Consider the following 135,322-nt stretch of genomic DNA (forward strand, 5'->3'; position numbering starts at 1 on the left):
TATTGCATCAACACAAGTATTGCCCACACTTTCCAGTACAATTTCCTGTCAAGTTCCTTATCGCGAACAATTTGATCTTTGTAGGGAACAGGTTTGTTGTGCAAGGCTTTCTCACTGTACAACCTGAATTCCCTGGTATGTGATTTAATCCAGGCTTCCTCAACCTCGGCCCTCCAGCTGTTTTAGGACTACAGTTCCCATCATCCATGACCACTGGTCCTGCTAGCTAGGGATCATGGGAGTTGTAGGCAAAAAACATCTGGAGGGCCAAGGTTGAGGAAGCCTGATTTAATCCCACTTGAAAATAGGGATAATCCAGAAGCGCCTTTTGACTTTCTCTTGGCCTGGTGGAAGATGACCTGCCTCAGGATGAGAATCAGATGCCTGAGTGTTCTCTTGAGAATTGGTGTCCTTCCTTGTCAGTTTTAAAAGTAGTAAACATCAGGTAGGGTTGGTTTAAATCAAACAGCTGTTGCCAGAACATTCATAAACTTCAGAAGCCTCCTTTTCATTTCTACTCTCACTAGTGGTCAGTTTTGAGATGGATTATCCTGCTGTCTCCCTTAAGAATCCATGGTAGCAGAGAAAGCAGTAATTGCAACACTGTACCAAATTTGCCAATCAGAAGGTCGGCGGTTCAAATCCCCGCGACGGGGTGAACTCCCGTTGCTCGGTCCCTGCTCCTGCCAACCTAGCAGTTCAAAAGCTCATCAAAGTACAAGTAGATAAATAGGTACTGCTCCAGCGGGAAGGTAAATGGCGTTTCCATGCGCTGCTCTGGTTCGCCAGAAGCGGCTTAGTCATGCTAGCCACATGACCCGGAAGCTGTACGCCGACTCCCTCAGCCAATAAAGCGAGATGAGCGCCGCAACCCCAGAGTCGGTCACGACTGGACCTAATGGTCAGGGGTCCCTTTACCTTTTTTACCAAAGCCATTTTACTACAAAAGCCATACAGCGGTACCTCGGGTTAAATACTTAATTTGTTCTGGATGTCTGTTCTTAACCTGAAGCTGTTCTTAACCTGAAGCACCACTTTAGCTAATGGGGCCTCCTGCTGCCGCTGGGCCGCCGGAGCACAATTTCTGTTCTCATCCTGAAGCAAAGTTCTTAACCTGAGGTAATATTTCTGGTAATATTTCTGTTCTCATCCTGAAGCAAAGTTCTTAACCCGAGGTAATATTTCTGGGTCAGCGGAATCTGTAACCTGAAGTGTATGTAACCTGAAGCGTATGTAACCCGAGGTACCAGTGTATGTAGCCTATGTCCTTGCACAACCCGGAATATGCTTCCCATGTGGGTTAAGTGTATTTACAGACTGCAACTCTTTCAAACTCCCCAGTTTCCTTCACACACCTGTCTTCCAACCTGAAACTCCCTCAGCAGTTTCTTTTGCTTTTTTTATCCTGCCTGTTTTTCCATTGCAACCCTTTCTTTGTTACTTGGTCCCTTGGGATAGCATGGCTGCTGGTGAAGGAACCAACTAGAGATGTGAAACATTGAGGGCAGCTGCAGCAAAACAGGCCACATTTCTTTCCTGCAGAAACCTGCTGCAGATGATTATAAAGTGAGAGCTGGCACAGGCACACACGCACTTATATTCAATAGGGATGAGCTAACCTCCCAGGAGAGTGACTAGGAGATAAACCAGGAGATAAACATTTATTAGAGGAAGTTCAACACTAATTCATCCTCTTTCTGTGCCAGCAAGAGGCGCCATGTCAAGGATTCAAAAGCCAAAAAGAGGTCATCAAACTACTCAATGAATTCTAAGGCTTCCTGCTTGACTGCCAGTCCTGGAACTAAAGACTTGCACAGCATCTTTGCAAAGCTTCCAATATGTAGAAGCTAAGGTTTTGCAATGTTTTCCTAGCACAGAAATAAGCCAAGCTGTCTTGCAACATCTGCTTACAAAAATCTTTGTCCAGTACCTGAGGTGTAACTTATGCACTGGTAATGGCATGTTCAAAAGATCAGACACAAAGCTGACAAATGTTTAAAGGCACCTGTTGCAGAATGCTGAAATGTTGGAAGATTTGAGATAGTCAAGAGAAAATTCTCACACAGTACATTGTTAAACTGTATGGACTTTTGCCCCTATAGGAGGCAGTGATCGCCACCAGTTTGGATGGCTTTAAAAGAGAAGTTGACAAAGTTGAGGATAAGGCTCTCAAGGCTACTACTGCCTAGGATGGCTATGTTCTACCTCCACTGTCAGAGGCAGTATGCCTCTGAATACCATTCGCTAGAGATCACAAGCAAAGGAGAGTGCTGTTGTGTTCAGGTCCTGTTTGTGTGATTCCTAAGCACATCTGGGTTAGAACAGTTAGAACAGAATGCTGAACTAGATGGGCCATTGGCCTGATCCAGCAGGCTCTTAATGTTCACTTGCAATGGCACAGAAAGATAATCCAATTTCATAGAGTGGAGACAGATTGCCAATTCCTGCCCACCCCCACCAATAATTGAATTGAGAGAGGGACCCTAGCTTACCCATTCACCACTTGAGATTATGGGAGACAAGTGCTAGGAAGAGACCACCACCTGGAGGACAAGTGGGGTTCCCTAAGGGCAGAAGAAAGAAGGAACTGGTGGAAGGAAGAAACAGTGATGGTCACTGATGGAGGAACAACTGCTGGGGTGGGAGGAAGAAGAAACTCCTCTGGTACTGGAGGGTATGTCTTTTGGCTTTCCAAAATTTAAAGCTTGTGATACTGTGTTTCTTAGACTTAGCAATATTGGTGTGTACCGAGCCTGGGTAGTGAGGAAGAGAGAAAAGATCTGGCAACTGGGAGGGAAAAAATGGTCGTGTGCATCCACCCCCTGACTATTAAACAGAAGAGTGTGTCTTTGGGGCGGGGTGAATGCTAGGACTAGATAGAGAAAATAGGTGAATAGGCTGCATAGGTAGTCTGGAGCGGCGGCCGCAGCAACAGCAGCAGGTAGATCTCGATAGGATCTGGGTGCGCGGGGTGGGGGTGTGGCTGGCTGGCTGGCAGCCAGTGCCAAGCCGAGTCTCCATCTTCGCTCTCCCTCCCTCCCCGCCATCTGCTCGGCCGCACTTTGGCTCAGACCACACCCACCCGCTCCTTTCTTCCCCCGGGGGAGCGGGAGGCAGCAGCCAGCCAGCCAGCCAGCCAGCCCTCGCCAGTTGCCAGGAAGCCGTCCGTCGGCGATGCCCTCTGATTGGAACGCTGCGCTCATCCATCAGGGCGGCCGGCGGAGGGTGCCTGCTCGCTCCTCGCCGCGTCTCGGACCAGGAGGGGCCATGCCGAGGCTACGGGCTTAGCGGGTGGGGGTGGGTGGCGGCAGGAGGAGGAGGAGGAAGACGCTGGCTTTCTTGGGAGGCGAAAGGCGCGCCCAGGCACCTCCGGCTTCCACCATGAGTCCGGCGTGAGCGCAGCCGAGGGCGCACGGACATCTCCATGGTGCAGGACGGCGGCATGTCACGCACACCTTACAGCTCCAGCCAAGACATCCAGATGGAGGTCTTGGACAACCCTGGCCTCCAGGTGAGTAGCGGCGCAGCCCGATCCGTTGCCTTCTCCTTCCAGCCCTCTGGGCGGACGACTCCTGGCGTTAGGGCGGGGGGAACTTTGGACGGGTGGAGATCTTTGCGCGGGGAGGAAATCGGAAGGAGGAGAGGGAAGGAGACCAAATAGAGAACGTGAGACACCTTTAATCGCAAGCGACAGCCAGGCATCCTTCCCAGACATGGGCTGATCCACCCTCGGTCCTGCCTTTCACCCGTTTCTCACCACCACCGCCCCGCGTGTTATTGAGGGGGATGGCGTCGTCGAGGCAGGGAGAGGGTAGCTTTTATGTTTTCCTAGATTCTGATTTTGATCCTGGACACACAGGCACCTGGGGGGGGGGGCGTTGAGCCAAAGGGAGAGAGATGTGAGTCATGGAGTTGGAGGGAGAGAATGGCATATTTGAGGGTGGCGATGGTTTTTTAGAAGCTTGCCTAGCTACATAGAGGCGCACCAGGAATGTACCTTGCACAGCCCTTCTCCTCCCGCTTGGGATCAGTTATAGCCGCTCCCTTGCCTCTTCCATTACGGGATCGGCTCCCAGACGCCAAGGGCACCCACTTGGTGGAAAAAAATGCATTGCTTTTCATGCTGTCCCTGCCGTGCCTTTCCATGCAAGCAGATGAGATTAAACCAATGCACGTCCATCCATCCAAACACGCAAACATTTTGCAGAAAGCCAGACCAAAGGATCTTCTGGCTGTGGCCTGTGCGGGGTCTAGAAGGGGCTGCATCAAATGAAGAAAGGGATTGCACCAGATATGTTAAGCACCATGGCCCTTGAGATCTGTTCCTGTTTCAGATGAGGGACTAGTGGCTAAAGCAGCCTTCTGGTACTCTCCAGATGTTTTGGACTACAACTTGGATGTAGTCCAAAATGTCTGAAGAACACCAGCTTAGCAAAGGCTGGGTTAAAACATTGGGAGATGAAGACCACTTGTTCCTGCTCTCTGCCACTGACTTCCAGCCTCATCTCCCATGACTCAGATTCCTCTCATCTGGAAAAAGAGGAGTAATGGTTTGAGGTATTTGGGTGGCACACGCAGCTGCACATGGAGAAGGTGCTCATGGAATCTCCATGGGTTGGTTTGGGAGTATACCAATCTCTTGAGGAAACTTGGCACTAAACACACAAGACCACCCAGGGCTTCTCCCCCACCTCTGTATCTCCCAGCAGCTTCTACAGCCAATAGGACACTGGTGGATCTATCAACAAGTTTCAGAAGGGACTGCGGAGGTGGTATCAGTCTTCTCTATGGGGTAGGAAAATTCTAGGGTGAAGATAAGCCAACATCAATCTTGTATGGTCTAGCTATTTCTGTTTTATCTTGAATTCCTGTCGTCTGCTGCTGTGTGCTCAAATGTACATAGCAAAAATGCATACTCAGCCCTTTTTAACAGTTCAGGCATAGCAACACTGCACTAAGCGCTCTGGGTAGTGTGTCCTTGTTTATTTACTGTATTTTATTATAACGGCCTCCTAGGTGTGTTTGCAACATAAACTCACACAGAATAAGGGCTTGTTTTTACACTGCTGGCTTGATTGTAACCTCTGACTCAAACGTCCCTGTTCCATTATCTCAAAGTGCAAGATGGCTGTCTCGCTGCTTCTCTTGTTCAACATAGTTGTCATCTTTTGTACGCACTCTTCCTGAAGCACATAAGAAGCACCTCAATGGCTGAGGCTGAGGTTTGCTCAGTTCATCATTCTCTCCAAGAATCCCAGCAAGCAGTAAGGAACCTGTAGCCCACCAGATGTTGTTGGACTCCCATCAGCCCAAGCTAACCTGGTCTGTAGTCAGGGGTGATGGTTGCAGTCCAGCAATATCTGAAAGGCCATAGATTCCCCACTCCTGCTGCAAGTGTTCCACTGAAAACTGGCAGTGCTCCCCTAGCAAGTCCACCATTACCTGCTGCCCCACTCTTGTCCTAGGGGTAGAGGATTGGCCCAGGGAGACAAGGGTTAGTGTGAACCTGTGGTTCTGGTGGAGCATGTAAGGAGGTTGCCAAGACCTTGTTTGATTCATTTTAGGGAAGGGGTACTAATGTATTTGACTCTAGTGAGCAAATGTAGGTACTGGGAGACAACAACTCAGATTGGACAACGGGTCAGTTTTAGATAATATGAGAGGCCAAAATGTCCAGCCTCCCTCTCTCTTTGCAGGTTGGGTGGATGATAACAGAATAAGTGGATCTCAGTGGCAGAATGTACTAAGCAAATGTACCTACCTGGTGCTGTTTGTGAGATCTAAGAAATGGGAGATTCTGGATTCTTTTTCTTTCATTTTATATTTTTCCTAATTTTATTCAAGTATGCTTGCAAAAGAAAAAGAACAAAACATAGCTATCAAGTAAGCCACTGGTACATGTAGGGAGGTTGGAATATAAAACAGGTACAGGTACAACCAAGTACAGAAAAAGACAGCAGGATCCAGTGGTGGTGTTTTAAAGATTCCAGGTTCTAATGACTATTTATGTGCTTCAAGGGAGTGTGAGAAATACCAGCTTGAAAGAAGACCTCAGAGGAGATATACCCCAAGCTGAATGATGGATAAGAGAGTAGTAGCTCGATACCTTTGCCCTGTTTTGATGGGAGTATCAAGCAAAGGCTTCTGGTGACAGAACCCACTATAAGGCCACCTTAGCCAAAATTGTGCCCTCTAGATGCTGTTGAACGACAGCTCCTATCATCCCTGACCATGGGCCACGTTGGCTGGGGCTGATGGCAGCTGTGCTCCAAACAACACCTGACGTTGGCCACCTCTACATTAGAGTACATGTTTGCTCCTATTGATGTGATGGTGAACTATGTGGTCCTTAAGTAGTTCGGTCTAGCTCAGTGCAGCAGCAATACCACCCCCACCACCTGAACCTTAAACATAGCCTCCCAGCACCAGCAATTCCCCCATTTCATCTAAAACTCGCAGAGAGTAGTGCTCCACCCACTCTCTTGGTGTGTGGAATGTCATGAGTGAGTCTACCCCTTTTCCTCCTTTTGTCCCTCTCTTTGGTCCCACCCCCCCCCCAGGTGGTGGATCCCGACTGCTCTCTGCAGCTATGAATGACGCACGTGCCTTAATTAGAACAAGCGGGGAGGAAAGGCCTAAAAATACCCAGCCCTCCAGTCTCTGCCTCCTTGCCTTGCCCTGCCTGGCCTTAGAACTACGAGAACCATGTCTGTGGGGGCCTGGTAACAACTGCCTTCTCCTCTGCCAGCTGTCCCTCTCCCTCTCCCTGAGACATACTTGGGAAGTGTCTGGTTCATTCTAGCCCGCCCCCCCCCTCCACGCTCCCTCTCTCAACACACCCTAGAGAGAAGGGTCTGGATTTTTCTGGGGACTGTCCCTCTGCAAAAAAAAAAAAAAAAAAAAGGCATGGGGCGGAGCTGTGATTCTTAGAAGCAGGTGGAAGCATGAAGCCAGTACATTTATTTCCCCCCTCTCCAAAAAAGGAACCTAGTGATGCTTGTTTTCTATATAAAGAGAGAGAGGGAAATGCTGCCGTGACCAGCAGAGGGTGATGAACTGGGCAGGGAAGGAAACAGGACTGTGGGGAATATGGCAAGAGGCTGCCTGATACTTACACACCTGAGGATGCAGGAGAGAGATTCCCCCTCTCTTTCTGCTTTGAGTCCTACACTTACCGCCCTGCTCCTGTTCTTTTGCTGGCCTTCCCAAGTTATCTTCCTGCTCTCTCCCACTGAAAACTGCGCTTAGTTCTCTCCATCCTTTCCGGCCTCATGTGGGGGAAATGTCCCACGGCCTGCAATGTTATAGCAACATTTGCAACTGATCAGGGGCTTTCTCTAAATTCTCCAAGAATGTCTCATAATCATCTTGGCAGTTCATACAACTGGGTAGGGAAGGCTGTGATCTCCTGGTGTTCCTTGGCTGGAGCTCCCATCATCCCTAACCATTGACCATGCTAACTGGGGCTGTTGGGCGATGGAGGCCACTACACTTGGAGGGCCCCAGGTTCCACAGCACTACAACAATCCTTGTATGGTCCCTAACAGGCTTCCTCAAACTCGGCCCTCCAGATGTTTTGAGACTACAGTTCCCATAATCCCTGACCACTGGTCCTGCTAGCTAGGGATCATGGGAGTTGTAGGCCAAAAACATCTGAAGGGCCGAGGTTGAGGAAGCCTGGTCCAAAACAAAAAACAATTTAAAACATCTAAAACCATGTAAAATAGCCCCCCCCCCCAGCTAATAATGTTAAGGTTGCCAGGGGCAGTGTCTTTAAGCCATAAAGTCCCTGCATTATGTTTCAGCCATCAATATTTTTGAGTTCTTGCTGAAAATTAAGCAGCTGCACCTCACCAGAGAGGGCATTCCACGAATGGGGAGCTGCCACCAAGAATGTTATGGGTCAGTGCCAACTGGGCAGCATCAACAGGCCCTCACCTGCCTATCTGATCTATAGAGCACTGATCTATTGCTTTCAACAGCCTCCACCAACCTGGTACCATCCAGATGTTTTCGACTACAACTCCCATTACCCCCAGCCAACATGGCCATTCTTAGGCCAACTTCTGGCATCCTTAGCATTGGATCCGAGTTGCAGAGTCCTTGCGTCTGACGTGACCCATACACAGCTCATGAATTTGGCAGTGCTGTACTCAGTTGCCCCTCCCATTAAGTGGAAATGAATATTCTGACATTCCTTTTTAACCCTTCTGTGCCTTTAGCAGGTTTGAGCACAAAACATATCCCAGCTGAGCTACTTCTTAGCAATGAATCAGTTGCATATATAACTCTGGGCACGTTTGTGTGGAGTTATGGAGTGGCGATTCTAATCTGCGTTAGTGAAATGCAAGTACAGAATCAGCGTCTCCTAAGTTACCGCAGACTAAAAGGAAGGTCATCTTTTGCATGTACCCTTGCGTGCAGAGTTCCTTTCCTTTTGCAGCAGTTTTTGATTGTTTTGATCCAGGGCCTTGTGTGAGGTGTGGCTTCCCGTTATGCTAGCTAATATGCTTTGCAAGGTAATTAGTGTTTGGATAACCTTCCACTACCATCTCCCTGTGCTCTGATAATTGGTGTCTGGCCTATGATGCTGTGGGTGGGTGGCAAGACCATCCAGGACTCTGAAGAGCAGATGGATGTGTCAGATGGTTTTATGGCCGTGCCATGCAGGGTTGAGTGGTGTGTGTGCATGTGTGTGTGTGTGTGAGAGAGAGAGAGAGAGAGAGAGAGAGAGAGAGAGGCCCTGTTTTTTCCATCTCCTCACAGGCACCCACACTCTGATTAGGTTTAGGCACAAGGATATATGAGAGAAAATGAGTATGTGTGGGAGAGAAGTAGCAAATAAAAACATAATGATATACATAAATGGACCAGAGTCTGAAAACCCTACTCAGTCTTGTTTTGACAACTGCCAAGGCCTGGTACTCAGGTAAATGTAATTGCCTCCTTATGCATATTGGAGAAGATCCTCTCTGATTACTGTGGCTGATGACCAGCTGCCCCTGTGTGAGGGTGGAGAGGATTCTGATTTCAGTATCAAAACAATTACAGCTCATCATGATTTAAAATCATTTTGGTCCATGCTGGGACAGTCCTGTGATGTGTGGATTTATTGGCTAACCCCATCCACCCGCACTCTCCCTTTACCTTCGTCAGACACTATTCTCTATATGCTCACCTTACATAGATATAAACTCTCCAAGCAGGAAGCTGTGCCTGTTGCTTTCAGCACGTAGCAGACTTCTGGTGCTGAATGTATTTTACCTATTTGTTGTCCAGTGTTTTTGCCTTCCTTGAGAAGATGAAGATACTGTTTTGCTCAGGTCTGGTAAACCTCTGGCCCTCCAGATGGTGTTGTGCTACGGCACCCATCATCCCTGTTCATTGACCATGCTAGTTGGGGCCAGTGGGAGTTGGGGTCCAACAATATGGTACTGGGGGAGCAAGCCAAGGAGAACAATGCAAAACTAGGGTTTTGTTTTTGTTTTGTTTTGTAGCTTTGGTTTAGCAGTGAGTTGCATACACGTACCTAGGTCTGCGCTTGCATTTATTCCTTTGCACACTCTCTGACCTTTGCATCCTCTTTAACCTCCTAGGGGAAATATAGCAAAAGGAAGAATCGCTTCAAACGCTCCGACGGCAGCACCTCATCTGACACAACTTCAAACAGTTTCGTCAGGCAGGTAAGCTCAAGCAGAGGGAGGGGGTGGGAAGCGAAGGGTTGCAGGGGCGAAACGCGAAGTTTATAACTGAGGGAATTCACATCTCTCACGTGCTGTTTGCTGCTTATTAGTACATAGCATTTGAAAGAACAGCACACATTAATTTCAATGTGCCCTGCTGTGATTTCTCTGACTTTGAGAATCTCCCTCCAGTGGGCAGCGTTTTCATTGCAAGTTTGCTATTTCTCCCACCTGCTGCAAAGGCGTAGCTCAAGGATGAGAAACTGAATGGGGAGTTTGGAGAGAGCTTTCAGGATTATGGGGATGGGAGTCAGGGGTGAAGAGATTCCTTCCCAAGCACATGCCTAGTCACTTTCCACGGCCCACAGGCTCTTTCTCTCTTTTCCCTTGCTACACCTCTCTGTTTCCCTTTCCTTCCTGTTTCTCGTCCATTGCCAAAAGAAATGCTAATACGGCCAGTGGATTGGCACAAGACTTCATGCAATTATGAAAAAGCCAGATAACATAATTTGACAACGTTTATTCTGAACACTTACTTTTAAATGTCATTGATGCAGAATTAGGAATTCTCTCGAACTCTCTGGGCACCTTCCTCCTCTCAAAATATTTTGCTCTGGGCAATGAGGAATGTATTTCCATTTGTGGGTGGCAGCAAATCCACATATTTCCCCATGTACAATAACCAGTTAAATAGGAAGAAGCAGTGCTATTTTTCAGGGGATACTCAAGTGTATGCAGTACTGGCACCTCTTCTGTTGTTGTTAAAAAGTGTGGCACTTATTGTAACAACTTCATGGTGAGTACTGGCACCTATTTTTCTAGAAAAAAAGGCGCTGGGAAGAACTATGCCTAAGAATAAAATTGTGCTCTCTAACATAGATGCCATAGATCCACTTGGTCCCTCCCCCCCCCCCCCCGCAAAGGGCTCTGTGAACAAGGCAGCATTCGGCTACTCAGGCGAACTACAATCCTACACCCACTTACATGGGAGTAACTCCCACTGAACTCAGTGGGTCCAACTTCTGAGTAAACTGCTTTGTTTAAAAGCTGCAGCTGCAGCGTATGGAGGATCTAAATGCTTACAAAAGCCAAGGCAGCAAAGAGAGCAGTCTGCGTAGAGGTGATGAGAAAGAAATGACTAGAGGCTAAGATTCTGGAAATCAGTCCGTGCCTGTTATACAGTAAACCAGGGGTCAGCAACCTTTTTCAGCAGGGGCCAGTCCACCATCCCTCAGACCATGTGGTGGGCCAGACTATATTTTGGGGGCGGGGGGGGGGAATGAACGAATTTCTATGCCCCACAAATAACCCAGGGATGCATTTTAAATAAAAGGACACATTCTTTTTTTCCTTTTTAATTTTTTTTTTAATTCAAAGTTATAACAAAACATATTTTCCAAAAACATATCCTTATTCCCCCCATTTTTCCTCCCCCACCCCCCACAAAACCCACCCACCCCACCCCACCCCCCGACTTCCCTCAGTTCCAGTCTTTGGTTTCTCCAATAATGCTATTTAATGCATGTTACAGAGTTGTATAGATCCTCCAACTGTTTAGCTAATTATTGTCAGTAAAAAATTGTGGATGTTTATTCAAAACCTGCCAAGGACAAGGAGTTCAGTTCACTTTGTTGCGTCTTCAAATACTTTGTGAAAGGTTCCCAGTCATCCTTAAAGTCACAGTTATCCTTGTCCTGTAGCTTATGTGTCAATTTTGCCAGTTCTGCATAATCCATCAATTTTTCTTGCCATGATTCTTTAGTTGGGATTTCTTCAGTCTTCCATCCTTGTGCTACCAGAACTCTTGTGGCCGTTGTCGCATACATGAAGATGTTTTTCAACTTTTTTGGCAGGTCTTTCCCTACAATCCCCAACAAAAATGCCTCTGGTTTTTTAACAAATGTTAAATGGAACATTTTCTTCAGTTCATTGTATATCATTTCCCAAATTTTTTTAATTACTTTACAATCCCACCACATATGATAAAATGTTCCCTCCTTTTCCTTACACTTCCAACATATGTTTGAGCTAGTTTTCTACATTTTCCCTAGCTGCACTGATCTGTAAATTTTAAGTCAGTTTTCCATAATTTAACCCAATCCTCCATCATAACTGATTTTACCTCTTCATCTTTCTACTCATGTAAAAACATCTACTCATGTAAAAACATCAAGCAGGCCCCACAAATAACCCAGAGATGCATTTTAAATAAAAGCACACATTCTACACATGTAAAAACACCGGGAAGGTCCCACAAATAACCCAGAGATGCATTTTAAATAAAAGGACACATTCTACTCATGTAAAAACACACTGATTCCCGGACCGTCCGCAGACTGGATTGAGAAGGCGATTGGGCCGCATCTGGCCCCCGCAAACCGGATTGAGAAGGCGATTGGGCCGCATCCGGCCCCCGGGCCTTAGGTTGCCTACCCCTGCAACTAACAAAGGGGATGGCACTGATATCTGATGGTTCCTTGTGCCTTTTTACCCCACATAGGAAAGTTTTCAGAAGGGCAGTCTGAGATCAAAGACAGGCCATTTCCTTTCATCCTTCAGCTTGGCTGCTAACTTGGCTGTTGAGGCTTTAATTCAGGGGTGGGGAACCTCGGACCCAAAGGCCCCATCTCTGTCTGGCCCTTGGGACCACACCTCCTCTCCCTAGGCCACACCACTCACCAGCTCTGGTGGATGGAGGAGACAGAGAAGTGTCTGAATGTGTGTAGAAACCAGCCTGCTGTACAAAGGTAAATTTTGCACCTGTTGCTCTGCCCACCTTTGGCTGTGCACCCCCAACTGGCATGTGGCTCCCAGAAGGTTATGCAGCCCTCAGGCTGAAAGAGATTCTCCACCCCTGCTGCAGCTCATTACTGTTGAGCAGTGTTTTGTTTCATTGCTATTTATGTTTACGAAAGGGATTATTAGTAAGGTATAAGCCCATTTGCGAGAGTCTAAGGTTCTGTTCCCTTCCAACTATTACTTGCTGGATGTGCAGCGTTTTCATAGTTGGCTTCCTGGCCCCCAAATTTGACACCTGGGTGGAATGTGCCCAGAACTGCACCTCTCCAACCCACCCAATGTGTTGGTTTTCATTTCGACGACTCTTGCAGTTTCTTGCCTCTGCAAATTGAGGACAAACAGAAACCTCTTTGTCCCTCACGTAGGGAAGCAGTGAGGTTGCCATAGCAATCCCCCATCTGGTTGAGTGTCTGGAACTGAGTGAGGAAGAAACTGAGTCCTTGTGTAGTAGATTTGTAAGAAAGAGGGTACAAAGTAAGTGCGAGAAACCTTCTTTCCTCTGATGGGGACCCTGTGGTTCAAACACTGCATCAGATCTGAATCCATGGTCTTCTGCTTAAAAGGCAACGGGTATCTGAGGTGAGATATGTACATTTCCATCCCCTTGCCAGGTGGAATCACTACTCTGTGCTCTCTGTCTATGCTAGAAAGAGACAGTCTTTGTCTCAATCTTTTCTATGGTTGCTGTCTGATAACTTTATCTGTACCAGGGTTGTAGTGCGCCGTTGTCCCATGAGTTCATACTTAAGTTCTTCAATTGCATTTTAAAGTTGCTACACTCCTTTTGCTTTTCAGGATTGGCTATGAACTTTAGCCAAGGCTACAGCTGTTTGTCCTCAACATCACATGGTCACACAAATTTCAAATTCTGTACAAATTCTAGTATTTTAAAAAGTATTCTAATTAAGCAAACCTGCATGTTTTGTATTGCATGACTTATTCTGCCTTGAAGATCCAAGTTGTTGTTTTTTTATGCATCTTTTTGGATGAGCAGTGGCAGAATGGAAGGAGGGAACAGAGTTTGGTGACAGAAGGACTTCAGGGGCAGGAACTAGTGGGGGCAGTAGCTACATTCCATTCGTAGCGCCCCCCCCCATCCTAAAGTCTTTGGCCAGGTTCAGGTTAACATCAGAAAACATTTCTAAATCTTGAAAACAACACTTCCATCGCTCTAGTTCTGGCCACAAAATGTGACCTAATTCCTATTGTGTCAGGAAACAACTCAGGCTCAAGTTTTGGTGAGTCTCCGTGATTCTCCCCTCTGGCTTTGCAGATGTCACCATGCCCTGCCCATTTATTTATTTTTTCCTTTTCATATTTTGACAACAGTTACAAGGACTGGAAATCTTCTTTAAAAAGATTTCCACAATAGGTTGTTGCTGATGAAAGCTCATTCTGCAGCTCAGAAGTAAATCCTATTGAATTCATTGGGCCTTGGCAAGTGAAGTTCTGATTGCAACCAAAGTCTCACTGGTGCCTCTAGAAACTAAGTTAAAAGCATTATTTCGTTGAAATTGGAGTGTTAATACGATAATATGGATGCATGGTTAAATTTGCCTATTGCATATTACTTAGGTTCTGCTTAAATAGAAAAATTAAAGACTAAAAAAGCAAAAAAACAACAACCCCAAAACAATCTATGAAGGCCCTGTTGCTTCAGCATCATCATGACCAAGTTGTGTGGACCAATAGTCTGCCCCCTTTATAACACATCCTTCTCTGTCCTAGGCCCTGTGGTTCCCTCACCCACACCCATTTTCTAATGTGTGAACAGAAAGAATCGGGGAATCGAAGGAGAGCTGCTGGGAGGGAGGGATGGGGAATCTGTGACCTGAACTTGTGTTGCCATAGTGATGACGTAGGAGGCCGTTGCTATGGTGGAGATTCCTTGAGCAGGCCTCCGGCACAGCACCAGAGCACTTTTTTAAAAGCGCTTGCATGCTGAGCGTTCCCTCCATCCACAGTCGAGGCCCTTTTGTGGTTCTCAATGCTGCTGCAGGGTCTGAAGAGGGAAGGAGGAACAAATCACAGCTAAAGGTTTATTTCTGAGACTCTGTAAGGACGCCGTCTGAGAGGAAAATTGGGACAAGGGGAAAGGCAGGGGCTCCTGCTGGTTGGGAGGGGAATTAAAAACACCAGGCTCCAAACAACAGCAAAAAATAACAACACTCCAAATGTCCGTTATCTCCTCATGCCCTTCCTCTTCTGCCTTCTGGAGATGAGTTTCCCACCTTTGCCCAGAAGAGGGCAGTGTATGACTTCTGATGCCCATAGCCAAGAAGACAAATTGACAAGCCACATCCCAAATTATGAAGGCGAGGGGCTGCCCCCCTCTCTCTTCTCCTTTTTCTCCTGATATCTTGTTACTCTGAGACTGAGTAAAAGATGGCTAGGAGAATGAGGTGTAGAAACAGCGGCTGTGTGCACACTATAAAATACTTCTGGTGCACATTCAAAGCCTTTCCCTGCCAAGAATTCTGGGCACTGCAGTTTACCCCTCACAGAGTTACAATTCCCAGGAACACTTAGGAAATTATGGTGCCCATAATTCTTTGCAAGGAAAGAATGTGCTCTAAATATATACAGCGGTACCTCTAGTTAAGTTTTTAATTTATTCCAGAGGTCCGTTCTTAACCTGAAACGGTTCTTAACCTGAGGTACCACTTTAGCTAATGGGGCCTCCCGCTGCTGCCGCCGCGCAATTTCAGTTCTCATCCTGAGGTAAAGTTCTTAACCTGAGGTACTATTTCTGGGTAAGCAGAGTCTGTAACATGAAGCGTCTGTAACCCGAGGTACCACTGTAGTGTGTACACAGCCAGTGTTATGATCTTGAAGCAAGAGAGTTGATATGATTACCTAACACTAAGGATTGTTGGTTTTACATAGAATCATGGAATCATAGAGCTGGAAGGGACCATGAGGATCATCTAGTCCAAACCCCTGCAATGCAGGAATCTTTCGCCCAGCTTGGGGCTTGAACCCAGGACACTGAGATTAAGAGTCTCATGTGCTACCAACTGTAGGGAACTTAAGTTAAAACCCCACCCCACTCCATGAATGTGGCTTTGGGCAAGTCTTATCTCTCAGTCTTATGTTCTTACTTAGTTTTTCATTTTAATGTTTTTTATTAATATATTTATATTTAGTATTCTTTTGGGTGACTTATAGGCCACTTGGTGCATTGGCATGCGGTGAGGGCTCTGCTGAGGCTAGCTGCTCTGAGCTCTGAGATCTGAATGCAAGCATTATGTGTACATTTGAAAGTGATAAAATAAATCCTTACGCAACCATTTCCCAGGAAGGGCAAGGAATTGGAGCTTTTAAGTATGCTAGATGTTGGAAGAATCTTTATGACAGGGGGGAAAGAGATGCAGAAGATGCAGCTAGGAAAGCCTTGTTCATTCTTTAGTATTCAAGTGAAGCCCCAGCAGGGTTATTGAATCAAGGTGGAAAATTAAGGCTGCCACAGAAAGAATTGACCTTGAATCGGGGAGAAACAAACAAGTGCTTCTCCATGGCAGATGAAAGCAGTTACATGCACTGTTTATTTTTGTGTCTGTAGAATTCTAAAATCTACGGTAAATTGATTTTAGAATTCTCTAAAATCAAACTTCTGTCAGAATTCTAGAAGCCTACTTATCTTGGGTTTCAAACAAGTTTCTGGCCCTCATGGTGGCAGAAGTGTGCTTGAAACCCTGTAGGTAGTGGCCACCATCAAGAGTACCACAAAAGCAACAGGAGAACTTGCATCCAAGAAGAAAAACCTAGCTGGGGTTAGGCTGACGAATGGGGACCCCATTTGGGCTATGCATGATAAATAGGATTTCTGCTACCCCTCTCCCCACCCCTTACATACACAGCCTGCATCCTCCATCAACACGATATTTTCCACCCCCAGTAAAACAGATCAGACTGTTTGTGAAGACTGTATTTGTTAGATCATGAAACGTTTATGGCTATAATGTTTAGATAGATTTGCTGTGTGTTACAGAGCTGCTCAGGAATGGCCCAACTATGGAGACAAACTAGGCAACTGCCTGATTGCCAAAGTTCTAGGTACATCAGCCTTGGTTACATTCAAATATCACAGTAAACGATGGCTTACCACATTGGGAACAAGCTTGAGCGTCCTGTGCTCCATGTTCTCTTCTCTCAGGAGAGGAAACACTCAAGAGCTTTCACTTCAGTTTGTGGCTAACCACAGTTTAGTGTTACATCCAAACCCTTTAGTGTAGCTAATCTTAACTATAGTTAGTTGCAACATGTAAGCTTCATAATTAGCAGTTTGAAGCAAACCAATGTCTTGGGTTTAGATAAAACATCAAGCCGCAGTTAATTGTTAAAAATGGAGATATGAAAGCCTCTAAACTCCTCCTTATTGCTGTGTAAGAGCTGAAGGCTCACCTAGGCTTGTTCCAATCAGGAACAATCTTGTTTTATCAGAAGGATGGGGGATCTGTGGCTCTCCAAGATGTTGTCGGACTCCAGCTTCTATCAGCCCCAGCAAGCATGGCCAATAGTCTGGAACTGTGGCAGTTGTAGTCCAACAGCATTTGTAGGATCATAGGTTCACCATCCCTGGTTTACTGTGACATCCAAACCCATCCTGTGTCTTCAAAAGGTGTCTTCTGCCTGTATATTTGTACGAGCTGTACAGACACAGCTTTTTAGCTCATAAGCTTGATGCATTCCAGGTGACACAATCAAAAGCTTTCTGCTCTGAGTCAGCCACCCAGGACACAAATGCAGTTGTGAAGGGGAGAAAATAAGGAGTGGCAGGCATTATGAATGAAAATAATATCCCAGTCATCTCTTTTTATATGCTATGCTGTGCTATCATTTAATGTGCTATTTGTGGCTGCTTAGCATACATGTAATCCTAAAGCGTCAAGGGCAAAATCTGAATTCTCCTATGGCAGTAGTTTTCAACCCGTGTGCTGTGGCACCCTGGGGTGCCTTGAATGATAGTCAGGGGTGCCATGGGCACTGGCCTCTGTCCCTCTTTCCTTCCCTCCCTCCTCCGATGCCCTCTCACATCTCTGCCTCCCAAAGGCTTGCACGGCCTGTTTGTTGCAGCAGCCCTGGCTACAAGCTCCCCAGGCAAATGGCGCCTCTGGGGCTGGCCAGGGGGTGCTTCCCAGGCCCCTGTGAGTCACCTCTCTTTGAGGCAGGGGGGCAGCTCAGAGACCAGGGGCAGCAGCTGCAGTTGCCCAGAGGGCTCCGAAGGAGAGGAGAGGAGGCTTAGGGAACACTCCACAAGGCAGGGTGTTCGAAAAAGGGTGAGAGGCTGCCAGCTCTGCAGGCAAGGGGTGACATAGCTGGGCTCCTGAGCCCCACAGGGTGCTGCAGGAAGAATGGAGTTGGTCAAGAGAGCATTGGACTCAAAAAGGTTGAAAACCTTTGTCCTAGGGCATCAAAAACCTTTGGGCCAGTCCTGGAACTAAACTTCTATCCTGCACACCTCCCACCCACACTGCCTTGTCAGTAAGTACCAATTGCCTGGTATTTACGCAGTAGCCTACTAAGCACACCATTTGTTACATACCCGCTTTGTACCCCTCCTCCCTAACACGGACTTCAGAAGAAAGCATGCAAGCTAAATGGCTTCATTCAAAATAAGAATAATCGGCATGCACTTCATTGACTTGCACAATTAGATTTGTGCAGAATCTAAAGCATCCTTGGCGTTACTTGGAAAGCAGTGTCCCCATATGAACCTGAGCTTAGCAGATAAGCTCTTGATGTGCACCTACACAGCGAGTTACTAACCACAGAGGTTGTGGTGGTGGGAATCTGGAGCCTCCTGATAAAATTGAAACTGATACTTTTAAAATGAGTTGGGTCCCCTCTTCCCCGCCGTCAAGTCAGGTCTGTTGGGAAAGCTGGGTTTACAAAGCAGAACAAGCTGCATGATAGGGTCTTTTCCATTCTAACCTCTAATATTCCATATTGCAGAGGCTTCCCTTAAAATGCCTGGCTCTTCTCAAGGTGTTGCTTTTTCTTACTTTCTAACATCCCCACCCCACCCCCTCGCCAACTCATAGAATTGGCTCCAATACAGGAGTCAACCAGAATGACTCCTGGCATAGCCTTGTGCCCCCACCCCCACTGCTGGGATGTTCAGTCCCTGGGCTAAATATACCCCAGCAGTTTGCAAATGTTGCAGTATGTTTGTAACCCGAGCCCCCAGCCATCAGGCAGAGCCACCTCTGTCCACATAATACCAGGCCCAGGCAGCATGGAGACGCCCGGCGACAAGGACCCCAGGCCCGTTCTGGTGAGCACTTGCACCCCCTCACCCTCACAGGCCTAGGCAGGGAGACCCCTTTTCTGTGCCTTGCCATCCATCATCCACTCTGCCATTAGCTTGGCCCCCACTCCGCCTTCGGGCTCTGAGCTCAAAATAGACCACACTGCTACCCTCATGGGGTCTTCCATCCCACTGTGCTAGAAAACCTGTTAATCTGGCACTTCTTCCCCTACTCATTGCACCCTCCCCCAATTCTCTGTACTCCATTCCCTAGTACGTAAGCCCATCTTCTGCCCACTCCATTGCCCAGGAAACCCACCTCCTGCCCCAGTCCCCTGCAAGGATATTAAAGCCCTTCTGCAAATCTCCCCTTACAGCTCTAACATCTCGTCATTGTTGGTACAGTGGATCTTTTTATTGTGATGTGGATTAGCTGCCGGTCTGTCTCAAATGTATTTTTAATGTTCATATTTCTTCCAACTGCACTTATTTGATTGGCAGGCTGTTACCAACCCCTGCTTAGATTTAAGAACTTTGGGATCTCTCCTGAAACGTTTCAGCCCTGAAAGTGGTACTGTTTGAGAGCTGGAAGATGTGTATGAAATCACCTTTCTTGTATGTGTAGTTTAGCAGGGCAAAATGGGCTGGGCGGAGAGGAAATCTGCCCTGTTATTTGAATGCACTTTTATTATATCTGTTGTGGTGACAAAGAATCCATGTCAGCAGCTGTGAGTAGAGCAACAGGGAATTGTGGCAATTTTGGATTTATTGATCCCTGGAACAAAATGTTATAGACTCTTTGTTTCCCCTTCCCAGCGATATACCTATCACAGTTCCTTTTCCTAGTCCATTCATTACCTGGTGGTTTTGACCACACAGAGGGACATTATTCATTAATTCTGACATGTGCTCTGGAAGAGAGTAAGAATGGTTGTATTGTCCCTAGCGCTCAAACTCCAGTATATCTGGCAACCCACAGCCAGAGCTCTTTGTAATTCACAGAAAAGCCTATCCAGACCTAGATGCTCCCCTTTTTGCTAAAGAGGATGCCTGGTGCTTGGGGAGGCAGGGGTGGTGGTGCTTAAGCAGACCCTCCAACAATTCTCCAATGAAAATAGGGACATCCCATTCCATAAGGATAATTTTCCTATTTATACCCCACACATCTTAGTGGGCTGCCCCAGCACTCTGAGCAGCTTCCAACATATATAAAAACATAATAAAACATTAAATATTTTTTAAAAACTTCCCTATACAGGATTGCTTTCAGACGGCTCAGGGGTCGGATAACTCCATACCCTCCAACATTTATCCAATGAAAATAGGGACATCCTAAGGAGAAGCGGGAGATTCAGGGATCAAATCAGAAACCGGGACACCTTCTCTAAATCAGGGACGTCCCTGGAAAATAGGGACACTTGGAGGGTCTGGCTTAAGTGATAGGGGCTTATCCTTTCTCCTATTCCAAGAAGATTTAGGATCAACGTGTTTCAATTGGCATGTGAAGTGGAGGGGGAGAAGGCTGTGAGTGTAGGCAGGCAGGATGTAATTCTTGCATGCTGTGCAACAATATGGTGTGTGTTGCAGAAAAGATGTATAATTTGTACTGAGAGGGGGGCATAGACCTCATTGGCAGAGCACATGCTTTGCAAGCAAAGGGTCCCAGGTTCAATCCCCAGCATCTCCAGGTAGGGTTGGGGAAGACTGAAACGCCGGAGAGACACTGCTATTCATTACAAGGTAATATAGAACTCAATAGCCCATGGTGTGACTGAATATAAAATGCCTCCCCGTGTTTATTAGTGCTCACTCACCCTCATCTCTTCTGAGCTGCTGAATAGTCAATGTTCACTTTGAGAAGTTTTTGCATGTGAGGCTCATGGCACCATCCTGGACATATCTACTCAGAAATATGCCTTGTTGAGTTTGGTGTGGCTTATGCCCATAGAAGGGGGCATAGGATTGCAGCTTTAAATCTGCTTCCAATTAAGTATATTTATAACAGACAAAATGTCACTGGTGACAATGTGTATTCTTCCCCCCCCTCCCCCACGTTCTGCCCTGTTTTAACAGCAGGCCCATATGACACAGACAGCTGAAAGCCAGTTTAGTATCTTGCGTGAAATAGATATAAGATGTTCAGGGTGTTCTTTTTAAAAAACAAACCCAAGACAGAAACTCTGTTCCTGGAATGGGTTATGCAAATGTTGCAAACTCCGTTTGGTTTTAAGATGTTTGTGTTCTTTTATTTAATTGCATAATATTGGAAGTAAAAAATGCCAGGAGTTGGAGTAGTAGCGTGAATGTGGAAAGGATGGGCTTTTTGATTAGAACATTTGATGCGGGGATTGGTCTGGGCAATGGGGCTTTGGAGGCCAAGAGAATCCACCGGGGCAGTTAGCGTTCAGAGTCTTTGGAAGCAGGAGGTCCAAGTTCAAATTCCTGTTCCAGCTTTGAGACTTGCAAGCTGGTTTCTGGGAAGTCATGCACTGTAAGGGATTGTTCTGAGGATAAAATAAAGTTGGGTGTATAATGTAACCTGCCTTGAGATAGAATGGAAAAGAGATCTGAAATACTTAAGTGAAGGTGCATGGCATGGATGTTTTGGAAAAGGTAACTTTTGGTTATAAAGTAACTACTTTAACACCCCAAAATCCACATTAGGGCAACACTTTGATTAGGCAAACCAAAATATCACAAAATGGGCTGGCCTAATAAAGATATTGCATTTTCTTCTGGGTCAGCACAGCAACTTTTCCATTTTGACATTAGATTGAAAGTGAGATGCATTGGTACACGGTTTGGGGAACTAGGATTGTGAGACTGCACAGGAAGAACTCCTTGATATTTGGCCACGAAATCCTTGTACCAGTCTTACTCCGGTACACTGTTCACAAACCAATTTGGTTGGAGTGCAGTGTCATATCTGAATGCTGAGTGCTCAGCTCCTGCAAACATGGGTGAAGATCATTTAGATCAGACACATCTTGCTTCCTGGCCAGTTAAGTCCCCAGAGGTCATTTAGTGCCATTTAGGTCCCCTGAGGTCTCAGGCTTCTTTGAACTCTACCTTCACGTTTTTACTTATTTGAAAGTCTGAGATCTAGGTTGCGTGCACACCCTGTTACCTTTAAAACACATTCAAAGCAAAAACATTCTTTCCTTCAAAGAATTCTGGGCACTGCAGTTGGTTAAAGTTTGCTGGGAATTGTAACGCTCCGAAGGGTAAGCTAGAATTCTTTGGAGGGAAAATGTGCTTCTGATGTGCTTTAAAGGTAAGGGGTGTACATGGCTGTAGAACCTTGTTCTTTCAGAAAGACCCAGTGCTTGTGATCCAGAAAACCACAAGCATGCAAGGCTGCTTTTTAATTTGGCAAGACAGAGACTGGAGTTATTAACGTGAAACAATGGTTTGTGTAAACAGACCTGTTTCTCATTGAAACAACCCAAGTTCCAATGTGCTCTAAAACATTTCCACCACAGGACCCACTCTGAAAATTTCTAAGTTCTTAAAGAGTGAGACCAGGCATGCACGCACGCGCACACACACACACAGCCCTGGCCACACACCAGCTTTGCTAATAAATGACACATAAATGAGTAAGCCAATTGCATCTCAGAGGCACGTCACCAGTTCTTGGCTCTTTCCATCTCCTGCCTGTAGCACAGGAGGCTAAGCTACCAAACCAGCAAGCCTCTCAACCAGGTTTTCCTTTCTTCTCTCTCTCTCTTTCCAAAAGTGTGGCAGGAAGGGTGGTGGGGGTGGACATAGGCAGCCAACTCTTCATCTGGATTTAACATCCTTGGCTCTTAGGCGCCTTCAGCCTCTGTGTTCCTGGAAGTGTCGAGCTTCCCCATCCTCCGACCTCCTCTTTGCCCAATTGGGGAGGTGCTCCTGGTGTCCCTCACCTTATTAGGGCCGCCACCTGGCAGGATGTCCTTGTACGAGCTGGATGATGATTCAGAAGCGGTGAGTAATGCACCCTGGCTGATTTGGGTCCTTCCCCGCACTATCCATGTCTGCCTGTTGCTAGCTCATCTCAGGGGGGGGGGGGGAGTCTCCTCTCATCAGCACCATGGTTTTCTCATTCTTTTATGTTCACCTTCCACTCTGAATCCCATTTGCTCTCTGAATCTCAACTCTTCCTTTCCACCCTTCTCTCTTTTCAAAGAACGTTCTCCTCCCCTAGATAAATCGAAAGGTCCTAAAAAGAGGATAATGTGACATCCTGGTCCCAAATCTCTTCTCTGGGGATTAACTGGAAGCCCTGACCAAAACCGTATAACGTGTGTGTGGGGGGGGGGTGGATTGGCAATCCTTGACTGCCACTCTGGCAGGTCTCTTCATTTGTACTGTGGGGATGTTCTTGGCTCCATCTTTTCCCAAATATTGGTTTTGTCAGGAAAAGTTTTGTAGCATTCTTCACATCTTCGTGCGGCGTGTGTCTGTGTTTTGTTACTAGGGATGTTTCCAGGTTTCTGTCTAGGCACGATCACTACAGAAGATTATGTAGATTCCTAAAACACTATCATTTATGTAAAGAATAGTCAGGGTTTTATTGTAGGGGGAAGGAGTTTGGGTAAATCTATTGCAACCCCACCTCCTCCTTAATTCCAGATGTTGGTGAACATCAGGCTGAGGTTGCTACACTTGAAGTGCGATCTGGGATCTTGTGCGTTCTGTGTGTGCAGACTCCCCCTCCCCCTCCCTCTTTAAGTATCCTCATCCTGTCAAGCTCAGAGAAGCTGCCACTACATGGGTTTCCCAATTTTGGAGTGGAACTGGAGGGCAAAAAGTTAAGTTGTGGGCATTTAGGAGACCAGAGTGAGAGTGTGTTCAGGTTAGAAGCTTGCAGCTATGTTTTGCTCAGGACCACCCATGGCCTTTTGGGTTAGGAGGTACTCTCTGGAGCTTCAGCCGTCTCTACCCAAAGCTGTTGTCGCTCTTTGCTAGCAAGTGCCATCTTTGCAGGCTGCTATGATTCCTCTCCTCGCAATTTGTAGTGATGCCCATTCTCTGGGCTCACTTGCATTCTGGGAAACTGCCATGGAAAGACTTTCCTTATTTGTAAATCTGCTCCACCTTCTCAACAGCATAGTTTCGCTTTTTGGTTTGGGGGGGAGCGCTGTGACGTGCATTTGGGTTGTGCCTCTTATTCTGTCGTGACTGCATTTGGTGAGGACCTGTTTTGTGTTTGCATCTTTCGCAGCAGGGAGGTACAGGGAAGGAGATCAATTGCAGATAATTAAATAGATTGTATCCCCCTGGAGTTCAACACATATTTAAAAAAGCAATCCACTTCTATTGGAGAGACGCCAGTAGATTTGGCTTTTGTTCTCAAGAAGTTCTCTGCATAGAATGGGGTGGAAGTGAGCCCCCTCCATCCTTTCCTTCCACATTGATTGACAGCTGCCTGTGGAGTTCTGGCCCCCTTAAGAGTCCAGCTTAGTCCTTGCAGTGAGCCTACTTTCCCTCTCCTAGCCTCATAGGGGGGCTTGCTAATTAACAGTGACATTTCAGCCCCTCACTCTCACTCCAGTCAAGCTACCTCTCTTCAGAAAAAGGGTAAGAAGGCCCGTCTCATTTTGAGCCTTAATGAGCCATTCACAGGAAGAAAATGTCTCTTTCAAAAGAAAATAATCAAAAGCGATGGCAGGTCACAGATGAACAGAAAAATCCCACAACAATTCAGTTTAGGCCTTTTTTTATTGGTTTGTTAAGAAGGCAGAGGGTAACTTTGTGAAGGAACAACCAAAATTTGGTTACAGCTATATATGAGGGGACTATGTGTGGTGTCCTCACTTGGGAAAGGGTATGCCAGGATTAAGTAACTGTCAAGAATATCACCTGTTTAATTAATAAAGTTTAAGTTTTGTGTGTTCTTACTTGGAAATAAGGCCCAGTAAACCCTGTGGGATTAACCTCTAGGTAAGCATGTGAAGGACCAGGCTGGAAAGAGAAGCAAGAATCCTATCAAATACTTTTATGATAAGATAGCATTATAGTATTTTTTATTTTATTTGCCAATGTAAGTACACACACACACACACACACACACACACACACTCACACTCACACTCACACACACACTTTCTTAGGCAACGTGGTACCATTTGTCATCCTCCAACCTGTGGCTTTTTGTGATTTTGTTCAAGTTTGATTTAAATTGCTTTTAAAAACTACTTTGGAGTCTATGCAGTTCCCTATACTGCCATTCCAGCATTATTAGAAGCCTGGCTGACTGGTTTAAATCAGGCAGATTCACCAACACACACACACACACACACACACACTGAACTCTCAGAAACATTAACTTCTCAATTACATCGTGGTGTGGGTTATGTTCTAGTTTGTGTTTATAGATTTTAAATGTTCATGTATACCACCCACAAATTTATTTTTGGGTGAAGGTGTGGCTTATTTAAAATATATTTAAAAATCTGCCTTCTTACAGAAAAATATATATTCCATGAGACAGAAACCTCCTGTGCCAAGAGACCATATAAAATAGGCAAATGCCTAAGAACATCCAAGAATTATCCTTAGTCTGCTTTTATTCAGTTATGTGCTTTTATGCTTTAATTTATTAATTTAGGTTTCGCATAATTTTATTCAGATTGGCACGAATACATTTATTTTGTTTTAATATTTGTTAAAGAAGGACCGTTTTCCCCTTCAGCTGGTCCTGTTGTGATCTGCCAAGGAAATCCCATCATTTTAAGCTGGTCTGTGTTGTAGTTCTATTTGGGTGCGAGGTAAAATCTCCTGTGTTAGTTATTTCCATACTGTTCAATTTTTATTTTGTGACGGATAAAAATAAATATAACTGAAATCTCTCTGAATCGCTCCTAGTTTTGCAGAGCTGACTCAGTACAGTATTCTCTTTCCATGTTTTATACCATAAGTTAAAAGAAATGAATAGAAAGTTATTGTGTTGCCTGAAACAGAGGAACGAATGTTGGCAACCCCTTTTCAACCAAGCTTCATTGTGCCCAAGGCCAGTTATTTTGGCACCTGAGGAAGAAAACCCCACGAGCAATTAGTTAATTGTTAGGTAACTAACAATTTGCTGCCTTTCTGTGAGACCAGTGTATAGGACTTGCCCTAAGGCTAGACCCTGTGTGTTGTTAGCGATGGTACCCATCCTTCTGTTTTCCATCTGGATGTAGACTTCATCCCTAGCTGTCCCTTGTTGATGTCGCATCTGGTCAGCAACTTCCTGCGCCCTTTGTCCAGCGCAGAAGAAGAATGTTAGAAACACTGTAGTCAGCATGACTAAATTCACGAGTGCTGTCCAATGTTCTGGGTGTAGACTAAGCTCAGATTCCAAAGGCAAACAACCTCGCCAGCCTTATGGCTCGACAGCAGTAGGTACTCTCTAGTTTGAAGGCAGCAGATGGGATTCATTCCCCTACGAACGGTGTCTCTGGCTGGGCTGCTTATGCTGCCCAGGAATGACAGGATGCAGTGCCAGGATGCAGCGGAATGCTTTCCAGAGGCCTAACCAGCAGGCAGATGAGGTTGCTGGCTCAGGTGTGAGACAAGAGATGGGGAGGAAGCACAGGCTGCCAGCATCTGCTTATACCTGCTTGGTTAACAAAGGCCTTGCCTTAAGGTCACATGAGGACCCGGGAGGCAGAGTCCTTGCTGATTTCCAGCGGCGGAGCATCTGCTTTGCATGTAGAAGGTTCAACCCACAGCATCTTTGGGTAGGACTAGGACAGACACCTGCTTTTGAAACCCTGGAGAGCCACTGCCAGTCAGAGTGGACTGCACTAGATGGACCGATGGTTTGACTTGGTATAAGGCAGCTTCCTGTCTCCTAGCCTAACCTACCCCATCACCACCCTTCTTTTCTCCTCCTCCCTTTAGGGTTCTGCTGAGTCCTACACCAGTCGGCCCTCTGATTCCGATGTGTCGTTGGAGGAAGATCGTGAGGCCCTGCGCAAGGAGGCAGAACGCCAAGCCCTAGCACAGCTGGAGAAGGCAAAGGTAAAGTAATTTCAAGCATCCTAGAGAAATTGCAGGGTAGGGTGGGGGAGATGGTTTTCGTAATGCAGCCTGCTGGGGAAAGCTATCTGGCATCAAGATCTGATTCAAGAGCAGAGTCCCATTGAGATCCATGTGAGAGTCTGTGGAGAGCAGCTTATCCCGATGGCCTATCCTCCAGCACATGAGAGAGGAATGTAGGGGGTGTGTTTTGTCCCTACTAAGGAAACAACCCATCACAGCCTGCACCTGCTAGGGGGGAATGCCATGGATGCGACCCTGCCTGACTCAGCAGTGGGTGGTCTTGCTGCCTCTGTGGACTTCAGGTCTTCCATCCTTCCACTCTGCCACCCTCCCTCATTTTAATTTTTGCTTTGTTTCTGTGGGTTGTTTCTTCCTGTAGCTTCCTGCCACGCCTACAGCATAGTTGGCCTCCTTTACCGGTGTTCTCCAGGGACATGTCCCTTCCACGGGTGGTCACAGCTGGTGTACGATTTGTTAAGGCTAGTTTCGTAATGCTGACTCTTGCCCACACTGCTTTACGTTAATTAAACAAGCTGGCTGTTACCAATCATTGCAATTTAAGGGAGGGAAATATTAACCACAACGATGCCCAGCCGGCTTATGGAAGCCTCAGTGGGATCAGTTAACTGACTTTTGGGCTAAGTGTTCCTGCACACACAAACCAGGGCTACAAATTGATTTCAGTTGCTCCATATTTTGCTTCGACTAGTTGGCTGTCTGCCTCTGTGCTTTTGAACTCGGTAGGCCTCTACCTCTGAGCCCCTGGCAGCAAAATATCCCTGCAGGAGAGCTTCCATCAAAATGCTAAAGGGATTATTGAGCTAAGGATTCTGGATACGGATTCTGTATTCTGGATGCAATGCCAGCAGTGGGAGGAGCTGGAGCCAGCAGTGAGTAGGGCCAGAGCCAAAAACCTAAAGTGGACAGAGCCTCTCCTTTTCTGCCCCCTCTTCCTCCCCCATCCACCAAGTTGCAAGGAGAAGGACAGATAATTCTTTTTTCCAGAGGTCTACATGAATTCTTACAGAAGTTTCTCTTTTGTCCTTCCATTGCTGCATCTATTTCAGCTTTCTTTCATCATCTGCAGCTCCCGCCTTCCTTCTATTCCTTAGGCTCCTACTACCTGCATGAAATTAGGCCAAGGGCCACCTTGGGCCACAGGCTCCCCAACCTCATTCTAAAAGCTTCAGATCACACTATCCATTTGAATGGTGCACAGGAACAAACTGGCAGCTAGTGCTGCTCTTTCACAGTGGTGTGATAGGCTCTAGACTCAGTGAATGGCCTTGGTTATTCTATTATCAGTTAAAATTTCCAAATCCTCTCCATAGTCAAGCCCATGCAGTGTGCATTATAGTGGTCCAGCTTGGATGCTGTTAGAACATGGATTACTGCAGCCAGATGCAATCTCTCTCTCTCTCTCGGGTGGCAGCTGGATCACCAGCCAGAGCTGGCGAATGAAGCTGTGTGTTATGGATGCCACTTGGACACCAAACAGCAGAACTGGATTGAAAATGATTTTGAAGTTATGCACATGCTCTTTAAGTGGGTCATGTGAGCAAGGGGGGGAGCCATACATAAAGGCACCCCTTGCCCCCTCCTTCGAGAGACTCTGGGTCCCGCTCTCCACTCGTGCAGAAGAGCAGATGGGTCAGTGCCAGGAGTGAAAAATGGATGCCAGGTAATGGAGATCATGAAGTAGAGCGTGTTGATATTATGACACAATAGCCGGCGTGCGTTAAAATGGGCAATCCAAGTTGCACAAAATCACTTTGGTCAAATGAAGCATTCAAATGGCTAAAATATGCTTAGTCTAGCAATCAGAGACGTCAGTCTCTGTTGTGTATCTTGCATGTGACAGGACCAAGCAAGGCATGCAACGTGGGATTCTGCTGGGACCTGCTACTTCCCCCCTCTGTTTATTTGTTCGTCATTCTCTTGCCCATTCCAGCTTTCTGTTTCTGCAGAAACTCCAGTGCGTCACATGGGTGGCACCTTTTTCCATAGGTACAACTGAGAACAGAGCATTCCAGGCAAACGTCAGCTTGTTTTGATGAATGGCATTCTGATGGTCCCAAGGAGACTTCTGTTTTTAAATTTTGTTTTACTGTGTTCAATATCCCATCTTCTCTCCAAGGAGCTCAGGGCAGTGTTTGTGGTTCTTCCCCTCTTATCCTACACTAAATGTGGGAAGGGCTGTGACTCAGTGGGTCAAGTGGGAATCATAGAGTTGGAAGGGATCCCGAGGGACATCTGGTCTATGGCTGGCATGCAGAAACTCCTAGATTCAGTTCTAGGTATCTGCAGGCAGGGCTGAGAAGGACTTATGCCTGAAACCTGGAGGGTCACTGGTGAGCAATACTGAACTTGGGGAACCAATGGGCTAACTTTGTAAATGGTATCTTCCTCTGTTTTTCCTGTCAACAAGCTTGTGGTGTCAAGAGATGGTGACTGGCCCATTGAACATCATGGCTGAGTGAAGATTTGAACCCATGTGTTTTTGGCACTAGGCTACAACTCCAACCACCATACTATTCTGGCTTTCAGACTGCCACATAGCTACTTTCTCACCATGTTCTTCACAACTGGCTCAAGCCCATCGATGCCCATAAATCGCAGGCTGGCCAGGCACCCGCAAATTCATTTGGCTAATGGGCATGGTAACGTTTTATCACTCCAGGAGGCAGAAGAGGGAAGAGGAAGCTTGAGTTGTGCTCTCGATGGAAGCGAACTGGCCTCAGGAAGCAATGCCACAAAAGCCAGGGGGCTCCGCTGCGGGTTGGCAGGCCCCCAGTCCTCCTTTCAGCACACTCTGTTATGTACCCTACAGGTGTCTTGTTCTGGTTTGCCATGTTTCTGCAGCAGGTGCCACAACCGCAGAATATTACTCAGAGGCAGCTCAAGAAAATCCATTTATCCATCAAGTCTTCACTTAAAACACGGACTGGAAGCCAAGATGTGGGGCCTTAATCTTTGGATCTGGGAGAGATATGTGGATGGGTGATTGAAGAATGGGAAGCAAGAGGGAGTTTGCAAATCAAAGGAATTGTTATAAGTGCCTCCCCACAAACACATATACCCCAAGCCAAGCATCCACTGCAGCCTATTCTATGCTTCTTTCAGGCCTCATTTCAGGAGGGAGGAGGGAGGAGGGAGGCCCTTTGGATGCCAACAAATACCTCTACAGGTGCCACGTTGGTGACCTCTGCCTAGTTAAAACAGAGGGCACATAGCACATTTTGGGCTGTTACTACATCTTTAAGAAAGGACCAGGATTTATCGATTGAAATCCAAATAGAGTATGAGAGCAGAGACTCTCAGGTTTGTCCCCTGGTTGTGGGAGGGGGATTGCTGGGATCTGGTTATTTAAAGTGTCATAGGGAAGGACGCGGGTGGTGCTGTGGGTTAAACCACAGAGCCTAGGACTTGCCGATCAGAAGGTTGGCAGTTCAAATCCCCGTGACGGGGTGAGCTCCCGTTGCTCGGTCCCTGCTCCTGCCCACCTAGCAGTTCGAAAGCATGAAGTGCAAGTAGATAAATAGGTACTGCTCTGGCGGGAAGGTAAACGGTGTTTCCGTGCGCTGCTCTAGTTCTCCAGAAGCGGCTTAGTCATGTTGGCCACATGACCTGGAAGCTGTACACCAGCTCCCTCGGCCAGTAAAGTGAGATGAGCGCCGAAACCCCAGAGTCGGCCACGACTGGACCTAATGGTCAGGGGTCCTTTACCTTTACCTTTAGGGAAGGAAGGCAGAATCCCAAAGTGGGGTGGGTGAGTGGCCAGTGTAAGGGGGCCATCCCCTGTGCAGTATTTCAACCTTGTGGGGATTCACAGCTGGTCTTTCCAGCATTTCCCACTTGCCTGGGCCAGCAGGGAAAGTGGTGGTGGGGAGGTCCTGCCATTTCTGCCCTAATCACACAAGCCATCCTTCCCTTCCCTGGAGCAGCAATTCCCGCTTTCACGGCAGCCCTGGGACCTTGACGGATGCAATTAGCTAATTAAGCCTCCCAATTCTCCCCCCCCCTTTCTTTACTGGCTCTTGGCGCAGCCTGTTGCCGCAGCAGCCCTCACAATTAGGATGCCTGAGGTGTTTTGACCGCTGGGATCTGGTCCAAACTCCTTGCTGCCAGGATGATCTGGGAGGGAGTGGCTGGCACCCAGAACATCCCCAGCTCTCTGACTCTGGGCTTTCAGCCAGCAAGTCTCATCCTTTGCCTTCATCAGCAGGTCTCATAGCTATCTGTTGACTAGGCTCGGGTTAACTGTGGGGCCTGGGGTTGGGGGGAGGGCAACTCTGCCTTGCTGCTTAGGGTGGAATTCATGCCAGGAGTGGCTGCTTGCTTTCCCACCTCCTTCTCCTTGGCAGTGAGATAAGCAGAGCATAAAATTCCAGGGAAAAAAGGCCCCTGGCCTACCTTGGACATTGGTGTGACTTTTCCTCTTTGTTTTGCATCATTAGGGACGTAGGAAGCTGCCTTATACTGAGTCAGACCAATGGTCCATTTTGCTCTGTGATGCTGACACAGGCTGGCAGCGACTCTCCAGGCCTGCTTGGAAGTGCTGGGGGTTGAACCTGGGGCTGCATTGCAGGGGGTTGGACTAGATGACCCTTGGGATCCCTTCCAACTCGACAATTCTATGATTCTATGACCTTCTGAATGCAAAGCAGAAGCTGCCCCACTGAGCTTTATACGTTGCTATTTTGAATCATGGCTGGTGCTTCTGCTTGCCATTAGGAAGGACGAGGTGCTATTCTGTGCATTGGAGCCCCAGTTTCGAACTTCTGGCGATTTCATTCAGTCACTTTTCTGGGTACAGATGCGTCAATATTGGCCCATTGACTTGAAAGCGTTTCTTCATAGCCAGAAGGGTTAAGAAGAATACATTGATTGATGCCTCCCTCCCCTTGCTTAGATAAAGAAGGGTGTTTTTCCCTTTACTGATCCGTTAAAAAGGCAGAAAAGTGCATGGGGGGGGGTTGTACCTGGAAATAAATTAAGCAAGTCACTTAATTTAATTTAATTTAATTTAATTTAATTTAATTTAACCAACTGAGCCTGGATAGCTCAGTTGGTTAGACCATGGTGCTGATAACACCAAGGTTGCAGGTTCGATCCCTGTATGGACCAGCTGCCTATTCCTGCATTGCCGGGGGTTGGACTAGATGGTCCTCAGGGTCCCTTCCAGCTCTACAGTTCTATGATTCTGTGACCTTCTATGATTCTATGACTTTTTCTTTGTTGGAAAAAGGCTTTTGATGGGGCACAATTCACCAGTTTCCCCCCTGCTTTGCTAAAATGCTTCTGTATTTTCGTTTTGCAGACCAAACCAGTGGCATTTGCTGTGAGAACGAACGTGGGCTACAATCCATCTCCCAATGACGATGTGCCGGTCCAAGGCCTGTCTATTTCCTTTGAACCCAAAGACTTCCTTCATATCAAAGAGGTACAATGTGTCACACAGGACCCTGGTCTCCTGTCTGTCCCCCACCCCATTACTCTTTAACTTGTGCAGCAGCTGGGCAAGAAAGGGGCTGCGAGAGGCTCTCGTGAGCATCTCCCTTCTCTGCATGGGGTCCAAATGTGCAAGCGACAGTGAGGGGTGATCTGTTGGGGCAAGCTGGCGGTCCACCCACTCACACATGCACACCCACAAGCTACAGCCTCATCTCTCCATGCCCGGGTGTCTTCGGGTGTCTCACGCTTTGGATGTTTTGCCCCCTGCACTCCAGAAATACAACAATGACTGGTGGATCGGACGCCTGGTCAAAGAAGGCTGCGAGGTTGGCTTCATCCCCAGCCCCGTCAAGCTGGAGAACATGCGGATGCTACAGGAGCAAAAGATGAGGCAGCATCGACTCAGCTCCAGGTGGGTTGGGATGAAGTGGGATGCAGGAGGAGGAGGCTGCTGAGCCACCCAGAATCCTCTGCATAGAAGGTCCCACATTCAGCCCCTGCCATCTTCGGGGAAAGGCTGTCTTGTAGCAGGGCTGAAAAACCCTCTTCCTAAAAAGCTCCTTGGCTTCTACCAGGCATGCTTGGCAATACCTGCCACGATGGACTTTAGGCCACATTCACACCATACATTTACAGCACTGGGAAACCACTTTAAACAGTCATGGATTCCCCCCCCCCCAATTATTCTGGGAGCCGTGGTTTGTGAAGGGTGCTGAGAGTTGGAAGGCCCCTTTATTCCACTTCCAGAGCTACAGTTTGCACAGATTTATTAATCAGTTCCTCTTCTCAGGGAGCTCTGGGAACTGTAGATCTGGGAGAGGAAATGGAGGCCTCCTAACAACTCTCAGCACCCTTAACAAACTGCAGTTCCCAGGTACCATCCTTGCATAGCCAACCTTCCTCCACAATCAAGAGAGCTAGCAACTTGCTTTCATCAAAACAAAAGAATTCCGAGGACTTTATCTACATTGACCTTAAGAGGTTTTGTGTTAGAGTGAATAGATGTCTGCCAATTCCAGACCATCTTTCCTCCGGAGGCCCGTGGCTATTTTCTGAAAGGTGCTCTCCAGAGTAAAACTAAAATGAAACGGACATGCATCCCACTAGTCTAACATACCCTGACCCTGACTGCAAAATGTGGATCTTGAAATCCATGTGGAAGTCTCTCTAAGTGGATGCCTGATCCTTGACCTAGCTTTGTCTGTCCATTGAAGACAAATGGGAGGCCAACTCTGCCTTAGCCTCCATGCAATTTACACCAGTTCAAGCCTATTTCATTCTTGTAGTCCCCATGGCTAATGCCAATTCATTCTGTGTAGTGTCTAAGGGATGGGACACTTGACAGTTGAGCTAATCTGAAACTGGAGCGTAGATCTGTAGTGCAAGCCCATTGTGTTAACGGGGCAGAATGCCATGGTGATGGATGTACATCCAAGGACTATGAAGCCTTACTGGGATACAGAAGTTTACTTTTTTTGCAAGTGAAAAGGTACTGAGCTTGGACTCAGGGGCTCTTCCCCCTTGCCACAGCTCTTCCCCACCCCAAAACCTCTTCCTGTTTCCCTGCCTCACTTTAATGGCTCTTCTGTCTTGCAGTAAATCAGGAGACAACTCCACCTCCAGCCTGGGAGATGTGGTGACTGGCCCCCGGAGACCCACCCCGCCTGCCACTGGTAAGGCTAATCACGCCCAACAGAGAACGGCATAACTGCCACCACCATCCCAGATGGATACTTTTGCATCTTTCTGTGGGACGAGGAGTGTTTGAAGCATCTGAAGGGCATTGCTCACCTGCACCTGCAACAGAAAGAGGTGGTCGTGTCAGACTCTTCCAGTTCATCCTGTAGGTGTGGATGTCCTATTTAAATCCTCTCCCACTTTTTTTTTTTAATCTCCTTGCTAATCAAAAACTAATGCAGCGGGAAAGAGGAGCTAGTTCCTCCCCACCCCCCACCCGCCCACTGTTGCAAGGAAACATTTTTTAACTTGGGAGGATTTTCAAAAACAAAACACAGGATCCCCACATCTACAGTCTGAAGCGGTACAATCCACACCATCAGTTCAGGGCTCTACCACTTTAATCTGTGTACAGACAAGGCCTAACTTCTGTCCTAACAGGCTTCTCATTGCCCAATTGCTGCCTCCTTCTCACCCGTATGCTCATATACTGTGGAAATTTGGAGTTTTCCATTCCATTCCATTTATTTATTTATGTTCCTCTTCTGGATACACGAATCAGTTTATTTCTTTTGTTTCTGGTTGTTCCTCCTCATTTGTTTTTCTCGTCTTATTCCATTAGTGCTTTTCATTCTTTGGTTGTTGTTGTTGTTGCATTTTTCCCCTGGTTTCCCCCCCCCCTTTCCTCCCCTACCTTTTATCTCCTTCCTCCCTCACCCTCCATCCTCCTCCCAGGTACCTTGGACATGACTAACTTAGCTTATGACCCAGACGCCCTTGACTTAGAGGAGGAGGAGGAGGCCACCGAGGAGAACCAACGAACCCCCAAGACTAGTGTTAGCAGCGTCACCACGCCCCCCTCCACCACCAAGCGCCGCCCCTTCTTTAAGAAGGTAATGGTGCCCCCTCTTGCCTTGCACCTGCTTGCTGTGCCATCCTAAGTATGCCTGCCTGTGTGTGTAGGCTTGTTTCTGCCCAGAGATCGAGCGCTTTCGTGCAAATGATGGGGGTGATAGGAGTGGCATGTTCTGGAAGTGGGTTTGTGGTCCTGATCTCCCATTGGCAGAGAGCATAAGCTGGGGGGATGCACATTCCGAGGCGATTTGCTGCATATTACAAGGAAAAGACCAACATGTACTACGGTTATAAAGTGTATACGCGATTGTGTTTGTCACCTGCCTGAGCATACAAAAGGCGTGTTTCAGAAGGGTATGTTCCAGTGATCACACATTCTCCATCCTTGTATGAGTTAAAAGATGCATTGGCAACCAACTCATACCCTCACTTGGGCTTTGGTGGAAGATGTGTCCAATATAATGTGCTTCCTTTTCCCTCTCCCCCTGGCCTTATGCATCCTGAGAAATCTAGTAATTGAACAGTGATCCCTCCGTCCCCTGGGAAGGATAATAATGTAATGCTCTAGTAATCCTCTTCATCCAGGAATGACTGTGGGCAGGATTCATGCATTGCATTGGGTTGGACCTTCCAACTCTACAATTCTATGATTCTCCCATTTCTTTTCCCCAGTGTAAACCCTTGAAAGTCACAGGTCCCAATCCCCCCCATGGGAAACATGCAAGTGGTATGTTCCATGTGTCCCTCCCATATGTGGATACTAGGAATGCTCCACTTCTATAATTCATTCCCCTCACCTGTGGGAATTATAGCAATGGAACGTTCCAGCATGGGAGCGAAGTGAGTGAAATAGTCAAGCCATTTCCCTTCGCTTGGACGTTGGACTGCAGCTCCCCATAAGAAAGCATGAATATGGGATGTTCCAGTGGCTTTCACATAAGAGGGGCATTCCTACTGGTGACCCACCCTTCTCCTGTAAATTCCATCCCGGTATGGCATTTGCCTCCACAGGCCCTTCTTTTCCTCCTTGAGGATCAAATAGTGGGAGGAAGTTGTCCGGAGGAAGGCTGGTTGCTAAGCAACCTCAGGGTTCAAGATGGAAATCCCCAGAGGGCCGATCTGTATTTTACACTAGGAGCCCAAGGGTGCTTTGCAGCAGAGGAGTGCTTTCCCTGCCAGCCACCTTACGCCTGAAACTTTCCTCCGCAGAGCTGCAAGGATCTGAAATACAGGTGGATGGGAAGAAGTTTGTCTGGGTGGAGGGGAGCTTTGAGTGTAGAGTGGCTGGCTGCAAAAGTACTAGGGCCTCTCTCCAGCACACTTCTTCCCTGAAAAGTGCCTCCTTCCTGGCGGCTCCCTGCGATGGCAAAAGGAGCCACCAGGCCAGTCATGTTGCCCGCGGTGGCTCTGGCCAATGTGTCATTTGGGAGGTTCATGGGCATGCCACCATGAGCCACGTCTGTCCACCAGGGTGGGCCAGGACAGCATGGAGGAAAAGGACGCAATTCTAAATCAAGGCAAGGTTGTCCCCTGCCCAAACTCTGAAAAGCCGCCACCTTTCTGCTTTTCTCAGCACTAGTTTTCTCTCTCTCTTGTGCCTTGCCTGTGCTTCCGCTGGAGTGAGCTGTCAGTAACACGCATGCCTTGTTTGTTTTCTCTTGCCTGTCTCTCCTTTCCCCTCCCCTGTATCCCCACCCCGCCCATTAATGGCGATCACTGGACATAGCCAAGCAGAAGCAGAAATCGGTAAGTAAGCTTACGAAATAATCAGACGAGATGACAGCGGTGGCGGCTCCCTGTGGGCCCTGCCTAATCCCAGCGGGCTTTTCCCCAGCGAAGTTGGCAACTGTGAGGAAACTGACCATGAAACCCCAAAGTCTCTGTGTGAGATTTGCTCCCCCCCCCCCCGCCAGATACAGGCCCCTTTTTCTTTAAGGTAAGCTCAAAAGCAAACCTTGGTTGCAGCTGCATGAAGATCTTCTTCTGTTAGGTCCATCTTGAATGTCCAGGCTAGTGTTGGTTTCGGATCTGGAAGGCTGAGATCCCTCAGCAACCCTTCTTCCTGCCACCCACAACTCAGCTTTCCTCCCCCATGCCCACAAAATGAAGGTGCTGTCCCCCCTTTAGAAGAATCGCTGAAATTGCTAGGCTTCCAAAAAACAGTGGTGCCTGCAGCGCTGATGTAGCCTGGATCTGGAGCAAGTCTAATGTCTTTTCTCTCTCATTTCTTCCCAGGCGGAGCATGTGCCACCGTATGACGTGGTTCCTTCCATGCGGCCCATCATTCTTGTAGGCCCATCCTTGAAAGGGTATGAGGTGAGGCATTTAGAGAGTTCATGGGGAGAGAGTTAGGGCATGCATAGAAAGTAGGGCTGAGGGGCCATGTTGCTTTCCAAGAGACTTGGGCAAGGGGAGCCCGGAGGGCTGCCATAGATTGGCATGTGTACTCATCTCCCTGTCCATCATTCAAGCCCTGTCTAGGATATCTGCCTGGCAACAGGACTGACATGTCCTGAGTTGCTGTGGCTCCTCCCAATTCTGTTCCTTTGAGCTTACCTCCTACAGGTCATCCCTCCTATCTCGGCCACCAGTGCCCTCTCATTGATTGGCTCCACACTCTGTTCTTAGTAATCCTCTGGATCTCTCTGCCAATGGGTGGGCATCCAGCTGTGACTTTAGCACCTACGAGTCTGAAGTGGTGGAAATAGGTAGGGAAGCTTGGGGATGGGTCTCCATTTTGATGAGCCTTTACCAAGAACTAGCACAAGCAAGATGCACCCTGATTTCTTCCCCACCCACGTTTATGCATATGACTCTTTCGCTTTCTGACTTTTCTTCTTCTCCTCCTCTTCTCTGTCTTTCTGCCCAATCCCAACCCCCTTTACCTTCCCAGGTGACGGACATGATGCAGAAAGCTTTGTTTGATTTCCTGAAACGCCGATTCGATGGCAGGTGTGAGCAGAAGCCTTGGGGACGGGTGGGGATCTGATGTCTTCCATTTGTTCTGTGATCCTTGTATCAAGATCCTGGTGCTGGAGTTAGCATAGGAGGAACCTGAATGAAGACCACAGGAAATGGAAGGGAGGGCAGATTTTCTGCCTCTCACAATAAGTTTTATGCCATCCCCATTACCATTGGTCCATTTCCAAATGCTTCTTCCCTACTTCCTGGACACGAAGACCAGAAACTTTTGCTAAGGTGCTCCAGTTTTTGTGAATACACAGCTAGATCCAATTGCCTTAAAAACAAAAACAAAAAAGCTGTTTTCCTAGTTCATGAAGTTGTAGGGCACTTCCAGACTGTTGCTATTTTCAGGTGGGATTCAGTCACACACCCTCAAATTCAGGCTGAGCAATTATAGTTGTTTGGGAGGTCTTGTGCCACAACCCCACCTTCCCAAAATATCAGATATGCTGTGATAAGGAAAGTGAGGGGGGAATGCACTGCACACTGCACAGTGTGGGGTGACACTTGCTTTGATGCAGTGTCATCTAACCTACCCACAAGCAAATTGGAATAATTGCTTGATAGAGAGGAAGCACCCTTAAAAACCTGAGGTTTTCGGGGTTTGTTAAGTGGACACTAAAAGGACTAAGCTTTCACTAGTACTGTAGGTAGTTAGGACTCCCTGTGTTGTAGCACAGCGACAAGGATCAAACAGTTCTGGTAATCAGGGATGCCTGCAGGGAATGATCTTTGCCCCCCTGAGCCTCTACTCCTGTCTTTCACAGAATATCTATCACACGTGTGACAGCTGATATCTCCTTGGCCAAGCGTTCGGTCCTCAACAACCCCAGCAAACACACCATCATCGAACGGTCCAGCACCCGCTCTAGCCTGGGTAAGGCTGCGCTGAGACCTTGGGAGAAAAGCTTGGCTCTTTGCCATCTCTTCACATTTTCTCCCAAGGCCTTTCCCGCGTGGGAAGAGGGAGGCAAAAAGGGTGACTTTGCCTTTGTGATTGCATGGCACCTAACACCTTGCACGGCACCCGTTTTCAAAAGCTTTTCTTAACCTGCCTTTCCTCTGATCTGTATCAGCCAGGAGCAGCTTTTCCTGGATGCCTCTGGGTTTCCCATAATGCTTTGCGGCAATGCCCCTTCTCACCCTGTCCCCTTACCCGATCATGAACTTATTTATATATGTACGTATTTGTAAGCCACGCTGTGTTATAAAATACCACAAGGAGGTGTACGCAGCGCTGTGCACGTCAACCACATCAGTAAGAGATGGTTGGCAGGGAACGTCAGGTTTGAAATGCCCGTCTGAATAACACTGTTTTTAGAAGACACTGCTCCCGCCAAACCTCTATTGGCAAGGCGTTCCACAGGGAGCACCTGTCATACTTAAATACTTGCCTCTTGGTAAAGACCAGCCAGCAGTGGTAAAGACCAGCCAGCCGCCCACCGAGGAGGACGGAAGAGGAAGGTGGGGAAGCACTGCTGGAGACTCCCTTGGTTAGACACTGGCCAGAGAAGGGACTGACAGCTTCCCAGTCCACCAGGGCGGCCCAACACTTGCCTCACCCTGGGTGCCGGCAACCCATGCTATGCCCCTGACAGCCAGATCTCAGGGGCAGGTGGGACCAACAAAACTGCCCCATTAGAAGAAAGACCTCCGCGATCTTGTTGAGCTGGGCACCAGGGCTGTTTCCGTATCATGAAATATCTGTATCCTAAGTTGGAGAGGGACACACTTGGGTGTGCTTGTGAGAGTCTCTCCCCCCACCCCACCCCCGCATCATAATGCATAGTGTGGAAATTGTTCCCAAAAGTCCAGGTTCCGGTGTCAGAAGTGTTGTCCGCGTTCGAGTTCATCGTGGGATATGTTGCCATCTTGTCTAAACCTACCTCCGTGCATGGGGCAAGGATGAGGGGGAACGGGATGCTCCTTAATTAATACCTTAGCCGCCTTCTCTGTTTTCAGTCCCCCCTGCTATGGCATCAGACTTTGGGGGTTCTTTTTTCTTTTTTACTGCTCCCCAACAAATCCAACTCACTCTTCTCTTTTTTTTTTCCCCCGCTTCCCACAATTTTCTTTCCCCTGTGTCTGTGCCTCCTCTTCCTTTCTCTGCTCCTGATACAGATGTCTTGGGTACGTAACCTTTAGCCCCTGCAAGCCCTCGGTTGCCCCCCCCAGTGCAAATTTAACTTGCTTTAACTTCCCCCTCCACAGAATGGGAAAGATGTTGAAATGGAAAAAAAGATCGAAAACAGCTTTTCCTTCTGGGAGAGGAGGGGGAATGGGGAATTTCAAAAACACAGAACAAAAGCACACCTACGCTTTGGCTTCGCCCAAAAGCGATAAGGTTTTTTTTGTTCGTTTTGAAATTCGCCCTCGTGTTTGGGAAGTGAAAAAATGGTGAGTCACCACCGTCTTAGTGTTCTCACTATCTTTTCAATTGCTAGACTCTTTACCAGAGTACTGTATTTTTTTTAACCTGAACTTAAAATGTGGAGTTGCTGTTGGGGGTGGGGGCTGGGGGGGTGAACCAGAATATTAGAAATGAAAATAAGTAAATAACGTTTCTTGCTGGGGGAAATTGCTCAGGGACTGAAAAAGGAGAGGGGACTATTTTTTGTTCCGGTACAGCCTAGTTAAGAAATTTAGCTAAGCAATCTCAGAGCCCATTGATGTTAACGAGAAGAGAACTACAGGGCCGTCCTATACATCTCTACTTGAAAGGCAAGACCTATTGAGTTCAGTGGGACTTACTCCCAGGTATGCAAGTATAGGATGGCAGCCTAAATCACATATCGGCTCCTCATTGGAACCTATGAGATATTCAAAATTCTGGGCTTTGACTGGATCATGCCCCACTTTTAACGTGAAGGTAACTAAACTTTGCAATTTATTGCATGGTTTCTTACTGAAGAAAAAGTGAGGGGCACTCAGCACAGTCCATTGAAAGGAACTTATTGTTTATCTTTCCTCAAGGTGGTGCACGTAGTTCTCTCCCTTTTGATCCTCACAACTGTCCTGTGAGGTAGGCAAGACTGAAAGTGAAAGGGACTGGCCCAAGGGATTTGAATCCGGGTCTCTCCAGTCTGACCACTAACGCCACAATGGATCTCATGCTGGGACCTGCAGGGCCACATCCCCAAGAACACAAGATGCTCCTGGGCAGCCATAAGAATCCCATATCCGGCGTCCCACATGCAGAGCAGCTAGTGGACAGCCCAAAGTAGCACCCAAAGTACCTGCAGGCAATCTTTTTTTGGGGGGGGGGCAGAGCAAGGAGATTTTTGTGTGCCAACAAGCCACTTTACACATGCCTGAAGTAGAAAATCAAAATGGCATCTGCACAACACACACACACACATACTTTCACTAAGGAACAACCCATGGGGATGTTTTCCTACGCAATCCCCCTTGAAACGAATGGGTGCTTCGCAGTTCCTGTTCATTTCATTGGCTCTTGCACAGGGGAACGGAATGCATTCTCCAGGCCCGGAAATTTGCCTCCCTTTTAACCATGCCCCAAATCTTGCGACTACCACCTCCCCTTGCTTTGCCATAGTACTGCCACGAATCAAACACAGATCTGTGGACGGGGCTGACTGTTGACTATTCAGGAGCCCAAGGAATGGTTTTCTGTCCTCGGGGACAGAAGAGTTGACCTGCATATTTTTTGTTACAAGTGCAACATTTTGCATACATGCTACAACCTGTAGGGTCTTAACCTGCAAGTGAGAATAATGAATTATGGCGAAATCTGCGCAGGCTGCAGAAGTAGAGCCTTTAATGCTAAACAGGATCTGGAATAGCAAAAGGGAGGTATGAATGGTGCTGCAGTTTCTTTGCATAGCGATGTTGACCATGTCTTCCTTTCCCTGCCGCTTGCCCTCTGCCTCAATAGCTGAAGTGCAGAGTGAGATCGAGCGCATCTTTGAGCTGGCCCGCACCCTGCAGCTGGTAGCCCTGGATGCAGACACCATCAACCACCCAGCTCAACTGTCCAAGACCTCATTAGCGCCAATTATCGTCTATATCAAGATATCCTCCCCCAAGGTGAGCAGCCTTTCTCTTTTCTTCCTCCCGATCACACTAACGGCGCTGGGATTGGGGAAGAGGTTGGCAGAGGATCTTAGACTGTTTTGGTGTCAGATATAATTCAGAACTCAATACGAGTGAAGGTAAGAACAGCAGATTAGAATGTACCATGTCCGAAGGCAGGGCCAGCTCAAGGTGTTTTGCTGCCTGAGGCGAAGGGCAAGATGGCACCTCCCCCAAGGCATGCACAGAAGCCAATTGGACTGACAGTTTTATCTTACTCCAATACTGGTAAAAGTATACTTCCTCAGCACTTGAGGGCAGCAGGATAATGTAGGGGGCATAAGGCAGATCACATGGCACTCATAGCTCTGGCCACACACCCCTCCTCAGCAAATGCTGCCTGAGACTGCTGCTTCACTCTGCCTCCTTGTAGGGCCGACCCTGTCCGAAGGCTTGTATGTGTAGCTACAGGAATGCCAAGCTAAACAGATCCATTGCTCATTTCCCTTGTGGGCTAAAAATGTGAGTTTGCACTGAGCAGACATACATTTATGAGTGCAAAATCCATAGTTTGGGAAGGGGCTCCCTGCCACACTTCAGATGTGCTTCAAATGCATATTTGAGTGTGTGGTAGAAAATACCAGACTCTGGGGTTTAGGGGTGGGGTGGGGCTCTTTTTATTTTTAAGAAAAAGGCAGCCACTGCTGAAAGGCAGACAAGTGCCAAACATACATGAATATCGTGTATTAGGTAAAGGGACCCCCTGACCATTAGGTCCAGTCACAAACAACTCTGGGGTTGCAGCTCTCATCTCGCTTTACTAGCCAAGGGAGCCGGTGTACAGCTTCCGGGTCATGTGGCCAGCATGACTAAGCCGCTTCTGGTGAACCAGAGCAGCGCACGGAAATGCCGTTTACCTTTCTGCTGGAGCGGAATTTATCTACTTGCACTGCATGCTTTCGAACTGCTAGGTTGGCAGGAGCAGGGACTGAGAAACGGGAGCTCACCCCATCACGGGGATTCGAACCGCCAACCTTCTGATCGGCAAGCCCTAGGCTCAGTGGTTTAGAACACAGCGCCACCCGCGTCCCAGATCATGTCTTAATGTAATGTAATCAACATCACTTGCAAGTTACTTCTTACAAAACCTGGCAAGTGTCAAATGACCACCATAGGTTTCTCAGGAATCTGCCTTATACCAGTGATCAGCCCTTTGGTTAATCTAGTTCAGGGTTGTCTGCAATAACTGGGAGCAGCTTTCCAGGGTTTCAGACAGGCTCCTGTCCCCCCTTCTACCTGATGCCAGGGACCTTTGCATGCAAACTGTGTGCTCAGACACTGAGCTGTGGCCCTTCCCCTCTGCAAAAATCTGGAATTGTTAATTGCTGTATGAGGAAAAATATGTAAATCAACCATCAAAAGATCCAGATTTCATAAGAGTTGAAGAACAGCCAGCATTTGTATGCTTCCTTCCTGCCTGTCATTTAGTTACCTATGTCCTGTTCTTGCAATCGCATTTTCAAAGTTATTTTTGCTGCTATGAGAGATAGAACTTTTAAGGCTGCGTGAGTTACCCACCTTGGACTCCTTCCTTCCAGCCTGATTATTAGGCAGAGTGAGGCAGCTGCCTCAGGCTGCTAAGTGTCATGAAACGGTAATGAATTGTCATTCATCGTTGTTGTGTTTTTTACTGCCAGGGGAGGGGGTGGTTCTGTTTCAGGTGCCAAGCAACTTGGCTAACATTGAGGCGCGATGCATTTGGATTTGGATTTGGGGGTGGGAGGAAGGGAGGGTTTTGCCTACTTCTTGGGTTGATTTGATCCTGTGAGTGACAAGTCTCACTGTGTTCACGAAGGCTTCCTCCCCGGTAAGGATCACACACCCTAAAACGTTTCCTGAGGCTAAGTCCTTGTTAGGCTAGCTGCAGTGGTGTGGCAGACTAGGAACAGGAGCACCCTTTGGGCAGGCCCTCCTCTTTTCCAGTCCTGTTCCCAGCCCCCTTGGGCACCCTAACATTTCTTCTCTCCCTCTCCCCCAATGTCCTTACCTAACAGGTGCTGCAGAGACTGGTGAAATCGAGAGGCAAATCCCAAGCCAAGCACCTGAATGTGCAGATGGTGGCATCGGACAAATTGGCGCAGTGCCCCCCTGTGAGTCCTGTGGTACATCTCCCTCATGCTCTTTTCCAGCCCATTTCAACCTGGTGTCCTCCTGACTACACCTCCCATCAAGCCCCTGCTGGTGCAAACCCCTGCTCATTGGATACACACACACACACCAATACAAGCACTTGCGCTGCCTTCCGAAAGCCGGGTAAAGGAGGTGCTGAGCTTTGGGGAGAAGGCATGAGGGCTCTGGCTGGGTCTTAGAGTCCTCCCTCCTCCTTCCCAAAGCCTAGTACTTTCCTGGCTTGGGGAAGGGGGGTGGGAGGGCTCTAGGACCCTGCCCATAGCCTTGCACCTCCTTCCCTAAGCCTGGTGCCTCTCTCAGCTAAATTTGGGAAGGCAGTGCAAGGGCTGGGTGCGTGTGTGTGTCAAATTTTGGCCTTGTTCCCCTCTCCCACACAACAAGGCAGTGTGCGGCCTGCAGGTTCCTTGTGAAAGTACTCTTGCGGCCCACTTGGTATGAAAAGTTGGCCTGCCCTGATCTAGCTCCATATTGCCTGCCCTACACTGATGGCCGTGGCTGTCCAGGGTTTCAGACAGGGAGTCCTATCTGGAGATGCCGGGAATTGAACCTGGGGTCTTCTGCATGAAAGGCAGGTGCTCTACCAATAACCCTTGGCCCTTTCCCAAAATTGTGGTCCAGCAACATCTGGAGGGCCACAGGTTCCCCACCCCTGATTTAAGCAGATGCTACACAATCATTATGCCAGCCCACTAGCGACTACCACTGCAACCCTATCCAACCCATGCCTCCACTCCTGGTCCCCTGCACCTATCATTCTACACTCGCTCACAGGGCTAATTCCTTCCCATTCCCCGTCCTGTCTGTCTCTGCAGGAGATGTTTGACATTATCTTGGATGAGAACCAGTTGGAAGATGCCTGCGAACACCTGTCCGAGTACCTCGAAGCCTATTGGAAGGCCACGCACCCTCCCAGCAGCAACCCGCCCAATCCGCTGCTGACCCGCACCATGGCGACGGCTGCCTTGGCTGCCAGCCCCGCCCCGGTCTCCAACCTCCAGGTACAAGTGCTGACCTCGCTCAAGCGCAACCTGGGGTTCTGGGGAGCAAGGGGCAGCCTGGACCAGGGGCTGAGTGGAGCTGTCCGGGTGGAGGAGCACGAGCTGTAGCTTTCGGGGAAACCCGAGATAGTTGTTCGGAAATGAAGAAACGAGCACAGGGAAGCCTTGCTAATGAGGGCTCCCCTTACCTACAAAGGACTTGTCAGTGCTGCTGTTCAGTCAAGGTGATCTCTCTCTTTCGCCTCCCTGCCCCTTCTCCGAAGCTGTCCTGCTAAAGTACACACACAAACACCCCTTTCCCTCGCAATCTGACTTTGATTAAAGGATGACCTCGGCGAGTCACCAGCACATCTCTCCCGCCCTACACCCCGCCGTCTCTTATCAATGCTTCCTCAGAGAAGCGTCTCAGCTAGGAAAAGTGGGTTTGTCGTTTAGGGCAGGTTCTGTGGGCTGCTCTGAACCAGATCTAAAATGGCATCACAAAGGAAGGATTTTCCTCCACCTGCTCATGGGAAAGAAGTCAGTTGGCTTTCCAGTGTGCTGTGTGAATGCAGAGCCTGGTTTTCAGCAGGGGCAGGTCCATTATGCTGCCGAGTTGCCTCAAAGACCCGTTTTGGCCCTGCAGGTAGTGCCTTCCCCCCTCTCCCATTTGCCACACATTCTTTGTTCCGTTCTCTTAACACACAGGGTGAATTTGGGCAACTGCTTCACAACCCACTTTTCTAACAAGCAGTGATTTCCAGTCACCAAGTGGCCAGAACCCACTGGACTAAAGGGGTCTGTAAGGTCACAGGGTTTGTACAGGGCTCCACTTTGGATAATCAGCAACATCTGGCAGGAGCATCAAGTCTATGACCTTATGGATCCCTTCACAATAACCATGGTCTTCTGAGTTTCTGCCACCTAGTGACAGGAAGTCATGTTTCTTGGGAGGCTGGGGAGCAGTTGTGGCTGCAGTAGATCGCATTGGTGGTTATACCTCATCAGGATAACCTTGTCCACTTGATTCCCATGACCTCAGTGCAAAGCATTTACTGGCAGGCAAAACCATATTGTCAGAATCTCACCGCCAGAGGTGGGTGACTTTTTACATTGACAGTGCCCCGCATCGCTGCCTAAACCTTGGCCAAGCCAAGGACCGATTGCCAAGCATAGCAAGCTGAACAGAGCTCCATCAAACTCATCTCTCTTGTGAGCTAAAAAGAAGAAGAAGTTTGCATTGAGCAGAAATAGATTTATTACTGCAGAATCCACTTTTTTGCTTGGGTGGCGTGATGCCTGCCCATTGTTCAAATGTGAATTTGGACATGCTTCATATGCATGTTTGGGTGTATGATGGGAAACCCCATGCTGTTTCTGTTGTGTCACCTTTTTAAAAAGAAAAGGGCAAACTCTGAAGTGGTTAAACAGAATTGACCACCATTCCCCCAAAGGTGTTTAGCTGTCAATAAGTTTACCACCTTCACATCTGGCTCCCAGTGCTGTTTTATTGCATGGCATGGTAAGTGACTGCTGTTGCTGCTGCTGCTTTTACATATAAATAACAGCAGGTGGTCCAGCTGATCAGCACAGGTGGTTCTGTATGTGTTCTGTGTGATGCTAACTCTCTATCTTCTTATGTCTTAACTAACTGATGAGTTCTCAAACAGGGTGATGATGAGCCTCTCTCTAACATGGTGCAAAGCAGTTAACCACGGGAAGCCCCAATTTCTCTATAACCTTGGAGGAGGCGAAGGGGTAGCTTGACCACCTCTTGAAACCGTATTTTGCTGCAGGGATGGGGAACCTGATGTTGTTGGACTCCAAATCCCATCAGCCCCAGCCAACACAGCCAGTGGCCAGAGAGAGCCCCAGGCTCCCCATCCCTGCTCTATTCTATACACTGTGCTCTGCACCACGCATAGAGCAATTTCAGACAAATGTGACAGATCACCATTCTGAGGATCTCTGCCTGGAACTGTCCCAAACTCCCTGTCCCCCCCCCCCCATCTCCCTCTTTTGCAAGTGTTTTTTGGCTTCTGCTAGTAGGGATGGGGAAGACATTCAGTTCAATTCGCATTTGAAGCCAAAACCTTAAGAAATTTGCACTTTCCGAAACAATTCAAGAACCGAAACGCAGCCAGCCTTCAAGATTCACACTTGCACAAATTTGGCAATGCAGTCCTGCACTTGAACAAAGATTGCAAATATGTGTGCATTAGGGGGACACGTGCACAATATATTAATGAAAATAACACAGTAAAATGCATTCTGTTAGGAGAAATTGCTTACAACGATGTGTCCATTAATCTAAACTCAGTACAAAAAAAGGTTTATTAGGAGAAATTTGCACCAACCTGTTGGAGACGTTTTATGAGGATTTAAAAAAACAACAACCTTCAAATGGCTATAGAAATGTAGAGATCTGAATTTGAGATGGGGGAAAGTGAGGAGCCGAAACCAATGGATCTTTCCATCCCCATTTGCGAGGGGGGGGGTCTAAAATCCATGCTTTTTTTGTTCTTGTTTTTGACTTGCTTAACTCCCAGGGCCAGAGAAATTGTCTGTCTTTGCAGGGGAAACTTTCCCTTAGATTTCATGAGGTTTGCCAGGCCGGAGTTTGAGAGCCCCTTGTGCTAACCTGTTTTGGGGTGCTGCAGCTGCTGCTGCTGTGTCGTGGCCGCACTAACTCTTGTCTCCTTTCTCCGTTTCTCATGCATGGTGTGTGGTGAATGCCTCTTTCCACCAGGGACCCTACTTAGTGCATGGGGAGGAGCCGCTCGACCCAGAGCACACCAGCCTGCACGACTATGCGGGGCAGCTGGCTGGGCATGGCCAGATCCGTGCCGCGCCGCCTCCCACCCACTTTGCCGCCCGGGGCCTTTCCCGCCAGGACACCTTTGATTCGGAGACGCAGGGCAGCCGCGACTCTGCGTACACTGACCCAGCAGATTCCTGCATGGACATCGAGACCGACCCCTACGAGGAGCCGGAGCCTCGACGCGCCCACTGCCTGGGCCACCGCCGCCTCCAGGGGTCCTGGGAACCCGAGGAGCCAGAGCAGCAGCGGGGCCACCTCCGGGGGCACCGCCACCCCCAGCGCCAGGGCTCCTGGGAGGCTGAGGAGCCCGACCGGCAAAACCACAACCGGTCTCTCCGTGGGCACGGCAAGGGGCGGGAGCGCTATTGCCAAAGCGAGGAGGAGGAGGGTTTGCGCCGCAACCACAACGACGTAGAGGACTGGGCGCGAGACGCCTATATCCGCTAAGGCCCTGAGGGGCAGGGCTTTTATTCGCTGAGGGAGAGGCCTCTTCCCACGCAGAGCCTTGGGGACAGGAGCTGTCTTCAGTTGCCTGGCAGCCTCTCAGGAGGATTGTCCTTCACCCACCAAGCGGTTTGTGGGCAGGCATATAGCGTTTGCGCCTCAGAAGCAGCGCCATCGCTGGCCGGGTCTGTGCGTGAACTCCCTTTCCTCGCCACCCTTCTCTGGGGACACCCTCCACCCGCCCCTCTGCCTTGCCATTTGTGCCACCAACCTCTTGGACCACCCTCGTCCTGCCAGCCAGCCAGCCAGCCAGCACTGCCTGGCCTTTTCCCTCAAGGTCACAAATAATCACATATACCTTAAATAACGAAAGCTCCCCTCTCTCCTCAGAGGCCCCCTCATGGACCTGGAGAGGGAGAGGGCCAGTCTCCACTGGTGCCTGGAATCACCCCAACACTTGGGTGGCAGCTGAGGTAGACCAGCTGACCGTGTGCTTGCTGGCTGCCCCTCCTGAGATCCTGCGTGCCTCGCCCCATGCAAGGCCAAACTGCTCCCAAATGAAGAATCCGGCCCTCTCCCCTCTATAGGTTTACACCATCGTAGATCTCTTTCTTTGCCTGTCTCGTGGTGCTTTCCTGGCCCAACCGCTGGGGTGCGGGTGGGTGGGATGGAGGAGAGGCAAGGGGAAGAGTAAAAACCATCTTCTAGTTTTCTGTCATAGGATCAGCTTCCCTGCCAGATCCTCTCCAGTGCCTACGAAAGAGAAATCCAACCCCGGCCACCTCAAACTCTCCGGTCCAACCCATCCTCCAGTGCCTCAGCTCACGACCCTCTTGGATGTATGTTACCTGCTGGGCAGATCCTGGGCATGCAGGGTGTGTGCATGTGTGTGTGTTGTTGTGTGCCGCGCTTGGCAGGGAGAAAGGCTCCGGACTGTCCGTGTTCATAACCAGCTGTGGTTTTGCTCTTAACGCTGAGTTTGGAGACCTCTTTCCAGCACGTGTGATAGTTTGGCCTGGGGTGTTTCGCAGGTGAAAAGTAGAAAGGTATTGCCACCATTCTGAAACCAGAGAGGTGAAGTGATCCTTCCTGACTAAAAATGGCCGCCTGCTTACATTTGCTGAAGGTGTGCTGCCTTCTCTCACAGCAGAAAACTGAATCCATCCCACTGTTGCCTCTTCCTTTCGGAGGGTTGTCGTTGGGTTAGAATTTCCCTTTCCATCAAGACTCGGGGAAACCAGCCTGTCTCTGTCTTGCAGAATCAGACTCCTCAGGAGTTTTGCCAGTGTGTGTTGAGGGGAGCCAGTAGCAATTGCTGCTGTGCGTGGTTCTTGTATATCTCCAGTTCAAGCACATGGCTCCCACTGGAAAGAAATGAACAGTGGGATGGATGGAGTGGGCTGCACAGCCATTAAGTGCAGTCCTTTACCTGCCACCACTGACCCCTCCTGTGCCTGCTTTGGAGCTCGGGACCAAGTGGATCTGCGGAGGCTGTGGGTGGCCTTCAGCCTAGAGATTTTGTCCCTCCCTCTATAAACCCCAGAGGGAAAATAATAGCTGTGGCTGCTTCTCCAAATGTCAGCAGTACCCAGTAGGTTCCAGCTTACCCAGACTCAGCTTTTGGGCCCTGCTCTTGTGCCAAAATCTGCCCTTAGGTGCAAAGACCACACTTTTGAAGGCTGACCCTTCACCCTTGCTCAGAATGTAACTGACGCCCTTGACATCTGAATGCAACACACTTCTGGAGTTTGCCTTTTTTCCAGACATCTGACAACTACGTTCCACCTTCTCTTGAGGCTGCTAAGATAGGGTTTCGGGTAACTGGGGTGCTTTTTGTTTTTGTTTGTTTAGCGATGTACGTTTTATTCGTGGCATCATTCCCACAAGGCTCCCTGACCCAACTGAAGCCCATCCTCTGTTTCCATCATTCCCTTCTTCCCCTGTGTGGTTTGTAGCTGACACACTGGGTGCCCCAGTCTCCATTAAAACAGCACTGCTGACTTTAGCATGAATGTAAAATTCTTTGAGGTGAAGAAACTGGAAACTTGATTGTCAGGCAGAAAATAGCATGTGAAACATGGCCTTAGATCAGCCCTTCAGGCCTTACCTGGGCTAAAGCTCTAGAGAGCTTGGCATATTCAGCTAAGCGGGAGAAAAAGACCTTTAATGTGGCCTATGACCTAAACCTATTGGGACGCAGGTGGCGCTGTGGGTTAAAGCCTCAGCACCTAGGGCTTGCCGATCGAAAGGTCGGCGGTTCGAATCCCTGCGGCGGGGTGCGCTCCCGCTGCTCGGTCCCAGCGCCTGCCAACCTAGCAGTTCGAAAGCACCTCCGGGTGCAAGTAGATAAATAGGGACCGCTTACCAGCGGGAAGGTAAATGGCGTTTCCGTGTGCGGCTCTGGCTTGCCAGAGCAGCGATGTCACGCTGGCCACGTGACCCGGAAGTGTCTCCGGACAGCGCTGGCCCCTGGCCTCTTAAGTGAGATGGGCGCACAACCCCAGAGTCTGTCAAGACTGGCCCGTACGGGCAGGGGTACATTTACCTTTTTACCTTTTTATGACCTAATCTACAAGTACACCTGACAGGAACATATGAGCGATGTAAAATTAAAGAAGGCAAGGTACAAGACTAATTGCTAATGAGAAATGCAGGTTGGAAATTGGAAACCTTGCTGGCGTGGGGTGGAGCCTGCCCTTGTTGCCAGGAGGACAGTGGACTTGATATCTTCCTGTTCTTTTTCAGCTACAGTGAATCCATCCTCTTCCCCAAAAAACCAATTTGTAATTCCCACAGACATTGCCAGATACTGTTGGTTCTACTGTTGGGGGTGGGGGCGATATTCTGTTAGGGTTGCTGGTGTTGTTCCCATATTTTAAGCTGCTGTCCCTTATCCCAGAGCCTTGTACATCCACCGCACTTTAATGGACATCCTTTATATCAAACGCCGCAGTTCAAAGCGTTGCTTGTTTTCGAAATATTGACCTGGGAGCCTTGGAAGTCCTTTGCGTGTTGAGACATAAAAGACCTTGGAGACAGGAATAGAACACCTGAGTTCCTTAGGTCCAACTTAGCTTTAGGTTGTTTCGTTTTGTGCCACGACCAGGGGATTTAAAATACAAAAGGACAAAAGTGGACCTGGTACACCTTCAAGTTTGCTTCTACAGTGGATTTCACATGTCTGTCTCTCTCCCCTACTGTTTTTAAGAGATACAAATTCACAAGGTCAAGTGCTCTCTACACAACGTTCTCCCCCCCCCCCCCGAAACTCAGCCTTTCTTGTTAGGCGAGAGTTGTAAAAGACCAGCAAAAAAAAAATATGGCAAAGAGGATTTGAACAATGAGAAAAGTGAATTTGTTGCTTAACAAGTTAATTTAAGAGAGTTTATTTTATATTATTTATTCTTAGCATTGTTCCGTGGGGTAGGGATTCCTTGGCCAAACTTGAATTCTTTGTAGTAAATAGCTTCACCAGAAACCCTTATAACTGGAGGTACTGCATAAAGTGGGGAGGCATTTTCAAGAATGTGCTACTGAGTTTTCAGATAATGAAGCATGACCAGTCCCATCCCCTGGCTTATATTTGCATCCCTCTGATTTATTCTCCACTTTGGGTTGTTTTGTTGTTTAATTTGGGGGGTTGGGGGCGGGTAGAGAAGGCTATTGGATATAGAGAATAAATTCTGCCATGTCTCTGCCTCGCCATTATTACAATTGATTTTTCAGTGCTCCAATGACCCAGCCCCATTACCATGGGAATAAAAGTATTTTATAAAATGCACTTTGACATTTTTATTGAGATGTGGAAGAACAAAAAAATGCACGCACACAAACACAGCCCCCAAAGGAGGGAGTGCTGGGGTGTTGTTTCAAATATCCAGACCTTTCCCTGTCTGAAAAAAATACCTCACACAGAAAAGCAACCTGTAGATCGGTAAACATGTGGAACCAGCAACGTGAGTATTTTAAGGGTACTGATGTGTCAAGAAATCCAAGCTGCTACACAGCAATCCCCCGGAAGGGTGGCTGTTGTAGGGGGTGGCTGTCAGAAAAGCAATGTGAGACTACCTTTAATGACAAGTGCTATTGCAATGTATGACCTTGTGAACATGACCTTGCCTCTGATTCTTATCTAGCTGAAATGCCATTCACATTCAGGCTTAGCAAAACTGCAAGGCTTGTGGAAGTGTAAAAAAAGAGAGAGATGTTTTACAGAGAACCCTAAGAGAGTCAAAATGCACAATGATGCCTGAGTAGGCATGCAAAGTACAGTGGTACCTCGGGTTAAGTACTTAATTCGTTCTGGAGGTCCGTTCTTAACCTGAAACTGTTCTTAACCTGAAGCACCACTTTAGCTAATGGGGCCTCCTGCTGCTGCCATGCCGCTGGAGCATGATTTCTGTTCTCATCCTGAAGCAAAGTTCTTAACCCATGGTACTATTTCTGGGTTAGCAGAGTCTGTAACCTGAAGCGTATGTAACCCAAGGTACCACTGTAGATTGATGTGGAGGGGGCACAAGAAGGGAGGGAAAATGGAACACAATATCCCCAAAGAGGTAATTGTTGGCTGCTACCCTAAACAGGATTACTCCATACAGCAACGTTTTACTTACATACGTGTGTACACCACCAGAGCGTTCCAAATTTTTCATGTCGGTGAAACTCTTTTTAGACATGCATCATTTCGCTGCAAGGTAATTCCGTTTTACTAGCAAACCGGAGGTTAAACTAAACCCTTTCGAGCCCCAGGAGGAGCGTGACGCATTTACACACTGCAGCTGACACACTAATGTGTTTGGAAAGCTCTGGTGTAACCCTACTCTGTGCACAGGATTGTTTTGGGCATGGAAGCGAATGTACATAGTTCACAGGTGGAGACACTGCCTTTGTGATGCTTCCACCACAACACCCCTTTCAAACTCAAGCACAGGGCAGAGTGTCTGCGGAGGAAGAAGGGAAGCCCTGCAGCTCAGGGGTGGGGCATCTGCCTGGCCTGTCGAAGGTCCCATGTTCAATCCAGGTAGGGCATCTCCATTTTGTCTGCACCCAAGCAGCTCTGGCGTACAGGCTCTCAGTCTGTATACACGCTATATACATCTGAAGCACATTCTTTTCCTCAAAGAATTCTGGTCACTGTAGTTTGATAACGGTTGCTGGGAGCTGTAGCCAAGTGAGGGGTAAACTACAGTGCCCAGAATTCTTTGAGGGAAAGAATGTGGTTTGAAGGCATAGTGTGTAGTACACAGCCTAGTTTCCTCTAGGCCTAGTGTTTCAGTTTTTCCTCACATGTGACATCACATTTCTCCTTCAGCTTTCCTTCCTCCAAAGCTGTACTGTCTGGCTACCTGCCCCTGCTCCAGCAAGGCCTCTGGTCTCTCCAGTGAGCACAACCTTTGGCCACCACCCATTTTACTCCTTTCCTTCAGCTACCCCAACCTCCTTGGTGCCTGCCTTCCACTCTCAGCTGCCCAGGCCGCAGCCTTCCTACCCAGCACACTTGCCTGGTATCCATATTTCCCCTTGCAGAGCTACAATTTCCAGAGCAGTTTAACAAGTAATCCCTTTCCGTACAGGACTCTTGAGAATTGTAGCTCTGTAAGGGGAATAGGGGTCTTCTAACAATTCTCATTGCCTTTCACAAACTACAGTTCTCAAAATTCTTGGGGGGGGGGGTGTGTATGTGTCATGAAGTGGTATCATAGTGCTTTAAATGTCATGTGGCCTTGATGGCAGTATGTCTCAGAATACCGTCTGCTGGGGTGCGTGGCCAAACTACATTGCCATCGCTATTGGTTGGTTAGGATGTTGAGCCCAAACCCAGCCCCCACAACACACCCGATTACAGCAAAGGTGGCGCTGGTTAAATCAGACCCCCCTCCCCTAAGCCACATTGGATTTAATGAAAACAGCAAGAATGCCTGAACCTCTGTGCTCGGGACTTCAACTTCCCCTGGTGTTTTCTGGTAAGTACTGCTGCTAAACTATTTTTTGTTTTCACTAGAAGATTTTTCTTGGGTAACAAAAGTACATACAGCATCTCTGTTGTCAATTCATAGTATCAGCTACAATTAAGTGTGAGACCTTATTGTGCGTCAGGCTCTGAGGCGTGGGGATCAGCGGGAGGGGCCAGGTGGGGCTCGCTAGCTCTGGAGGAGGGGTGTGATTCCCCAGCTGGAGCAGGCTTAGAACAGGTGAGGGTCACCTGCCTCGTCAAGCCCAGGTGCTGCAATCAGCATGCAAAAGGGAAGCAGAGCTGAGGGGCCGGGTCTGATCAGCCGCCCATGTTGATGGGCAGATTGGATGCTCTAGGGTCTGTGGGACTGTGCTTTAGTTTGGACTTTGGACATGTGGATTGATTCTGGACTGGAGACTTGACAAACTGACTCGCTGCCCAGTAGGCCAGGGCTTCAGAGCTGGGTGTAGCTGGGACTGGGGCACACCAAGCGAAGCAGGGGATCAGGAAGGAAGTTCTCACAAGGTGATGGAGGATGGTGAGGGGAAGGAGATCAATGCACCGGAACCAGAACAGCAAGACCCATCACCAGAACCAGAGGGGGCCCTGTCCCCATGAACATGCGCTGTGAGGTGTAGGAGCTGCAGGAGTGGCCTTCTAGAAGGCTGGGGCAAACAAAGGGCCACAGCCCAGCTCCCTAGCTGGCCACCTGGGGCTTGCTAGCTCTGGGAGGAGAGGTGTGACTCCTCAGCTGAAGTAGGCTTGGAGCAGGTGAGGGTCACCTGCTTCTTCAAGCCCAGATGCTGCAATCAGCATGCAAAGTACAAAAGGGAAGCAGGGCTGAGGGGCTGTGGCTGCTCAGCTGCCCATGTTGAGGGACCTTCTATGGGCTTCTATGGGACTGTGCTTTGGGTTTGATTATGGACTGTATCTTGACTGCTGGACTTCAGACTTGGCTACTTGGATTGACCTTGGACTGTGTTTCCTGACCTCTGGGCTTTGCTTGTGTGAATTGACCTCTGGACTTGGCATACTGACTTGCTGCCAGGTAGGCCAGGGGTTGAGGACATGTTTCTTTCAACAGCATGAATGACACGCGGGGTGGCGGGGCGGAGGGGGGCAACAGTCCCTAGATGGTAACACAAAGAAGCAGGAAAGTTTCCTCCCAGTGGCGGAGGAAGGGGAGTGCAGATGGTGTCATCACTGAGGGGAGGGTGACAAAATGACAAAAACGTGAGTTTTAAAAAATAAAAATTGGGCTCACAAAACCTTTTAGTTCTGTCAACAAACGTAGCTAATCACGACTGGCATTGGGCGCCACATCACGGGGGCCGGCAATTACCGCCGGGCCTGCAGCGTGCCCAAGCCACATGTGTCTCCTGGGAGTGACGTGGTGGCTTGGGCGCCTGCAGGCTGTGCTCTGCCTGAAACTGGATTAGGCTGCCACAACTGCTGTTTGCTATAGAAAAGCCATTCACACAATTCCTGTATGAGTGTTGTCTCTAGCTCAGACCCCCGAAAGACATACCCTCCCACATTTCTTTGATGAAAATAGAGATGTCCTATTCCATAATAATAAAATTTTTATTCCTTATACCCTGCCCATCTGACTGGGATGCACCAGCCACTCTGGGCAGCTTCCAACATATACTATGTATATACATAATAAAACATTAAACATTTTAAAAAAAATACTTCCCAACACAGGGTTGCCTTCCAATGTCTTCTAATCTCCTTGGTGCGGGAGTCACATAACTCTGTACCCTCCAACATTTATCTGATGAAAATAGGGACGTTATTGGGAACAGTGGGACATTCTGGAACCAAACCAGAAGCCAGGATGGCTTCTGTAAATCAGGACTGTGCCTGGAAAATAGGGACACTTGGAGAGTCTGTCAGAAGAGAAGCTCTCATAAATGCCCCACTCTAGCTATGCCCTGGGGACTCTTCCCCCCTGTGCTGTCCCCAAGAATTGTTGTAACTGCTAAGGCACAAGATCGAACGACGTTATAAAAACATTCATGTACTGATTCAGCTCTGTGGTTTTTTAAAAAAAAAAAATTGGCAAGGTGTACCTTGCCTCCACAATTGTCCTTGTATTAGCTCTCCTTTCAGCTGCCTTATTAACAAGCTACGTTTGTCCTGCATATCCTGAAGTGGAAAGAGTCTAGCATCAGTCCAAGAGGTATTTCTGACTCTGGCACCTCTCAAGAGAATCGTCAAGTTTCTCAAGCAGTTGCTGAGCTGAACTGCCCAAGCACAGGCTTCAAAACAGAAGCAGATACTGACAGTTGGAACTGCTGGGTCCATGCAAATTCTCAAAGCCTCCTCTGTGGCTTCACTGCTTTCCTTTGCACTGGGAATGGGGGGGGGGGGATATTTGGTCCTGTTTGTATTTACAGCTGAATTGATCAAATCCACACTTTACAACACAACATGGCAACAGAAACACGGGCAGTCCTCCAAATTCACACTCTTAGTCTTGCGATGCACTTTCCCAACCATTGTTTACAAAAATGCATGTATTAGGGGGTGAAGGAAAACATTTGGAGGGGAAAAGAACATACAAAATTGAATTGTATTGGGAAACACTGTTGGGGGGGGGAGTGTGCATTGGTCAGAGCTACAAAGGTATATTTATAAGGAGAAATTTGAGCTGAAATACTGAATAATTCTCATGAGGATTTTAAAAAATAAATAGCAAATTGCTGCAGGAACATGGAGAACTGAATTTAAGATGGGAAAAATGAGAGCTCAGGAGAACCAGAACAGACAGGTCTTTCCATCCTTGCCCCACGGTCACCTCTGTTGATCCAAGTACTGTATTTGGATGTGGGCAAGGGTGGAATCGCATTTAATGCCTGCAAACTAAGGATTAGCAGTCTGTGGCCCTCCAGTTATTGCTGGTGTCCAGCACCCATCAGCCGCAGCCGTCATGGTCAATGGGCATGTAACCCAACAAAATCTGGAGGGCTGCAGGTTCCTCCTCACTTCTGCAAATGTCACTCATCTCTCTGGTTAGGTACAATTGTGACTTCATGCTAATCACACATACAAAGAGGGAGGACCAAGAGGTTTGGTAAAGCATTGGGCACTCCCTGCGTCCAGTGTCGTACGTATTGCCCCCAACAGCACCTGGGCCCATGGAGGTGCATGCCATTTCTAGTAAACCCCATTCGCTTCGCAGAGCTACAATTCCCAGAGTTCACCTGGGAAGAGGTATGGATTGTTCAACCACTCTGAGGACAGTAGCTTTGTGAGGGGGATAGGGGACTCCTAACAACTCCTAGCACCCTTCACAAACTACAGCTCCTAGAATTATTTGAGGGGGAAGCCATGAAGTGGCATCACAGCGCTTTAAACATATGGTGTGAATGTGTCCTTAATTACACACACACACACACACACACTGCTTTTTTCTAAAAAGAATGTTGAGGTACTCTCATTTTGACTCAAGAAAATCACCATTTATAGTTCAAATTGGGGGAAATAAATACAGCAAATGGTCAAAAATACAAAGATTCACAAAATGTTTAGGAGTATGTGTACCCCTGCGTCCCCCCAGAAAAAGAACTCTGTTTGTGTATACACACACACTGCTTTTTCCCCTATAAAAATAAGTGCTGGTACTCACCATGAAGTTGTTACATTAAGTGCCACACTTTTTAACAACAAAAAGAGGTACCAGTACTGCATATCCTTGAGTACCCCCTTTAAGAAAGCACTTTTAAGTTATCGGTGGCACTTTCTTCTTTACCTAATAGTTAATATGTCCCTTCTGGGAAAGCCAGGCAGATGTACTCTGCTCCTGACTTCTCTCCAACCCAGCTCCATGGAATCAGCACAAGCGAGTAGTGTTTGTTGGCACAGGAAATTATATGCTCAACTTCTGCTCTCTCAGCCCATGCTTTTGCTACAGACAATGGAGAGAAAACTGTGAAGCTAAGCCAAACCTCAGCTGGTGCTGGACACAGCTGACGGATGGCCAGCCAGCCAAGAGCCACTCAAAGAAGTTATCCAGCTGTCGTCTAGCAGTTTCACTGGGGATTATTATGGTGGGATGGGGGTGTAAAGGAATGCATAGGGGCATGGTTTATTGGCTGAAATCCAGGTGTTGATCCCATCTTATTCCTCAGGGCTGTGGACATTTAATTATGAATAAAATTAAGGCCCCTGTTTGTTTAATCTCAGCCCAGTGTGGTGCCAAGACACAGCTTCTGAAACAGGAAGACAGGCTCAGGAAGAGAGGTGCTCCATACAGAGAGCTTATCTCCACCCCACCTTGTCGTGGCTTGAAATGGACACACACAGGTGAATTTTCCCCAACACCAGTCACAGGGGTGGACAGATGGTAGATGATGATCCATGAACTGATCACCAGCCCAATTTATGGGGGTGGGGAGGAAGAAGCTCTACAGCAGGCACCCCCAAACTTGGCCCTCCAGCTGTTTTGGGACTACAACTCCCATCATCACTAGCTAACAGGACCGGTGGTCTGGGATGATGCGAATTGTAGTCCCAAAACAGCTGGAGGGCCAAGTTTGGGGTTGCCTGCTCTACAGAATTTCCATGGGGGAAGGGCAGTGCTCCAGTGATTTGCAGACTGCTTTATCGCCATTCCCCGTGCCATAATCAAATTCAGCAAAAGAACAAATCTTTGCCACTTGAAGTTACCACAGAGCATCTCCTACATATCACAGGTTAGGTAGAAAATAAACATGATGCTAACTAGTCAATAGAAATGTATAGAAGTCTGCACATCCAAAGGACAACATAATTTAATTCAGAAATTACAACTGGTGGCTTGCAAAAAATAAGTAAATTGTAGTCTGGAGTGCTCCTGTGCAGGATACTCCATTTCATTCCAATCCCAAGCCGACCAGCATTTTTTTTTTTTAATAATATTTATTAAAAATTTTCCAGAATAAAAAGGAAAGATAGCAAGAAAAAAAGAAAAAACAAATATGATTTACACTTGGTTTCAGTGGCATCTTTCCCGGACTCCCCCCCTCCCCCTCTTGTATTCCATTTCCCTTAAATTGATTCCACAGATTCTTACCCCAAATTTTAAAACCTTATTTGTAATTTTAAATAACCCATTTATTCCAAATTAATTTATCTTATTTATCTTAATGAACCATTTCTCCTTATATTTTATATAATTCCCTAAGATCGACCCCATTTCCCTTCCACGAATTCCCCTATTTTCAAACAACAAACATGAAAAAAGAAAAGAAAGAAATAATATATAATTTTACAGCCTTTGGATTCCAAATCTCCCCCCCCCCCCATTCCCCGGTTCCAATCCCCAAAGTTCATCCATTGTCTACTGCCAGCCTGGTGTATCCACGTCTATATCTCAACTCCACTTTGCCGTCTTTTGATAGCTTTTAATTTCAGAAAGTCCAATCTCGAAAAAACTCTCAGAAAAAGTCATTGTTCTTCCATCCAGACCTCTATGTTTAAGAGTCTAACTTAAATTCTATTTCTTGGTCCTTTTAAAGTCTGGATGTTCCAAATACTCCGGCTTCAAATTTGGTCCAGCTCTTATTCCTCAGGTTGCTTTTTCCTGTTCTGCTGCAGAAACCTTCTAATTCAGAAACTTCTTGTTCTCCACAGAGGATTTTGTTATTCAGGAACATAACTTGCGTCAAGTCCCTTCCTTTCTTCAATAGATAAATCCATTGTCTCCTTTAGTATAGAAACCTCTGTAGACAAAATAATGCTTCGTTTTTGCAGCTTTCCCAAGAGATAACAGATCCTGCTCAAATTCATAGTATTTTTCCACTTGCTGCTACTGTTGCAATGTCCCAGCCTCCCTCTAGAGGGAATATGGTAACTTAATTTCTTTCAAAATCAGACCCAAAAGTCAAATAACTTGTTGCCTTTATTTCCAATAATTTATGTCCAAATTGTAACAAATCTAACCAGCAAAGCCATCGTAACAAAGTTCTCTTTTATTTTCCTGCTTTGACAGCTACTTTGACAGCTGTCAAAGTTTCTGTGTCTCTTCACCAGTCTCTCATAGCGGATCGTTCCCGGTTCCTGGGGGGGTTGCATTTTAGTTCCCACAAATCAGTCTTCTCCTCCAGCACAATTATTGTAATTTCCCTTCGTGAAGTTAAAAATTTTTTTCAGGTAAACAAGTTCATCTCTCGATCTTAGTTGTCAAATCCTTGCGTTGAGCCATCTACAACAGGGGGGGGCGGACTTCCTTTTTGCATTCCCCCCGCTCGCTCCAAATTCAAAGATCAAATTTCCCTTTTAAGTCCAATCAATTTACTCACGGGTTGTTCCTTTTAGTCCAAATCCGAAATTTTCAAAGAAGAAGTCGTTGCTCTCCGCCGAATGGCATGCGGCTTCGCTGGGCAGGGGAAGATTGGACTCACAGCACCACACCTTCGCGGGTCGGGGGGGCGCAAACGGTGCCCGCCGAGTCACCAAGTCCATGGGCATCTCCGCCCATGGTTTTTGAGGGTCCCCGCGTCGCCGGCACGGCAGGACCCGACCCCTACCCAGCCGACTCCCTCCGGAGCTTGGAGGGAGTCCGCCATTCGGCGATGGCGCCGACCCGGAAGTCCCCAACCAGCGTTTAGAGTACTCCATTCTGCCAACAGTTGTTCAGCATTTTGTAGTCACTGAGCGTGCCCACCACCCAGTCTTCACTCTGGTACCTCCTACTGATGTGTGTGAGTGGTGCCATTTTGTGTACATACAGACCGGAGAGCTGAGATCACTACAAGTACATATGCCTCATATATGTGCTCCAGTACAGTAAGATAGGTTGCTGGTCCATTGCACTTTTGTGCATATTCCCATCTGGCTTGTGGACTGTGCAGTGGTGGAGGAGGCTCAGAAAAAAACAGCACATGTGAAAACTGGGAGGAAGAAAGAGAGACATGAAGGCGAAGCTGAAAGCCACGGTGTGACATACACACACACACACACATACAATGCACAGAATCTGGACTGGGGTTGAAATTTTCGCTCAGCCCTGAAGCACGCAAGCTGCTTTTCAGCAAACCACAGGTTCTCAGCTTATCCTGCTTGATAGCGTTGTTCTGAGGATAAAACAAGATTATTTCAGTGCATGCCATCCCGGGCTCTTTGACGACGATGCCAGCAGGGCATGCCTTCGTGGGTCGAAATCCAGGGCTGCACTCAACAGAAGAACCGGTAGCCTCCCCCCAACCGGGGGGAAAACAACCCCATAGCAGTGCTGGCTTACTGAATCTTGAAGTGGAATCATAACATTGGAAGGAACCTCCAAGATAATCTAGTGATCCACCCCCTGCTAGTGCAGGCAAAGCACATTGCCATTTGAAGTGTGTAAGTAACGCCATTACAACGTCTAAAATTGCCTAGATGCGCCACTGCTCCTTGGAGGAAAGATAAGACGCAAGAAAAAGAAGAAGTGCTAATGATGATAAAAGGCAAGGGGGGAGAACCAAGTAAGGCTATGCAGCTGGATCAGCCAGTCAGTTTAGAAACGTATCTGCAGGTCTGAAGCCTATTCCTCTGGGAAAGTGTCGGGAAGTAAATGCAGCACTTAAAAGGAATCTATGGCATTTGCACTCGTCGGCTTGCCTATAAAAAGGCACACTTTGTCCCCCCTTGAGTATTGGGGCAGTTTGATCAGCAAAGCTGCTGCTTTTTCCCCCCTATAGAGAGCCTCCAGGGCAACCCTTTATTATCTTAAAATAACTGCAGGCGTTCTGAACCCTTCCCAGCCCAGGTGCACAAAAGCCGCCTTGTGCGGCCGGAGGACCTTGGTGCTGGTGACTCCAGGTCTTTGCACTATGTGCTGATGACAAAGGACAATTGTCGAGTGGGGAGGGTGGGGGCTGCTTTTTTGGGAGCACCTTCCTTTTATAGTAAACAGCAGTTGCCCTTGCAGCTCTGCCCACCCCTCTGGTGCGAGACCTGCCAGCTCAGTATATAAGGAGTGGGAGCCAGGGTCGCCTTTTGTTCCTCGGCCCTCTGCCTCCCCACCGTGCTGCTCATCCCAGCTCGTGCCACAAGTGAACCGAAGCCATGGCCCCCAAAAAGCCGGAACCCAAGAAAGAGGCTGCCAAGCCAGCTGCGGCTCCTGCTCCTGCCCCGGCCCCAGAACCACCAAAAGAACCTGCTTTCGACCCCAAGAGTGTGAAGGTAAGTAACAGGGAGATGCCCAGTAATTCCCTTTCTTATAGGCTTGGGATTCAAGGCCTGTTATCAGATCCCTTGTTGTCGCACAGACTCATCCAATGGCCCCCATGGCGTAATTACTGAATCTCAGCCTTGTTTTCCAGACCTGCTGATTCCAAATGGTAGAAGCCATTTGAAGGTAGCTGTGGCTCCTGCAGTGCAGGAGGTTTGTACTAGATGGTCCTTTGGTTACCTTCAAACTCAACAGCACTACAATTCTAAGATTAATCTAACGGTAGACTGCTTTGAAAGCTGGTCCGCTAGACTCCAATTTGCTTGCTTGCTTTTCTTTTTTCTACCTCCATTCCCAAATTAGTTGCATCTCATTTGCCACAAAATGTTTGTTTATTAACTCAACAACAACAACAACAACAACAACAACAACAATAATATGCCGCCCATCTTACTGGGTTACCCCAGCCACTCTGGGCAGTTTCCAACAGTAAGACTTCAAACATCTTACTTCTGCATTAAATAATATAAGCTTTGCAAGAGCTCAGCTTACCCACTTACTTTGCAAGACAGCTTCTCTTCAAGGGCATTTAAATCTACTTCGCAGAAGATGAATGGCTAGATTGAAAGAAACCTTACTGCAAAATCTTAACTCCTCTGTAACTTAGTTTTAAAGGTCACTAAATATGAGGTGCTTGACAAAAGCCCCAAATTCTTCCGAAACCTTTGCTTTGTTGCTTGCAAGTGCTCAGCTCTGTGTTGGAAGTTACAAGTGGAGTAGAATAGTAAAGGTTTGAATCTACTGTTTAGTCTCCAAATAACTCTATGAAGCCTCTTAATGTTTTTCTCATAGTTGTAGAATAAGATTTGAATGAATGGAAATATTAATATTGCCCTTAATCAGTAAAACAGGTTTCTTGGGCTGGAGAGAGCTGATGGTTTGTTTTTTAGAGTTGAAAAACATTTGAGGGAGCTTTCACATCCTATGACGTAACGCTTATTTCTTTTGTCCCATCACCGCCACTTGTCAAATGAGTTCTGCAGGTTTTTGAAACAGTACAAAATCCTACTTTGCCTATTTACCAGAGGTGTAAGTGGAATGAGTATTCACACCGCAAGTCAGCAATCGCTCTTTCAAACTGTGTTCAACACACACACACACACACCCTTGGTTTTATTTGCAGCAGCTGAAAATCTCCCCGTTTTCGAAAGCTGATAGGATATCTGCAGATTCCCTCTGCAGAATGCCACTGTTCATTCTGAACACATTAGTACGTTCCTGCAAATAAAGCATTTCTGCATAAGAGCAAATTGGCTTTCTGATGTTGGTGTGAAGTGTGGCTCAAGTGTTTTTAAGGCCCTGAATGCACAAAGCCGGGCACCTATCGTGATAACTTTTGCATTTTCCTATATACAGAGTGTGCAACGAGACACCTCACCACAACCCAAACCTTTCAGCAGCTTCCCCCAGTTCCTATATCTGTATCTGCCCCAAAAGCCTTACCTCATCCCATCCAAACTGCTGCTCCTTCTGCTTCACATAACATTGGTTTAAATAGCATGCTGGATGTTGTACAAGCCTTAGGAATCCCTTGCCTAGAGACATAGAAAGACAGGAAGCTGCTAACTTCTACTCAGACTATTGGACCAGTATTATCTAGACTGAGTGGAGAGACTTTCCAGAGTTTCAGACAAGGTTCCTCTCCCTGCCTACCCGGAGATCCTGGGGATTGAACCTGGAACCTTCTGTTTGCAAAACAGATGCTCTACCACTGAGCTATGGGCTCTCCAGTAGGCAAGGGGAGAAGACAGCAATGAGTTGTGAGGGCACAGTAGAGGAGAGTCAACTGGCAGCAAAGGACCAGGTGAGATGAGACCACAATAGATCTCAGGAGTTTTGCTGAATTGACTTGAGGGATGAGGCTTTAAGAGGTGAGAGGGAGAGACCATTATGGGAATAGGCAACAGCATAGAAAGGAAAAGAGGAGGAGGAAAGAGACGCAGAAGCCAGTGACAATATTATGTGGGGCAGGGAGATTAAGAGAGGGAGAGCTTTGTAGTTCATGCAGAATGTCCATTTGTGTCTTCATTCTAAAACACTCATATAAAATCTCGAGGGCACAAGGGTTCACTGGCAGTTGCTGAGCCTGTTTTTATTCCTGAGACTTGGCCCTAAGTATGTGTTGTACATACAATTTTTGGCCTGATTTTGGTACATTTTATATTTTGCTGGCATAATGCTGGCTTTTAGGCTTTTCTGGTGCTCTTTGTCCTATCATTATTTCACAAGGCTTTCATAGCACAGTATTTTATTGTATGCTGATACGCAATTGTAAGTAAACCGCTTTGGGAAGACTTGTCTTGAAATGCAGAGTATCAATGTATTAAATATTTTTTTAAAAAAATTTAAAATAAAAGCAGAGCAACAGGGAGCCACTGTGAAAGGAGGAGGGGAAACAGGCTATGGTTTCAAAGCCCAGTGGCGGAAATATGGGTTTGGGTCAAGGCCAGCAGAGAAGATCAGCAAGAAGAAGCAGGCACAGTAAGAAGTAACTAGAGCACGAGAAAAAATATTCATAGTGCAAATCTACATGTGCCTCCCCAAAATTCAGCCCCACTTAATTCGAATGTGGTTTTCTTCCAGGGAAATGTGCATGGGATTTCAGCCCTAGAGAAGCGGAGGTTGGGAGATATTAAAAAGGAATAAAGGTTTGGCCAATACATGGGCATAGGAGGAGATGCCTTTGAACAGTGGTGCCACAGGGGCTGGACCTAAGTGCTCAAGTCCACAGCCCAGGCACCCACTGAATGACCGCCTAGAGCGTGGCAGACAATGGGGGCGACAGCAAACAGTCACCATGTTACCCTCTTGGCCAGCAAGTGGGACTGACGCTGGTCGCAGCAACATCCTTTCACTCCTATTTGCAAAATCATTTAGATATATACACTGTGATAGATACCCATTTTATTTTATATATATATATATATATATATATATATATATATATATATATATTCCTTTACTGGTTCTTATCCCCAAGTCTATGTGTTTAGGTTCAAGGCATCAAAAGCAAACTCCATTTTATTCATGTAGCCAGGGGGGGTGCTGAGATTTTACTGAGTTTACTGAACACTGAGTTTACTGAAACTGAACATGCTCATAGAATTTCTTCTTGTTGTTCTGGTCAGGATTGGCAAATGTTTTGATTTTTTGTTTTTTCCTCTCTAACATATCGGGAACATTGAAAGAGTTTTAAAGCATGGAAGAGGAAGGAGACACATAGAGAAGATAAATGTTAAATATTTCTTCCTACTTGAAGGAATGCCCAGGGTCTAAAATTGCCTAGATGTACTTAACTCCCTGCAGGAAACACATAATGTGTGAACATGTGCGTGTGCGTACATCACTTAAACTCCAGCAGTGCACACATAAGGAAAACTAAGATAAAATAGACGTATGTGCACTAGTGTTTAAAAATTGTAATGTATATATTTAGTGTGAGAAACATCCAGGTGCAACATTAGCCTATGACTATGCTACACAAATACTTAATTTTCACGAAATGTATCCCAGTCTCTGATTTTGACATTAAACCTTTGAACCAAGAAGAGCAGGGGAGCGTGCAGCCCTGCTGAATCAGGCCAAGGGTCTGATCCAAGGTATACTGCCTCTCCAAATGGAGGTTCCATTTATTAAAGCTGTGGACAGGCATACCCTTCATGAATGCAGATGGGTTCCATGCCCATTCCCCTCTATAAACTGCCTTATGCCACCACCCGCCCAGCAAACAAACAACATCAGTCCTTTGTCTCTTCAGTTATCATGCAGGGAGGGAATTTTTTCCATTCCTCTCCTTTCCTTGGATACTGTCCCTGTTCTTTTCAAGATAGCCTCTCGTAGCTGGAGAGGGTTATTAATAGCATCAAATCAGTATGGAACTGGTTTAGCCACTTGACACTTTGACCTTGGGAGGATGCCTAGAAACCTCTCTCTCTCTCTCTCTCTCTCTCTCTCTCTCTCTCTCTCTCACACACACACACACACACACACACACGGCTAGTGGCCATTGGAACTGGTAGGCTGGAAGGCTGTGACACCAAGAAGAAGTGGAGGCAGAGCCAATAACAGGCAGAGCCCCTTCTCTTCCCTGCTGAGTTCTACAAGGGCAACACAGAGATGGAGGAGGAAGCCAACAAGCTAGTGCGTTCCTCTGGACTGGTTGTAGGGAAGATGGCAGGCAGGGAGTTGAAAGAAACAGAAAGGTGGCCCCACAGAAAGAGTGTGATCCTATGGGCTGGCCCAGTTACTATGTTAGGAAAATGTTAGCATCTAACCCAAACTGCAAGAAGCTTTGCACTCGGGACGAATCCTCAATCAACAGATGGTCTGGAAGCCGCCATTGTGTGCCTGTTCTGGAAGGCATTTCCAGGTATGAGGGGCAACGAGGTTGAAAACAAACTAGCATTTCTGTTCATCCAGAATTGGCTTCCTTCCACTCGTTTTGTGCACATGCACAGAATGGAATACTCCATCAGGAGTGCAGTGAAAGTAGAGTTTGGCAGGGGGAGGAGGGGGCAATCCAGCACACTCACTAACTACCTGAGGGTATGAGAGGTTGTTTAAAAGTGTAACTGATCCACAGCTAAATAGTCTTGCCTATGAACCGAAAGCCTCCAGATATCCCAAAGTCTACAAACCACATTAAACCCAATCATATATAACTGACTCCTGCAGTCATCGCAGGTTGTTGTGTGTGCGTTTGCAAAAGCTGTGGTTAAAGCAAATCATTAACTGCTGGCTTTTTCTTTCTCTTGCAGATTGAATTCAATTCTGAACAGATTGAAGGTAAGCACTGGAGTGTGTGTGTGGGGGGTGTGTGTGTTTAAATCCATAGATAGTTGCTCTATATGTTTGGGGAGGCAGGACAACCCCACCCCCAATAATCTCTACATTCGGTGAAGGTTTAGAATTTGAGCAAACTCGTAAATTCATGAACTTAGCAAAGGTTGGAAGGAATACTGGTTAGCTTCCTTAGGAGGCGGCAGACCTGCTGGCTGGCTACAGCAAGCTGTCACAGAGAGACGGGAGGATGGTGTTTAGGATGCCACGGAATCCAGTGTTGCGCTGCTGTGGAGGACAAGACCCTCTGGAGATGTAAATGCTGTGAACTCTCCTTCCATAAAACTCTGGTCTAAATATGTGTGAATAAACCGAATTTCTTAAAGACACTACAGTCTCCGTTGTGTAGGGTTGCCATATTTCAAAAAGTGAAGGTCCGGATACATCTAAAAAAACCCCAGAAGTTTTAGACCTTATTTATTATTATTATTTTTTTTCAAATTAAAGTTTTACAATCACATATCCAACATACAGAAAACAAGATTCCAGAGAATCTCCTAGACTTCCCTCCTCCCCTTTGTGGGTCCTATTGTTAGTCATTTCCTCCTGCATATTTTATAATAATCCAAATCTTTTACATCTCCATTATATCCAAAATTCACCATTAAACTACAAGTTTTTGAGCTATTTTTAAGGGCATTCGGCAAAATCTAGACTTCTGACATGGGTTGCCATGTGTCTGGATTTCCCTGGACATTTCCACCTGCTAACTGCTAACAACTACAGTGGTACCTCAGGTTAAGAACCTAATCCATTTTGGAGGTCCGTTCTTAACCTGAAACTATTCTTAACCTGAGGTACCACTTTAGCTAATGGGGCCTCCCGCTGCCACTGTGTCGCCGCTGCACAATTTCTGTTCTCATCCTGAAGCAAAGTTCTTAACCCGAGGTACTATTTCTGGGTTAGCGGAGCCTGTAACCTGAAGTGTATGTAACCTGAAGTGGCTGTAACCCAAGGTACCACTGTACAGTATTCCGGCTATGTCCAGGAAATTCCAGACATATGGCAACCCTACTGCTGTGCCTCATTCCAAACGAATATAAATCCTGGTTAATTGCCAAGACTCCTGGAATCTTGCTACCATTTGGCAGAGATTGGGGTGGCTTGTAACAATAAGCAGTACAGTGGTACCTCGAGTTACAAACACCTCAGGTTACAAATTCCGCCAACCTGGAAGAGTTACCTTGAGTTGAGAACTTTGCCCTAGGATGAGAACGGAAATCGTGTGCTGGTGGCGCAGCGACAACAAGAGGCCCCATTAGCGAAAGTTCGTAACTAGAGATAGCACTGTAGTGCCTACATATACTGTAGCTGCATGCCTTCCAAACTTCCCTCTCTCTCTCTGCCTTAAGCTTGGTGCTACTCTGCCAAATGCCACACGGTGGGGGAACAGACAGGTTATTACGCCTGTATGCATTAGGCCCCAGCATGCCTTTGGCTTAGCGAGTATGAATGGTATTTAACTTTTCGTGCTACCACAAGGATTAGGACTAGCACAAAGGGATTTCTCCCCCTCTAGTCCCCCTGAACATGCCTCATGCCATCCCAAAATCTTCTCCAGAGCGTTGGGGTGGGGGAACCCAGAACACATTTAGGGGACACGTGGCTGGTGGTGGGGGGGGGGGGAGAACATTCCGGAACAGAACATTCACCTTGGCACTATGTTGAATACAACCCTTTGTCTCTGTGTGAGACAATCTGTTAAGACAAGGAAACCTTCGTCTTCCAGGTATTTCTGGTGTCTAATTCCTGTAACCCCAGGCTATTGACCATGCTGGCTGGGGCTGCTAAGAGCTCAAGGGCTACAAATTTCCCTCCCTGCTTTACAGGCTTCAGAATCTGATTTCACTTTTATATATATGTGTGTGTGTGTGTGTGTGTGTGTGCTTTTCAGGTTTATACGTTTCACTAATTTTACAATCATTTTAACATTTCAAAACTTGACTTCCTTCCCCCATTCTGTGGTTCCTTAAATTTATTTTTAATATCTTCTGCATATCCAAATTAACTTAATTAGCTAATTTATTCATCAACTTATATATTTACTCTTATAAAACTGCAGGTTATTACAATAATCCTGCCAATGCTCTTACCTGTTTACAATTTATCTGCAAATATTCAATAAACTATTTTCATTCTTTTATAAAAAGTTTGTTATCTTGTTTTCTTAATTCTTCTGGTAATTTCTGCCATTTCTGCATATTCCATGATTTTTAGTATCCATTCTTCCTTTGCTGGGACGATGACTTCTTTCCATTTTTGGGCGAGTAATATTCTTGCCACTGTAGTAGCATACATGAATAAGTTTCTATACAATTTAAGTAGTTCTGTCCCTATAATTCCCAAAAGAAAAAGCTTCTGGATAGTTTTTTTTATTATTACAAACGTTATTTTAAACATCCTTTTAAATTCATTATATATCATTTCCCAGTAAGCTTTAACCTTACTACAAGACCACCACATATGATAAAAAGGACCTTCTTTCTCTTTACATTTCCGACACTTATTTGATTTTGATTTATACATTTTTGGTGTTAGATACCATCGATTATATATGTATCGAGAATCTGATTTCACTCTTGCCCCCATCCTTATAGCTTGATCAACAGTGGTGGCCATAGAGCATGTTTGAGAAAGCAGTGAAGCTGTAGAGAAGACCTTGAGAATTTACACAGCAGTGGCCTGGGGCTGATGGGAGTCCAACAGTGTCCATAGGTTTCCCATCCCTCTGTTAAGATCCATAGGAACTGTCATGTTGAGAGTTCCCTTTTTTTCGAGAAGTCAGAAAGACGTAGCAGCAGGACCCATGCAACCCTAAAGTTCAGCACAGCATAAAGCCCTAGGTTCAGGAAGGGTCATTGTGATGTCACAGGAGACCTCCTCATATGTGGCAGCCATTGCACTGCTGCACCTGGCATTAAAATGCAGAATAACAAGCTAACTCCGCCGGTGAATAGGCCCAAAGATTTCCATAGGTTTCAAAATGATGCCTCTTGGGCCTCCATGTCTCCAGCGTTGCACACTGGTGCTGAGCCCTTGACCTCCTTCAACACTGGAGACACCTCCATGAAAGAGGTGTTGCTGGAGATCAAGAAAACAATGGAGCAAACCATAGAGGCAGTGAAGGCCTTTGATAGTAAGATCTTAGCTTTGAATTCACGTATGGACACCCTGGAAGGGCTGATTCAAAGCCTGGTCCGGTCAGCCACGGCAACGAGCTTCACAATTAAGAACGAGCAAGCAAAGGTACAGGACTGTCACCGGGACATTGGGTGCCTGGTTGGCGAGAACAGACGCCTCAGCAACCGGGTACAGAAGATTGAGGACCAAGTGCAGCCCCATATCCTCAGGATCTGTGGCTTGCCAGAGGAAGAAGAGGGCCAGGACCTGGTAGCCTTCCTGGAGGAGTGGTTGCCGGGTATCCTGAAGTTAGACACCAGAGATGACCCCATTGTGGTGGAAAGAGCCTACAGGGTTTCCGCCAAATGGCAGAAGGCGGCAAAAGCAGATCTGTGCAGGGCTATTGTCACTCGGCTAGCGGAATTAAGGGATAAAGAGAGGATCTTGCAGCAAGTTGAGAAGCTGAAACCCATCACGTATAAAAACAAACCAATCTTTATTTTTCCAGATACACCCCTCTTGAAAGGTAAATAGAAAGTCACTGGGTTGTAACCTTGGGCCAAAGCCTAATGCTAATTTAGGCAAAACAATACCTTTTAAATAAGTTTGCTCAAACTTGCAGCTCTTATTTAAGGCATTTACATTGGCATTTCTTAGCAGTGTACAGAAAAACGTTGAAAACACAACTCCTGTGGCAAATTAGTTTCTGCAGGAAATAACTCTACAGCCCTTACTACTCTACTGCCTGTTGATGAAGATACAGATTACTGCAAGCTTCTCCTTCTGGGGCAAATAGCAGCCAGGGAGCGAGCAATTCTCAGCAGTGAACCTGGCAGGGGGATCCAGGCTGGGGGTGCACAGCTGCTGTCTGTTTAAAATAGTGGAGACGTTCAGCAATTTTATTTTATTTTAAGCATTACTAGCGGGTGATTTGGCTGCTAACTGCTGTTGAAAACCAGGGATGCTATGGCCTGTCCAGGGCTGTGCCAGGGAAGGTAGTTGGTGATTCTGAATATTTGTAAAGATGATTTAAAATGGTTTGAGAAAAAGCTCCACTTTCTGAGGGGTGCACCCAATATTTATATTGCCCAGTGAGCTCAGAGTTGAGAGAGAACTGTATAGGCTCCCCTTGCATGATCAAGGGTTCTAGACCACACGAGAAGCTTATATAGGTTGAGCAGACTCCCCTCTTCAGACCTTCTATCAACGATTTGTGTGGACTGTGGCGCAGAAGGGCAACAGCAATATGAGAGGGGGACAAGGCTCATGAGTGCAACTCTGGGCTTTCCCTCATGCGATGGAGGCAAAACTCTTGAATAGGACTGCTGTGGTACAGTATATTCTTCCTTTTGCGGAGCTGGAAAAATAGACCAGAATGGCTCTAAACAAAAAACAAAAAAAAAACCTTCCCCAATCACCGTTAAGAGTATGTAAAAAAATAATTCTCAGACTCTTCATGTTTAAAAGTAATTCTTCTTCTGCTCCTCAGACCTAGGGTGGGATCTCTAGGGCATCATGGGTATATTTTCCTGACATTGTGCAAAGAACTACCGGTAACTTGGTCCCTTCTTTTGCGCAGAGTTCAAAGAGGCCTTCATGCTGTTTGACAGGACTCCAACGGGCGAGATGAAGATTACATACAGCCAGTGTGGTGATGTCATGCGAGCCCTGGGACAGAACCCAACCAACGCAGAGGTCTTAAAGGTGCTGGGGAAACCAACACCCGAAGGCAAGTTTACAAAATAAGATGGATCTGGCCCTTTTCAGCTTCCAAATTTTTCTTAAAATTACAGCTTAACATTACACATATGGGGTTCAGTTGTTGTTTTAATATTCTGTTGGGAGCTGCCCAGATAGGCAGCTAATAATGATGATGATGATGATGATGATAACAACAATAATAATAATAATAATTAATAATAATAATAATTAATTAATAATTAATATAAGCAATGCTCAAGCGCTGTTTCTCTTGGCCTGGGTTAAACTTGAAATTTGCGCTTCTCCCAAATCAGATCCTGGTTAGCATTCCTGATTTGTAAGGAGCATGTCCTTGAACCCACAGTTCAGATATTTCAAGGAACTGTAGTTTAAGCAACTAGTGAGGCAGCCAAGTTTATGAAAGGAAGATGGAGGGAAGGAAGGAGGGAGCAGGAGAAGGGTGCACTCAAGCTCATCCCTCAGTTGTGTGCTGTGGTTTGTTGCAAATGGCCTATTATGAAGGCCGCACCCACCATCTTTCATCTCTGTGTTCTTCCTCATCAGAATTGGGTGCGAAGATGCTGGATTTTGAAACCTTCCTCCCAATGCTGCAGCACATTGCCCGATCCAAGGACCAGGGGACTTATGAGGACTTTGTGGAAGGGCTGCGCGTCTTCGACAAGGAAGGGAATGGCACCGTCATGGGGGCTGAACTGCGCCATGTCCTTGCTACTTTAGGTAGAGGAAGTCATAAAATTTGTGGCATGATGGTGGAAGGAGAGCATTGTGCAACAAGTATTCTGCTTTAGCAGGCCTCAGCCTTCCCAGATAATTAACATGTGGTCCATCTATCTTAGGGAATAACTTCTCCCAAATCACACATACATTTACTTTAGGGAGAGTAAGAGGGCAAACACACCAGTCAGTGAAGCACACTGGTACCCACCAGCCCCCCACCCAAATCCTGGGAACTGTAGTTTACCCCTCAGAGTTGCAGACATGGCCATTGGCCACAATTGCTGGGGCTAATGAGAGTTTTAGTTCAGCAACATCCTGAGGGCCCAAGATTCCTCACCCCTGGCTTATGCTCTCAGCATCCTGTATACCATCTCTGCCTACCTTTAAAGCATGGGAGAGGAACTAGATCAATGTTTTCCAAACTTGTCTTCAGCTGTTTTGGGCCTACAACTCCCATCATTCTTAGCTAGCAGGATCAGTGGTCAGTGATGATGGGAACTGTAGATCCAAGCCATGCCTGGCCATTATTGGGTCATGGTGGCAGGGGCTGATGGGAACTGGAGTCTGATCACATCCAGAAGGTCACAAGTTCCCCACTCCTGCTTCAAGGTGAAAAGGAAGGGGTGGGGGAACATTTCTCACAAACATTCCTCCCATCACTGATACTGGGTGAATGCAATTCACATGTGGACACGAGTTCTGCAGTGCCAGCTGTGCAAAACGCACATTCTATTGAGCTCAATAGACAGCAGCAGAAGAGAAGAGTTTGGACTTGATATCCCGCCTTTCACTCCCCTTAAGGAGTCTCAAAGCGGCTAACAATCTCCTTTCGCTTCCTCCCCTACAATAAACACTCTGTGAGGTGAGTGAGGCTGAGAGACTTCAGAGAAGTATGACTAGTCCAAGGTCACCCAGCAGCTGCATGTGGAGGAGCGGGGAAGCGAACCCGGTTCACCAGATTATGAGTCCACCGCTCTTCACCACTACACCACACTGGCTCTCACTGCCAATGGGTAATGTGGGATTGCTGCATTAACCCCTATACACAGCTGGCTGGTGTACTAGGCACTGTACCCATGGGAGCACGGCAGGAACATGAGGTGCTGGTTTATACTGAGTCAGACTTACTGGCCCATCTAGCTCATTACTGTTTACACAGAGCCATAGCTACAGGGGGGCTATCCGGGGGTTTTGCCCTGGGGGAAGCCTCCAGAGGGGGACAACTGAGGCTCCAAGCCTGTGTGCGGGTGTACAGAAATGTGTGTGGGTGTGCCAAACCAGGTCTTTGACCCTGCTGAAATAAAGCCTAGTACCACCCCTGGTTTAAAGACCTTCTTGATGTTGCTGAACTACAGCCCCCATCACCCAGGGCCATTGGCCGTGCTTGCTGGGGCTGATGGGAGTTGGTAGTTCAGCAACTGTCTGGAGGGCCAAAGGTCCCCCACCCCTGGTTTACACTGATTCTATCCCAGCTCTAGCTGCAGATGTCAGGATTGTACCTGGGATCTTCTGCACACAGAGAATATGCTTTGCCACGGTGCTATAGCTGTTTCCCCTAATATTCAGAAGCCTCTGCTCCTAAAAAATCCCTGGATCATGATGCAAATATGCAGAATTCTTGATGCAGCTTAGCCTATTCAAAGAACAATTTTTGTGTGTGGAGGGGGGGAAACAAAGCTTGATGTTTGATTTCTGTTCCTAGGGGAGAAGATGACGGAGGCTGAAGTAGAACAGCTAATGGCAGGGCAAGAAGATGCCAATGGCTGCATCAACTACGAAGGTAGGACAAACCCACATTTTCTTTTGAAAAACAAAACAAAACTTCCACTTATTGGAAAACTCTGGATCTGCCCACACTTTTCTTTCGCTCCTGGGACTCTTGCTCCTGCTGTATGATGTGCACTTGACCAGTAGTCGCTGAGCAATACATTACTACAGTGGTACCTCGGGTTAAGTACTTAATTCATTCTGGAGGTCCATACTTAACCTGAAACTGTTCTTAACCTGAAACACCACTTTAGCTAATGGGGCCTCCTGTTGCTGCCGCGCCGCCAGAGCACAATTTCTGTTCTCATCCTGAAGCAAAGTTCTTAACCTGAAGCACTATTTCTGGGTTAGCGGAGTCTGTAACCTGAAGTGTATGTAACCTGAAGCATATGTAACCCGAGGTACCACTGTACTCATGCTTTGCATCGGATGCTTAACTTGATTGACTTGCACAGATAATCTGAAATAGAGATGGAAACTGGACTGACTGCAAAATTCAGTTTGGCGACTGACAGTTTGGCACTTCAGCAAACAGCCTGATTCAGTTCAGACAGATTTGGAAACTGTTCATTTTGGGTTTAGATCTGAATACTAGTTCAGGAAAATCCAAGGTTTGGTATTATGGGGGTTTTTTATTTATTTTTAAGCCATAAATATTTTATTTCCCCCAGAATTGGATTGTATTTTTAGGCAGTGAAGCCTCTCCAGAGTGCATAAAACCTGCCGATTCCAAACAAATAGTCTTGTGGGGTTTGTGCTGAACACCTTTAAATTTGTTGTGGTGGTGGTGGTTCTATGCGGCGGTGGTGAGGCAATAGTGGCAGCAAGGAGCTGAGAGTCTGCTATCACTGAAGACAGGAGGACTCACTTCTGAGTGAACATGCATCAGGTTCTGATTTTATGAAAATTAACAACTCTTTTTTTGTGTTCACAGCTTTTGTCAAGCACATCATGTCTGGTTGAAGATGGAATCCTTAAAGTGAGTCCCTTTTCACCTTTCCTTGTTTGAAACTTTAGGTACTGTTGGTGGCTCCCCTATAAATCTTAGTTAGAACATGGCCCAGGGCACAACAATTCATAAATTAAGCTCACATGTGAAGTTTTATTACTTTTGTTAAGCTATTTGGAAAGATTACTAGCTGAGGGAGGCACTGAGTTAATGCAAAACATTTTATTGTGGATGCTGCATGATATCTAAATGAAGCCACTAGGAACTTTGGAGTACAGTGTCATCAATATGTTGAGAACATCCAGCTCTGTATTTCTTTAATTAAGCAACTGGGAGCTGCTATCTCAGTTCTAAATAAATGGCTGGAGGTCTGAGAAGAGTGGGTGAAATTAAACAAGCTGAAACTGGAATCCAAACAAAATTAAGATAACCGTAAAATAAAGATACTGTGATAAATGCGGTGGAAATTTCCTCCTCTCATCCAGTTGCTCACTCTGCACCTGAATAGACAGGTGCCGGTGACAGCCACAAGTGCCTTTTATTAATCCCAGCTGGCATTTTTCTTGCCTCCGTTTCTGGAGAAGACATCTCTTGCCATGCTGATCCATGCTTTTGTAATGTCTAGAATCTGTTCCTGTAGGGATAGCAAATGTGGTTTCCATATTGGCTCCCCCTGACTGCATTAAAATTATTGTCTGCTTTCCTTCCAGGTTCTTGGGAGGAGGGGGAAAAATCCATCCAGCAAGAATTTATTACCTCATATCCCGCACACACCTCTACATTGCCCAGGAGCTGCATTTGCCACAAGGCATGTAAGAGGGACTCTCCATTTCCACACTGTAACAGCCTCTGTATATAAAGAATGCATGCTCCTGCATCAGTTTTAAACCTTTATTTATTATTTCGGTTGTGTCCATTCTTCTTTCCTTCTGCTACATTTGGTCCATTGAAATTAAAACGTCTGCGTGCACAGATACCATTTCCGTTTAACTTCTGCCTAAATTTTATTTCAAACTACAGTGAGATCAATACATATTTTTTCCCCTCAAAGCCACTCCATCACTTGAAAGATGACCCCTTCTTTCTGAATGTCACTGCCACAAAGAACAAAAGAGTGATCCTATACATGGTCCCGTGATGTCTCCTTATTTGTGGAAACTTTTAACTACAGTAGTGTTCGCCCTGTCCTGGTATAACAGGAACAGAAGTGATTAAGGCTGCAATCTTCTACCTATTTACACAGGAGGAAACCTCTGTGGGTGCTTCCAGATGACCTGTTCATTGAACATTCATCCTGATCTTTTTGTAGGGACATTTGACAAAACTGGCTTTTCAGTGAGCATTAATTCTGATTTGCTTGCAGGAAAGCTTAGATAGCATTATACTTAAACAAATGCAATCTCACACTTCCCAGTCATAGCTGTTAACGTTTCCCTTTTTTAAAGGGAAATTCCCTTATTCCGAATAGGATACCTCACAAGGAAAGGGAAAAGTTGACGGCTATGTTCCCAGTGGGTTTTCTACGTCTGCTTCTGTCCTGTCTTTTGGGGAACCTCCCAACCAACTATAACTGCACAACCTGAATTTGACAGTACAGTATGTGATTGAGCCCCACCTTAAAATAATGACACTTGAAGGGGGGGGGGTGGACCAGGTTTAACTGTCAGCACAGGAAGAAAGGAATGCAAGAGCAGGGATAGGTGGCAGAAGCACATTTCTGAGATCATGCAGAGCGACAGCGATCTTTGGGTTTGCTGCCTTTTTTTCGCCTGGCATTTTTACTGCACTGTGCACATGATGAGAGATGCATCCCAAAGGACACAGCGCTATTGCTGCAGAGGCACAATGTAGCAGAGAAAATTAATACTACTTAGAATTTACCTAGTAAATCAGTAACATCAGCGGGGCATCCATTCTCCATTATTACTACTTTAATATTAGTATATTAATATTACATTACAAATATTACATTAATATTACTACTGACAGGAGATATCAGTGTTGGTATAATATGAGTGGATTACATTTCTGTACATGAAACAGTGTATTTTTCTGGTGGCAGAATAACACTCACCTGCTACAGATTTTGGGGCCTCGGCTGCATCTAGTCATATATTTACTCCAATTAAAATTAATTGTGTATAGGGAACCTTTGGTTATTTTTTTAAAGCACTACGTCTGTGAATTTATTACTTATTTTTACAGCATACATCTGGACAGTTTTTTTGAAATTTCAATATTTTCCGCCCCACACACAATCAGCACACACAATCAATTTAAGTATCATGGTGTTTTAAGAAGAGAATCTGAAGCCTTTTGTTTTTGTAAGGATAAAATACAATGTCTGTTCTTGTTAAATTGGTGCAGACATGCCAATCATCAGTCGTCATGACTCCATTATGATAAGGTCTTCCATGGGCATTAGGTCACTTTAGTGGTGCCACTACCTTGACTATATAAATTGGACCACTTGACCAGTGCTGGTTCTAGGTTTTGGGGGGAGCCTTGGGTACGGTGCCCTCAATAGGCTCTGAGGGTCCCACTCCAAGACACTGCTGACCACTCACTTGTGCTGCTCCTCTATGTCCAATCTATACAACCACCCAGAGGGAGAGATGCTTTGCCTCCTCATTCTTGTCATTGCTGACATGCTCAGAGGTGAACACAGGCAGCAAGAGCAAAGAGGCTGAGGGCTGGGGATCTCCAGAGAGTGGTGTTGGGCCCCTCCTTGGGTACCCAACAATGCCTAGGCCCTGCACCTGAATGGCTTTGCGGCTACCCCAAAATTGCACCTCTTGCCTGGCCTGCTAAGGACACAGCTTCTCCCAGAAGATAGGTGGTCTTAGAAACACACAGTGTGTTTTATAAAAAGCTTTGGTTGACACCAGCTGTTCTCCCTTTCGTCATAACCACCCACCACTGCTGGAGAAGGTCTATATAAATAGAAATTTAATCTAGGTGAATCCTCCCAGGACAATGGCCAGTGCCTGGCTGCTTCCTTTTAAAGTTTTCTTCCCCGGCTCCCAGGGTGGGGTATGGCTCAGGGGGGTTGAAGTGAGGTAAAAATAGCATCCTTGCCCAAGGAGAGCTGATGGTGGCAGTCCTGCTGCCTAAGATTAAGAAAGCACGCCATACCAAAGATGGTTTGGATGGTGGCATCATCCATGCAGTCCAGGGAACGGGAAGAGATGAAGAAAGGGGGCGGAGGAGGCTAGCAAGGCCAAGTTTGGTTCCTAGAAGTGTCTGATCCATGTCTGATCCACAATTCAAGTTTAGATAGAAACAGGGAGAGTATGCTGACTGTACAAATCTCCTTGTTCAGCACTCTTTGCCAACGCAGATTAAGGGCCCTTCTGGATATCCCTTTTATGATGCTGTCAGGGCAGCCATATGTGACTGCACTTTCAACACTATTTGCACTGTAAAAGTGATGGGGCAGTCAGTCATGCTGCTTCGTTTCCTGCAATTTATAGTGGTACCTTGGGTTAAGTACTTAATTCGTTCCAGAGGTCCGTACTTAACCTGAAACTGTTCTTAACCTGAAGCACCACTTTAGCTAATGGGTCCTCCCACTGCTGCTGCGCCGCCGGAGCATGATTTCTGTTCTCATCCTGAAGAAAAGTTCTTAACCCGAGGTACTATTTCTGGGTTAGCGGAGTCTGTAACCTGAAGCGTATGTAACCCGAGGTACCACAGTATTTGTGTGTGTGTGTGTGTGTGTGTGTGTGTGAAATCCCGTAACTTTTCATTGGGGAAGCAACACATAGCAACTAATATACCCAGCACTATTGCACTATTATTATGTAAAGAACACGTTTCAGAATACACCCACAATAAGACCGTTCTGGAGGGGAACTATTTATTAATATGTACTTTTCCTGATGTTACGTACCGATCAAGGCAGCTGTTTTTTAAAAAAGCACACACACCTCCCAACCTTCTATCTATTACTAGATACAAGGGATATAGGGCAACTGAAACAGACAGGGATCAAGCCCACTAGCCCAGACAGAAGAATTGCTGCCCATCTCTTTGCTCCAAGAATAAGCTGCAATTTTGTCCTGATTTCACACTGTATTTTGAAACACCATGCACCTACATATGTAGCGTACTCTGGCTTGATCTGTTTGCAGTTCAGTCCTTTATAAAGTTATTCCTGCAAAAATAAATTTTATTTTAAAAAATTTAAAGAAGATTCAGAGGCTTCAGCAGAAATTCTCCATACTTTCATCAGTGTTGGGATTTTTTGTTTTTGTTTACTTTTAAGGAAATCTGGGGAAATATTTCTTTAAGAGGTCAGAGGAAAAATTTCCCTTAAAAACAAAATCAGTGAGTACACAAATCTCAGAGAGCAGCCAGCTTCTCGTCTATTCCAGGTATGAACTTCCCCCACAGTATATTCTTCCCAAATTCTGAGCTGATAATACTTGAGAATAAGTTTCATGATGAAGGTCACCCCTCTCGCTTCAAATCAAGGACTGTTTCGGGCCGCTTCGGCTCTTTCCGTCAACAGCCGAGAGGAAGCAGGGTGAAGTTTTGGATGATTTCCGCCGAGCCGGCCAATTCGACGCCGCGCGTGCTTTCGCTTTCTTTCGGCTCTTTCCGTCAAGAGCCGTGGAAAAGGAAGTTTGCTCTTCGGGCACGTCCGGGAGCCCCTTCCGTCACCCGCTCGGGAAGGAGGCGGAGCATCAGACTGGTGTGTTCGGCTCCTTTCCGTCGCCGCTCGGGAAGAAGCGGAGAGAGCTCCAGGCCTTCGGGTCCGCTCGGGCCGTTCTCCGTCGCCGCTCGAGAAAGAGAGGAAGAGGTCCACGCCGTCGGGTGTTTCCGCCTGCCGCTCGGGAAGACTCGGCTCCTGACGGGCCGGGGCCTTCCCTTCCTTTCGCTTCCCTCCTCCACGGCCCGGTTAACGGTCGCTAACAGTTTAAATGAGACGGGGTCCGGGCCGCCGCCGCCGCCGCCGCGTCACCCACTGAGGCGGAGTCTGTCAGGAGGAAGGAGGAGGAGGGGGAGAGGAGAGGAGAGAGGGGGCGCCCTCTCCCCACCTCCCTCATCCGGGGCCTGTCCCTGAGGGGGGAGCCGGGGCAGGATGACTGTGCTGCAAGAACCCGTCCAGGTAAGGACCCCGGTGGCGATGGGCCTGTATATGGGGGAGCGGGGGAAGGAAGGAAGGCCGGGTGGGAGGGGACGGAAGGGGAGCAGTTGGGTTCCTGCCCGCTCTCCTTTCTGCCCTGACAGGGCAAGGGCTCCCTTTGCAAAACCAAAAAAAATCAAGCAAAGCAAACAAGCAAACAAAAAACCCCTTTCTGCTGGGAGCGGGGGGAGGGGTTTCTCTTTTTAAAATTTCACTCTCCTTAACGTTCCCCCCCCCCCCTTTGGGTGTCGCGCACACACACTTGTTCACGCGTCTCACCCCCGAATTTTGTCATTCTCTCCCCCCCCCCACTCCTTTCCCTGGAACGTGCCATGTGGTGTTGTTTTTAGATAAACCCCATTTCCTTCCAGATCCTTAAATCTCCCACCAGCCACCTTCTCTGCATTCCCACCTACCCCAAGAATTACCACTGATTCGGCCCCCCCCCAGCATTCTTAGCTGACTGCTCCTTCCTAAGAGAGATCCCCTCTTCTCAGCCCTCTTCAGTCTCTCTTCTCCCCGCCCCCCCCCCCACCACTTCATCTTCCCAGTAAGGACCCCTGTTCAATCAGTCGCCCTTTCTCTCGTTAGAACATATACTGCAATAAGTCATACGAATATCATGCATTTACATGGGACGCCCAGTGGTCTTCCTTCCAGGGAGCTGAGCATTGGGGATCTGGAAGCTGCCTCCTACCAAGTCAGACCATTGGGTTATACAGTGTTGCCTGTTGGCAGCAGCTCTCCAGGATTTTAGGCCAAGGTCTTTCCCAGTTCTGCCTGGAAATGCAGGGAATTGAACCTGGGACCTTTTGCACACAAACGAGGTGCTCTTCCCAGATATTCTTTCCTTCTGCTTCATATAACTATTTATTCTCTTCACTTTTCCCATGAAGACTCTTCTCTTACACACTTGTATTCCATGCTTAGATCTCCTCCTGTTCTCCCCTACCCTGTCATCTTTGACAATCAGAATGTTAACATACAAACACAAAGACATCCACATGTTTTCAGCTCCTCCATTGCAGAAAGAAAACTGACTAGGGCCAGATCGGAACAATATTTCATGAGTCCAGAAGCCTTGATGAGATCTTCGGGTGACATATCTGGATGGAGTCGGACCAATCTGCAGGCATTAGGGCGTGTCATCCAAATGTTAGAAGCCTAGCTGACTAGGCAGCTGGGATTTTTAAAATCTTCAGTGTACAGTGGTACCTCTGGTTGCGAACGGGATCTGTTCCGGAGGCCCATTTACAACATGAAAAGAACGCAACCCGCAGCGGCTTCTCTGTGCACGCGGGGGTTGTGATTTGCTGCTTATACGTGTGCCGTCATTTTGCGTGTCTGTGCATGCGCGAGTGGCGAAACCCGGAAGTAACCCTTTCCGGTACTTCCGGGTCGCCATGGGACGTAACCTGAAAGAACGGAACATGAAGTGGACGTAACATGAGGTATGACTGTACACTGCCTTCCCCTTCTTTATTACAACAGTGCTGACCTCTTGTTCTTTTCTCTCATGTTCTTTTAATCCTATAGGGTTTTCTTCCCTCCAGCCCCACAAATATTCTAACTCCATGGAATCATTTGATACCATGTGCACATATTCCATGTAATGCATTTTCTCTATTTTGTTGCACAGTCTCCTTATTTACTCTGTACTCTTCCTCATTTAATTATTTATAATTCAGTGCCATCTTTTCTGAATGGCAAGGTGAAAGCACCTTCAAAGCTGACGTAAAATGACTCTCTGATTATTTATTATGTAGAGCTGAGCAAGGTAAAACCATGCATTCCTGTTAAGATGGAAAATCTTAGAAATGTCCTCTTCTCTCACTTCTTTCACTCTGACCTCCAAAAGTTATGCCAAAGGAAAAGGTTATGCCAAAGATGCTTGTGCTCATATTTTTTCAGGTCTCCACTGAGAATTGTGGGCAGCTGCCAAGCATGTATTTAGCAATGCGCCCAAGTAAGCATTCAGTCTAACTTAAAGTGTGCATACCACTGTGGCTGTCATACTGCAGGGCATAGGCAGTTGCTTGAAAGGCATGAGAGTCAGCCTTTGCCAATCTGTTCTTTACAAGAGGATTTTGATGGACAGCCTTGCTGAGACTCTGGTTGACCTCTGGAATGGGGAAATGCTTTTCCATTGACACAGTTGTTTCTGAGTGTCCTTTCTCATATCGAACAGCCAGGTTGACTTTTTGTTTTTCTGAGGAGCCAATGGCAATGCAATGATTGTCGAGTCAAATTTGAACTCATTGATAGATCCACTTGCTGTATTTCTGGCAACTGTTTGTTATTTCGTTATGGAATGTGTACAGGATTTTTGGGAGTGTTCAGTTGATCACGTGACCTTTGCACATCTTGGCATCCAAGGAGGATTGGCTGAGTTAGTGAGCAGGAGGCGGGAAGGAAGCTACGTCATATAGCTTAGAAAGTGTAGTACATTTTCTGCTAAAGAAGCCCACTCTAGATTTCATTGTGTTGGCCAATTACAGGGCAATGTCCACTTTCCATTCTTTAGTAAGATGTTTGAGCATGTTTTGGTGGCCTACCTCGAAGATTTGCTGAAGGAGACTAATTATCTTGATCCATTTCGTTGTGGGTTCCATCCTGGTTTTGGAACATAAATGGGTTTGATAGCTTTGATGGATGATTGTAGCTCAGTGATAGTACATCTGCACAGTGCTAGGTTCAGCTCATCGCTTCTTCAGGTAGGCCTGGGAAACAACCCAGTCAGAAATCCTGGACAGCCTCTGCCAGTTAGTGTAGACGAAACTGAGCTAGATGAACCAATTATAAGACAGCTTCTTGTGTTTCTTAACTAGACAAGGGCAGTGCATCTGTTTTGGGTCTGCTGGATGATTGTCTTTTGATGCCATTGACCAGGGTCACTTTGCTGGGGTGGGTTATAGGGGTACATATTACAGTGGGTCTGGTCCTTCCCAGAGGGCAGATTACAGAAGATAGTGAAGTGGGGGCATCTGTTCAGTGACTTGGTTTGGGGCCTATGGTGTCCCACAGTATTCCATCATGTTCCATTTGCTATTTAGTATCAGCGTGAAACTTCTCAGAAATTATTTGTGTTTGGTGTTGGTTATCATTAGTAATATGTGAATGATGCACAACTCTGTATGATCTCACCTACAGGGCCGGGAAGATTCTGAATTGTTGTCTGAGGTCAGTGATGGGTTGCATGTGGACAAACAAGTTGAAACACAATCTAGACAAGTCAGAAGTGCTCTTGATTAGTTTTCCAACTGAACCAGTGAGTGTCAGTGTGCTCTGGATAGGGACATCGAAAAATTACGTTGGAAACTCAAAATGGGAGTAGAAATTGCATCAATTTGCATGCTCATCTGGGGTGAAGGATGGAAGTCATGCAAATCTGCAAATGTTCTATAAATAAATAATTGTTTCCTACATTGTTTATTGATGTTTTCCTTCCATTGAAATGCATTGAAACTAAGTACATAATTAAGTATGTTAGTTTTGGCCGCAGCGGATAGTGAGATCAATAATATAGGTTTTAATGCAAGTTGAACTGTAGTGGAATAGAATCAGTGCTGTTTGTGGTGAGCACAGGATGGGACAGAAATTGCTTCCTCCTTACATCCCTAGTTCTCAAAGAAATTGCATGCTCCTTAACAAATCAGGTTTGCACTGCTACAAAGCTGAGCCTTGCTTTAGGGTGCCTAGGAGGTGTCTGTGGTGAGAAACACAATTGCTCAGCTTCAGCCGGTCTGCCAACTGCACCAGAGTGGACCTGCTCATAGTCACATCATGTCTTACACTGAATTACTGTACTCGGAACTGCCCTTGAAGACTGTTTGGAAACAAGCTAGTGGAAAAGTTGCTTTAGGACTTCTGACTGGTGCCAGAATTCAGGAACATGTCACACTGTTATATCTACAGCACTAGCTACTAGTCTATTTTGTGGTGCAATTCATGGTGCTAGGCATGACTTTTAAAGCTCTTGAGGACTTAGGACATAGGCAGCGAACGGTTTGCGCAGGGATTATGTTCTGGACCCCTGCACACATCTGCGGGGCCATGGAAGGCCACCCCGTTCCGCCCCCTTTGGTGATGTTTTTGTGACTTTTCAGGGCACTTCCGGGTTTGGTACAATTGTGCACGTATCAGACATGCTAAAACGGTTGCTGCCTGTACAATATCTAAAGGATGTCCTCCACTGTTACTGATGTGCCTATCCTTTTAGATCATGTTGTGAGGCCTTCTTGCACATCCCTTAACCTTCTGAGAGTATTATTAGTGAGGATATGAGGGAAGGCTATTTATTCAGATTGTGAAACTCCATGGCCTGGCAGGTTCATTTGCTATAGCTTTGCCAGTGTTCCATCACTGAGTTTCTTTTCGGGCAAACTTTTAATTTATGCACGTAAAATTCTCCTTGTTCTAGTCTTGGCTGTTTTTTGACTGTTAGCTTTATTTCTTGAATTGCTGGTTTAAAAAGTATTCTTATGTACTTGTTAGTATTTCTTGTATAATGCAATAAATTTATTGCTTTTATTGATTTGTCATGTATACTACTTTGAGCGCCTCCATTTTAAAAGTGGGAATGTGGGGTACAATATCTTAACACATTTGTGCCCTATTTTTTGCCTAAAGATCTGAGTTGATCTGATATGATCTTTATCCCTGGATCATAAAACATACTGTGATCTTATTTGTCTGTGCTCCCCTCCCCTTCCTTTTCATCCCCCCCCCCCCAAATTTTCTTTTTTGTTAACATTTGCCTCAAGGACGGGAGGAGAGCATGTCAGCCAAATCATCTTTGTGTTTCATTTCAACTGCACACGCTAAAAGAACCTTTAAGTTTTCTTGTCATTTCAGCTGCATTATTCTTGAAATGTTTGGCTTTCTTTTCATGTTACTTTGGATCATCCAGTACTTGGACAGTACTATTGGTAGCTCTTAACTGTACTTCTATAACCCTTCTTGGAATTGGTATGCTAAGTCCTATTCTGCCTTATTTTAATTTTTTCTTGGGTATTTAGAGAAAATGTTAACATTTGTTGTCTTCCAGCTGTAGCCACACTTGCAGTTTCTTGTGATACTCTAGTGTAGGAGGCACAACTTCATGTTTTATGCTAGTGAATTTAGAATTTTTAGTTTATGCATAGATTACAAAATCTGGTCGTTCTTGCAAAATACCCCCAAAGTAGTCTTTTATCGCACTTTCTTTAAAAGGAGAAGAAAATCAAGTAACCATAATAGCTAAGGGGGTAATGTGAATATATGTGGCTGAAACACCTGCCTACCTGCTGTGTGTCCTATGTGGTCTTTCAATCCCCGACAAAGTGAATTTTCCAACAAACACTTCATACGTAGTTAATAAATGTATGTGGTGTTCTTGATTTTTGTAATGTGTTATAGTGGTGGAAATAGGTTTGTTGAGGGTAATTGATTGGACACACTTCTGAAATGAAGTGTAGGCCCTTCTAGTCGACACCGACAGAGGAGTAGAAATATTCCCAGATAAAATGCTGTTCAGGTTTGTAGCATAATATATTGTGAAATAATGAATATTTGGGAACAGGAAGGACAATAATCAGCAAGGGAAGAGATACAAGATAGATAGAAAAGTGTTTATTTTTTCGTTTTGTTTTTCTGTGCATTTAGTATTGGTTTATAGTGCTAATCTTCCTTTCTCTCTCCCTCCTCCCCACCCTTTTCATACAGGCCGCTATATGGCAGGCACTTAACCACTATGCTTACCGGGATGCCGTGTTCCTGGCAGAGAGATTGTATGCAGAAGGTATGCATCCACTGTGGTTACTGGTCTGCACTTTTTGTGAATTTATCTGTGTATTTTGAAGAGCTTCAATTTCTGCATTGTTCATTAGGCTATAGGTGGATGTCAGTACAGTCGTACCTTGGATCCCGAACACCTTGGTACTCAGACATTTTGTCTCCCGAACGCCACAAACCTGGAAATGAGTGTTCTGGTTTGCAAACATTCTTTGGAACCAAATGTCCAATGGGGCTTCCGTGGCTTCCGATTGGCTGCAGAAGTTTCCTGTAGCCAATCAGAAGCCGTGCTTGAGTTTCTGAACATTTTGGAAGTCAAACGGACTTGTAGCATGGATTCCGTTCGACTTCCAAGGTACACCTGTACAGTGGTACCTCTGGATGCGAACGGGATCCGTTCTGGAGCCCTGTTCACATCTTGAAGCGAACACAACCCGTGTCTGCGTGTGCGTGGGTCATGATTCGCCACTTCCGCACATGCGCATGACATTATTTTGAGCGTCTGCACGTGCGTGAGCAGCGAAACCCGGAAGTAACACATTCCGTTACGTTCCACAGAGCGTAACCTGAAAACGCTCAACCTGAAGCATATTTAACCCGAGGTATGACTGTATTGTAAATAAGCAGGTATGGTTAGGTGCAGAGTGTCAACAAAAAGTTGGCTAGTGGTATGTATGTCTTACAATATGCTTAAATGGTTAAATAAAAAAATGAAATATGCAGTTTTTTTAAAAAAATTGAACTATATTTTAAGACTGCTATCAGGGAAGGTGGAGACATTGCTTAATTTTTATTTTTAAAAGGTGTGTCAGGATTCTAGTTTGTTTCGGAGCTCTGCCTCTGTTTGGAAGAAAGTATTGCTCCTTAATTCCAAATGACAACTTTAGGGATATCTTTCTTTATTTTATTAAAATATTTTGTATCTGCTCCTTTTGAAAAGGGGCATGGCCACAAGTGGCAGGGGGGGCTTTTGAGACCAATACTAATAGCACCTGGTTAAAGGGGTTGAGTCTATGAGTACCTGGAATATGTTTTAAAAACTTATTCCATTGGTTGTAATCACTGCACACCTCTTGACCTTGAATAGGCTGAAGTACATCAGTGGTTGTCTGTTATACAGCAGATCTTATTGTCCCTCATAAGATGCGGATGCACAGAGATTCTATGCACTAACTAGCTAGTAAAAGATTATAATTGATGTTACTAATCCTTCAGTTCTCTTTGACGTTGGAAATCATATTTTTATGGCCAGGAATAGATACATAAACTGTTTGCACTCAGAGGTTTAAATGATGGATCTTAATGTTCTCCACCCCACCCGTTTCTTCAGTGCACTCAGAAGATGCCCTGTTCCTATTGGCAACCTGTTACTATCGCTCAGGAAAAGCATACAAGGCATACAGGCTTCTTAAAGGACACAGTTGTACCACCCCACAGTGTAAATATTTGCTTGCCAAGTGCTGTGTTGACCTCAGCAAGTAAGTTGTCTTATTGGTTTGTTGGTGCTGCTGGAAGTTGTAGTTAATGTTTTTAAGAGAGTCCGATGCCATTTATTGTCCCATCAGATCTTGGGATAATAGCATAATGAAATTCATTTTCACTTTCAGATGTGACCAGTGTGCTAGAAATCACTAAACATGCTGAAGGTCTTGTAAAGGAAATGGTGAAAAAATATAGAAATTTCTTCCTAGATCAAGAATGAAATTTTATACAAGTGTCCAGCTAGGACTTTTAAAATGCTAAATTAGATGAGCTGTAAGTGTTAAGCATCTGGGGGCACTTAACAGTCCTATGAAACTGATAAATGTTTGATGCCTGTCATCAGCAAATTTCTCTCACTGAGCTGTTGTGATATCATGGATTTTCTAAGGATGAATATGTTAGCCACACAGTTTTGACAAACCATAGATTTAATGAAGAAAGTGTTTGGTTACTGAAGTATGGGGAGCCAAATGGCAGGAGAGCCAGGTGGTATGGAATTTAAAGAACAGAGAATCTAGAGACAGGGTGTTTTGAGCGAAGGGAGCAGGATAGGAAGAGAGCAGGGGACATGAGGAGGCATGGGAAATATCAATGAAGTTGAAGAAAGGAGAGGCCAGTAGGAAAACAGCATGCAAGAGCCAGAGACAAAGATTTTATGCTTACCTCTACCATTACATTGCCCATAGCAGTGCAAAAGAAATTGGCCTGGTTTGGATGCCCAGCTAAACCATCATGGTTTAGCATAATGGGAGAGAGCAGCCACAGCCCTTGCACTTCCGTGCTCCCCCCTTTTTTCTGGTGTGGTCACATGGTTTCAGATGGTTTCACATCCAGTTTTTGTTTTTGTTTTTATTTCTTCATTGAATTTATATATCGCCCCATACCCGGAATTTTGAATTAACTGCAGGATGTTCTGTCATCCAAACCAGACAAAATCAAGTTAATATTAATGATGTTTTTGTTTCGTTTTTCAAAAAAAGAAGGCAGATTTATCCATAACCAATTGGAGCTGGCAGATATGCCGTAAGTGATCCATTCATATTGCTGATTTTGTCCCTGGAAGCAGGGATGCTTGCTTCCACACAGACATCCTGATTGCCCTGTGCATTATTAGCAGCAGTGCCACTGATAGGGTGCACATTTTTGTGGGTCCAACATGTAGAGATGCACTGCCTAGAATGGCTTCTGTTTCTAGATCATGTTAGAGCTAGATAAGCAAGATAGATTGTTGGAGGTGGAGTGGAATGTTTAAATAATCTGAAGCGTTTATACTCACAAAAACCATGTGAGGGAGTTGTGTATCTGAGAGCACCCACCTTGTCTGTGGCAAAGCTGTGAACTGGTTTGGGCTACACCATCAATGCTTCTGTAATTTTTATTACCTTATTATCTTTAAACAGACTTGCAGAAGGAGAACAGATCTTGTCTGGTGGTGTGTTCAACAAACAGAAAAGCCACGATGACATTGTGACAGAGTTTGGTGACTCTGCATGCTTCATGCTTTCGCTCCTGGGGCATGTATACTGGTATGACTTTTCTTTTTTTTAGGGACAAGCTATCTCCCCTAGATTCCTCCTTTTCCCAAAACGTTTTTGCACTGCTGCTTGTAGGTGCGCAGTTCTTAGCCCTCAGTTTGGAGACATACAAATTTCCCTAGCAAAAAACAGAATAAAAATACTTCTGAATCAACACCTTCATTTGTGATGTAAAGCTACAGGCTGATATAATTATTCTTGAGCAGATCTACTTATGCGGGAAAGAACCAGTCTGTTAGATGGGCCTGTGGCCTGATTTTATAAGGCAGCTCTATATTTAGTTTAGAATTTTTTTTGTCTTATTGCAGAACTTTGCTACTCCTTAGAATACACATCCTAAGAACTATCATGTCCTACGGGATGAACACATTCCCAGCTTTTAAAGACTGTCAGTACTTCAAAATACAGGAGCAGTCTTGCACAAAGACCTTAGGAAGAGTTGCAAGTTTTACTCTGCTGCATTGTTGTCCTGCATTTCAATATGTTTTGGGCTCACAAATAGCTAGTCAAGATTTATTATTGCTTTTGAACATTCCCTTCCCCCAACTTTGAGAAGGGACAAAATCTCATCCTTGACATCCCTCTGAGCTTCAGAGGCATTTGAAGCAGTAAGAAGGCTTGCTTTTTGGCGGCTGCACTGAGAGCCAACCAGGAGGTCGGAGCGTGCTACTGTCCTCTTGCAGAGCCTAGGGAAAGGTGTAGTCTGTGATCTTGCAATCTGGTTTGGAGGTATTTGGAAAGCTTCTAAATGCCCCCAGAGTCCAGTGCAAGTTCAGAGAGTAGCTACCATGTACTCATCACTGGATAGAACATTTCTGGACCCTTGCTGGTCCCTGGTGCTAAAGTACAAGGATTGATAAAGATGTCTTCCCTTGGGCTTCCTGCTCATTTTGAGTAAGAAATTCTCTTCCAGAATGGATGTGAAGCAGTTTAAGCAGTACCATTCTTCAACAACAACAACAACAAAAACTGGGTTTCCTGTTGTTTTTTACTGAAGCCATGTAGAAATGTACAGTTTACATATGGTGTATGGGAGATGCTCAAGTTGCTCAATTTGGAAAAATACAAATGCCCCCATTTCCATGCCACCTAACAAAATAATGGTAGCTGATTGCAGGAGATATTTCTGTGGTTATTTATGCAAGCTGTAGAAATAGCTCGTTGTTCTCATTTTCTTGCAGAATCTCTCCTCATTGTTTCCCCCTCCCTCTTTCTCTCTTAACAGCAAGACAGATCGGCTTGCCAAAGGATCTGAATGTTACCAAAAGAGCCTTAGTTTAAATCCTTTCCTCTGGTCCCCTTTTGAATCACTATGTGAAATAGGTAGGTTTTGCTTAACTCCTTCCCTGGGAATAGATGGGTTCTTTACCATCCTTTGGAATTGATGATTTGAGTTGGAGGGAGGGTATAAGGAGACATCTCACTGATTTCATCCAGGTCTACTGAACAATTGAATTCTCTTACGACAGCAGCATATGATGTGGAAAACACTTTTACAAAAACCTTTTCCTTGGCGATTACCGTTGAACCTGGGATTGAGCAAGAATGGGACTGGATACTTCTGGTTGCTTTTCCTCCTCTCTCCTCAGAAATGGCTTCCTTGTTTTTGTTAATGTATTCCACACAAGCATGGAGTATGTAAATTTCAAATCCCAGTGTCTAATCCATGCCTTTCAGGGTTCTTTCTGGTTTATTTCCAGCGGTGAAGCCAGTTGTGCAATCTGAATATTTTTTTTAACTTGGTGTTTCATTGTATCCCACCTCAAGGGACTGGCGGATAGATAAGTAAATAGAACCAGATCCTCACAAACACTAAAATGAAATATATCATATGAAGTGAAACCGGGCAGCTGCTGTGCCTGCCAACCAGACTGTGGAATCTGTTTTGGTAGCACACAGTTGGTTTCCTGTTCTGGAAAAGTGACAAAGTATCTGGTTTCTCTGGAGCCTGAGAATTCATGCTATCTCATCTTCCTTTTCCCATAAACTTGACTTTCCCCATGTTACCACTTTATCAGCATATGACTCTTTAAAACAAAACAGAAATGTTGTGTTCCAGGTTTTCAGCTGATCTTTTAAGAGTTCTTCAACCCCCCTGAGTTGTTTCCCATCGCCTGCAGCCAATCTCACCATGAAGTGACTTGAAGCGGTAGTTTTGTTGTGACAGGTGCAAAAGGGGCAGGGCCACAAGCAGGTTATAACAGCCTCATTGGCAGTACCAGGGCTAAGCTGGTACCGTGCAGCTGTTTGGCCCCTCCGTTGGTTTTTTGTACTAGGGGCATGCATGCCTATGTTTCAGATGGAAAGGTGAGAGTTTTGTGGCATTTGCAGGCTGGAGGCAACCCATGGAATGCATTTGGTTCCTTCTTACTTGATGCCCTCTCAATCTTTGCTTCTGCCAGGAAGAGTTGTCTCACAGTTGTCTTGAGCTTGCATCAGAGCTGTTCTTCGATTGAGTGTGCTATCACAGCATGCCTCCTGCAAGTTTCTGACTCAAACATTCAGGTTTATGCCTACTTAGGATAGGGTTGACATATTTCAAAAAGTAAAAACCAGGACACCCCAAAAGTTGTTCAGCTTTTTTAGGGGACCCCCCCCCATTTAAAATTATTTTTACAAATTTTTTTTTAAAAAAACACGCGATTCTTCAGCATTTCCCCCCAGACGTCAATTCCGCCTTCGAAATCCCAGTAATGTCCGGGAAGATCTGGACGTATGCCAGCCCTAATTTAGGAATATCTTGTTATGGATTGCCAGTCATTTGTGTTCATGGTGTGTAAGATGTGGGCCATAAGTCACCCTTGCCAATACTGATAGGGTTGTGGAAGAGGGCAGTTGCTGCAGCCTGCTCTTGAGTTCCTGTGATGCATGGTAATCTTGGTCTTCTTAAAACAGTTGTAGTGTGCTGCTGCTGTCGTGTAAAGGAGTATGGGGAAAATCTGGAAGACGTTAACATGAAATGTAATGTTGTGGAGTGTCTGGGCTGGATGCAAACTGTACTGGACCTCTGGAAACTCCATGGGTTGAAGTCCTGTACATCATTTCCATCTGTGCCATTTACAAACAAAAGCAGATATATGCATATCTTCTTCTGCCTCTGCTTCAAATGCAAAGAAAAACTTAAAGCAGTGCTGCTGCTACCACTAGCATAACATGTAGGGAAAGCTAGACATCTTCTTGTCTGGACAGATTAGTGTTAAAAATGCAAGATGAAAACTTTTAAAGTCATATCAGCCCTGTTTTGGTTGGTTATTTTATTTTTATGGAATATGTATAATTTATATAAAAGGGCCCAAGATGAAAGGTGCACATTGGTGTTAGACTGTACATTTAACAAAACTAAGTAGATCATGATGCTTCCAAACTGCACAACTCCTGCTAGGATATTGCTTGGAGGATAGACTTGTCAATGCTTATTAGTCATAGTAGCAAAATGAAACTTCTGCATTTTGGAGAAAATCCATTTCATTGCGCATAATACTGGGAACCAACAACAGGTGATTGCCATTCCTACCTTATCCACTTGTGATCTTCCTGGAGGCATTAGTTAATGAGACCTGCTTGGGAAGGATAGGAAAAATATTATCTGTGAATGGAATGGTAACTTGGAGGCAAACACTGGAAATTTTGTATGGTCTTACACTTTGTAAAAAGTCATGAAGATCCATGCCTTCAAATGCCTTTGTGGTGCTGGGAAGTAGTGTATCGGTAATTTTTACCACACAGTCTACCAATGTAAATTCTAATCTGATGGCTTGCAAAATAAGGCCTATTCAATTCTGCTGGATCCTGACTTTTACTCAGATATGGTAGAAAAGCAAAATGTGTGTGTATGTGCACTCCATCTGTCTGTGTTGGAGAGTAAACTGGAGGGAGAGAAGCAACTGAGAGCAGGGTTGCCCAAAGCACTTTCTAAAAATTCAAAATCTTTCACAGGCCCAAAATATATTTCCAACCCATGGTTTAGTGCCCTAGACTAGATCTCTACCTGCAGGCATCTGGCTGATCACTGTTGGAGAAAGATTAACGCAGGACTAGATGGATCTTGGCACTTCATGTATTGTTAGTGATGCATAGTAAAATAGCTTCCCCCTGGTGGAAATAGTAACATCAGCAGTTAGGTCTCTACCAGCTTTCCTGTAACACAAAGTCTTCAGTAATAATGTGAAAAGTATTTAAGGATGTGTTTGTGAAGATGTATGCCATGCTCTAATTGTTATACTTGATGGGTTCAGACAGCAGTTCCATACTGTGCTGTTGTTGGGGGGGGGGGCAACACATAACATTTTAATCTCTTCATTTGTGTCACATTGAAAAGAAGCCTTTTCCCTTACCCCAAATCCCTTTCTCTTCATTCACAAAGGTGAAAAGCCAGACCCTGACCAAACATTCAAGTTAACATCTATACAGAACTTCAGCAGCTGCTTGCCTAACACCTGCACAACTGTGGTGTCTAATCACAGCATAACCCACAGGCAGCCAGAGACAGTTCTTACGGAAACGCCGCAAGACACGCTTGTAAGTTTTTATCAGCCATATTTTACCATCATTGCTTACACTGAGAGTGATCATTGGGGAAAAAAAAGTGTGCTGCTTTTTCTTATTTTATTTTTTTTCTATTTCAGGAATTAAACAGACTCAACCTGGAGTCCTCCAACTCTAAATATTCCTCCAACACAGATTCCTCCATCTCTTATATTGATTCGGCTGTAATTTCACCAGATGCTGTACCTCTTGGATCGGGAACTGCCTTCTTAACTAAACAGGCTCAAAACAAACCAAAAACTGGCCGGAGTCTTCTGGGTGGACCAGCTGCTCTGAGTCCATTAACACCAAGGTAAAGAAAGAATCCGAAGTATCCTCAAGGCTGCCTACTGAAGATGACTATAAGAAAAACAGCAGAGTCCTGTGACACTGTAAAGATTAGCAAAATTACTGTGGCATAAGCTTTCATGGATTAGAGCTCACTATTTTAGATGCATAGTCATACACATCGGTGCAGGAAAACCCAAATATTTTGTAGTAGGGACTATGATATATTAGAGGTCCAGAGGATCTGTGACATCTGTATATAAAGTTTAAATGTGTACTAGAACCATAACCATTCACAGCAGCAGTAATTGGTGACTACATATTCTTCCCAGATTTGCTAGGTGGTAGATAAATCCATAGGTCTGATTAAGACCTAAATTAATAGAGTAGAATTTGCTGACAAACTCTGGTTCAGCTATTTCTCTGAGAACTCCCTTTGCACTCTTTTGGTGGCTTTCAAGTCAGTAGGATAATGTTTGGAGAGACTTGAAATGTTATTCCACCGATTTATAAACGCTGCCATTTTTAAGTGAAATGTGTGTCACTTTTTATTCTCTTGGACAGAGACAGAAAAGTTTGTCCTGCCACTGCCTGCATAAATCAAAACATCCATTTCTATATTCTCCCCTGCTTTCATGTGTTTATGCCTCTGCTGAAGTGTACAAATGCTTAAGATGCAATATCAGAACAGTCCTGTGCATGTTTATTCAGAAGCAGGCCTCACACTGTTCAGGGGAGTTTGCTTTAAGTTTAGGATTGCAGTCTGAGTCTGTTAATTTGGAAGGATTCACATTTTTTTTAGTAGTTACTGCTGTAATAGAAAAATATAGCTACATTTCAGGAATTGATATAAGAAGTGGGGCTTGTGAGCATTTAGAAGCACTATTTGACAAAATAAGTTACAGTGTATGAAGTGTTGGTATGGGAGACCCAAGCACATAGGGCTTTCCTGCTTGGCCATGAATTGCATGAAGGTATGCTTAGGAGAGTTGTCCTCTTGACCTAACATGCCACATGTGATTGTTTTGGTGCTAAATTTGTTAGTTTCCTCTATTTAAAACCGCACATGCACATTTTTTTGAACATGGTTGATGCCACCAAGCTGTATACGAATACTGCAATATTATGTGAAATATTATTGGGATATATGTGAAAAATGTGTGTTTGTCCTCAAAGAATTAGAGCTTCTTTTTACATACCTTATTATTGTTGATCACTAGAACTTCTTGCTTTTACGTCTTCAAGCTTGTGTATGTAACAATGAGGAAACTGTTTGTCTAGAAACTTATTTTCACTGGGGCTTATAAATTCCATTGCCCTGCAATTTGTCCTTAGTTTATAAAGTAAGATTCTCTTTTTCCTCCTTGCCCACTCACTTCTCTCTTTGAGGAATCATGCATATTTTCAAACACTCTTGTATGTTTTCTCAGCTTTGGAATCTTGCCATTAGAAACCCCTAGCCCGGGAGATGGATCCTATTTACAAAACTGCACAAATTCTTCTTCAGTAATTGATGTGCCACCTCCAGGAGCCCCTTCCAAGAAGGTACCTTGCATTCAAGGGTGTGCATGTGAGATTGAAGGCAAGGAAATATAAAAATCTGGATAATTGTTCTAAAAAGTCACAAGAAGGAAACTTTAGTTTTGTCAAAGCAACTTGATGGGTGTTCAATTTCTGTGTATTTGCTCTCCAGTCAGGGGCACCAGCTCCTGGGGGCCGAGCCCTTTTGGGCCTCCCCAATATTTTGGGGGTGAGGGCCTACCCCCCTTTCCAAAGAGCGCGGTGCCAAAGCATGGAGTAGCTCCAGTGGCTGGCGGCTTCTCTTCCTCCTCCTGCCGTGGAGGGGAAGGAGGGTTGAATCATCTTCCCACCAATAGCAGTGCCAGCCATTGAAGCCATGTAGCTGCTGCTTTGGCTCCACCCTTGGCTTCTCCCGGCATTCTAATGTCATGCACATGACGTCGGGATGCGTGGCATCACGCATGTGACATTGCCCCCCTGCCCCCCCCCCCGTCGCCCTTGCAAACTGGCGCCCCGTCTCCAATTATTTTGCAGGCAAACTCTACCACAGAGAGAAGTGGTAGACACTGTCTGATTGCTTCATCTCCGATACAATAACTTTTGCAGACAATATCTTTGAATGCTAACATCAGCAAATATTTCTTTTATTTTCTAGGGTTGTCTTTAAAACTAGAACTTTTGCAATGTTGTTATAAAATGGTTACCACCATTGTCTCCTATTGTTAATGTCTGTTAAATGTATTAGTTGCTTTATTTGCCAGTCTGGTCATTGCCCAGTGCTTCTACTACATAAAATGGGAGCTTCTCCATAGACTGGTGTGGAAGCTAATGGACAGTTGAATCAGGCATTAGTATTTTCATTGACTATTTTTCAGCCCCAATGTTGGCCACAAGTATTGAGATGGTTAGCAAATTTCAGTCTTCCTAAAAAGGTGGATTAATTCAAAATAACTTTGCTTTGTCTGTTTCCTGGTTTAGAGATAATGTATGTGATAAATTTAAGTTTCCCCACCCAAAAAAAATCTCACTGGAATTAATAGTGCACAGGATTGTGCACAGTTGCCGTGATCTAGTGAATATAGTGTGGAAATAGGTTTTTCTTGGGTTTCACTGGGTCTGCCTATGGTGTGAGGAAAAGGGAAAGACTTTGCCTAGCAATGTGATAAGATAGCCACTGGTGTTTAGAAATACATGCCATTTTCTGTTAATTATGCAGTACTCTGGATCATATAATGACTGGATATTACTATTATTATTTATTGATATTTTAGCAGATAACTCCTCTTAGCTTTATGAGTTGCAAGTAGCAATACCAGTGGTTTTTAATAACACTGTCATAGGTCTGATGTGCTGTTTTTTCCACATATAGACTGTCACTAGAATAAGCCAAGCTGGAACAAAATCAGTCTTCTCACAAAGCGGAAATAGTCGGGAAGTAACGCCAATCCTTGTTGCACAAACACAGAGTTCAGGCCCACAGACAAGGTATGAAATGTCTTCCTACGCCTGGATCATGATTTTATTTATTTATTTATAGACAATTTTTATGTTTCATAGAATAAAATTATATATGTAGCTTTCATAAAAAATAATAAAAGTATCACATTCAATAACATTTCCTAAAAACTAGTTTAAAGCAAACTTGCACATAAATAAAAATAAAAATCAAGTTGAGTCCAGGAAAATTTATCTCTTCTTCACAGTGTACCTGAGGGAAGGCATTTCGGAAGGTGAGTCCTATAATTGAGAAGGCCCACTTCTGCGTTGTCACCAAGTGACAATTCACTGGTCATGAAACTACCTGCAGGGTCTCCACAGACGATCCTAAAGCTCAGCTTGATCTGTACTGGGGGAGGCAGCCTGCCAGGTATCCTGGACCTAAGTTGTGTACTTGAGGATGGCATGGAGGTGACAAAGTAGACTCTCTTCACCGCCAATTATATACCAGTTCTAGGCACAATTATTCGCTCTATGTATATTGACTTGATCACACAATAAGGCTTGCACCCCAGCTATGTCACAACTTGTTTTATTGCCTGGAGCCCCCAGTAAACCAGGGGCTGCCCAACCATAACACTGCCAGAGAGAGCACTCAAGTATCAGTGGTCCACACTGCCTAACCAGTCTGTAGTGAGACTAGGGCCTTGGCAGACTTGCTGGTATTGTCTTCCTGTTCCTAGGTAATTTTCTCTCTCCATCGTTTTCTTTTGCTGTTGTCATACTGCCCACATTTCTACTTAGACATTAGAATGGAGTGGGGTGGGCGCATACCATGCCTGCCCTAATTTCCACAAGGAGTTGTTGACGCTCGCGCTAAGAAGTTTTGTTTATTCTCTCTTCAGTACAACCCCTCAGGTATTGAGCCCAACCATTGCTGCTCCACCTAATGTGCTGCCTCGAAGAAGTTCACGCCTATTCTCTAGTGATAGTTCTACAACAAAGGTAAATGGGACTCCAGCTGCTGTGATGCCCTTGGTGATCAGATATCTCATATGTGGATGGAGAGCAGTTGGAGAATCCGTATATCGCAATAGTATCACAAGGAATTAACAAGGGCTAACATGAAAAGCAGAAATGTTTAAGAGGGCTACAAATCTAATTAGAATACAAACAAATTTATTTCGGCGTAGAATCCGCTTCAAGTAGACTGTAGACCATGAAACCATGTGCCGTAATAAATATGGCAGACTTTAAGGTGCTACAAGATTGCCTGGTTTTGCTGCAAAACAGATTATCATGGTAAACTATGAAAACAATACTATTACAGAGAACACTTTGCTTCTTCAGTTATAAAGATCATAGATGCCTGGCCTTTTCTGCTGCTCCATCTGTTCCTCCATCCCTGGTCATAGCTGGCTAACCTCTTCTTTTGGATTTTTACCCTTATTCCCTAATGGGGAAGATCGCTTCTAGAAAGCATGTATTCAAGCCATACTTGCAAATGTTCTGCAAACAGTTCTACTTTCTGCCAGTATTCCTAAACTCATGGGTTTTTCTACCATTATCCAGAGTCGTGCATTTCTTTTCTTTGTTGAGCAGCTCCTATTGGGTGAGAACTGCTTGGTATGCAGAACTGAACTCAAATACTCCTTTTTGTGCAGCTTTCCCCAGTGGAGATGAGAGCAAAAGGCATGCTAATAGAAGCTGGATGCAAAGCTGTTGTGGGCATCACAGACCCTATTGGTCACCTGGTTAATACAGTGGTACCTCGGATTACATGTGCTTCAGGTTACATAGACTTCAGGTTACAGACTCCGCTAACCCAGAAATATTACCTCGGGTTAAGAACTTTGCTTCAGGATGAGAACAGAAATCGTGCAGTGGCGGCGTAGCGGCAGCAGGAGGCCCCATTAGCTAAAGTGGTGCTTCAGGTTAAGAATGGACCTCCGGAATGAATTAAGTACTTAACCCGAGGTACCACTGTACTGCTATATAAATGTGTCGTCATTTTTGGTATCTTGTTTTCAGTAATATATATATGTACTGCACAAAATCGCGGACTAGTCCAAAGACATCATACTTAAAATGCGACAAAGTTTCTTCCAAACCCCTGTGTGCTGATGCTTAGCTTGATGGCTGCTCCCTCATTCTTGCACACTGTGTTCTGGATAGCAGACAGGTCACTCGAGGGCTCTTCTATATGATAGGAGGTTGGATTGGATTGCCTTTTCTTCCTTCCAGTTTGGTGATCCAAATTCCAGAAAAAACAGTACATCTAGATTTCTGTCCCTGAATATTATGCTTTGCTGTTGGTTTTGGCTACAGGGTAACGAGTTCTTAAATATATTTGTTCTTTTCTCGTAGGAAAATAGCAAAAAGTTAAAAATGAAGTTTCCGCCCAAAATTGCAAACCGAAAGACAAAGTGTAAAACCAATAAGGGAGGGATCACACAGCCAAACATAAATGACAGTTTGGAAATCACCAAACTTGATTCGTCCATCATTTCAGAAGGAAAGATTGCCTCCGTAACACCACAAATCCAGGCATTCACGTTACAGAAAGCAGCAGCAGGTGTGTGGACTGTTCCTAAGAATTCATTTGTAGTAGTTAAGCCATCCCAAAGGCTGGGGGTGGAGAATAAGACAAAAGCAAGGGGGGGGAGCAGTTAGAATCATGGCAAAATAGTGCATTTAAAACCATTTTCCTTTCTGATACAGTTAGAATGATGTCCAGGTTTTGGGCAGACATATAGAATAATCCAGTTAGCAGTTTCTTGTAATGTGTAACTTTGGCTCAGAGTCAGGATTTGAATCTAGGTCCTAGTCAGCACCTTGTTCATTAGACCACATACTGGCATTTTATTTATTTTCTATTTCTCATTTTGGCTTCTTGAGCATATGTTCCATTTTTGAAACTATAGGGCTTTTAGGCTTGTACTTTCTTAATCTCCTTTGTTCTCCTGTGTATTTATTGCATTTTTCTCCTAGAAGGTTTGATGAGCCTTCTCCGTGACATGGGGAAAGGTTATTTAGCCTTGTGTTCTTACAACTGTAAAGAAGCAATTCATATACTGAGTCATTTGCCTTCTCACCACTACAACACGGGCTGGGTACTGTGCCATATTGGAAGAGCTTACTTTGAGCTTGCAGAATATATGCAGGTGAGCATGATGTGGAACGCTTCTATTCTGTGCTGCATGTCTGCCAATGTACTGTATTTTCAAGATCACTTAACATAGATTTGGATTACTCTCTCGTCTTTGAACTATGCAACATCAGTTCCTAGTTTGAGGAGGCCTCTGCATAGTTAGTGCCTTTCGTGGGACCTCTCCTACATACCATTCCCCAAGCGGGCTTAACAGGGCTTCTCTGGTGCTGGGCAGCCTATATGCTCTATCTATTGGTGTAGATTTAAACTTGTGGTCATGTATTAACATATGAGAAGGCAGCATCTTCTGTGCATGTATGGAAGGGTTGTCACACAGAAGATGGATCAAATTTGTTATTTTTTGCTCCAGAGGGCAGGACTAATGGATGGAATTTCAGCTAAGTATTAGGGGAAACTACATGTAGGTAAGATCTGCAACAGTATATCTTGGGAGGTGGAGGTCAAGGCAGAATGGATGCTGCCATGGTTACATCCTGCATTGAGAAAGACCTCCAAGGTCTCTGTGATTCTAAGAAATAAAACCCTGATGAGAAGCCATATGGATGAATTGTGCACACACAATTGTCATCCAAATGTGATCATGCAGAAAGTCTTTTAATTCACATTGTTGAAATGCCACGTGTTAATTTCTCTCGTAGGCTGAGAGGATATTCTCTGAAGTAAGAAGGATTGAAAACTACCGAGTGGAAGGGATGGAAATCTACTCAACAACACTGTGGCATTTGCAGAAAGATGTGGCTCTTTCGGTGCTTTCAAAAGACTTAACTGATATGGATAAAAATTCACCAGAGGTATCATCATGGTCATTTTGTTGTGGCATTTTTAAAAACACACTTCAGTCTCTGATTCACCTCTTGATTGTGGAAAAAGCAAATGAGAGGTTGACATTATTTTTAAAAAATCAAGTATCCACAAAGGGGTTGCCATGTAAACATGGATTTGAGCACTGTTAAATCCAGACTTGTTGCACTCTGTCTTTTCCATTACCGCATCACCTCCTCAAAAAACGGGAGAAAAATACTATCATACATCTTCTACCATTTTGCTTTTCTTTCTTCCAGGCATGGTGTGCGGCAGGAAATTGCTTCAGTTTGCAACGGGAACATGACATTGCCATCAAGTTCTTTCAGAGAGCTATACAAGTTGATCCAAATTATGCCTACGCCTACACTCTCTTAGGGCATGAATTTGTGTTGACAGAGGAACTTGAGAAAGCATTAGCCTGCTTTAGGAATGCAATTAGAATGAATCCTCGGCACTATAATGCCTGGTAAGAAATATTTCTAATTAGTTAAAAACCAGGAGTGGGAGAAGGAGAGAATGAAGAAGCAAAAAATGTATGAGTTACAATAACCACAATAATAAAAAACTTTAGGTGTCTACTTGCAGTCTCTTTGGGATCCCTCTTTTTGTCTCCAACTTTACCTACCCCTGACTTGCATCCAGTTGACATGCATCTGTCCTGACATAGTTGCCTCTGAAAATGGCTGTGGCATCGTTGGGGTTCCATACCACTTGCCAGGAGCACGTGAAAAGTTCATTATGCCATTCTCCCCCAGTTATACATTCTCAAATGTGTAAAGCTCAAAACTTTAAGTAAAAAGCCTTAAACAATAAAACCATCAATAATAATAATAATAATAATAATTAATTGGCACGAAACCACCATATATATTTAAAACTGAGCATCCTCAAGCAATCTTTATCTCTACCCAGTTTGGAAGCTCAAAAGGGTTCGGCTTTGACAAACATTTCCCATGTGAGATGTTGGAGAGAACAGGGAACACCTGTATCAGCACTGCACCTCCCTTGGGGCTCCCAAGCAGTTGCTTGAAGCATAATCTTATGCATTGTGCAATACACCTTAGATGCCACTGCACTATAAAATATATAACCATATCTCTCCACTTATGTGAGGGTTGCTGCTGTGCTACATTTTATTTGACAAAATGACTTACAAAATATTATATTCTTGGTAATAGGATGGAACTCTTCCCGTGTCAAAGCAGTTCTGAGCAGCTGCCATTGTTCATAGGCTTATAAAGGGTGGGGAGAGAAAAACTTAACTTGGATTGTAACAGGGAGAGTGTATTTGAACTAGACGGTGCTGAAACAATCATATAAAGGCTTCGCTTCAAAATAGGGAAGCAGAATATTAACATACTTGTGTAGATGCTGTTAGAATTATGAAATCTTTTTCATTTTACCTGTGTTGCTCAAAATCAACCACTCAATTAATGTTGTGCACTTACACTCTCAGTCGATAGAAAGTGTCCTTCCTAATAATATACAAGCTTAGTGCCTAATACAGTCTTGTTTTAAAATTGCTAGGTATGGGTTGGGAATGATTTACTACAAACAGGAGAAATTCAGCCTTGCAGAAATGCATTTCCAGAAAGCACTTCATATCAACCCTCAGAGCTCTGTCTTGTTGTGCCACATTGGAGTTGTAAGTAAACCATGCTTCATTCTGTCCCTGGCCTGATCATAGACATTGGCAGATCCAACAATGAGCAAGCACTGTCCTTCTAAAACAAATAAATAAATCATTTCTTTTTCAGGTTCAGCATGCCCTGAAGAAATCTGAAAAGGCTTTGGATACTTTGAACAAAGCTATTAATATTGATCCCAAGAACCCCCTCTGCAAATTCCATAGAGCCTCAGTATTATTTGCAAATGAGAAGTATAAGGTGAGCAATTTGCAATGAGGTTGAACTGCGCTTTTGAGTTTCTTGGACAGCAACCTTTTGTGTTTCCTTTGAAAGCTTGGACACACTCTACAGCCATTGCGTAACACCTGTAGGGCAATCCTAAACATGTTAATTTAGGAGCAAGTTCCTATGAATTGGTTGGGTTTTTTTCTTTAATAAATTCTGTGGGCTCTGGGGTCTGTTCTTATTTAATTGCCTCCTCATACAAGTTGTGTTCCACAGTATCAGTAGATCTCGCTTTATCTAATGGTTCCTTCCCCAGTCATATTGCTTTTAGCAAGTGTTTAAGGTATAATATGATTCTTAGTTTGGGAGAAAGGGAGAATGGATATATTGAATTAGTCTGGATCATTTAATCCTTCTAAACAAAATATGCTGACCATCTATAAGCTGGCACTAAATTCTTTGACATTCACACAGTCATGTGCCTCAAAACTCTCCCAGCTATTCATATAACCCATCTTCCTTTTTGTTGTAATTATATCAGCTCTCTTGCCCTGGTTGCTGTTTATTTCTTGAACCTTGTTATACTTCTGTCATCCCGCTTTGGGGAGGAGAGATCTGCCTTTCCCCCCTCTGTTCAGTATCTATTAATTTCCTGCATTCCCTGGTCCCTTGTGGGCGTGTTTCAGGTGGCTAGGTACACATGAAACCAAAAGCCTGGGTGTTTTCTAGCAAATAATAATATTACAAATTCTAAGCCCATAGAAAATACATGTGTCAAACAATTAACTAGGATTGCCGGAAGAAAGATTTATTTGTATTGTACCAAAGGTGGTGGTTGTTTAGTTGTTTAGTCGTGTCTGACTCTTCGTGACCAAAAGTATCAACTCTAATATTGTTATATGGTTCATATTTCTCAGAAATAACTGCTCAATGGTTTGGGGTCTTTTTTGGTCATTTCAGTATGCTTTACAAGAACTTGAAGAACTGAAGCAAATTGTTCCCAAAGAGTCTCTTGTTTACTTCTTAATAGGAAAGGTAAGAACCAGCCTGAGAATAACCTTTTGAATTAACAGCTGTAAGCTGGGTTCCCTTGCATTTTCTGATTCAAAGAAAAGCAAGGCAAATGTTGATGATTATGGGAAGAGCTTTGCTATACAGATTTGTGCTCATAGATTATGCTGCACCAGGCTTCAACAACAGGGGTGCCATAAGGCAGATACGATGAGTGACTATCCTTCCTGCCAACTTTGAAGCCGCAGAGTGGACCATCCTGGCAATTGTGTGCCAATCTCCACCCTCTCTTCACCTCCAAAGTTTGAAGGGAAGTTGTAATTTTGACAGCTGTGCTGCCAAGGAACCTGGGGCATCTTGGCCAAGTGGGACCAAACTGACACCCCCCCACACACAAACACTGTGAAGCAGTGGAACAATGTGGAATCCTTGATTGCCACTGTACAAAGAGAGAGGCATGTGAAGAGGTTTGCTAGGCGGGGGCTGGTGACTATAATTTTTGGCTTACTAGAAAGGCAAGCCCCAAAATGTGGATCTCTGCACACAGAGATAGGTAAATATTCAGGTACCCTAGTCCCAAGCTGTGAAAAGATTTAAAAATAAGTGCCAGCACTTTGAATTGGGCCAATAAATGGACAGGAAACTAAGCTGTTTCCAACCTGATCCCAGTTAGCTGTTATTGCAGCTGGAAGGTAGGCCATCTAGGAGAAGGAAAACTGATCCTAAACATCTGCTGCCTTGTGAGATGTCTTCAGGAAAATAAAATGCTAAGGAGTAACCCCTACTCAAATCCAAAGTGGAGTCCCTAAAATAGTTGGATGGTTGTTTCTGTCCAGAAAGGGTTGGAGTTAGCATGCAGCTTGAGTTCTGTTGTGGAAGGCACTCCATGGCCAGCTTGAGTCTTGGGAGACAAAGCTGCATCTGCAATATCTCAGAACTGCAAACTTGTTCAACCCCATAAAGAGCAGGTTGAACATTGTTGCCTGGATGGACAAATCACCCTCCAATAGCAACTCTGACATTTATGTAGAGCTCTAGATATTCCCATTTGGTAGAGGCAAGCATGTATTGCTGCAAACATTTAATTTATTGACTTACATTGGAGTTGATGATTGTTGTTTCGATAGGTTTATAAAAAGTTGGGGCAGACCCATCTCGCACTGATGAACTTTTCCTGGGCAATGGACTTGGATCCCAAAGGAGCCAACAACCAGATCAAAGAGGCCATTGACAAGCGGTACCTTCCAGATGATGAAGAGCCTGTAACACAAGAGGAGCAGATCAGTGAATGTTGCCCATATGAGTCAGGCAGGTCTTCTTGATGTTTTTTCCCCCCTTTGAGGCAAATGGAGAGGCTTCTCGTTTGGATAACTTGAAATTGTTGTAATTGTAGCGGTCTTAGCACTTAGCATGGCTGTTACTTCATGCAACATGGAGTCTAAAATGCCATTTTCCAACTTTTTATTTAGATTTTTTTTTAAAGCAGTTTGCGGCTCTTATGATTGGAAATTAATACTTAAAAAATAAATAAATGAGCATAAATAAGCCTAAACCAAATGAGGAGGCTTGAGTCTCAAGGGGAGCAGCCATGCTGACATTCCTGGTACATAACTGCCATTTTGCTTACTTCCATACAGTACCCTTGCTATTCCTGCCATCCTCCTCTCAGCCACTGTTATTTAAAACAAATACATAGTATTGATGTATTGTGCAAATTATAGCTTTTACATAAGGCCACAGATGAATATAAGCTGTGTTGGGTCAGCTCCAGAATATGTTTGCAGTCTCAGAGTTTTCTGTTTTGTTTTGTTGATTTTTTTTTACTGTGGTGTAATGTATGGAGTTTTGGACTAGGACCAGAAAGACCCAGATTCAAATTCTCCCTCAGCCATGAAGTTTACTGGGTAGCCTTGGAGTCAATTACTATTGTTCAGTCTAAGTCACAGGGGTGTAACAAAGGGTGAGCTATGTACATTGTGTCTTGAGCTACTTTAAGGAAAAGTGGGCTGTAAATGTAAAAATGAATGAATGAATGAATGAATGAATGAATGAATGAATGTATGTATGAATGGCCTCAACTGGATAATGTATATGAAATACTTTAACAACTAACTACTAAATGCTTGGCTTAAATGCTAAATTGTTTCTGCTATTAGCATCACAAACTGACTGAAAGTTTTATAGGTAGTGCAGGCCATGTCCACATAGAGACTGAGAGTGTGGAAACTGAATTGTGGACATCTCAGGCAGGAGCAGTTTGCTTATGGAGAGGTACTGTATGGTGCTCTTGAGCCTTGCAAGGGGAGGGCAGGTTGGCAAGTAAAAAAAGACATAATATGTGGTGTACAAAATAATATAATATATCCCATAAATTGGATTGGAACATACTATTTAAGGTCTGCTATAGAATGGTCTGTTCACACAAGATTTTGCCCCTACTTTGTGAAATGTGCAAGAATTCTAGAAATGGCTTAATTTGTTTGTGTATTTTGTTTTTCTTCCAAAAGTTGGCACAGATGAGTCCCAGGCAAGCAGCATGACTGACGCGGATGACACACAGCTCCATGCAGTAGAAAGTGATGAATTTTAACCTCAGAAGGTGGATTCTGAGCTTGGATGTGTGTCTGACTGATACTGTTGGATTCTTCCCTTCTCCTCCTGCCACAGAAACAGCATCATTCTCATGCTCCACCGACACCCCAGGCACATCATTCATCAGATTTTAATTGACACAGAATTAATGGAAATGCATTTTGGGGTCATTATTTGACTCTTTGGCTCTTTCATCTTTATAAACATGATTCTTTGAGGAGGAAAGACTTTTTTTTAAAACCTCCTTTTTGTTGAGAAACCTATCATGGAAAAAAAGATTTGCTATATGGGAGCTGAGAGATGTGGGAAAGTAACTGATGAAGCAGTTTCTTGCTCCTTCCCCAGAAATGTGTCTTAGTTTTGGCTCTTTCCTCTTCAGTAAGCAGAGACCATTTCCACGTTCTTCAGAGACAAGTGTGGAAGTACAGGACTGGAATGTGTTAAAGACATTTCTGAATACTATTAGAGTGTAACTTAAATGCCAGAGAATGTAAATGACCTTAAAAACAACAGTGTCTCCTGTGAACAAACACATTACAGAATATATAAAGCCCAGCGTCCCTGCTTTTAGATTTGTCAATCTGCCAGGATAGAGACTTCCATAAAATACTTTAGTATTCCACCCAGGAGTTAACGTTACCAAACTAACTTCTACAACATCATTTGCCGGTATTTGTAGGCAACACAAATCCATAACAGGATGTTGGTTGCTTGTCGGGTGCTCCTTGCAATTGCACCTGGCAGTTGGGAATATAAAAATGCTATTGCAGTTGTAAACTCCTAGAGAAAATAAGTGTGTAGATTTGCAGTGTTGAAAGAATGCAATGAAATATATCCACAACAACAGAATGCCAAGAAGACAATGGAAGCCTTAATCCAATCAAAACCTTACACTGGTGGTGCACCCCCCACCTGTTTGCGGCAGTATCCCCTTCAAAACTATTTTGTAAAGTGTTGTCTGAATGAACAGATGCAAAAAAAATATTGTGCAATTATCTGTCTCCTTTATGTTTTTCGTTTGGGTTTTTTTTTTTTTAATCCTGTAAGTTTGAGTACTTCCGATGTCTTGTAGGAATTTAGACCCCAGGAGGCTATTTCTGTGAGGAAGGATGCTAGGCTGTGTTAAAGAAGCCAAAATTTTCCTCCTTTGTAGCACTCCTGCAACAAAGGTTGGATGGCCTTTGTGCAGTGACCATCAAGAAAGTGTATGATAACCTTACAGTTTTAAAGAGCAAATTATGCACAATAAAATGGTTTAAATTTCACAGAAATGTATTGTGATCAGTTTCCACATCTTTTAAAGGCTTCAGCATATATTTTCGAGGGCCTTTGTTGTATTTGTAATTAATGAGCTCAATTCCTGAACAGACCTGCAGGAGTCAGGCAGACGGCAGTGGTCCTTATGTAGCCAAAGCAGCACCGTCCATACAAAAGAGGAAGGTGGGGGGGGACCCCAAGGTGTGCAAGGTTAAAAAACAAGCAGCTTCAAGAAAAAACAAACAAAGGATGACCTAACAGCAGCCCGGTAAGGACAGAACATGATCATTAGGCACATGGTAGGAGATAGACTGAGGAGGAACAAAGTGGTAGGAACCCAAAATTCTCCACACTGCAGCTTTTTGCTGCAAGCTCTGCTTGTACTTTACTGTGCTCATTTTTTAAATGTTTTAAGACTCCAATTCGATACCCTCTTACCCTGGGGTAAGTCCCATTTAACTCAATAGGATTCAGTTAGACATGCACAGAACATTGCAGTTAGTTTTGTTTTAGAAGTAGGCGTGGAGATTGTAGAAAGTTACAATGGCTATGCAGAAGTTGATCTTTTCAGAAATACTTTTTAAAATGTGAGGTCATCTGTTACATTTTCCATTTAATGAGTGGTTATATTTTGAAAATAAGTTGTTAATTAGATCATCTGCTATGACTGCTGGGACGGGAGTGCTTTCACATATCACGAAATAAGGTCAGCAGACTGGCTTACTGGCTGAAAAAAAGTGGAGCAAAATTGACAATTGGATGAATAACAAGCAATTAAGTTTTCCAGAGGAAATTTTTGTTAGCCAAAGCCCACCCTGCCTCATTTTATTTTTTCAAATGTAAAATGTTTATTTGTTGAATGAGGATTCTTGGTTACCTTCTTTTTTTATTGCATTACATGTTTGAATTCATGTTCCACAATAGCCTATATTCAATCATTGCTGCTAATTTAGCCTAGTCCAATGACTTCAGCCTTCAGTTAGATTTCTTTCCCAAGTGCACAAAGAACTTTAGTTTGTCGGATATGGGGCCTAGTGCGAAAGAGGAGTACGCATGTCCAGCAACCTTGTAATATCACATGTATGCCCCAGACTTGTATTTTAGGTACTATTTCTCTGTAGATGTTCATGCTTCTTCTGCTGCAATATTATGGGGGTCATATGTGAACAGCACAGTCGCCATCTCCTTAGAGAACATCTCCCAATTCCCTAAATAAGCAGAGTTATGCTATTGCCCAGGTGCTCTATGCAGAAGCCTTAATTTTAAACTTTCATTAAGCATTGCTTCTGAGTTCAGAGGTAGCATATATGGCCACTCTATCTGAAAAGCACTTCACATACTTGCTGCTTTCTTCGTTGTTACACATTATAGACCTGGAATAGTAATTCATTAAGAAATGGCTACAAAAGGGTTGGAGCCTCCAAATCCTGCATGATGTCAGTAAACAGCAGCTTGTGCACTGTCTCAACAGAGTGGTACATGCTCTGGTTATCTTCCGCCTAGACTACCACAATGCGCTCTATGTGGGGCTACTTTTGAAGGTGACTCAGAAACTACAATTAATCCAGAATATGCCAGCTAGACTGGTGACTGGGAATGGCCACTGGGACCATATAACTCTGGTCCTAAAACATCTCTCTTGACTCCCAGTACATTTCTGAGCACAATCCAAAGTGTTGGTGCTAACCTTTAAATCCCTAAACTGCCTTGGCCCTGTATACCCGAAGGAACATCTTCCCCGCCATCGTTCAGCCCGGCCACTGAGGTCCAGTGCCAAGGGCCTTCTGGCAAGGTTCCTTCACTGCGAGAAGTAAAGTTACAGGGAACCAGGTAGAGGGCTTTCCCAGTAGTGGCCCCCTCCCTGTGGAACGCCCTCCCATGAGATGTCAAAGAGATAAATATTTATACAACTTGCAGAAGACAGCCCTGCATAGGGAAGTTTTTCATGTCTGATGTTTTATATGTGTTGGAAGCTGCCCAGAGTGGCTGGGGCAACCCAGTCAGATGGGCAGGGTACAACTAATAAAATTATTATCATGAATGGATGGGATTCATCAGCCATAAATACAATTGAGAGAGTGGGTGAAGTCTGGGGCAAGTTCTGAGGGCCAGATTAATGGTGACGTGCCCATTAGGACTGGTAGGGCAGAAATTGGGGAGACACACAGTAGGTGGAGCCAGAGCCAGTAATTACCAGAGCCATCTTAATTCCAGTTTTGTCCCTATCCTCCTTGCTGAGTTTTATAAGGGCAATGCTAAGATTAAGGAGGAGGAGGAGGAAGCTGACAAGCAGTGCCGCCTTGCTAATCAGGGTTGAGGGCAGACTGAGGTTAGTGGGGCAGTGCCCCATTCTTCCTAATGGACCAGTCACCACTGCACCAGATGGAAAGGTCTTGAGGGGCCACATTTGGCCCCTGGACCACATTTGGCCCCTGGCCCCACCTCTGCTCTATAGGCCGCTCTACCTCCTGTCTCTCACCTTTGTTCTTCACCTTCTCTAGAGAAATGTTGCCAATCTCTCTGGAAAGAAAATAAACAGGCTGATACAGTGGTACCTCAGGTTAAGAACTTAATTCGTTCCAGAGGTCCATTCTAACCTGAAACTGTTCTTAACCTGAGGTACCACTTTAACTAATGGGGCCTCCTGTTGCCGCTTCTGTTCTCATCCTGAAGCAAAGTTCTTAACCTGAGGTACTATTTCTGGGTTAGCAGAGTCTGTAACCTGAAGCGTATGTAACCTAAAGCGTCTGTAACCCGAGGTACCACTGTAATGATGTGGAACATAAAGTCAGTGACTTTACCCTCCTATTTACCACAGGCCCTGATCAAATCCTTAGTGAAATTCTGAGAGAACTGGAAAGAAAGGGCAATATCTCAGGATTTCAGGGCTGGGCCTGTTGCACACCAGGCTAAAGTGCCAGAGCTGGCCAAACACATTTTGCTCCCTGAGGCAGAGGAGCTAATGGAGTTCCCGTCATTGAGACAAGGTGAACAGTACCCATGGCTGGTCAAGTTATTTTGGCACCTGAGGCAGAAAACCCAGCAAAACCCTCAAAATAAGAAATACCTATAACAATCAGTTGAATGGCTAGCAGTTTGCTGCCCTTTCATAACCTACTTAGTCGCCTCATTGTAAATAAGGTGGCAGGCAGTGAGGCAACTTAAATTGGTTGTGCCCTTTTATACTCCCCCATGCTAAAGATATAGAAAAAAAAGGGTGGAAGCCTTGGACACCTCCTTTCTCACCACTTCTGCCCCTCACTGATCTCCCTGAAATCCCAGGGATATTTTTAAGAGTCATAAATGGAAATAAAAAGGTTATTTATTTATTTATTTAATACAATGTTGTCATACTTAAGAGTAAACCCACTGAAATCAAAGGCTTAAGTAGCTCCAGTCAATTTCAATGGGTCTGCTTCAAATCTTTTAGTTGGGAATCACCCACCCAATGTACCTATATAGAAAAGATAATAGTTCAAAATGGGTGCAGTGCAGCGGTGAACAGTAGTGGTTGGTGCCCATCGAAACTGGTAGGGTGAAAGGCAGGGAAATCAACAGTAGGTGGAGCCAGAGACAATGGCAGACAGAGCCACTCCTTGGACTGAGGCAGGAAGTAATGAAACAGGAAGGTGGGGCCGGCGGGAGGTGGACTGAGATTGGTGGGACAGTGCCCCATTTTCCCTCATGGGCAAGCCTCCACTGGTACTGAATCTATGTTTTTAAAATGGCATTTATGTATGTAAGTTTGTCATTTCATAAAATGTATGTATCGCTTGCTTGTAGGAAAAAACTCAAAGCGGTTTACAAAAAAAGATAACAAAATTATCACTTAAAAATTTCCCACTGCAATGTAAAACGTGAAGAAGATAAAACCACAATAAAACAGACTAAAAACAGGTTACAACTCCGAACAACTGATTAGGCTTATGTAAGTAAGAATGTCTTCAGCAGGCATCGAAAGGAATACAGCGAAAGCACCTGTCTGGTATCAATATTATTATTTATTGAATTTATATACCGCCCCATATCCAGGGGTTTCAGGGCGGTAGACAGGGAGTTCCGAAGTGCTGGTGTTACCAGTCTAAACGAGTTCTTACAGATGTGGTGTGGGTATTATGTGACACTTGAAAAAGTGACGGTTCCGCTGATCAAAGCGGAACATCTGGCACATCTGGAGTAAGGCAATATCGTAGGTAAACAGGTCCCAAGTTGTTAAGGTCTTTGTATGCTAATAGAAACACCTTGAACTCTGTCCAGTAGCAAATTGGCAACCAGTGCAGTCCCCTGAGCACAGGTGTTACAGTGTGTGCTGAAAAGGCCTTACTCCTGTCAGCAATCGTGCTGCAGCATTCTGCACTAACTGCAGCTTCTAGGTCAGGCACAAAGGAAGCCCCACATAGAGTGCATTGCAGTAATCGAACCTTTAAATAACCAGTGCATGAACTACAGTGGTACCTTGGGTTACATATGCTTCAGGTTACAGGCTCCGCTTGTTGAATGGTTTCTTTAAATGTAAAGGTTCATCATTGTTCCACCTAATGTGTATGTCTTTAAGGGGCCAGAGCAAGGGCCAGAGCAAGATAACGAGACCCAGCTTTACAGCTGTGAAACATAGCAGGTGCTGCCGAGTTGCATTGATTAAGGTGTGTCAGCATTTGCATGTAGTATATAAGGAGCAGCACCTAGCTCTCCCATTACCCTGGGGGTTGGGTTGGTGGTTGGGTCTGGTTTGTTGTTGATGTATTTAGTGTATAAGGAGTTTTTGTCTTTGTAATTAAAACCTTGTTTAAGTTATTTTTGAGTCCCTTTCTTTTTAATGCATGGTCTCCCCAGCAAGCTTTCTGCAGCGCTACCATACTGCCAAATAGCCAACATCTTTGGTTATGGGCCCAGCTGCTGAGTGGATGACTGCATATTTTTGGACTCTGAGAAAGGTTTGAAAACTCCTTCTCCTGTTAGTGTAGTTTTTGTGGGTCTGGAAGATTTCCAGAATGGTTGACCGGGTTCCTGAAGCTGAGAAGGCTCTGGTCTTTCCACAGCTAACAGATGAGAACTATAGTTTATGGTCCTTTCGGGAGGAGGCGCATTTGACCTCTAGAGAAGTATGGACCTATGTAACTGATGACCCTCCTGACCCTGTAACTAATGCTTGGTCGAAAGGAGATGCAAAAGCCAGGGCGATAATTAATTTGGCAGTCAGCGACCAGCAAGTAGTCTACATAAGGAATAAGAAAACTGCCAAAGAAATGTGGGACAGTCTTGCAGCAGTGCATGTTAGAAAGGAGTCAGCATCTGCATTGACGTTTTTCAAGCAGCTGTACCAGACTAAGTTGCAGCCTGGTGGTGATCTGGCAGCACACTTGAGACGTCTGGAGGCAATACGCAGTGACTTAATTCGAAGGGACATGGACATACCTGATATTCAGTATGTTTTTATCATTCTTTGTTCCCTTAATGAGGACTTTGATGGTATAGCTAGCCAGATATCTGCCGTCCCACCAGCACAATTAACTGTGGAAGGGGTGACGGCAAGATTAATGGGCGAGTTGGATAGAAGGGAGGCTTGTGCCATAAGCACTCCTATTTCCAGAAGTAATGAGGAACGCCATATGCAACCTTTTGGTGATGCGACTGCATTTAAAGCTGCAAAGCGTTGTTGGTTCTGCAATAAGCAAGGACATTTTGCAAAGGACTGCAGATCCAAAAGAAAGCAAAGTACTCCTAAGCCTGTTTCTGCTCGTCAGTCACGGTTGTCATCTCAGCAGCCAACATCGCACCGTAAAGACAGAAATGAGCCGCGAGCTTTTCATGCTCGGACTGCAGATCATAAAAGAATTAAAGGTGCCAAGTGGAATTCTTTTATTGTGGACTCAGGAGCTTCTCACCACGTTTGCAACAATCGAAGCTTGTTTATTTCTTTCGAAGAGGAAATTGGTAATGTACATTTAGCCAATTCACAAGTCTTGCAGTCACTTGGCAGAGGTACTGTTAAACTTGACTCTTTAAACATTACAATAGCGAACTGCATTTACTGCCCATCAGTGGACAATTTATTATCAGTAAGGTGTTTTGCTCGTCAAGGCATAAGTGTGCGTTTCTTAAATTCAATGTGTGAGTTTTTTGAGGGGAACAAACGTCTATTGTATGCCCGGGACTCTGATGGTTTATATAGACTGTATTTTCGCACCTACTCCCAATCGCCTATAAATTGCAGAGCAGCACAGTCAAGCCAGGGGTTGAGGAATGTAAGGCCACATTCTGGGTGTGTCCATGAGGCGCACAGAATTCTGGGACACTTGAATTTTGCTGATGTAATTAGGACGAAGAATATTGTTAATGGCCTCAACTTAAAACCATGTAAATTCTTTATGCAATGTTTATCCTGTTGCAAGAATAAGATTAAGGTTGCACGCAAGGGTAGATGCTCAGATAGGAAAGTAACTGAGCCATTTGAGCGTGTACATTGTGACTTAGTTGGGCCACTCCCACCATCATTAGGAGGTTCAAAGTACTGGCTCACTCTCATAGACCAGTATAGTAGATATTGTTGGACTTATGCAATAGCTGACAAGTCCCAAGCATTTGAGAAGTACAAAGTTTTTTGCAACTGGGTAAAAACGCACTTTAACAAACCAATTAAGAACCTGTTTTCTGACCGGGGCGGGGAATTTGTTTCTGAGGATTTTGAGAAATTCCTGGAAGCGCAGGGGACTACTCATGAGTTATCTTGCCCCCGAAGTCCCTGGCAAAATGGGCTTGTTGAAGTTGTGCAGCGTGATCTGCAAGCAGGGGTCAAAACTTATCTGCACGATGCTAATCTGCCCAAAGACTTTTGGGCTGAAGCGCTTAATGCATTTTGTTATGTTAGAAATCGCAGTTATCATTCTGGTTTAGATGTCACCCCCTATGAGAAGCTGTTTAAAAAACGCCCTAATCTGAAATACCTACGCATTTGGGGTTCAGATGTAATTATGCATTATCCCGCTAAGCAGAAATTGGATGAGCGTAGTGTTCAGGGAAAATTAATGGGCTACCAGCAGGGGGCGTACAGAATTTACATACCAGCAACTGGCAAATTTCATATTACCAGAAGCATGATACAAACTGTAAATTGGAATGGAGTTGCTGTTTTCCAAGATACTGACGGTATAAATAGTACTGAGGAAGAAGAGGAAGAAGCAGCAGCAGCAGGAAATGGTGATTCTGAATTAATGGAAAAAGACAAAAAGCCTGTTGAATCTGATAATTTGCTTGATGATTTAAAGTCACAGGCACCCGAGGGGAGGTTAGATTCTCTTGAGTTTTCTGAACGTGAGCTTAGCCTACAGGCACCTCTTCAGTCTGACAATGATGATTTACAACCTGAAACTAGTAGTTCACTTAGTCCTATTAAGTCTGAGGAGTCTGACTCTCCTTCCGGACTGAGACGTTCAGATAGAAAGAGGCAGAAGCCACAACGATTTGCAGATGAACATTTTAATACTGTGTATGCCAATAAGGCGGTTTTTGAGCCAAAAAGCTACAATGATGTTCAGAATTTACCTAAGCACCAAGCTGCAAATTGGTATAAAGCTATGAACTCTGAGATAGCTTCTTTAAAAGAGCATAACACTTGGTCTCTTGTACCACAAACCCCAGATATGAGACTTATTGATTCAAAATGGGTTTATAGAGTTAAAATGAATGACAAAAATGAAGTTGTAAGGTACAAGGCAAGATTAGTTGCTAGGGGTTTTCAACAAATTCCAGGCGAAGATTATGATTTGTGTTATTCACCAAGTGTAAAATATGAAACAGCTAAGCTCTTGTTAAAAGATGCATCACAACGTGGACATTCTGTTTATCACCTAGATATAAAAACTGCATATTTGTTTGCAGATTTAAAAGAACAAATTTTTATTCGTGTCCCTGAAGGCATAGACGCCACTGAAGGTTTGGTATGCAAATTAAATAAATCCCTTTATGGTCTGCACCAAAGTGGAAGGAATTGGCACCAAACTTTAGCAAAAGAATTGCTGGATATTGGTTTTTCACAAGGAAAGGCAGACAATTGTGTGTTTATAAAGGAAAGGGCAAACTCTGTAACAAAGATATGTGTGTATGTAGATGACGTGTTAATTTCTACAAAAACTAAACAGGAATATGAAGAGGTAGTTTCACAGTTACAGAAGAAATTTGATGTGGTGGAATTAGGCATAGCTAAAAATTACTTATCCATGCAAATTGAGAAAGGCAAAAATGGATCTTTTCTGGTTCATCAAACTGCAAAATTGATGACCTTGTTGAAATGCTACGTTTGCAGTTTGTAAAGAAACTAATGGCTGACGAAATGATTGTATTTGAATATGTCCCAGGTGATAATCAAATTGCGGACATTTTTACAAAAGCACTTCCAAAGGTTACACATGAAAAACATGTACAAAGTATGCTTTATGTTTTTGTTCCACAATGATGAACCGCAGGGGAAATGTTGAATGGTTTCTTTAAATGTAAAGGTTCATCATTGTTCCACCTAATGTGTATGTCTTTAAGGGGCCAGAGCAAGGGCCAGAGCAAGATAACGAGACCCAGCTTTACAGCTGTGAAACATAGCAGGTGCTGCCGAGTTGCATTGATTAAGGTGTGTCAGCATTTGCATGTAGTATATAAGGAGCAGCACCTAGCTCTCCCATTACCCTGGGGGTTGGGTTGGTGGTTGGGTCTGGTTTGTTGTTGATGTATTTAGTGTATAAGGAGTTTTTGTCTTTGTAATTAAAACCTTGTTTAAGCTATTTTTGAGTCCCTTTCTTTTTAATGCATGGTCACCCCAGCAAGCTCTCTGCAGCGCTACCATACTGTAAATAGCCAACACCGCTAACCCAGAAATATTACCTCAGGTTAAGAACTTTGCTTCAGGATGAGAACAGAAATTATGCTCTGGCGGCGCAGCAGCAGCAGGAGGCCCCATTAGCTAAAGTGGTGCTTCAGGTTAAGAACAGTTTCAGGTTAAGAACGGACCTCCGGAAGGAATTAAGTACTTAACCTGAGGTACCACTGTACTGTGGTCAAACTCCCCTGGTCCAGGAGTGGCCATAGCTGTTGAACTAGTTGCAGTTGGTAAAATGCACGTCTAGCCACTGAGGCTACCTGAGCCTCCACTGACAGAGCTGGATCCAGATTATTTAGAACAGATTAAAATCAAGTTATGGTATGTACACAGCCAAGGTCTGTGGCCACCACTTTTCACAGGAAGCCTTTAAATTAGAAGATGTTGAAAGCATGTTTTCCCCCTAGGTCTTCCAGCTTTAACTTCATTATCTTCTATAGCCAGAGGACTTCAGTTTGTAGTTAGCCCTAAATCCATTGCTGTTTCTGCAGGAGTTGCTGTGTGAAGAGTCTATTTAATGGGAACCTTCAGCAAGCGAATATCTAATGCCCCAAAGGAAAAGGTAAGAACTTATCCTCTGTAACTAGGATCTTTGTTAAGATTGGCCCATGGGGCTTGAGACCTGGGTCTTTTGTGCTTCTTCTGAGATCTCCTGTTCCTTCTGATAAACCACTTTTTAAAAAGCAAAACAAAAAAACTTTGCTTATACAGTGACTGGGCACCCTGCAAACCGCAGCTAGTGACATCCCACCCAGGAAGTTGGTTGGTTGGCATCTTTCTGTCTTGAGAGACAATGGAGGAGTGTGCCTTTGGGGCTGACCTGTTGAAAGATTATAATGTCTGCTGTGGCTGTAGAGACTGATACGGATGAGACATGCTTTGTTACAGCTAGGGCAGATGAATGCGTCTGAATGTGGTGCTGCAGATGCACCATCACATTTATTCTCTTTGCGTAACACCTAGTAGTCATTCCTCCCCTGGTCACTGCGATTGTTTGCAAGATATTGCTGCACAGCAGGGTTGATGTTGCCATGTCACGTTTGCAGACATCTTTGTAGCACAGAGTTGGTCTGCCAACGGGCCTGGTGCCTGAAGCCAGTTCCCCATAGACCAAGTCCTTGGGGATCCTGCCATCTTCCATTCTGTAGACATGACCAAGCCACCCACATACCATCCTAATTTGCCCAGAGGTAATTTTATGTCACTGACGTTTGCCCCAAGTCTTGAAAGTACCAAGCAACACTCCTGAGTACAGACTATACATTTCAATAATATTTAAAGAACATTGTTTCCCCCAAAGAATACTGGAAATTGCAGTTTACCTCTCAAAAAGCTACAATTCTGAGTACCCTTATCAAACTACTGCTCCCAGGATTCTTTGAGGGTGTGTGCTTTAAATGTATGATGTTCACACAGGAACGCTGTGTTGCTAGGTAGCTACGTTAAACACAATAAGAAGAAACCATCTCAATTTAGTGACTGAATTAACTCCCTATTCTGAAACAGGTGTCTACTTATGAATCTGCTATACTTTGGCAGATGTTCATTCATCCTAGCTTTGTATTGAACAACTCACTTGGTAAGCATAGGCGACCAAGAATTCCATGCACATGGTAGAGGAAAGATGGAGCATGAGCTGATAGAAGGATGGATTCTTCCTTTGGGAGCCTGCTTGGTCTCCATGCTAGCTGCAGAGAAAGTATTTTTTTTCCTACTAGAAGGCATTTTTTTTAAAAGTAAGTTGCTAAAAAGTTAATGGTCTGAGTGTTCATTGTGCATGCAGAAAAGGAGACTTTCCCTCCTTTGCAGCCAAGATGCAGACCTCTGGTTCCTTAGCAGGTGCATATATATATTTTTGGAGGCTAGCAAATTTTGTGGGTTTATTTTATAAAGTTGTGCTGTGCCCCTCCAAATAATCTGATTTCAAGCAATGGGAGAAACGAACTGTCGAACTACTTGCCTTCTATCTACAATAAGGTTTCTGTGGCTCCCTCTGTTCCAGCTTTGAGCTCTACTCACTGTGAATCTACATGCATACATGCTGCTTTCAGATCAGGTGAATTTGCACGTTCTGTCATTTAAATTAAAATCTTGTGTGGATAACAAGTCAACACATTGCATTTTAAATCTTCTTTTTTTATATAAAAAAATATTGTACAAGAGAACACTGAACACTGTGCCTCAAACATTTCTTTCTTTCTTTATGCCTTGGGTACACACCTTGAGAAAGCTGACAGTCTTTACATATCCTCGTTGGCCTGCAGATCACCTAGCAACAGTTTTCTTTAAAAAAACAAAGTGTAAGCTGATTAAAAAACAAACATAATAATAACAAAAGGAATATCCATCACCTTTCCAGCTTTTTTTTTTTGGGGGGGGGGGGGAGACACACTCAAGGCAGGCCAAACCAAAACTAGGATCCTTGCCAGCGAGACATACTCCCATCATAAATCATCCTGCTCGCCTCCCCCACCCACAATGCCTTCTCCTTAAGAGGTTGGAGAAGACCCCCGAGCTTTAGTTGCAAATCGCACCCAAACCCCATTCCTCTCCACTTCCTCCCTTTGGGCCCTGCTGGAGCGTAGTGACGGAATATGCAACATTTCTCCAGTGGAGCTTTTAATTTGGGGGGGGGGTTGTTTCCGGGAGGCCTTTAATTGCAAAGCCCCAAACGAGGGGACCCCTTAACAGCCTTAAGGAACATTATTATTATTATTTTGTTTTCTTGAGGGGCAATATACGCCGCCCTCTTTCCTGCCTCCGATCCTCCCCCCCCCCCAAGCCTATCTGACAGAATAGTTGTACAGGCTTCGCCTATTGGAATTCCTCCTGTGTGTGGACTGTTGCATTCAGTGTGGGCTCCTCCAGCTGCTCTCAAGAGGGAGAGTTGGGGGGCAGATGCAAATAACTGTGGTATAGTGTGCATGCATGTGGGGGGGATGTGGTTTAATGTGGGGAGGAAGAGGATGAAGCCCCCCCCCCCCATTTCTACATCTCTCCCCTTCCCTTCCCAACATCTCCGGGAAACACAAGCAAAGGGAGGAATTAAAAAAACCCGAGGTATCAGCATCAATCCCGTCCTCCAGCCCCACCCCTCCGCCCCTGACTGACGCTCCTTCCTCCAACCACACCCGCCCAGGTCCTCCTCGCGGCCAATGAGAACGGAGGAGGGCGGAAGACTTCCCACCCACCCCTCCACTTCAAGGCTGGTTGAGCTGTGCAGGTAGGTTGCTGAGGGGGGTCTGCGAGCAGCTTCCGACGGCCGTGCGAGGAAAAACACCGGGGAGCCCCAAATTCAAGAGGGGGGGTGCGTGAAGGGGGCGCAGCGGGTGTGGGGGGTGCAGGTGAGCAGGCGGGGATGGGAGGAAGTTGGGGGGGGCAGAGGGGGGTGGGGGCGTGACGTTGCAGATGCATGCTACCGGGTGGAGAAGCAGGAGGAGGAATGTAGCTGAGGGAGGAGAGGGGAGGGGGAGAGAGAGATTGGGGGGGAGGTGGGGGACCCCCTCCCTCCCTCTTTCCCGTCCCCCCCTCCCCGCGCGAGTTCTTCTGGCATCCACGCGCGGGCATGCACACTCCGCCCCGTCCACAGAGCGCAGGGCCAAGTGGCTGGTGGGAGCCCCGCGCCTGCAACTTTGAGCGGGCAGGAAGAGAAAATGGGGAGCGAGAGGCGGAGTGCGCAGCCCTCTAGCCCTTGCAACTACTCCGAGGCAGGCCATGGGAGAGGAGGAGAGGATGTGGGTTTTTTTTGGGGGGGGGTTGGGGGACAGGAGGAATGGTGGGCATGGTTATAATGGTGCGACTTCTTCCCCCCCCCACCTTAACGTCGCTACTCACTCCGGACCCCACAGAAGTGCATTTGGCCCGTGGGATAAGGCGCAGTGTAAGCAACTTTCGAAGTGCGTTGCGAGGAGTAGCTGAAGGATCCCGATCAGCCTCTGTGCCCGCCCGTCCATTCTGCCCCACGTAACAGTGGGGTGTATATACGGTGTATATATATACCTATGTAAGCAACTGGCTACTCAAAGCAGGCCAGACTGAGGGAACTCCGTGTTATTTGCTGGGCCCCTGTCGGGATCTGAGCAGTTTCAGGAGGCGGTTTCCTTGTGGCCTGGGCCAGGCTGGGTTTGATTCAGGGTCTGCCCCAGAGTCTTGCCCTGCTGGCCTTTAGTCCTGGAAAAATGTGAGATTTATTATTATTATTATTATTATTATTATTAATTTTCACCTGTTTTCCTTTGCCACTGAGCAAGGGCAGACTTCCTCTTACAGGTCTGGGTCTGGGGGCTTTGGGGCCAGAGAGTGCAGCGTCTTGGTGGGTTTGGACCCTGATGCCTCTCCTTTTGGAGCTTAACCAACAATGCTGGAGCTGGTGCGGATTGTCAGGGAGCTCAGAAACCCCTTCAAAAGAAAATGAAAGAAAGAATCTTGGTGTCTTTAATGAATTTTATATTCATTATAGTTGCCATTTGGTATAGTATATTGCCATTTGGCAATAAGAGCTATTTGAAAGTTGTGGTCCTAGGTGGAGTGGGGGGTGAGGGAGCTTTCCTAGGATATTGTGGAAGTAGGAGAAGCATCACAAAAAAAGTATTGTAAATATTTTTTTAAATCTTAAAAGCAAGGGGAACGTGGCATGGGGAAATGGCAGTTGCTCAGTGATAGAACATCTGCTTTGCATGCAGAAGGTCTCAGGTTTGATCGCTGGCATCTCCAGGTAGGGTTGGGAAAGACTGTCGTCTTTTCTTGGAGAGCTACTGCCAGTCAATGTAGTAGTTAATACTGAGGTAGATGGACCGCAAGTCTGATCTCAGCCTATGGACCCCTCATCACAGGGTAACTTCCAATGTTCTTAACTTTAAATGTCTTCTTACCATTCCCTCAAATTTGCAGTGATGTGCACTGATGGATTTTTGTGTTTGTGCAGACAGAAGCGTTGGATTTTTGGGGGAAGGTGGAGCTTAAACATTAAAGATAGTTGTGGTAGTTCAGTCTAATAAATTCCAGTGAAATTCAGAATTCCACTGTAAAACAAAGTTGGACTAAGAAACTAAAGGAATTAATTTAGCCCCCCTCCCCACCACCCAAAGGACACACACACATTTTTGGAGGAAGGGTCAGGGGAATACCACCTCCTTGCCCCCTTCTATTGCAACAGATTGCGCCTTTCAGAAAGAAACATTGTAGCACCCAAGGAGAAGCCAGTTGCTCTGAATTTTTAAGGTGATTAATCCCTTGAGGGTTTTTAATTGGGTGCTAACATGTTTTGGATTCCTCATTGTTTCTCCAGAAACAATATGAGAGCACACAGGCACACTTCCTTTGAGCGCAAAAGCATTCACAGAAACTGGAGTGAAGAAGAACTTGTAAGATTGGTAGTTTCTGAGTAGTCAGAAGAACTTGCAAAAGTAGGGTTTTGTTTCAGAATTTTTTTAAACCTCTCTGAAATGTTACATGTACCTTAGAGCTGTATCTGCTCTGCCTGGTGTATAAAAACTGGACATCTGACTTTTGGGTGGGTGACGAAATTCCCTCCTATCACCTGCAAATACCTGTAATATGGAATACTGTACTAGTAATGTGGACTGATACTGGTCTTTTACAGCTGATCTATTTCAACTTCCCTGGTGAACTGTCTTCCTTATAAAAGGAAACAAAAATTTTGTAGGCATGTTTACTTACTACAAATAAATCTTAAGGCTGCCAATCCAAGATTTTGTAATATTCTATAATCTTAGTAAGCCACTGGATTTTCTTTAGCATTTAAATATGCCCTGGATGTTGGAAAATGTTTAATGATATAGGCACTTAGCTGAATAGTAAAGGTTTATTTTCCATTGTGGATTTTGTTGTTAGTTGCCTTGGGCACTATTTATTGTAAGGCGGGCTACGAATTTTAACAAATTCAGTGGAGTACAAAGCACAGTCTTCCCAAGTCTGAGATTTTCACAAACAAGAGCTGCAACCCTTTATTGTCAGAAGGGTAGATGATCTTCGACATTCACTTTTAAAATTAAATTTTATGGAATATAAAAGGTTGCTGATTTGATTTGTATATTGGAACAAAAATGTTTTACCAAAACAAAAAAACAACCAGGAGCAAATTCAAGACACATCAGAAGTGTGGAAGTGTCAGGTTTTAAAAACATGGATATTGCTTTCAGCTGAGCAGTGTCAATTTCAGTTGTGCATGGTTCCTACCATTTAAAGAAAAATAGTAGTTTGCTCAGAAAGGCTAGTTTTGGATACAATCTGGAAATAAAACTATAGTTATAAATTTTGCTTTATGGAGGAAGCTTCTGCTTTGTCTATGTGGCAATAGGTCCTTCAAAAATTCATAGCTATGTATTGTTAGCTATATCAGTTGTGATTCTTTTTTATTTGCAATTAAAACTTCACTTTAATAAATCTGTTATTGGTAGTACGAATGATCTGGGGGGAGCAGCAGAAAGATACGGCAACAATAAGCTGTTGTGAGTTTCATGGGACTTGGTTGACAAATGCTTGGAAGTGTCCTGAATGCCACAACTTAGAGTGGGGTGTGGAGTCTTCTTATTTTAAGTATATGTTAACTCGTATTTTAATTCAACATGGCATTTTAAACACCATATTCCAAACCCACCTCCTTTCCTTGCTAGCACACTCACTCTGCGTGTAAACGTTTTTCTGTGCACACATCTGGCACCCAGGTTGTATTTTGGGTGGGGATTGTGTGGGTAATGCATAAGTAACTGCTGTGCCTTACTCCAGTAAGATCGGTGTATGGGCTAGGCACTATAGAAGTGAAGGTTGCAGCTGCTGCTGTATATTTCTACAACAGTGTTTTTGTCTTTTGTCTTTTTCTTAATTAATGAAACATTTATTTCCATTTTCAGAAAGGGCATTATATGCTTAATGTATGCTTATTCTCCTTGTTACACCAGCATTCCACCAGTGTTTATGAGATCACTTGTATAATTTCCCACTTGTTTGTAGTGAGTAAAATTTTTCCCATAAATAGCAGACCATTGGAAAAAGGCAATTGCATCCTAGTTCCCTGCTTGTTCACTTGATGCAAAAGACAGAAATGGGGATAGCTGTGTGTGTAGCTATTATATAACTGTGTGCTGTAGTTTGGGGTTGCAAACAGAGGATGGAGTATGGTTTCACACAGCTTTAAGATAGGTTACACACACACACACACACACACACACACACACACACATTTTCAGTTTAACAGTATACCATAAACATTTTATCTCACAGTAATTTTTTCAGACTTCCCAACCCAATCCTCAGCGACATCCTAACAAATTCTTGGCTTGCTGCATTAGCTTTCAGATAGGTTCCTGCAGGACAATGGAACTTGTGGCCTCAAGTTGTTTGACTTCATCTCCCATAAGCTGTCAACTAGTATGACCAATGGGTGGGGAATTGTGGGAGTTGTAGTCCAGCAACATCTGGAGAGCCACAGGTTTCCCACCCCAAGGTTGCTGGAAGGCACAACTGCTGGTTGGTTGGTTGGTTGGTTGGTTGGCTAGCAAGCAAGTGGAGGAGGGGAAGGACAATTGCTTCCTGAATTGTTTGCAAAACTATGGAAAATATTCTGGAAAAACCCCATCGGAATTTTAGCAGTATAGTGTGTTTCCATTTCTTCCCATCTTCTCCAATTTTGCCCTCCTTTCCCCTCCTGCTCTCTCATATGCCAGATACAGTCATGTATACTTTATGTGTCCCATTTATTTCTACTGTTATATTCATTTTGTTGCAGGCGCCAGTTTCCTTCTTTCTCAAAATAAGAGAGATCTTACAGCTCTAAAGAAACTCCTTGATTACGGGATTCCACATCACTCTTGGACACTATGGATTCTGCCACAGTGTGCTATAAGGTAAGATTTTATGTTTGTCAATAGTGTGTGTGGGGGGGTGGAGTTCAGAAGAGGTTAGTTTGAATCTGGGTGCAGCCCCCAAAGCTGTTTGGATTCAGTTGTCAAAGTGAGATGCATTTGCAGTGCTATCTCCTCCTGCTAGAGGAGAGTGATTATAAGTCTTTTCCAGTCAACACTACAACTATTTAACAGGAAAATATAATACAATTCATTCTTTACTGATGTTGGTTAATGCCTGGGAAATATTTTCTAATCCAGTTTAGGTGGTTAGATCACTTTTCTTTCACCCCACATGTTGCAGAAGTCAAGTGTTGAAAACTTGTTTTTTTCAGAAGCACACCACCAGCTGAAAGATTATTCACCTGGTCATTCCTGTTGTCTCTGTTCTGAAACCTTTCCATGTCATGCATAAGTTGCAGAAAAACCATCATCATCATCATCATCATCATCATTATTATTATTATTATTTCTTTCTCTGTAGCCTGCCCACCCCTTGCATTAGGGCAGTCCTGGTGCCTTCCAGGTGTTGTTGGACTCAAATTTTCATCAGCCCCAAGCAGCATTGCCAGTGGCCAGGGATGATGGAAATTGTAATCCCAACAACATCTGGTGGCCTCCACATATTCCTCAGCCCTGCATCAGGGAACCAGTTGCATGGTGGAAGCCTGAAGTTTCAATCTCTTAACAAATTATACATTGTTTTTGTCCATTTGGAGAGTACGTTCTTATAAAAAGCAGCTTGTTATTTGTGTTTTTTGATTGAACTGCATATTGTATGGAGGCGGTGTTAGAGAATTCTGATTTTCTGTATTCCTAGTTTAAGACCTGTGGTACCTTCCTCTGAGTTGTGTGCACTACAACATTGTGTTCACACAAAATGCTTTTCTCACCTTGCGCTCAATGAGACCATGTGATAATGGCTACTTTTGATCTTGTAATAGTTTTGCTGCCATTCACACACACATAGCAAAGAGAAACCTGTGTTTTACAGAACTGACATTTTGGATGCAAACTTGTAGCTTGAAATCACAAAGTCTGGTATATCCCCTGCCCTCTATTTTAAATAAATATTACCAAGCCAGGCAAAATGTTCATATGCTGTAGAAGGCAAGAACTGGAATGTTCTCTTTGTGCAGAAATGTGAGACGAGCGAAATGCAAACAGCAGAGATAGTTGACAATGAAAATGCAAATAAGAAAATGCATTGGGTGGAATAAAATTAATTTCAAATGGATTTAGCCCTGGTCCCCAAACAAACAAACAAATTTATTTCATGAATTTCATAAAATGGCACTAGTAAGTACTCAGAGAGTGGTAAGTGGTCTTTGTTGGAGTTGTGCTGAGTGAGGTGGCTGCTGAAAGGCAGCTGATTTTTGGCATCATGAAATTGTTAGTATTTGTTAACTAATTTTCACTGTCAGGAAGTGTGTGGAGATTGCTTTTGAGACTTTTCTAACAAAATAACTTGGCTGCCTTTTTGAGTACTGTGCACCTTGTCTTGGGAATGGGAGTGCCATCTGCTATTTCACACTATGGGCTGGCCCTGGTTTGAGCCAGTGTTTATTTCTGTCTCTCTTGGGAGGGGTCTTTCCCCTTTAAACAAATAACCTGGTGGTGTTAAAAGTTATTGGGCAGTACGCTGTTGGGAGAAACAAGATAATTTGACTTCCGACATGAATGTGTAGCACAACAGACTTCCACATGCTGCCACTTTACTAAGTTAGCACTGGGCCATTCGTAAGCAGAGCAGTTGAGAGAGACGGTATCTGGAGTGTCTGCTGCGCTTTCCAAAATGTCTTTCTCCACTAGTGTTTTGTTCTGTTCCATTTTTTTGTTTTTTCACTACAGCAAAAGACTGGGAATACACTAAATGAACTTAAAGTTGACGAATTCTCTTACTGAGTACTGTCGATATGCATACCTGAAGTGCATTGCCTCTGACCTGTTTGCTACCATAGTTCCGATTATAGAATAAAGAGGGCATGCAGCTGTGGATAAAGAATGTCTAATGCACATAGGGGTAGCCAATGTGATGCTCTCTAGCAGTTGTTGGAGTCCAACTCCCATCAGCATGTTCAATGGTCAGGGATGATGGGAGTTACATCTGGAAGGGACTGTTAGCTACCCTTTGTCTTGGCGTTCAGGAGTTGGTGAAAGCTGTCTCTTTCCCCCACCCTCCATTGACGCTGCAGGATTCTGTGCATCCAGACTAGGTTGACAGATAATCTGCCAGTAGCAATCTACTTCTCCACACAGATTACACTTGCTAGAGTGAAGTGCTGGATGTGCTAAAATGTTGGCACAGAGGGGACTAACCCACCATTATATTGACAAAGTAGAAGCTTCTACAGAGAGTTACGTAGTCTAGTCTGGTTTCTTCATGAAGACTGTCATAGACCTAAAGAGTTCCTGACAGATGCCTGTCTAGTGTTTAATTGAAAAACTCCAAAAAAAGAAACCCCATAGCCTCACTTTCCAGGTTGTTTGATTACTGAGCAACTTGTTAGTTAACGCATGCTAATAAAGGTGTTTTCTGGCTTTGGATGTTATGGTTAGCAGGTTTCCTTCTAGTATTTAACCTGAAATCAGCCGCCTGTAGTTTTTTTGTTTTTTTACAGCATTGCCTGTTGTCCTACTCTTAGATCATTTTTCATGGAGTTCAGAAAAGCATTTTAGTCTTGCAGCAATTCTATAAAGTAGGCTAGATACAGAAATATTGAGTGGTTTAAGGCTGCCATCACTTGGAAAGCTTTGTGGTGCTCTCAAGCACCATTTGGAGTGGGGAAAGGGTTAAGCATCCCTCTCACCCTCACCAGAAGTGGCTGTTTCTGTTTTCAGGTTTGAAAAGGGTCATTGAGCTCCTGTATGCTTAACAACCTCCTTGCTCTGTCATGCTGTCTCTTTTCATAATGCGGACAATGGTTCTCCATCTTGCTTCTGGTGCCATTTCTGACCTCTGAATATCATCAGCTCATCATCCTTGTTTTCATAGCTAGTTTCCTCACAGCATGGAAAGTGGGGAAACTAAGTAACTGCTTGAGAGATGCGCCAGCTCCCCTAAGGTGTGTCTCCTGCTGTCGGTGCCCATCAATGAAAGACAGAAACGCAGCTTTAAATGTGCCTGTAAAGGGATTGGAGGTCATGAAGGGAGGTGGATGTACAGTTTCATCCAAACTTCCTGTGGTGTTCTTTGTTCACCTGTGAGCAGATGCTTTCTATCTGAACTGCATGTTTCGTCTTTTACACATTTGGAAATGACATCTTTCACGTAACAGAAATGTCACTTTTGCACCTATTAATCGACACGCAATGAAATTCCACGGCTCTTCTGAGACAGCTTGAATGTGTGTGTATAAAATCACTGGTCTGGCTCCCTGCCTTAAAACCATCCCAGCTTTGTAGTGTGGTGCCCACTATACCCTGCACCCTATCTGTGCAGAGAAATCTTGCCCCAAAAGACAAAATGAAATCACAAACGGTTCTTTTATAGTTCAGTTCAAAGGACATATCCGCCCTTCCTTCCATCCTTTCCAAACTGTTGTTTCTGCTTTGCTTATTATGGAATGTTTCCTTTGTAAAAATAAAAAATAGAATTGAATAAAATAATAAAATAAAATAAAATAAAATTTATTATTATTATTATTTTATACCCCACCCATCTGGCTTGGCTTCCCCAGCCACTCTGGGCAGCTTACAGCATATCTAAAAACACTTTATAACTAACTCTGCTGTCTTCCCCTGCCCCCAAATCCCAGTGTTCCATAGGAAAAATAAATCATTTTCTATGGATTCTTCATAGGTTGGCATCTGGAACTGCCCTGGCTTGGAGCTTTCTCTTCTGAGGAGGGGCATGTGTGCACACCATCACTATAACAAATGTCCATAATTACGTTTTACATAGAAAGGTCCTGATAGCAGAGGTTACGTTGACAAGACTTTACTTCCTCCCTTGCTGAGAGTCCTGAGAAGTCTATTCATTGTTGAGATGAAATTGGAAAATGGGAGTGTGTATGTTGTCTCCCATAAGTGCATAGCCCAGAAGAAGAAGCGGAAGACTAAGGGTTCCTGCTGGCTGTCATTATTTTACAGGAGGGATTCAATCCGTACTGAAACTTCAGGTTTGTGCAGTTAAAGTAGATAACAGCTCTCTGTTGCTCTAGCACAGGGGTCGGCAAGGTTTACCTCACCTGGGCCAGTTCACTCCAGCGGACATCCCACCATGTGCCAGATTGCACGCGCACCCGCGATTTCTGGCATCTGCTTCTGCACAAATGTGATTTCTGGCGTCAGTGCAGACGCGATTTCTGGTGCTGCGGAAGCCCGTGCCACACTGCACTGGTTTAGCGCAGTGTGGGGGGCCTTGCCGAGTGGATGGCTCAGTTCGGGGGTGACTCGTTAAACGACCCCCATGGGCTGCTTGGGACCCCTGCCCTAGTACAACAGATCTACTTAAGGTGACAGGGAAATGCAATGAAAAGTTCAGGGAGAACAAATGATTAATGCAAAGGGATGTGAAGATCCACAGGCAAATGAGGATGAATGCAGAATAAATGCTCATTTTCATATAACAGTCCAGGAAACAAATCAGAACAATTGCTCAATAAAGACAGGGCATAGTCTGTGCAAGCAAATCAAGATGAAAGCTAAATAATCAGTTCGTCTGGGGGAAACTTGGGAGATGAGTTGAGCAGAGATGCACACAGCTTCCAAACCTAAAATGGCAAAGGATGGTACTGAAGTTGCCTCGGTGTGAAGTGAAAGAGAGAGTGGATTGTAGTGTGTTAATCATACTCAGAGCAGACCCATTGAAATTAATGGAGACTACTAACTTGGGGTTATTAATTTCAATGTGCCTACTCTGGTTGCATCCAGTTAAGTTATACTCAGTGCGTCTGTTGAACAAAACTAGCACGGAGAAAATGAAGCAGAGACCCCCACAATTCAGTGCACACAATTTAGAGCTCTATATACTGTACTTATTTTACTTACTTAGAAATTCGGGTCCTGATTCTTATGTACAAGAGCCCGTCCCTAGGGGAGTATAATTGCAGCTTAATTTTAAACATGTATTTTTGAGAACTACTAATACTCAATAATATGTTTCTTTAATATAAAACTGTATATGAGATTTTTTTTTATATAAAAAATCTTCAGTTAATTGTCTTTTTCTTTGTCTTGTATACTCATGAAGAGTATATTCAGTGGGCAGTGCTTAAAATGTTCACTGACTACAGTTGTACTAAAAATACAGCTCCGTTAAATTTAAGCCAGACGACATTTTAGGATCCCCTACTGCATACATGCATATGAAAGTAGTTGTTGTGTTTGCCCTGGTGGCGGCGATAGAGCCTGTGCAAACTGCTGGAGTCGCATGATCTAAATAGTGAACTACATTTCCCAGCAGGCCGTGCGGTGACTGACAGCATTGTTTCCCTTCCTCACCTTCACTCGCAGAGTGTCTGCTAACTTGCATTACGGAAAAGGATTGGGAAGTGCTCAAGGGGTAGCTATGCCGCCTTGTGGCTGTCTGAAGCACTGCAATCTGTGGTGTTGAGCAGAGCAGGAAAATGCTGTCGCTGCTATCAGCTCCAGCATATGATATGCACTCAAATTGGTTTAAGGTGATCACCTCTTTATTATTGGGCCTACATAAGGTGTTGCAAGGAAGGACTCTTTGCAGCCAGAAGGCGATAGGCGTTGCTGTAGTGAATACAGATGATCTTCTACCTGTTGTGTATATTTTTAAAATACACTTTTTATTACTTAGTTGTCATACTTATTGCCAAATATTCCAGCAGGCTTCCCCCCAACACAGGAATACAAAAACATCAGCATGTGCTAGCAAAATTGTGAGGGGAGAGTGTTCCTGCAGTGGCATAGGAAGGAGCGTGCGGAGGGTGCAGGAGTTACTTTTTCAAAAACACATGTTTTTGCCATTTTGTCACCCCTCCTCAGTGTTGGCACCCGGGGTGGACCGCACCTCCCCGCACCCCCTTTCCTATGCCACTGGGGAGAGGTGGACAGAGATGATCCCCTACTTCCGCCTGCCTCTAGTTCTGCAAAATTGATCACAAACAGTGCCTAAATATGTACACTTTTATTTTCTTTAAATGTCTACATTTCACACGGTGGACAATACTTTCAATACTTCATGTTACAGTTCAGAGTGAAGGCAATAGGGTTTTCATGTTGCAACTTGGAGATTCCCACCCTGTCCTAACATCAATGGGGCAGGAAATGGGCAATAGATTTGGGTGGAGAACCTCGCCAGGATCTGGATCCTAATAATAATAATATGCCGTCTGTCTGACTGGGTTTCCCCAGCCACTCTGGGCAGCTTCCAACACATATAAAAACATAATAAAACATCAAACATTAAAAACTTCCCAATACTGGGCTGCTTGGAGACCTGCATGCAAAGCATGTGCTCTGTTCATGAGCGGTGGCCCTCCCCCACCCGCCCCAGTCGCTTCCTTTTCCACACACTCCTCCCTTGCACATTGCGTATTAGAAAACTCCGTTTGCTTGTTGCCCTTTATAGAATAGGAAGCCTGTTTCAAAACACCTTATATATCTATGCTCGGCTCATAGGCTGTCCCTTATCTAAACAGGACATTTGCTTTTTGCTCAGACCCCTCCCTATCTAACAGAATCTTGGTTTCTTCACAAAGCTGCCCTTGTTCAAACAGAATAGTATTAAAAAAAAAAAAAAATCCAAATGGGTGTGTGGAGGAAACAGAGGGCACAAGCTGCAGTGTTTTCACAACCTAAACCGTTTAAAGTCAGAATCAGGACTGTGCACTACAAAGAGATCTATAAAATCTATCAAGTTTCTAGCCCTGTGTCTTATGGAGCTATGCTGCTGGAAGCTCCAGAACAGGCTAGGAATACAGTGCTAGCTCACTGCCCCCCCCCAAAAAAAACCCCCACAGTTCTGCACATTTTAGAATTGTAATTGCAGGAACCTCATGTAAGTTATTGAGGTTGAATGGTAATTTAGCCTCAATAAAGAGGCCTGCTTTGGCAGCACAATCCTATGCATGTTTACTTGGAACCAGTTAAACTGTGTTTCATGGGAAGGTTTTAAAATGTTTAATTATGTCTGATGGGCAGGGTATAAGTAAAAATTGTTGTTGTTGTTGTTGAATAGGATGTCCCTATTTTCACCGGAGAAATGTTAGAGCTATAGGATTTATTGCTGCCATTTTATTCTGAAGACTCCAATGATGTATAAACAGCAATAGCAATAAAACTGGTTTCAACCAGCAGCATAGCAAGGGATCTTAATAATGAAAATAATTTTATTATATGTACCCCACCATGTTACTGAGCTGCTCCAGCCACTGTGGGCAGCTTCCAGTATATACAAAAACATAATAAAACATTTTAAAACTTCTCTAAAGAGGGCTGCCTTCAGTGAAGGCAGCAAGTGAAAAACTGAAACACCTAAAAGACCTGCGAAAATGAGCAAGCTCTTCATCTGGCACTGAGAAGGTACCATGAGTGAGTGCCTGGAAGGTCTCATTGGGGAAGCTGGTCTAGAATAGGGGTGCCAGAAAAGGTTCTACTCCACAGTTACCACCTGTCTCACATTTGAAATGCCTCATAGTCAGGTCCTTATATTTAAGCATGTCCAGGCTGTTAACACAAGGGGAGAAAGACAAAGGCGAGTGCTATCATGAATCATGCTTGAAAATAGATCGTTTGCCAGTCAGTGAGATACACAGCACTTAATGGGTCCCAGTCAGTATCCCCTCTGCTGTAATTTGGAAGAACTGCAGTTTTGGTGCGGTCTTCAAAGGTAGCCCCATGTACAATGCACTGTGGTTGTCTAAGCTAGGGATGTAGGTGGCTACAGATACCCAGATGTAGAATAAATACCTCTCGTGTTGCTCATGCATGCTCTAGTAAACGCCAGGAGGAATATCTTAGCCCTTTCTCCTTCTGCATAAATGAAAGAGAGTTGCTGAGCTGTAAATGGAGAGTTGTAAAACTTACCGTATTTTTCGCACCATAGGACGCACCTTTTCCCCTCCAAAAATGAAGGGGAAATGTGTGTGCGTCCTATGGTGTGAATGCAGGCTTTCGCTGAAGCCTGGAGAGTGAGAGGGGTCGTTGCGCACCGACCCCTCACGCTCTCCAGGCTTCGCACACCTCTCCGCAAGCAGCGGGAGCCCAGCGCTGGGCTCCCGATGCTTGCGGAGAGTTGCCAGCATGCCGAAGCCTGCGCGCGCTGAGATCAGCGCGCCCAGGTTTCGCGGACCTCTCCACAAGCAGCGGGAGCGCTCCCGCTGCTTGCGGAGACTTGCCTGCATGTTGAACCCTGCACGCGCTGAGCTCAGCGCGCCCAGGCTTCGCGGACCTCTCCGCAAGCAGCGGGAGCGCTCCCACGGCTTGCAGAGAGCTGCCTGTTTGGGGGCTGGGGTCGGGGGAAGCTCGAGCTTCCCCCGCCCCAGCCCCGCGCCTGGGGGGGGGAAATAATTTTTTCCCCTTTATTTCCCCCCCCAAAAACTGGGTGCGCCCTATGGTCCGGTGCGCCCTATGGTGCGAAAAATACGGTACATTTAGGCCTGCGTTTGCTAAAGAGTCATTGGGTTAAGTTTTTCAACCTCAGTTCTTTAAGTGTAAATTGGGAATAGCATTGGCCTGCTTCAGAGAGGTGTTGTGAATTCCAGACCAATAAGGGCATTAATACACATAGCAAATGTGTATAATTTTCTTAAGTCAATAATAATAATAATAATAATAATAAAATACACATAGCAAATCAACTGTACTATATGATACCAATTGGTAGTGAATAGTAGCAGATGAGGGGGAAAGGACCCTTTTGCTCCCTCCCTTCCTAAAGGTAAAATTGCTTGGGAAGTGACAGGAACTACTCTTGATGCAATGAAAGACGCTTGTGGCCCCCACCCCCCAGTCTTATGAATGGCTTGACAGGTGTTGAGATCATTGGGTGGTGGGTGGAATCTTTGAAAGGTGTGCTAGCAAAGATGTAGGGAGCTATGATCTCAGTGGGTGTCACAATAATTCACAAAAATAATTCACTGCGCAAAAAGGAAAAAAGACAGCTGTCACAGAGAATTAGGGATACAACAGGTTAAATGGTAGATCCTTCATAGAGCTTTGCTTTTACCCAGAACTTGCCTGCTTGCCTGCCTTCCAAATGGGCAGAGGTGTATGTTGCAGCCACAGGTTTACCTGTTTTACCCCAAGCAGCGTCATTCCATTGCATCAGTTTTGCAAGCATGTTTCTATAAATATGCAACCAAGTGTTGTGTTCAAGGTCTTAAGTTTGGAGTTAGCCAGCTGTGCTCCCTGCAGTTCATGCTGCATTTTCTGCCAAAGAGCAGAAAGGACTTTTGACTTAACCTAACCGTAACCCAAACCACCTGCCTGTTACTCTGATATGATCTACCTGCCTATTTGAACAGCTAGTGCAAGTACCAAAGGTTCAAGCCAACATCTTTTTCCTGCTTCTTTCCTGCTTGTAATTCTGGGGGTCATTAGCTTTTCGATTAATTTAAACTTGTGTGTTCTGAGCAGAGGGGATTCTCTTTAACCCGGGGCGGGTGGGGGGGGAGCCAGTCTTGGTCCATCAGTTTAGTCCATGAGGCCATTTCCCCCAAACAACACCTGTCATCCAGCTGATGTCGCTGGGTGATACCAGCTCATGTGGGAGGGTGCACTTCTGGTGTGCGCAGCCAAAACAGCAGGATTTAGCCTTGCTCAGATCCCTCCCACCATCAGGGTAGTAAGAACTTATAATCATAGAATTGTAGAGTTGGAAGGGACCATAAAGGTCATCTGGTCCAAACTCCTGCAATGCAGGAATCTTTTGCCCAACATGAGGCTCAAACTCATAACCCTGAGGTTGATTCTCATGCTCTACCGACTGAGCTATCCCAGCGACCAATTAAAAGCCCTAGGAATGGTGCTTCAGGGTGTAAACTCATTTGGTGTTGGACAGTTTTTCCCAACTTTTTTTTTGCCGTGGGCCACTTGAGAACTGCTGAGGGTCTAGGAGCTAAATGGCACCTTAAACCTTGGTTATGGGCTCAACAATGGAATGCTTAGGTGCACATTTTTTATAACAAGAATACAAAGCTGAAAATGAATGAACTGCAGCTAAAATATTATGTTCATTTTTCACATGGTCTGGTCCTTCCCCTGCCCACCACCCTAATATTCTTAAGGGTCTCTTCTCCAGGCTTCAGAGAGTAGCTGGAAGTGTGGAGGCAGGAAAAGGCCCTCATTTCCTTCCACTCTGCAGTTTGGATCTGAAATCTTAGGCACAGTACTGTGCCCAGAGCTCAGAAACTGCTCAGGCTAATGAAATTCCCTGTCGCAAAATGCACCTAGAACAATGGGAGTTTCAAACACTGTGGCAGGTCACCCACTGATTTTTCTGCCAGTTTTAGATGCTGTGTGGTTTTTCATTGCATTTTCATTGCTGCTTTCATTTACAGTTTGGGAACCCCTGGCATAGGGTGTGTGCTGTGAGATAGGAAATCTTGCCTTGACTTCCTTGGTGACCTCACCAGGGACCCCTTTGGATGCAGTCTTAGTAGCATAGGAGCAACTGCAATGAATGGGGGCCTTCACATTGGAAGCTGGACGTGCAGGTGATGGCCATTCCAGCCTGTCCCTTGGGAGTGGGAAGTAGTCATGCTGGGGACCCCTCCCACATGTCCTGGAGCTTCTGTGCTAGCGTAGCACATGAATGACAGAAACTGCAGTGACTTCCATGCTGCTTGGGTGATGTCAGAAGGATCCATAAGTT

General features: G+C 45.2%; 3 protein-coding genes and 2 long non-coding RNA genes across 14 annotated transcripts; 4 read left to right on the top strand and 1 right to left on the bottom strand.

The window, feature by feature from the left end:
• The first annotated feature begins 2,812 nt into the window (after nucleotides 1-2,812).
• On the top strand, nucleotides 2,813-48,432 carry CACNB1 (calcium voltage-gated channel auxiliary subunit beta 1). Of its 6 annotated transcripts, none has more exons than XM_079948731.1 (14): nucleotides 2,813-3,511; nucleotides 9,597-9,683; nucleotides 26,605-26,724; nucleotides 32,066-32,188; nucleotides 32,475-32,611; nucleotides 33,796-33,872; nucleotides 36,458-36,477; nucleotides 36,967-37,047; nucleotides 37,625-37,683; nucleotides 38,463-38,572; nucleotides 41,591-41,742; nucleotides 43,782-43,877; nucleotides 44,730-44,915; nucleotides 47,644-48,432. In XM_079948731.1, the coding sequence occupies exons 1-14, from the start codon at nucleotides 3,425-3,427 to the stop codon at nucleotides 48,160-48,162; spliced, it is 1,854 nt and encodes a 617-aa protein (XP_079804857.1). In that variant the 5' UTR covers nucleotides 2,813-3,424; the 3' UTR covers nucleotides 48,163-48,432. The 6 variants fall into 6 exon arrangements, with proteins under 6 accessions (XP_079804857.1, XP_079804854.1, XP_079804853.1 ...); XM_079948728.1 differs by lacking the exon at nucleotides 36,458-36,477 and adding an exon at nucleotides 34,612-34,769 and having other exon boundaries at nucleotides 2,815-3,511; XM_079948727.1 differs by lacking the exon at nucleotides 2,813-3,511 and adding an exon at nucleotides 3,602-4,792.
• Nucleotides 48,433-49,015: 583 nt separating this feature from the next.
• Nucleotides 49,016-52,347, bottom strand: LOC307200355. Its single transcript, XR_013832364.1, has 2 exons — nucleotides 50,724-52,347; nucleotides 49,016-50,339 (listed from the first exon to the last, which is right to left on the bottom strand). It is a non-coding gene; the product is annotated as an uncharacterized lncRNA (long non-coding RNA).
• Nucleotides 52,348-62,065: 9,718 nt separating this feature from the next.
• Nucleotides 62,066-76,416, top strand: MYL4 (myosin light chain 4). Of its 2 annotated transcripts, XM_079948893.1 has the most exons (7): nucleotides 62,066-62,263; nucleotides 67,070-67,097; nucleotides 71,851-72,000; nucleotides 72,537-72,710; nucleotides 74,413-74,490; nucleotides 75,412-75,456; nucleotides 76,137-76,416. In XM_079948893.1, exons 1-6 carry the CDS (start codon nucleotides 62,147-62,149, stop codon nucleotides 75,438-75,440), a joined length of 576 nt encoding a protein of 191 aa, XP_079805019.1. In that variant the 5' UTR covers nucleotides 62,066-62,146; the 3' UTR covers nucleotides 75,441-75,456; nucleotides 76,137-76,416. The 2 variants fall into 2 exon arrangements, with proteins under 2 accessions (XP_079805019.1, XP_079805018.1); XM_079948892.1 differs by lacking the exons at nucleotides 62,066-62,263; nucleotides 67,070-67,097; nucleotides 72,537-72,710; ... (1 more) ...; nucleotides 75,412-75,456; nucleotides 76,137-76,416 and adding an exon at nucleotides 70,061-70,797 and having other exon boundaries at nucleotides 71,851-72,032.
• Nucleotides 76,417-80,160: 3,744 nt separating this feature from the next.
• CDC27 (cell division cycle 27) lies at nucleotides 80,161-107,819 on the top strand. 4 transcript variants are annotated; one of them, XM_079948699.1, is made up of 20 exons: nucleotides 80,161-80,539; nucleotides 86,261-86,336; nucleotides 87,660-87,807; nucleotides 89,212-89,337; nucleotides 90,572-90,669; nucleotides 93,710-93,864; nucleotides 93,972-94,183; nucleotides 95,589-95,703; nucleotides 97,049-97,164; nucleotides 98,022-98,121; nucleotides 99,484-99,691; nucleotides 100,108-100,280; nucleotides 100,927-101,079; nucleotides 101,350-101,558; nucleotides 102,620-102,737; nucleotides 102,850-102,978; nucleotides 103,906-103,980; nucleotides 105,084-105,268; nucleotides 106,145-106,227; nucleotides 106,464-107,819. In XM_079948699.1, the coding sequence occupies exons 1-20, from the start codon at nucleotides 80,513-80,515 to the stop codon at nucleotides 106,544-106,546; spliced, it is 2,589 nt and encodes an 862-aa protein (XP_079804825.1). In that variant the 5' UTR covers nucleotides 80,161-80,512; the 3' UTR covers nucleotides 106,547-107,819. The 4 variants fall into 4 exon arrangements, with proteins under 4 accessions (XP_079804825.1, XP_079804826.1, XP_079804827.1 ...); XM_079948700.1 differs by having other exon boundaries at nucleotides 100,111-100,280; XM_079948701.1 differs by lacking the exon at nucleotides 106,145-106,227 and having other exon boundaries at nucleotides 80,165-80,539; nucleotides 105,084-105,264.
• Nucleotides 107,820-132,529: 24,710 nt separating this feature from the next.
• On the top strand, nucleotides 132,530-133,007 carry LOC307201303. The gene is made up of 2 exons (XR_013832669.1): nucleotides 132,530-132,650; nucleotides 132,741-133,007. It is a non-coding gene; the product is annotated as an uncharacterized lncRNA (long non-coding RNA).
• The last annotated feature ends 2,315 nt before the right edge of the window (nucleotides 133,008-135,322 follow it).

This window comes from Podarcis cretensis (genome assembly GCF_951804945.1).
Source record: "Podarcis cretensis genome assembly, chromosome: 13".
In the NCBI taxonomy this organism is placed as follows: domain Eukaryota; kingdom Metazoa; phylum Chordata; class Lepidosauria; order Squamata; family Lacertidae; genus Podarcis; species Podarcis cretensis.

Coding starts and splice junctions, on each gene's coding strand:
- CDC27 (XM_079948699.1), top strand. CDS start 80,513: ATGACTGTGCTGCAAGAACCCGTCCAG. Junction 95,704..97,048: donor CAGGAGCCCCTTCCAAGAAG/GTACCTTGCATT, acceptor TTCCACATATAG/ACTGTCACTAGAATAAGCCA. Junction 105,269..106,144: donor TGCCCATATGAGTCAGGCAG/GTCTTCTTGATG, acceptor TTTTATAGGTAG/TGCAGGCCATGTCCACATAG.
- MYL4 (XM_079948892.1), top strand. CDS start 70,074: ATGCAGAATAACAAGCTAACTCCGCCGGTGAATAGGCCCAAAGATTTC. Junction 70,798..71,850: donor AGATACACCCCTCTTGAAAG/GTAAATAGAAAG, acceptor TCTTTTGCGCAG/AGTTCAAAGAGGCCTTCATG.
- CACNB1 (XM_079948726.1), top strand. CDS start 4,511: ATGACTCAGATTCCTCTCATCTGGAAAAAGAGGAGTAATGGTTTGAGG. Junction 32,612..33,795: donor CAGCATCGACTCAGCTCCAG/GTGGGTTGGGAT, acceptor TCTGTCTTGCAG/TAAATCAGGAGACAACTCCA. Junction 44,916..47,643: donor CCCCGGTCTCCAACCTCCAG/GTACAAGTGCTG, acceptor TCTTTCCACCAG/GGACCCTACTTAGTGCATGG.